Raw genomic sequence first — 136,637 nt, 5'->3', positions numbered from 1 at the left:
TTATCCAATCAAAAGATTACAACTAGGACGCTCCGTGAATCCTAGTAAATCATAGCCCGTGTGTGTACCATTGCTCGTGAAGAGGGACAGGAAATCCGTGTTTGGTGGGAGCAGAGTGAAAAAAACCCGCGGAAATGGGTGTCTCCCATTACTAGCATCGAGGGACGAGCCTTGCGGACTGCTACTAGCGACAGCGCCATTAGGCTGGTTATAATGGGGAGTATCATATACTAGTATCATGCATATGATACTAGTCTATGATACTACATCCCTAATGCATAATATCATATGTTGGTATCATAGATGACTACATTTATTGCCATGCATGATACAAAGTAGCACATCATTTAATATGATACGGTATCATGATATGATACTCAAGCCTCTCTTTTTTCATTTAATTCTATGCCACCTCATCAAAATTGCTTAGTTGGCATACATGATACTACCTATGATACTCCTCCCATTACGGGCAGCCTTACAAAGGCCCATCTTATCTAGTTTATGGTATGGCAAACAGTTAGGACATTAGACATGTGTGGAAAAGGTAATGCTATCACACACAGTCATAAGGAAAAGTATATGTGATGGAAAACATATCTCGCACGAGGGGTCAATATGAACCGTCCGTGAACCGCACACGGTTTTCCCATAAGTTATGGTTCAAGTCATCACAGACAATTGTCTTTGTGAAACTGTGTGCCCTCACGTGCACACAATTTTCTTTTTGAAACTATGGGATAACTGACCACTTTGCAAACGGTTCGTTCATCAAAAGTGTATGGACAATATTACACACAATTTTCATTTCTCGGTGGTGCGCGATAGTCTAGTGCACATATTTTCTAGACACACGGTTTTATTTTCGTTATCGCACACAGTCCATCCATCATGTGCGGAGGGGGGGGGGGGGGGGGGGGGCTTTGTGACGCCCCGAGACCGTTGCGCCAGGTGTCTCCCAGTTGTCCGCTGTCGTTGCCATGTCATTTGCTTGCGTGTTGCATTTCATCATGTCACCTCTTGCATCGCATCATGTCATCATGCCATCATTTCATTAATCTTATAACTTTTATAAATAAATTGTATGGATTTTCGATCCATTTAAATCGAGGGAAATGCACATGGTGATTTTCTCTTTATAACATATATCCTCCCAATATTATTAGGGAGCTATAATAAATATTCCATTCTTTTGGAATTAACCATAACACACGTGCAAAATATTTTCCCATGTCTATTCCTCTTCGAGTTTGATCTTCAAACCTTGCCAATAATTCTCATCTCTTTTATCGAGGCTCCTCCTAAATTCTTAACATTTTTGGACACACCTAAAGTTTAGACTCCATTCAAACTTCTTCGGTGCAAGTTTAATAATCTTGGATTTAACTGCCCCTATTTTGTTGGAACCATTTTTGTTGGGTTGGAATTATTTTATAAAGACGTACAAATATGTCCCACCATTGTTATTCTTGATCATGGCCTCTTCTTCTAATTATTTTAACTCTCTCTTTTTGTTTTCTCAGCTAAAGAGAGCGAGAACAGAGAGCCCAACTGGGCCTCCCTAGGCCCACTCTCGCGCCGGCCCACCTAGGCCACCCGCACCGAGGCCAGCTGACCCCCTCCTATCCTTTCCCCACGGCCCAGCCCGCACCGGCTCTAACCCTAGCGACCACCAGGCCCGACCGAACCCTCGCTCTCTCCCTCACCTTCGCTCTCTTGCGCCGCCAGAGCCTCTAGCTCGATCCCCTCCTCCCTCAGCGCCATCTCTCCCTCGATCCCATATCTCTCTCTCTCTCTCTCACATGACCAGCGCCGGCCTCGTTCCCCTCCCTCACGCACATCGTTGCCTCCCTCCTTCCTCTCCTGCAGCTCGTCCCCGACCACCCAGGCCGAAGCTCCCGCTGCGGCGCCTTGGACAGGAGGTCCCACATGGAGGTCCGCCTCACTTTCAGCGCCCTCTCCTCTGTTCCGCTGCTCCGCCTCCCTTGCCATGGCGCCCCATCGGCCGGCGAGCCCAAGCCTGCCGTCGCGCCTAACCGAGTCTCCTCCCTCTACTCTATCCCGCCTCCACGCCGCCGTCCTCCATGGTCGCAGACGACCGAGCTCGAAGCTCCCGCCACTGCACCTCGTCGCGTCTCTGCTGCCGACGACCTTGCCTGGACCAGTCAAGCTTCGCCGCCCTGCTTCCCCTGCATCCTCTGCTTCGAGCAGGAGGACGAGACGCGCCCCCAACCCCCTGCCTCACTGCGTTCTGCGCCGGAGTTCCCCTTCCCGACGCCTTCGATCCATCACCTCGTAGAGGAGAGGACCAGCAACACAAACCACATCGAGCCACGGCCAAAAACCTGCCGCGTTGACCAAGGCCCTGCTCAAGCCCGTGAAGTGTACGACAACACGACGCCCGCCAAGTTAGACTACCGCCGACACGTACCTCACCGTCGCCGTGTGTTATCTTCCGCCAAGAACAAGACAGCCCGAACATCTACGGACCCTGTACCACTACCGTCGCAAGAACGAGACCGACAAGTCCGAAGACCCCAAGTACCACGACAACTCTGAAGGGATTCGATTTCGCCAAGTTCCTCTTCGACACTGTGTACCACTACTGCCGCCGAACTTCTACAGAACGCGTACCACAACCATCGCCGAAGACCCGTGAACTACTACCGATGACCCTCCAAGTTCATCCACGATTCCTATGTACCACCACCATCGACGTGAACCAACTACTACCATTACGAACGTGGCGAGAACGCCTACTTCCGCTACGAACTTGATCCGTTCCGAAAAGTCACGCCTCGAAGGTATAACCGTCCGAGAACGAATGCATGTTTTGTATGAGATGAACCCCACGTTTGCATCGTGTCTGAAATTGTCGCTTGCATGTTCCTCCTCGTTGCCATGCCGTCCACCCGTGGGAACCCGGCAACCGGGAGCACCCCATCTTTTTGCATGACACACTCACACCCACTTCCTTTGGCACCAATATCCCCGTGAGCTACCGGATCATGGGAATGTTGCCGCGGCATCATTTCCGTTTCGTCGCCGTGGCACCTCTTTCTTTCTACCACGATGACAAATGCTCTCATCACGCTCATGTCAACTTTTAATAAAAATTGCATAAAACTTGCAAACTTCATCCGCATCATGATAATAACCTTTAAATGTTTAAATTTGTTGTTGCACCAAATTGCTAAATGCATATGGGGATTTACCGGAATTGTTGTTGTTGTTGTTGTTTCCGGCCTCATTTAAAATGCCTAACTATGTTTTCTACTCATGTTTCACCTCTTGGCATGTTTAACAACATTTAATATTGTTGAGTACCTAACCGAGAGTGAACCAAATAAGGATGTGGTGTTCCGTCAATATGCAACTCGTTGCATATTGAGCTCCACTTAACTTGTAGTATTGTTTGTGCACTTTGCCATGCCATGCCTCATTAAACCGGACATGCATCATACTTGATTGTGCATCATGCCATGATTATGTGATGGTTGTTTACTATGTTGTTTGCTTCTTTCCGGTGTTGCTTCTTCCGGTTAGTTCCGATAACGTCGCGTTTGTGAGGATCCGTGCGACTACGTCCGTTTGTCTTCTTTATGGACTCGTTCTTCTTCCTTGCGGGATTTCAGGCAAGATGACCATACCCTCGAAATCACTTCTATCTTTGCTTGCTAGTTGTTCGCTCTTTTGCTATGCTGTGATACCTACCACTTGCTATATCATGCCTCCCATATTGCCATGTCAAGCCTCTAACCCAACTTTCCTAGCAAACCGTTGATTGGCTATGTTACTGCTTTGCTCAGCCCCTCTTATAGCGTTGCTAGTTGCAGGTGAAGATGAAGTTTGTTCCTTGTTGGAACATGGTTATTGTTGGGATATCACAATATCTCTTATTTAATTAATGCATCTATATACTTGGTAAAGGGTGGAAGGCTCGGCCTTATGCCTGGTGTTTTGTTCCACTCTTGCCGCCCTAGTTTCCGTCATACCGGTGTTATGTTCCTTGATTTTGCGTTCCTTACGCGGTTGGGTTATAATGGGAACCCCATGACAGTTCGCCTTGAATAAAACTCCTCTAGCAAGGCCCAGCCTTGGTTTTACCATTTGCCACCTAAGCTTTTTCCCTCGGGTTTCCGGAGCTCGAGGGTCATCTTTATTTTAACCCCCCCCCCCGGGCCAGTGCTCCTCTGAGTGTTGGTCCAAACTAGAGCCCCTTGCAGCGCCACCTCGGGGAAACTTGAGGGTTGGTTTTAGTTGTACGGACTGCTCATCCGGTGTGCCCTGAGAACAAGATATGTGCAGGTCCTATCGGGATTTGTCGGCACATTCGGGTGGCTTTGCTGGTCTTGTTTTACCATTGTCGAAATGTCTTGTAACCGGCATTCCGAGTCTGATCGGGTCTTCCTGGGAGAAGGAATATCCTTCGTTGACCGTGAGAGCTTGTGATGGGCTAAGTTGGGACACCCCTGCAGGGTTTTGAACTTTCGAAAGCCGTGCCCGCGGTTATGGGCAGATGGGAATTTGTTAATATCCGGTTGTAGAAAATCTGATACTTAATTTAATTAAAATGCATCAACCGCGTGTGTAGCCGTGATGGTCTCTTTTCGGCGGAGTCCGGGAAGAGAACACGGTTCTTGTGTCATGCTTGAACGTAAGTAGTTTCAGGATCACTTCTTGATCACTTTAGTTCACGACCGTGCTTTGCTTCTCTTCTCGCTCTCATTTGCGTAAGTTAGCCACCATATATGCTAGTGCTTGCTGCAGCTCCACCTCACTACCCCTTTTCCTACCCTTTAAGATTAAATAGTCTTGATCGCGAGGGTGTGAGATTGCTGAGTCCTCGTGGTTCACAGTTACTTCCAAACAGTTTCAGGTGCCGGTGATACTAGTGCAGGTGACGCAACCCAGCTCGAGTGGGAGCTTGATGAAGATCGTGCTCGTTGTGTTGTTTCGTTTTCCAGTTGATCAGTAGTGGAGCCCAGTCGGGGCGATCGGGGATCTAAGCATTAGGGGTGGTCTTCTTTTATTTTGGTTTCATCGTCGGACCTTGATTGTATTCTGGATGATGTAATGCTATATTTATGTATTGTGTGAAGTGGCGATTGTAAGCCAACTCTTTATCCCTTTCTTATTCAGTACATGGGATGTGTAAAGATTACCCCTCTTGCGACATGCCTACTATGCGGTTATACCTCTAAGTCATGCTCCGACACGTGGGAGATATAGCCACATCGTGGGTGTTACAAATTGGTATCAGAGCCTTCCCCGAGTTAGGAGCCCCCTGCTTGATCGAATCGTTGGCGTTGTTGAGTCTAGAAAAATGTTTTGAGTCTTATAGGATTATATATATCGGAGAGTAGGATTCTTTTTACTCCCCAGTCCCTTCATCGCTCTGGTGAGGCCTCCTGATGTAGAGTTTTGACTCTTCTCTCCTAGAATTTCACAAAAAAAATTAGGATCACGCGGGTATCTTGGAATCGTTCTAATGGTTTTGTGACGAGAACATTGTTCTGGGTGCCTCCTGACATTTAGGGGTTGTGGCAGTGTCCCGGGGAGTTGAACTCCGAGGTGTTGTTGTCACAATTTTATCGTTGCAGTTCTTGAATACCTGAGTTTCGCCGACATCGAAAATCTCTTTTATGCAGTTGTTGGTGAGATAACCTCGACGCCACCCAGTACTGGGGCGGGAGTTCAAGAGTATTTCCATAACTCGTATAACGGATGCTTTTCGAAGGTTGAGGTAAATGATTTCCGAAGGTTTCTTGGTTATGTGTTGAAGGATGGATACAGGTGGATGTAGGATTTGTTAGTTTTGGGTGAGATATTATGCTTCCCCTATATCCCCAACACCTGATTGCATAACCAGAAAGTTTCGGAAGTTTATAAGTGGGAATTCAAGTAGCTCCTAGAATATCTTTTCAACATACACATGATACGATATGGGATCTATCATATGTTTGTTCCGGTTTATTTTGCAAGCCAATCCTTTGTTTTGTTTTGAGTTGTGGTATTCGAGTTGCTTCGAAGTCAAATGTTGAATCCATACCTTTCCTAAGCGGTGTTCTCATATTTCTATGGGAGTGCTAATCCTTTTCGATCATCGAGTTGGTCATGTCAATTTTTTTTTCAACCGGCGTGTTTCTCGTCAAGTGGATCCGATCATTTCAACATTTGCAAGATCCAATCTCAGTTTTCGTCAACGGTGTTTGTTTTCATCTGTCCCAAGTTGTCTTTGTTTTCCCGCCCTCTCACCCTTTTTCTTCAAGGACTCAGATCACTTAATCGAGTATCCATTTATTGATGGGAAGTCTCTCCATTCTTTTCGGTCGATGTTCTTATCCGGTGATTCTCATGAAGATTCTAATGGAGCTTCAAGTTCATCATTCTTTTTTTGTTCTTTTTCTTCTCCGGTGGTTTCAATTCAAGCTTTCGGTGTTGATCACATTCCTTTCCTTGTTTCAAATGCTTTCTCATTCCGGTGCACCAATTAATTATTCACCTTAAGCTATTCATTTGTCCGGAGTGCTGAGGATATCTCAGAAGATTCAAGTTTCCATTGTCAATTCGCTCAAATTCTTTCGAGGTTGTAATCTCATTCAACTCATTTAATTCAACCGGCGTAATCTATCTTCAAATAATTTCAACGGTGTATCTTTTGAATGGGCCCTAACCCACAGGTTTTTTCCCAGGATCTTACCTGACTCTTCTATTCTTTCTGGAGTTATTCTCAAATTCATTTCAAAGTTTGACGTAAGAATGAATTATCATCAGTCAAATGCCTTTTCTCCAAGATTTTTCAAATTCTTTTCGTCGTGGGTTCAACCTTCTCCATTCTTCATTCCGGAGTGCCTCAACAATTCATGATGGTGTTTCTTGTCGTCATTCTCAACATTTGAAGATCGAAGAAGAGATTTCCTCCATATTTAATCTGTTCTCTCAGAGATTCGTGGTTCTAGCTTGTGCCATCCTCTCATAATTGTTTTCCATTGTAAGAATTCTTTTAATCCATCCGGAGCAATTCAGGAGTCTTTGCAGTTTGATTCTCCAGATCCCATCATCTCAGAATTATTCATTCCAGCTTTCAGCTCTTATTCTCCAAATCTTACCGGTGCTTCATTCAAGTATTGTCTAATCAGCTCCTGATCTCTTCGTTTCACTTGTACCTAAATTCCTCCAAGCATCTTCATTCATTTGCTAATTCTTCCCGGTGTTTCCTTATCTTTTCTTCGTTCATTTTCAATTCTTACGGTGGTTCGTTCAAGAGTTCTCTTCCTTGGTTATTATATCAATTTATTCGTTCTTTCCTAATCCTACCGGTGGTTTGTTGAAGACCTTCCCAAGTTTGCGCAATATCTATCTTAATCCTTTCTACGAAAATAAGTAGTATGCCAAATCCATTGCTTGTCATCAATTTAATTGGTGAAGGATGGGCATAATGTAATTCTTATTCTTGTTTCATCGAGTAAATTCTATTCCTTATTCCGGAGGTTCATCAAAATTCTTGATTTCTTTTGTTCATCTTTCTTTTCCGGAGTTCCAAGTTTCCACTTTATCTCGTCGCAAAGCTTCATTCAATCATTGCGAGGCCTCAATCTTACTCTTTCATCCTTCACTTCCTTTTGATCATTCCTTATTTCCGGAGTTCTTCACGGAGTTTCTACATGGTGGTTCGTCAAGGATTCTTTTCACTCTTCAATTGTTCTTCAAGATATATCTCGAAGCTATGATCCATCAAGCTATATTGCAAGCATTCTTCATCTTGCATTCCGAAATGCAATTCGTTCTATCTTATCTGTTGAGATGGTGTTATGTCATTATTGACAGTTTTCCTTCATGCTTCATGGGTGATAAGTTGTCCGGAATGACATATTTTAAACCCATCATTTTTCAATTCGTTTATGAGATCCTTGCAACCCATCAGTCTCTTCTTTGGAGTTATCTTGGGTTATATTTCACCTAAAGCTTTCCCTAAGGATTGTTACTATTTATGATGCTTATAAATGACCCAAGTTCTTCATTTATCCTCCCGGTGAAATAGTTTCTCGTCTTCTTGTTCATATCAATCCAAATCCATTGTTTCCGTTAGTGGCAGAATTTCACCTCATAATTTTGAGATGTCTTCCATAAGCCCACAACAAGCTTACTCTTTTCATTGTTGATAATCCAACAACTCCGTTCTAGCATGTGATGTAAGCGTGCTCTCTCAAGATCTTGTTTTCTCCTCTGTTCATTCCATTCTATTCTTTCATTTCTTCCGGAGGCATTGTGATGTTGCACTCTTCGACCCATCACCTTTTTTGTAAATATCATGTTCTTGCCTTTGCTTATCCATTCAACCGGAGTGTCGTGCCCTCTTTTCAAGTTCTTCACATTCTATCAAGTTTTGCCTTCCTTCTCAATCGGAGTGTTGTCTGAAACCTTCTTACCCCCTTGTGCCATTCTTTCAATAGTTCCGGAGGCAGTGTGTTGTTGATTTCGTCAAGTATCCTCTCATCTTGTCAAGTTCATGTTCAATTCCGTCCATTTACAGTCGGAGTGCTTTCCAATTTATATCATTCTTATTCCTTCTCTATCTTGTTTAACCGAAGTGTTATGTCTATCATTCCTCTTCTAACCGGAGTCTCATCCAAGTGCTTCCATTTTGCCAAGCTCATATTCTTTACCTTCCATTTCTAAACGGAGTGTTGTCGTAATTGTTCTTTATCGTTCTTTGTACATCTCCTTTCAACCGGAGTGCTTGCATGTACTTCTTTTCCATTGCAGCCCTTTTCGTATGTCTTTCAACCTACAAGGTTTCCGTAGTATTCCTTGTTCCCCTTTTCTAACGGAGTGTTTTCAAATTTGTTCATCTTTGTTGTTTTCTTCTTTAAATTTTTCAACCTCTAAGGTTCTTTGGTTTCACTCTCTTGTCAAGAAGCAACTTTGTTTTACCTCTTCCTCTTCCGCTTTCTCTCCGGTGCCATCCTAGATCTCGGGACGAGATCCCCTTGTAGTGGTGGAGTGTTGTGACGCCCCGAGACCGTTGCACCAGGTGTCTCCCAGTTGTTCGTTGTCATTGCCATGTCATTTGCTTGCGTGTTGCATTTCATCATGTCACCTCTTGCATCGCATCATGTCATCATGCCATCATTTCATTAATCTTATAACTTTTATAAATAAATTGTATGGATCTTTGATCCATTTAAATCGAGGGAAATGCACATGGTGATTTTCTCTTTATAACATATATCCTCCCAATATTATTAGGGAGCTATAATAAATATTCCATTCTTTTGGAATTAACCATAACACACGTGCAAAATATTTTCCCATGTCTATTCCTCTTCGAGTTTGACCTTCAAACCTTGCCAATAATTCTCATCTCTTTTATCGAGGCTCCTCCTAAATTCTTAACATTTTTGGACACACCTAAAGTTTAGACTCCATTCAAACTTCTTTGGTGCAAGTTTAATAATCTTGGATTTAACTGCCCCTATTTTGTTGGAACCATTTTTGTTGGGTTGGAAGTATTCTATAAAGCCTTACAAATATGTCCCACCATTGTTATTCTTGATCATGACCTCTTCTTCTAATTCTTTTAACTCTCTCTTTTTTTCTCTGCTAAAGAGAGAGAGAGAGAGAGAGAGCAGAGAGCCCAACTGGGCCTCCCTAGGCCCACTCTCGCGCCGGCCCACCTATGCCACCCGCACCAAGGCCAGCTGACCCCCTCCTATCCTTTCCCCGCGGCCCAGCCCGCACAGGCTCTAACCCTAGCGACCACTAGGCCCGACCGAACCCTCGCTTTCTCCCTCACCTTCGCTCTCTTGCACCACAAGAGCCTCCAGCTCGATCCCCTCCTCTATTAGCGCCATCTCTCCCTCGATCCCATCTCTCTCTCTCTCTCGCATGACCAGCGCCGGCCTCGTTCCCCTCCCTCACGCACGACGTCGCCTCCCTCCTTCCTCTCCTGCAGCTCGTCCCCGACCACCCAAGCCAAAGCTCCCGCTGCGGCGCCTTGGACAGGAGGTCCCCCATGGAGGCCCGCCTCACTTGCAGCGCCCTCCCCTCCGTTCCGCTGCTCCGCTTCCCTTGCTATGGCGCCCCATCGGCCGGCGAGCCCAAGCCTGCCGTCGCGCCTGACCGAGTCTCCTCCCTCTACTCTACACGCCTCCGCGCCGCCGTCCTCCATGGTCGCAGACGGCCGAGCTCGAAGCTCCCGCCACTACACCTCGTCGCGTCTCTGCTGCCGGCGACCTCGCCTGGACCTGTCAAGCTTCCCCGCCCTCCTTCCCCTGCATCCTCTGCTTCGAGCAGGAGGACAAGACGCGCCCCCAACCCCCTGCCTCACTGCGTTCTGCGCCGGAGTTCCCCTTCCCGACGCCTTCGATCCATCACCTCGCAGAGGAGAGGACCACCAACACAAGCCACATCGAGCCATGGCCAAAAACCTGCCGCGTTGACCAAGGCCCTGCTCAAGCCCGCGAAGTGTACGACAACACGACGCCCGCCAAGTTAGACTACCGCCGACACGTACCTCACCGTCGCCGTGTGTTATCTTCCGCCAAGAACAAGACAGCCCGAACATCTACGGACCCTGTACCACTACCGTCGCAAGAACGAGACCGACAAGTCCGAAGACCCCAAGTACCACGACAACTCTGAAGGGATTCGATTTTGCCAAGTTCCTCTTCGACACTATGTACCACTACTGCCGCCGAACTTCTACAGAACGCGTACCACAACCATCGCCGAAGACCCGTGAATGACTACCGATGACCCTCCAAGTTCGTCCACGATTGCTATGTACCACCACCATCGACGTGAACCAACTACTACCATTACGAATGTGGCGAGAACGCCTACTTCCGCTACGAACTTGATCCATTCCGAAAAGTCACGCCTTGAAGGTATAACCGTCGAGAACGACCGTCCGAGAACGAATGCATGTTTTGTATGAGATGAACCCCACGTTTGCACCGTGTCTGAAATTGTCGCTTGCATGTTCCTTCTCGTTGCCATGACGTCCACCCGTGGGAACCCGGCAACCAGGAGCACCCCATCTTCTTGCATGACACACTCACACCCACTTCCTTTGGCACCGATATCCCCGTGAGCTACCGAGTCATGGGAATGTTGCCGCGGCATCATTTCCGTTTCGTCGCCGTGGCACCTCTTTCTTTCTACCACGGTGACAAATGCTCTCATCACGCTCATGTCAACTTTTAATAAAAATTGCATAAAACTTGCAAACGTCATCCCCATCATGATAATAACCTTTAAATGTTTAAATTTGTTGTTGCACCAAATTGCTAAATGCATATGGGGATTTACCGGAATTGTTTTTATTGTTGTTTCCGGCCTCATTTAAAATGCCTAACTACGTCTTCTACTCATGTTTCACCTCTTTCCATGTTTAACAACATTTAATATTGTTGAGTACCTAACCGAGAGTGAACCAAATAAGGATGTGGTGTTCCGTCAATATGCAACTCGTTGCATATTGAGCTCCACTTAACTTGTAGTATTGTTTGTGCACTTGCCATGCCTCATTAAATCAGACATGCATCATACTTGATTGTGCATCATGCCATGATTATGTGATGATTGTTTACTATGTTGTTTTCTTCTTTCCGGTGTTGCTTCTTCGGGTTAGTTCCGATAACGTTGCGTTTCTGAGGATCCGTGCGACTACGTCCATTTGTCTTCTTCATGGACTCCTTCTTCTTCCTTGCGGGATTTCAGGCAAGATGACCATACCCTCGAAATCACTTCTATCTTTGCTTGCTAGTTGTTCGCTCTTTTGCTATGTTATGATACCTACCACTTGCTATATCATGCCTCCCATATTGCCATGTCAAGCCTCTAACCCACCTTTCCTAGCAAACCATTGATTGGCTATGTTACCGCTTTGCACAGCCCCTCTTATAGCGTTGCTAGTTGCAGGTGAAGATGAAATTTGTTCCTTGTTGGAACATGGTTATTGTTGGGATATCACAATATCTCTTATTTAATTAATGCATCTATATACTTGGTAAAGGGTGGAAGGCTCGGCCTTATGCCTGGTGTTTTGTTCCACTCTTGCCGCCCTAGTTTCCGTCATACCGGTGTTATGTTCCTTGATTTTGCGTTCCTTACGCGGTTGGGTTATAATGGGAACCCCATGACAGTTCGCCTTGAATAAAACTCCTCTAGCAAGGCCCAGCCTTGGTTTTACCATTTGCCACCTAAGCCTTTTTCCCTCGGGTTTCCGGAGCTCGAGGGTCATCTTTATTTTAACCCCCCCCCCCCCGGGCCAGTGCTCCTCTAAGTGTTGGTCCAAACTAGAGCCCCTTGCAACGCCACCTCGGGGAAACTTGAGGGTTGGTTTTAGTTGTACGGACTACTCATCCGGTGTGCCCTGAGAACGAGATATGTGCAGCTCCTATCGGGATTTGTTGGCACATTCGGGTGGCTTTGCTGGTCTTGTTTTACCATTGTCGAAATGTCTTGTAACCGGGATTCCGAGTCTGATCGGGTCTTTCTGGGAGAAGGTGAAGGAAATATGCCCTAGAGGCAATAATAAAGTTATTATTTATTTCCTTATATCATGATAAAAGTTTATTATTCATGCTAGAATTGTATTAACCGAAAACATAATACATGTGTGAATACATAGACAAACAGAGTATCACTAGTATGCCTCTACTTGACTAGCTCGTTAATCAAAGATGGTTATGTTTCCTAACCATGGACAAAGAGTTGTCATTTGATTAAACGGGATCACATCATTGGTTGAATGATCTGATTGACATGACCCATTCCATTAGCTTAGCACCCGATCGTTTAGTATGTTGCTATTGCTTTCTTCATGACTTATACATGTTCCTATGACTATGAGATTATGTAACTCCCGTGTGCCGGAGGAACACTTTGTGTGCTACCAAACGTCACAACGTAACTGGGTGATTATAAAGGTGCTCTACAGGTGTCACCAAAGGTACATGTTGGGTTGACGTATTTCGGATTAGGATTTGTCACTCCTATCGTCGGAGAGGTATCTCTGGGCCCTCTCGGTAATGCACATCACTTAAGCCTTGCAAGCAATGCAACTAATGAGTTAGTTGCGAGATGATGTATTACGGAACGAGTAAAGAGACTTGCCGGTAACGAGATTGAACTAGGTATTGGATACCGACGATCGAATCTCGGGCAAGTAACATACCGATGACAAAGGGAACAACGTATGTTGTTATGCGGTCTGACCGATAAAGATCTTCGTAGAATATGTAGGAGCCAATATGGGCATCCAGGCCGCCCGCACCCCCCCTAGGCCGCCCGCACCCCCCCTTGATCCTTTATATACAGAGGCAGGGGCACCCCAGAGGAACACAAGTTCATCCACGTGATCATATTCTTAGCCGTGTGCGGCGCCCCCTGCCACCATAGTCCTCGATAATATTGTAGCGGTGCTTAGGCGAAACCCTGCGACAGTAGTACATCAAGATCGTCACCACGCCGTCGTGCTGACGGAACTCTTCCCCGACACTTTGCTGGATCGGAGTCCGGGGATCGTCATCGAACTGAACGTGTGCTAAAACTCGGAGGTGCCGTAGTTTCGGTGCTTGATCGGTCGGGCCGTGGAGACGTACGACTACATCAACCAAACGCTTCCGTTGTCGATCTACAAGGGTACGTAGATCACATTCTCCGCTCTCGTTGCTATGCATCACCATGATCTTGCGTGTGCGTAGGAAATTTTTTGAAATTACTACGTAACCCAACAGTGGCATCCGAGCCTAGGTTTTATGTGTTGATGTTATATGCACGAGTAGAACACAAGTGAGTTGTGGGCGATATAAGTCATACTGCTTACCAGCATGTCATACTTTGGTTCGGCGGTATTGTTGGATGAAGCGACCCGGACCGACATTACGCGTACGCTTACGCGAGACCGGTTCTCCCGACGTGCTTTGCACATAGGTGGCTTGCGGGTGACAGTTTCTCCAACTTTAGTTGAACCGAGTGTGGCTACGCCCGGTCCTTGCGAAGGTTAAAACAGCACCAACTTGACAAACTATCGTTGTGGTTTTGATGCGTAGGTAAGATTGGTTCTTGCTTAAGCCCGTAGCAGCCACGTAAAACTTGCAACAACAAAGTAGAGGACGTCTAACTTGTTTTTGCAGGGCATGTTGTGATGTGATATGGTCAAGACATGATGCTGAATTTTATTGTATGAGATGATCATGTTTTGTAACCGAGTTATCGGCAACTGGCAGGAGCCATATGGTTTTCGCTTTATTGTATGCAATGCAATCGCGCTGTAATGCTTTACTTTATCACTAAGCGGTAGCGATAGTCGTGGAAGCATAAGATTGGCGTGACGACAACGATGCTACGATGGAGATCAAGGTGTCGCGCCGGTGACGATGGTGATCATGACGGTGCTTCGGAGATGGAGATCACAGGCACAAGATGATGATGGCCATATCATATCACTTATATTGATTGCATGTGATGTTTATCTTTTATGCATCTTATCTTGCTTTGATTGACGGTAGCATTATAAGATGATCTCTCACTAAATTATCAAGAAGTGTTCTCCCTGAGTATGCACCGTTGCGAAAGTTCTTCGTGCTGAGACACCACGTGATGATCGGGTGTGATAGGCTCTACGTTCAGATACAACGGGTGCAAAACAGTTGCACACGCGGAATACTCAGGTTATACTTGACGAGCCAAGCATATGCAGATATGGCCTCGGAACACGGAGACCGAAAGGTCGAGCGTGAATCATATAGTATATATGATCAACATAGTGATGTTCACCAATGAAACTACTCCATCTCACGTGATGATCGGACATGGTTTAGTTGATTTGGATCACGTGATCACTTAGAGGATTAGAGGGATGTCTATCTAAGTGGGAGTTCTTTAAGTAATTTGATTAATTGAACTTAAATTTATCATGAACTTAGTACCTGATAGTATCTTGCTTATGTATGTTTGATTGTAGATAGATGGCCCGTGCTGCTGTTCCGTTGAATTTTAATGTGTTCCTTGAGAAAGCAAAGTTGAAAGATGATGGTAGCAATTACACGGACTGGGTCCGTAACTTGAGGATTATCCTCATTGCTGCAAAGAAGAATTACGTCCTGGAAGCACCGCTGGGTGCCAGGCCTGCTGCTGGAGCAACACCAGATGATATGAACGTCTGGCAGAGCAAAGCTGATGACTACTCGATAGTTCAGTGTGCCATGCTTTACGGCTTAGAATCGGGACTTCAACGACGTTTTGAACGTCATGGAGCATATGAGATGTTCCAGGAGTTGAAGTTAATATTTCAAGAAAATGCCCGGATTGAGAGATATGAAGTCTCCAATAAGTTCTATAGCTGCAAGATGGAGGAGAACAGTTCTGTTAGTGAGCATATACTCAAAATGTCTGGGTATAATAATCACTTGATTCAGATGGGAGTTAATCTTTCAGATGATTGCGTCATTGACAAAATTCTCCAATCACTGCCACCAAGCTACAAGAGCTTCGTGATGAACTATAATATGCAAGGGATGAATAAGACTATTCCCGAGCTCTTCGCAATGCTGAAAGCTACGGAGGTAGAAATCAAGAAGGAGCATCAAGTGTTGATGGTCAACAAAACCACTAGTTTCAAGAAAAAGGGCAAAGGGAAGAAGAAGGGGAACTTCAAGAAGAACGGCAAGCAAGTTGCTGCTCAAGAGAAGAAACCCAAGTCTGGACCTAAGGCTGAAACTGAGTGCTTCTACTGCAAGCAGACTGGTCACTGGAAGCGGAACTGCCCCAAGTATTTGGCGGATAAGAAGGATGGCAAGGTGAACAAAGGTATATGTGATATACATGTTATTGATGTGTACCTTACTAATGCTCGCAGTAGCACCTGGGTATTTGATACTGGTTCTGTTGCTAATATTTGCAACTCGAAACAGGGACTACGGATTAAGCGAAGATTGGCTAAGGACGAGGTGACGATGCACGTGGGAAACGGTTCCAAAGTCGATGTGATCGCGGTCGGCACACTACCTCTACATCTACCTTCGGGATTAGTATTAGACCTAAATAATTGTTATTTGGTGCTAGCGTTGAGCATGAACATTATATCTGGATCTTGTTTAATGCGAGACGGTTATTCATTTAAATCAGAGAATAATGGTTGTTCTATTTATATGAGTAATATCTTTTATGGTCATGCACCCTTGAAGAGTGGTCTATTCTTATTGAATCTTGATAGTAGTGACACACATATTCATAATGTTGAAGCCAAAAGATGCAGAGTTGATAATGATGGTGCAACTTATTTGTGGCACTGCCATTTAGGTCATATCGATGCAAAGCGCATGAAGAAACTCCATACTGATGGACTTTTGGAACCACTTGATTATGAATCACTTGGTACTTGCGAACCGTGCCTCATGGGCAAGATGACTAAAACACCATTCTCTGGTACTATGGAGAGAGCAACAGATTTTTTGGAAATCGTACATACAGATGTATGTGGTCCAATGAATATTGAGGCTCGTGGCGGATATCGTTATTTTCTCGCCTTCACAGATGACTTAAGCAGATATGGGTATATCTACTTAATGAGACATAAGTCTGAAACATTTGAAAAGTTCAAAGAATTTCAGAGTGAAGTTGAAAATCATCGTAACAAGAAAATAAAGTTTCTACGATCTGATCGTGGAGGAGAATATTTGAGTTACGAGTTTGGTGTACATTTGAAACAATGCGGAATAGTTTCGCAACTCACGCCACCCAGAACACCACAGCGTAATGGTGTATCCGAACGTCGTAATCGTACTTTACTAGATATGGTGCGACCTATGATGTCTCTTACTGATTTACCGCTATCGTTTTGGGGTTATGCTTTAGAGACGGCCGCATTCACGTTAAATAGGGCACCATCAAAATCCGTTGAGATGACGCCTTATGAACTATGGTTTGGCAAGAAACCAAAGTTGTCGTTTCTGAAAGTTTGGGGCTGCGATGCTTATGTGAAAAAGCTTCAACCTGATAAGCTCGAACCCAAATCGGAGAAATGTGTCTTTTCATAGGATATCCAAAGGAAACTATTGGATACACCTTCTATCACAGATCCGAAGGCAAGACTTTTGTTGCTAAATTCGGAAACTTTCTAGAGAAGGAGTTTCTCTCGAAAGATGTGAGTGGGAGGAAAGTAGAACTTGATGAGGTAACTGTACCTGCTCCCTTATTGGAAAGTAGTACATCACAAAAAACTGTTTCTGCGACACCTACACCAATTAGTGAGGAAGCTAATGATAATGATCATGAAACTTCAGGACAAGATACTACTGAACCTCGTAGATCAACCAGAGTGAGATCCGCGCCAGAGTGGTACGGTAATCCTGTTCTGGAGATCATGCTGCTAGATCATGATGAACCTACGAACTATGAAGCAATGGTGAGCCCAGATTCCGCAAAATGGCTTGAAGCCATGAAATCTGAGATGGGATCCATGTATGAGAACAAAGTATGGACTTTGGTTGACTTGCCCGATGATCGGCAAGCAATTGAGAATAAATGGATCTTCAAGAAGAAGACTGACGCTGACGGTAATATTACTGTCTACAAAGCTCGACTTATCGCAAAAGGTTTTCGACAAGTTCAAGGGGTTGACTACGATGAGACCTTCTCACCCGTAGCGATGCTTAAGTCTGTCCGAATCATGTTAGCAATTGCCGCATTTTATGATTATGAAATTTGGCAGATGGATGTCAAAACTGCATTCCTGAATGGATTTCTGGAAGAAGAGTTGTATATGATGCAACTGGAAGGTTTTGTCGATCCAAAGGGAGCTAACAAAGTGTGCAAGCTCCAGCGATCCATTTATGGACTGGTGCAAGCCTCTCGGAGTTGGAATAAACGCTTTGATAGTGTGATCAAAGCATTTGGTTTTATACAGACTTTCGGAGAAGCCTGTATTTACAAGAAAGTGAGTGGGAGCTCTGTAGCATTTCTGATATTATATATGTGGATGACATATTACTGATTGGAAATGATATATAATTTCTGGATAGCATAAAAGGATACTTGAATAAGAGTTTTTCAATGAAAGACCTCGGAGAAGCTGCTTACGTATTAGGCATAAAGATCTATAGAGATAGATCAAGACGCTTAATTGGACTTTCACAAAGCACATACCTTAACAAGATTTTGAAGAAGTTCAAAATGGATCAAGCAAAGAAAGGGTTCTTGCCTGTGTTACAATGTGTGAAGTTGAGTCAGACTCAATGCCCGACCACTGCAGAAGATAGAGAGAAAATGAAAGATGTTCCCTATGCTTCAGCCATAGGCTCTATCATGTATGCAATGCTGTGTACCAGACCTGATGTGTGCCTTGCTATAAGTCTAGCCGGGAGGTACCAAAGTAATCCAGGAGTGGATCACTGGACAGCGGTCAAGAACATCCTGAAATACCTGAAAAGGACTAAGGATATGTTTCTCGTATATGGAGGTGACAAAGAGCTCATCGTAAACGGTTACGTTGATGCAAGCTTTGACACTGATCCGGACGATTCTAAATCGCAAACCGGATACATGTTTACATTAAACGGTAGAGCTGTCAGTTGGTGCAGTTCTAAACATAGTGTCGTGGCGGGATCTACATGTGAAGCGGACATAGCTGCTTCGGAAGCAGCAAACGAAGGAGTCTGGATGAAGGAGTTCATATCCGATCTAGGTGTCATACCTAGTGCATCGGGTCCAATGAAAATCTTTTGTGACAATAATGGTGCAATTGCCTTGGCAAAGGAATCCAGATTTCACAAGAGAACCAAACACATCAAGAGACGCTTCAATTCCATCCGGGATCTAGTCCAGGTGGGAGACATAGAGATTTGCAAGATACATACGGAGCTGAATGTAGCAGACCCGTTGACTAAGCCTCTTCCACGGGCAAAACATGATCAGCACCAAAGCTCCATGGGTGTTAGAATCATTACTGTGTAATCTAGATTATTAACTCTAGTGCAAGTGGGATACTGAAGGAAATATGCCCTAGAGGCAATAATAAAGTTATTATTTATTTCCTTATATCATGATAAAAGTTTATTATTCATGCTAGAATTGTATTAACCGGAAACATAATACATGTGTGAATACATAGACAAACAGAGTATCACTAGTATGCCTCTACTTGACTAGCTCGTTAATCAAAGATGGTTATGTTTCCTAACCATGGACAAAGAGTTGTCATTTGATTAAACGGGATCACATCATTGGTTGAATGATCTGATTGACATGACCCATTCCATTAGCTTAGCACCCGATCGTTTAGTATGTTGCTATTGCTTTCTTCATGACTTATACATGTTCCTATGACTATGAGATTATGTAACTCCCGTGTGCCGGAGGAACACTTTGTGTGCTACCAAACGTCACAACGTAACTGGGTGATTATAAAGGTGCTCTACAGGTGTCCCCAAAGGTACACGTTGGGTTGACGTATTTCGAGATTAGGATTTGTCACTCCGATCGTCGGAGAGGTATCTCTGGGCCCTCTCGGTAATGCACATCACTTAAGCCTTGCAAGCAATGCAACTAATGAGTTAGTTGCGAGATGATGTATTACGGAACGAGTAAAGAGACTTGCCGGTAACGAGATTGAACTAGGTATTGGATACCGACGATCGAATCTCGGGCAAGTAACATACCGATGACAAAGGGAACAACGTATGTTGTTATGCGGTCTGACCGATAAAGATCTTCGTAGAATATGTAGGAGCCAATATGGGCATCCAGGTCCCGCAATTGGTTATTGACCGGAGACATGTCTCGGTCATGTCTACATTGTTCTCGAACCCGTAGGGTCCGCACGCTTAAGGTTTCGATGACAGTTATATTATGAGTTTATACGTTTTGATGTACCGAAGGTTGTTCGGAGTCCCGGATGTGATCACGGACATGACGAGGAGTCTCGAAATGGTCGAGACATAAAGATTGATATATTGGAAGCCTATGTCTGGATATCGGAAGTGTTCCGGGTGAAATCGGGATTTTACCGGAGTACTGGGAGTTTACCGGAACCCCCCCCCCCCCGGGAGCTATATGGGCCTTAGTGGGCCTTAGTGGAAAAGAGAAGAGGCAGCCTGAGATGGGCCGCGCACCCCTCCCCTCCCTTGGTCCGAATAGGACAAGGAGAGGGGGGCGGCTCCCCTTTCTCTTTTCCCCCCTCCGCGAATCCTATTCCAACTAGGAGTGGGGGGGGGGAATCCTACTCCCGGAGGGAGTAGGACTCCTCCTGGCGCGCCACCTCTTGGCCGGCCGCACCCCCCCCCTTGAGCCTTTATATACGGAGGCAGGGGCACCCCAGAGGAACACAAGTTGATCCACGGGATCATATTCTTAGCTGTGTGCGGCGCCCCCTGCCACCATAGTCCTCGATAATATTGTAGCGGTGCTTAGGCGAAGCCCTGCGACAGTAGCACATCAAGATCGTCACCAGGCCGTCGTGCTGATGGAACACTTCCCCGACACTTTGCTGGATCGGAGTCCAGGGATCGTCATCGAGCTGAACGTGTGCTAAAACTCGGAGGTGTCGTAGTTTCGGTGCTTGATCGGTCGGGCCGTGGAGACGTACGACTACATCAACCAAACGCTTCCGTTGTCGATCTACAAGGGTACGTAGATCACACTCTCCCCTCTCGTTGCTATGCATCACCATGATCTTGCATGTGCGTAGGAAATTTTTTGAAATTACTACGTAACCCAACAGAAGGAATATCCTTCATTGACCGTGAGAGCTTGTGATGGGCAAAGTTGGGACACCCCTGCAGGGTTTTGAACTTTCGAAAGTCATGCCCGCGGTTATGGGCAGATGGGAATTTGTTAATATCCGGTTGTAGAAAATCTGACACTTAACTTAATTAAAATGCATCAACCGCGTGTGTAGCCGTGATGGTGTCTTTTCGGCGGAGTCCGGGAAGTGAACACGGTTCTTGTGTTATGCTTGAACGTAAGTAGTTTTAGGATCACTTCTTGATCACTTCTAGTTCATGGCTGTGCTTTGCTTCTCTTCTCGCTCTCATTTGCGTAAGTTAGCCACCATATATGCTAGTGCTTGTTGCAGCTCCACCTCACTACCACTTTTCCTACCCTTTAAGCTTAAATAGTCTTGATCGCGAGGGTGTGAGATTGCTGAGTCCTCGTGGCTCACAGTTACTTCCAAACAGTTTCAGGTGCCGGTGATACTAGTGCAGGTGACGCAACCCAGCTCGAGTGGGAGCTCTATGAAGATCGTGTTCGTTGTGTTGTTTCGTTTTCCAATTGATCAGTAGTGGAGCCCAGTCAGGGCGATCGAGGATCTAAGCATTAGGGGTGGTCTTCTTTTATTTTGGTTCCGTCGTCGGACCTTGATTGTATTCTGGATGATGTAATGCTATATTTATGTATTGTGTGAAGTGGCGATTGTAAGCCAACTCTTTATCCCTTTCTTATTCAGTACATGGGATGTGTAAAGATTACCCCTCTTGCGACATGCCTACTATGCGGTTATGCCTCTAAGTCGTGCTCCGACACGTGGGAGATATAGCCGCATCGTGGGTGTTACAAGTTGGTATCAGAGTCTTCCCCGACTTAGGAGCCCCCTGCTTGATCGAATCGCTGGCGTTGTTGAGTCTAGAAAAATGTTTTGAGTCTTATAGGATTATATATATCGGAGAGTAGGATTCTTTTTACTCCTCAGTCCCTTCGTCGCTCTAGTGAGGCCTCCTGACGTAGAATTTTGACTCTTCTCTCCTCAAATTTCACGAAAAAAATTAGGATCACGCGGGTATCTTGGAATCGTTCCGATGGTTTTGTGACGAGGACATTGTTCTTGGTGCCTCCTGACATTTAGGGGTTGTGGCAGTGTCCCGAGGAGTTGAGCTCCGAGGTGTTGTCGTCACAATTTTATCGTTGCAGTTCTGGAATACCTGAGTTTCGCCGACATCGAAAATCTCTTTGATGCAGTTGTTGGTGAGATAACCTCGACGCCACCAAGTACTGGGGCGGGAGTTCGGGAGTATTGCCATAACTCGTATAACGGATGCTTTTCGAAGGTTGAGGTAAATGATTTCCGAAGGTTTCTTGGTTATGTGTTGAAGGATGGATACAGCTGGATGTAGGATTTGTTAGTTTTGGGTGAGATATTATGCTTCCCCTGTATCCCCAACACCCGATTGCATAACCAGAAAGTTTCGGGAGTTTATAAGTGGGAATTCAAGTAGCTCCTAGAATATCTTTTCAACATACACATGATACGATATGGGATCTATCATATGTTTGTTCCGGTTTATTTTGCAAGCCAATCCTTTGTTTTGTTTTGAGTTGTGGTATTCGAGTTGCTTCGAAGTCAAATGTTGAATCCATACCTTTCCTAAGCGGTGTTCTCATATTTCTATGGGAGTGCTAATCCTTTTCGATCATCGAGTTGGTCATGTCAATTTTTTTTTCAACCGGCGTGTTTCTCGTCAAGTGGATCCGATCATTTCAACATTTGCAAGATCCAATCTCAGTTTTCGTCAACGGTGTTTGTTTTCATCTGTCCCAAGTTGTCTTTGTTTTCCCGCCCTCTCACCCTTTTTCTTCAAGGACTCAGATCACTTAATCGAGTATCCATTTATTGATGGGAAGTCTCTCCATTCTTTTCGGTCGATGTTCTTATCCGGTGATTCTCATGAAGATTCTAATGGAGCTTCAAGTTCATCATTCTTTTTTTGTTCTTTTTCTTCTCCGGTGGTTTCAATTCAAGCTTTCGGTGTTGATCACATTCCTTTCCTTGTTTCAAATGCTTTCTCATTCCGGTGCACCAATTAATTATTCACCTTAAGCTATTCATTTGTCCGGAGTGCTGAGGATATCTCAGAAGATTCAAGTTTCCATTGTCAATTCGCTCAAATTCTTTCGAGGTTGTAATCTCATTCAACTCATTTAATTCAACCGGCATAATCTATCTTCAAATAATTTCAACGGTGTATCTTTTGAATGGGCCCTAACCCACATGTTTTTTCCCAGGATCTTACCTGACTCTTCTATTCTTTCTGGAGTTATTGTCAAATTCATTTCAAAGTTTGACGTAAGAATGAATTATCATCAGTCAAATGCCTTTTCTCCAAGATCTTTCAAATTCTTTTCGTCGTGGGTTCAACCTTTTCCATTATTCATTCTGGAGTGCCTCAACAATTCATGACGGTGTTTCTCGTCGTCATTCCCAACATTTGAAGACCAAAGAAGAGTTTTCCTCCATATCTTATCTGTTCTCTCAGAGATCCATGGTTCTAGCTTGTGCCATCCTCTCATAATTGTTTTCCATTGTAAGAATTCTTTTCACCCATCCGAAGCAATTCAGGAGTCTTTGCAGTTTGATTCTCCAGAGCCCATCATCTCAGAATTATTCATTCCAGCTTTCAGCTCTTATTCTCCAAATCTTACCGGTGCTTCATTCAAGTATTCTCTAATCAGCTCATGATCTCTTCGTTTCACTTGTACCTAAATTCCTCCAAGCATCTTCATTCATTTGCTAATTCTTCCCGGTGTTTCCTTATCTTTTCTTCGTTCATTTTCAATTCTTACGGTGGTTCGTTCAAGAGTTCTCTTCCTTGGTTATTATATCAATTTATTCGTTCTTTCCTAATCCTACCGGTGGTTTGTTGAAGACCTTCCCAAGTTTGCGCAATATCTATCTTAATCCTTTCTACGAAAATAAGTAGTATGCCAAATCCATTGCTTGTCATCAATTTAATTGGTGAAGGATGGGCATAATGTAATTCTTATTCTTGTTTCATCGAGTAAATTCTATTCCTTATTCCGGAGGTTCATCAAAATTCTTGATTTCTTTTGTTCATCTTTCTTTTCCGGAGTTCCAAGTTTCCACTTTATCTCGTCGCAAAGCTTCATTCAATCATTGCGAGGCCTCAATCTTACTCTTTCATCCTTCACTTCCTTTTGATCATTCCTTATTTCCGGAGTTCTTCACGGAGTTTCTACATGGTGGTTCGTCAAGGATTCTTTTCACTCTTCAATTGTTCTTCAAGATATATCTCGAAGCTATGATCCATCAAGCTATATTGCAAGCATTCTTCATCTTGCATTCCGAAATGCAATTCGTTCTATCTTATCTGTTGAGATGGTGTTATGTCATTATTGACAGTTTTCCTTCATGCTTCATGGGTGATAAGTTGTCCGGAATGACATATTTTAAACCCATCATTTTTCAATTCGTTTATGAGATCCTTGCAACCCATCAGTCTCTTCTTTGGAGTTATCTTGGGTTATATTTCACCTAAATATTTTCCTAAGGATTGTTACTATTTATGGTGCTTATAAATGACCCAAGTTCTTCATTTATCCTCCTGGTGAAATAGTTTCTCGTCTTCTTGTTCATATCAATCCAAATCCATTGTTTCCGTTAGTGGCAGAATTTCACCTCATAATTTTGAGATGTCTTCCAAAAGCCCACAACAAGCTTACTCTTTTTGTTGTTGATAATCCAACAACTCCGTTCTAGCATGTGATGTAAGCGTTCTCTCTCAAGATCTTGTTTTCTCCTCCGTTCATTCCATTCCATTCTTTCATTTCTTTCGGAGGCATTGTGATGTTGCACTCTTCGACCCATCACCTTTTTTTGTAAAGATCATGTTCTTGCCTTTGCTTATCCATTCAACCGGAGTGTCGTGCCCTCTTTTCAAGTTCTTCACATTCTATCAAGTTTTGCCTTCCTTCTCAACCGGAGTGCTGTCTGAAACCTTCTTACCCCCTTGTGCCATTCTTTCAATAGTTCCGGAGGCAGTGTGTTGTTGATTTCGTAAAGTATCCTCTCATCTTGTCAAGTTCATGTTCAATTCCGTCCATTTACAGTCAGAGTGCTGTCCAATTTATATCATTCTTATTCCTTCTCTATCTTGTTTAACCGAAGTGTTATGTCTATCATTCCTGTTCTAACCGGAGTCTCATCCAAGTGCTTTCATTTTGCCAAGCTCATATTCTTTACCTTCCATTTCTAACCGGAGTGTTGTCGTAATTGTTCTTTATCGTTCTTTGTACATCTCGTTTCAACCGGAGTGCTTGCATGTACTTCTTTTCCATTGCAACCCTTTTCTTATGTATTTCAACCTACAAGGTTTCCGTAGTATTCCTTGTTCCCCTTTTCTAACGGAGTGTTTTCAACTTTGTTCATCTTCATTGTTTTCTTCTTTAAAGTTGTTCAACCTCTAAGGTTCTTCGGTTTCACTCTCTTGTCAAGAAGCAACTTTGTTTTACCTCTTCCTCTTCCGCTTTCTCTCCGGTGCCATCCTAGATCTCGGGACGAGATCCTCTTGTAGTGGTGGAGTGTTGTGACGCCTCGAGACCGTTGCGCCAGGTGTCTCCCAGTTGTTCGCTGTCGTTGCCATGTCATTTGCTTGCGTGTTGCATTTCATCATATCACCTCTTGCATCGCATCATGTCATCATGCCATCATTTCATTAATCTTATAACTTTTATAAATAAATTGTATGGATCTTCGATCCATTTAAATCGAGGGAAATGCACATGGTGATTTTCTCTTTACAACACATATCCTCCCAATATCATTAGGGAGCTATAATAAATATTCCATTCTTTTGGAATTAACCATAACACACGTGCAAAATATTTTCCCATGTCTATTCCTCTTCGAGTTTGACCTTCAAACCTTGCCAATAATTCTCATCTCTTTTATCGAGGCTCCTCCTAAATTCTTAACATTTTTGGACACACCTAAAGTTTAGACTCCATTCAAACTTCTTCGGTGCAAGTTTAATAATCTTGAATTTAACTGCCCCTATTTTGTTGGAACCATTTTTGTTGGGTTGGAAGTATTCTATAAAGCCTTACAAATATGTCCCACCATTGTTATTCTTGATCATGGCCTCTTCTTCTAATTCTTTTAACTCTCTTTTTTTCTCTCCTAAAGAGAGAGCAGAGAGCCCAACTGGGCCTCCCTAGGCCCACTCTCGCGCCGGCCCACCTAGGCCACCCGCACCAAGGCCAGTTGACACCCTCCTATCCTTTCCCCGCGGCCCAGCCCGCACCGGCTCTAACCCTAGCGACCACTAGGCCCGACCGAACCCTCGCTCTCTCCCTCACCTTCGCTCTCTTGCGCCGCCAGAGCCTCTAGCTCGATCCCCTCCTCCCTCAGCGCCATCTCTCCCTCGATCCCATATCTCTCTCTCTCTCGCATGACCAGCGCCGGCGTCGTTCCCCTCCCTCACGCACGCCATCGCTTCCCTCCTTCCTCTCCTGTAGCTCGTTCCCGACCACCCAGGCCGAAGCTCCCGCTGCGGTGCCTTGGACAGGAGGTCCCACATGGAGGCTCGCCTCACTTGCAGCGCCCTCTCCTCCGTTCCGCTGCTCCGCCTCCCTTGCCATGGCGCCCCATCGGCGGCGAGCCCAAGCCTGCCGTCGCGCCTGACCGAGTCTCCTCCCTCTACTCTACCCCGCCTCCGTGCCGTCGTCCTCCATGGTCGCAGGCGGCTGAGCTCGAAGCTCCCGCCACTACACCTCGCCGCATCTCTGCTGCCGGCGACCTCGCCTGGACCTGTCAAGCTTTGCCGCCCTACTTCCCCTGTATCATCTGCTTTGAGCAGGAGGACGAGACGCGCCCCCAACCCCCTGCCTCACTGCGTTCTGCACCGGAGTTCCCCTTCCCGACGCCTTCGATCTATCACCTCGCAGAGGAGAGGACCAACAACACAAGCCACATCAAGCCACGGCCAAAAACCTGCCGCGTTGACCAAGGCCCTGCTCAAGCCCGCGAAGTCTACGACTACACGACCCCCGCCAAGTTCGACTACCGCCGACATGTACCTCACCGTCGCCATGTGTTATCTTCCGCCAAGAACAAGACAGCCCGAACATCTACGGACCCTGTACCACTACCGTCGCAAGAACGAGACCAACAAGTCCGAAGACCCCAAGTACCACGACAACCCTGAAGGGATTCGATTTCGCCAAGTTCCTCTTCGACACTGTGTACCACTACTGCCGCCGAACTTCTACAGAACGTGTACCACAACCATCGCCGAAGACCCGTGAACAACTACCGATGACCCTCCAAGTTCGTCCACGATTGCTATGTACCACCACCAGCGACGTGAACCAACTACTACCACTACGAACGTGGCGAGAACGCCTACTTTCGCTACGAACTTGATCCGTTCCGAAAAGTCACGCCTCGAAGGTATAACCGTCGAGAACGACCGTCCGAGAACGAATGCATGTTTTGTATGAGATGAACCCCACGTTTGCACCGTGTCCGAAATTGTCGCTTGCATGTTCCTCCTCGTTGCCATGCCGTCCACCCATGGGAACCCGGCAACCGGGAGCACCCCATCTTCTTGCATGACACACTCACACCCACTTCCTTTGGCACCGATATCCCCGTGAGCTACCGGATCATGAGAATATTGCTGCGGCATCATTTCCGTTTCGTCGCCGTGGCACCTCTTTCTTTCTACCACGGTGACAAATGCTCTCATCACGCTCATGTCAACTTTTAATAAAAATTGCATAAAACTTGCAAACGTCATCCGCATCATGATAATAACCTTTAAATGTTTAAATTTATTGTTGCACCAAATTGCTAAATGCATATGGGGATTTACCGGAATTGTTGTTGTTGTTTCCTGTCTCATTTAAAATGCCTAACTGTGTTTTCTAATCATGTTTCACCTCTTGCCATGTTTAACAATATTTAATATTGTTGAGTACCTAACCGAGAGTGAACCAAATAAGGATGTGGTGTTCCGTCAATATGCAACTCGTTGCATATTGAGCTCCACTTAACTTGTAGTATTGTTTGTGCACTTTGCCATGCCATGCCTCATTAAACCGGACATGCATCATACTTGATTGTGCATTATGCCTTGATTATGTGATGGTTGATTACTATGTTGTTTGCTTCTTTCCGGTGTTGTTTCTTCCGGTTAGTTCCGATAACGTCGCGTTTGTGAGGATCCGTACGACTAAGTCCGTTTGTCTTCTTTATGGACTCGTTCTTCTTCCTTGCGGGATTTCAGGCAAGATGACCATACCCTCGAAATCACTTCTATCTTTGCTTGCTAGTTGTTCGCTCTTTTTCTATGCTGCGATACCTACCACTTGCTATATCATGCCTCCCATATTGCCATGGCAAGCCTCTAACCCACCTTTCCTAGCAAACCGTTGATTGGCTATGTTATCGCTTTGCTCAACCCCTCTTATAGCGTTGCTAGTTACAGGTGAAGATGAAGTTTGTTCCTTGTTGGAACATGGTTATTGTTGGGATATCACAATATCTCTTATTTAACACTACAAGAAATCTGTTAATACATGACGGTACTAGTCCGTCACAAATGAGTGAAAAACTGCCATGGGTGCCCATGCATGACGGACCTGAAGTCCTTCATGTATATCGCGTCATAATTTGACATCGTGCCTTCCTTGACGGATCTTGACCGTCATGGATCTGCCCCAAGCCCGCCTAGGCCCAAACCATTGTGACGGAAGAAGCCGTCATAGCCTGACACCACATTGATACTACTTTTCGTCACAGAAATTGTCACATACGTAGGCACAATTTAAATATGGTCCAGCCAATTTAGTTTGGCCCAATTTTGACACAGAACAATTCACGCAATATGCGGCCATCTGTATGTATATATTTTTCTCAGAAAAATCCTGTGTGTATATACAACAAGCAGTTTACAAACCCTTCCATGTAATGATAATTATAACACTAAATATATCACACAACAAGGTTAAGAAGCAGTACAATCCAGTTTACATCAACAAAACATATAAACTTTTGAAGCTGCTGTTGAGGTTCTTCGTCGACTCTCCTGATGGCAACTATCATGTCCTGGCGCAGATTATGATGGGTAGCACTTTGTAGACCACTACCCAATCATACCTAGCATATTTAAAAGAAAATTAGATTTTTGCAGATTCATAGATAGTAGAGACAACAGTATTACAACAAGTGTAAAAAAATGTATTACATGTCCACTTGGCCAGTATTGAGAGTACTATTACTTATAACAGGAAAAATAATGAAATGAAACAAACCAATATATTTGTATAGGTGACAAGACCTACAAATATAATTTATTACATGGCTTACAAATTACTTCATGGTTATTAAGGTACAAGCTAAATCATAAAACATGAACCCCAACTGAACATAATACTAGTACTAAGTCACCTTAGTTTACGCAAGCTGGAATACTTCATGCACCGAATTAATTATGTAGGACATGGGATGTCAGGGGATTTACATGTATGTCATGTAGTAACAATCACTAAGCTGTTTTGATGGAATTGCACAAGGCAAGATTTTTTTGGTTTGATGTGATCAAACATCTCAGCAGCACATGTGAAAGACACGGCAAGGTTTGGAACTAACACAATCCAATTTACATAAACAGAACATGTAAACGATTGAGGTTGTTATTCTGGTTCTCGTCGTCGGCTCTCCTGATGGTAGCCTGCTACCTAATGATACCTAGCATATTTGTACCAACAAACTATTTGAGGTTGTTATTGAGGTTCTTGTCGTCAGCTGATAGTAGCCCTCTACCTAATACCTTAGCATATTTACAACAAAATTAGACATTAGATAGTAGAAATAAGAGATTAGAAGAAACATAAAAATAACTGACATGCTTTCCAAAATTCTTAAAACATACCATGGCTACAAATGAGAATAACATTATATACTATAAAACAATAATAATCATGTTGTTGCTTAACATTAATCCAAATAGAAGTGTGTCAAATGAAAGTCTATTCAAGTTGACCTTTAAGTGACAACGTAACAGAAGATAGATTTCAGAACTCCTAGTACTCAGCAGCAGTTGAGGCCATGTAAATCCACGGGAAAATGGCATCACTAATAAGCAATATCAATGGGGCGGAGCCGCTGCTCATCGACCCGGCCGGCGTAAACATCAAATGTTCATGTGTCAACAAGTTCACTCATGAAACAAAATATTTGTCAAGGATCTGAAAATAGCAACCAACACTTGCTTGACACGTAAACTCCAATTGGCATTTAAAATACCTAACTCTGAACTAGATCAACTAAATAGGTGTAGTTCAGTGGTAGTTGAGCTGGTGAATGGAAATAATGAAGAAATCATAGGAGTGGCAGTAGAGAACCAACCCCTGGTTGATCACGGAGCAGCTCCATCACGGCCATCGTGGCAGCAAGCCCTCTCAAGCTCTATTTTGTGTCATGCAGCAGTGCCACCAAGACCTGCATCCTAAAAAACATAGATCATAATCAGGGAAATTAGAATGTTAAGTTATCAAAATAAAAAAGAGGGAATAACATCAACAAGATTTAGATAAAGCAGTAGACAACAATCCCCACTTGTTGGGGGAACTATTGCTAAGGGCGACCTAGATATGGAGGTAGGGAGCAGAGGAGTTGAATAAGAAATGTGTGTGTCATTGTGTTGGCAAGTGCTAGCTCGGTGTGTCTCCAGGTTGAGAGTGAGCTAACACGTACGTTGTCTTGGTACATGTACTAGTAAGTGCAGAACTAATAGTAGTAGTACTACTATAAATTGACTCACTAATACATGTGTTTAGTACACAAATTGACAAGTTTAAACTCTGTATTATTACTGTAGGATTGCCACACTGTAAATGTAATTTTCTTCTTAGATTCAGATTAAACTAATTCTGATATATATATTCACCGAGCTGCAAGAGACAGTAAAAACAGAAAAAGAAATGCCTAGGAGAAAACACTAAACAGAACATGTCACGATGTTAATACATTAACAGAAATCATGTCTCCAAGACCTATTTGATGAAATTATTGACCACACTTGATTACATTTTTTCATACTGAATTATATTTTGATAGAAAATAAACTGAATGAATACTGAACACTTGGTTATATTGATTTAGAGAACAGAGAACACCAAACTATTGGAAAAATCTAAACTCAATTAGATTTGGTAGAGAACTAACTGAAATAGATATTGATAGAAGGTCGCATCTGCAGCCAGTTGATGAACATGTGCGGATATATCTACTTGGTACCCTGCAGTGTACAAGATGGAGAGAAAACTCAATGTGAAAAGATTCAGAGAGGAAGCACGACACACACAACATACTGGCTGTTGCACGCACGCACATATCACTAGTAGACACGCCGGAGCCACCGATTGCCGCTGCTGCCACCATGTCATCACGCACACACAACGCACCCTACAAGTTGGAGAAGGCAGTAGCCACACTTAGGAAATCGACTGTAGAGGGAGGCCACGCACCAGCCATAGCCTTCCCAGTGTAGGCAAATGAACCGGCGGTCGCAGCAGCAACACAAGGCCATGGTATCGAGGAAGCCAAAAAGAGGGAGGGGCAAGGGCAGCATCACTAACCAGTCGCGACTAGGTGTGGCCTCCACCGAGCAATTGTGGTAACCGGCCACCCGAAGGTAGCTCCGGTCTGACAAGACCTGTGTCAGGGTTCAGCCTCGTCCCAGATCTGCGCGCGCCGGATCTACAGCAGCAGCCCAAGGCCATGGTATTGAGGACGGGAGAGGATGGGGTAGAAAAAGGCCGCGGCCGTGGAGGTGGGGTTGGGTGGAGGAAGGAGAACCAGAGCAGTGGGGGTGCGGGGGCGGCGTAAAGGAGAGGATCAGAGAGAAGGGAGAAGATGCTGGGGCGGCGGCGGTGGGAGAAAGAGATGGGGGAAGAAGATGCCTAGGGTTAGCTTTTATACGGGGAATGGGTCAGGCGGGCTTCAGCGGGCTAGGGGGCTGAACTAGGCCGGTTCATGACGGTTTATCAAAACGTCAAGAGAAATCCGTCATGTATTAACCAATTTCTTGTAGTGTAATTAATGCATCTATATACTTGGTAAAGGGTGGAAGGCTCGGCCTTATGCCTGGTGTTTTGTTCCACTCTTGCCGCCCTAGTTTCCGTCATACCGGTGTTATGTTCCTTGATTTTGCATTCCTTACGCGGTTGGGTTATAATGGGAACCCCTTGACAGTTCGCCTTGAATAAAACTCCTCCAGCAGGGCCCAACCTTGGTTTTACCATTTGCCACCTAAGCCTTTTTCCTCGGGTTTCCGGAGCTCGAGGGTCATCTTTATTTTAACCCCCCCGGGCCAGTGCTCCTCTGAGTGTTGGTCCAAACTAGAGCCCCTTGCAGCGCCACCTCAGGGAAACTTTGAAGGAAATATGCCCTAGAGGCAATAATAAAGTTATTTATTTCCTTATATCATGATAAAAGTTTATTGTTCATGCTAGAATTGTATTAACCGGAAACATAATACATGTGTGAATACATAGACAAACAGAGTGTCACTAGTATGCCTCTACTTGACTAGCTCGTTAATCAAAGATGGTTATGTTTCCTAACCATGGACAAAGAGTTGTCATTTGATTAAACGGGATCACATCATTAGTTGAATGATCTGATTGACATGACCCATTCCATTAGCTTAGCACCCGATCGTTTAGTATGTTGCTATTGCTTTATTCATGACTTATACATGTTTCTATGACTATGAGATTATGTAACTCCCGTGTGCCGGAGGAACACTTTGTGTGCTACCAAACGTCACAACGTAACTGGGTGATTATAAAGGTGCTCTACAGGTGTCTCCAAAGGTACATGTTGGGTTGACGTATTTCGAGATTAGGATTTGTCACTCCGATCGTCGGAGAGGTATCTCTGGGCCCTCTCGGTAATGCACATCACTTAAGCCTTGCAAGCAATGCAACTAATGAGTTAGTTGCGAGATGATGTATTAACGAACGAATAAAGAGACTTACCGGTAACGAGATTGAACTAGGTATTGGATACCGACGATCGAATCTCGGGCAAGTAACATACCGATGACAAAGGGAACAACGTATGTTGTTATGCGGTCTGACCGATAAAGATATTCGTAGAATATGTAGGAGCCAATATGGGCATCCAGGTCCCGCTATTGGTTATTGACCGGAGACATGTCTCGGTCATGTCTACATTGTTCTCGAACCCGTAGGGTCCGCACGCTTAAGGTTTCGATGACAGTTATATTATGAGTTTATACGTTTTGATGTACTGAAGGTTGTTCGGAGTCCCGGATGTGATCACGGACATGACGAGGAGTCTCGAAATGGTCGAGACATAAAGATTGATATATTGGAAGCCTATGTTTGGATATCGGAAGTGTTCCGGGTGAAATCGGGATTTACCGGAGTACCGGGAGGTTACCGGAACCCCCTGGGAGCTATATGGGCCTTAGTGGGCCTTAGTGGAAAAGAGAAGAGGTGGCCTGAGATGGGCCGCGCGCCCCTCCCCTCCCTTGGTCCGAATAGGACAAGGAGAGGGGGCCGGCCCCCCTTTCTCTTTTCCCCCCTCCGCGAATCCTATTCCAACTAGGATTGGGGGGGAATCCTACTCCCGGAGGGAGTAGGACTCCTCCAGGCACGCCACCTCTAGGCCGGCCACACCCCCCCTTGAGCCTTTATATACGGGGGTAGGGGCACCCCAGAGGAACACAAGTTGATCCACGTGATCATATTCTTAGCCGTGTGCGGCGCCCCCTGCCACCATAGTCCTCGATAATATTGTAGTGGTGCTTAGGCGAAGCCCTGCGACAGTAGTACATCAAGATCGTCACCACGCCGTCATGCTAACGGAACTCTTCCCCGACACTTTGCTGGATCGGAGTCCGGGGATCGTCATCGAGCTGAACGTGTGCTAAAACTCGGAGGTGCCGCAGTTTCGGTGCTTGATCAGTCGGGCCATGAAGACGTACGACTACATCAACCAAACGCTTCCGTTGTCGATCTACAAGGGTACGTAGATCACACTCTCCCCTCTTGTTGCTATGCATCACCATGATCTTGCGTGTGCGTAGGAATTTTTTTGAAATTACTACGTTCCCCAACAGTGGCATCCGAGCCTAGGTTTTATGTGTTGATGTTATATGCACGAGTAGAACACAAGTGAGTTGTGGGCGATATAAGTCATACTGCTTACCAGCATGTCATACTTTGGTTCGGCGGTATTGTTGGATGAAGCGGCCCGGACCGACATTACGCGTACGCTTACGCGAGACCGGTTCTCGCGACGTGCTTTGCACATAGGTGGCTTGCGGGCGACAGTTTCTCCAATTTTAGTTGAACCGAGTGTGGCTACGCCCGGTCCTTGCGAAGGTTAAAACAGCACCAACTTGACAAACTATCGTTGTGGTTTTGATGCGTAGGTAAGATTGGTTCTTGCTTAAGCCCGTAGCAGCCACGTAAAACTTGCAACAACAAAGTAGAGGACGTCTAACTTATTTTTGCAGGGCATGTTGTGATGTGATATGGTCAAGACATGATGCTGAATTTTATTGTATGAGATGATCATGTTTTGTAACCGAGTTATCGGCAACTGGCAGGAGCCATATGGTTTTCGCTTTATTGTATGCAATGCAATCGCGCTGTAATGCTTTACTTTATCACTAAGCGGTAGCGATAGTCGTGGAAGCATAAGATTGGCGAGACGACAACGATGCTACGATGGAGATCAAGGTGTCGCGCCGGTGACGATGGTGATCATGACGGTGCTTCGGAGATGGAGATCACAGGCACAAGATGATGATGGCCATATCATATCACTTATATTGATTGCATGTGATGTTTATCTTTTATGCATCTTATCTTGCTTTGATTGACGGTAGCATTATAAGATGATCTCTCACTAAATTATCAAGAAGTGTTCTCCCTGAGTATGCACCGTTGCGAAAGTTCTTCGTGCTGAGACACCACGTGATGATCGGGTGTGATAGGCTCTACGTTCAGATACAACGGGTGCAAAACAGTTGTACACGCGGAATACTCAGGTTATACTTGACGAGCCAAGCATATGCAGATATGGCCTCGGAACACGGAGACCGAAAGGTCGAGCGTGAATCATATAGTATATATGATCAACATAGTGATGTTCACCAATGAAACTACTCCATCTCACGTGATGATCGGACATGGTTTAGTTGATTTGGATCACATGATCACTTAGAGGATTAGAGGGATGTCTATCTAAGTGGGAGTTCTTTAAGTAATTTGATTAATTGAACTTAAATTTATCATGAACTTAGTACCTGATAGTATCTTGCTTATGTATGTTTGATTGTAGATAGATGGCCCGTGCTGTTGTTCCGTTGAATTTTAATGCGTTCCTTGAGAAAGCAAAGTTGAAAGATGATGGTAGCAACAACACGGACTGGGTCCGTAACTTGAGGATTATCCTCATTGCTCCACAGAAGAATTATGTCCTGGAAGCACCGCTGGGTGCCAGGCCTGCTGCTGGAGCAACACCAGATGATATGAACGTCTGGCAGAGCAAAGCTGATGACTACTCGATAGTTCAGTGTGCCATGCTTTACGGCTTAGAATCGGGACTTCAACGACGTTTTGAACGTCATGGAGCATATGAGATGTTCCAGGAGTTGAAGTTAATATTTCAAGCAAATGCCTGGATTGAGAGATATGAAGTCTCCAATAAGTTCTATAGCTGCAAGATGGAGGAGAACAGTTCTGTCAGTGAGCATATACTCAAAATGTCTGGGTATAATAATCACTTGATTCAGATGGGAGTTAATCTTTCAGATGATTGCGTCATTGACAGAATTCTCCAATCACTGCCACCAAGCTACAAGAGCTTCGTGATGAACTATAATATGCAAGGGATGAATAAGACTATTCCCGAGCTCTTCGCAATGCTGAAAGCTGCGGAGGTAGAAATCAAAAAGGAGCATCAAGTGTTGATGGTCAACAAGACCACTAGTTTCAAGAAAAAGGGCAAAGGGAAGAAGAAGGGGAACTTCAAGAAGAACAGCAAGCAAGTTGCTGCTCAAGAGAAGAAACCCAAGTATGGACCTAAGCCTGAAACTGAGTGCTTCTACTGCAAGCAGACTGGTCACTGGAAGCAGAACTGCCCCAAGTATTTGGCGGATAAGAAGGATGGCAAGGTGAACAAAGGTATATGTGATATACATGTTATTGATGTGTACCTTACTAATGCTCGCAGTAGCACCTGGGTATTTGATACTGGTTCTGTTGCTAATATTTGCAACTCGAAACAGGGACTACAGATTAACCAAAGATTGGCTAAGGACGAGGTGATGATGCGCGTGGGAAACGGTTCCAAAGTCGATGTGATCACGGTCGGCACGCTACCTCTACATCTACCTTCGGGATTAGTATTAGACCTAAATAATTGTTATTTGGTGTCAGCATTGAGCATGAACATTATTTCTGGATCTTGTTTAATGCGAGACGGTTATTCATTTAAATCAGAGAATAATGGTTGTTCTATTTATATGAGTAATATCTTTTATGGTCATGCACCCTTGAAGAGTGGTCTATTCTTATTGAATCTCAATAGTAGTGACACACATATTCATAATGTTGAAGCCAAAAGATGCAGAGTTGATAACGATGGTGCAACTTATTTGTGGCACTGCCGTTTAGGTCATATCGGTGTAAAGCGCATGAAGAAACTCCATACTGATGGACTTTTGGAACCACTTGATTATGAATCACTTGGTACTTGCGAACCGTGCCTCATGGGCAAGATGACTAAAACACCGTTCTTCGGTACTATGGAGAGAGCAACAGATTTGTTGGAAATCATAAATACAGATGTATGTGGTCCGATGAATATTGAGGCTCGTGGCGGATATCGTTATTTTCTCACTTTCACAGATGACTTAAGCAGATATGGGTATATCTACTTAATGAGACATAAGTCTGAAACATTTGAAAAGTTCAAAGAATTTCAGAGTGAAGTTGAAAATCATCGTAACAAGAAAATAAAGTATCTACGATCTGATCGTGGAGGAGAATATTTGAGTTATGAGTTTGGTGTACATTTGAAACAATGCGGAATAGTTTCGCAACTCACGCCGCCCAGAACACCACAGCGTAATGGTGTATCCGAGCGTCGTAATCGTACTTTACTAGATATGGTGCGATCTATGATGTCTCTTACTGATTTACCGCTATCGTTTTGGGGTTATGCTTTAGAGACGGCCGCATTCACGTTAAATAGGGCACCATCAAAATCCATTGAGACGATGCCTTATGAACTATGGTTTGGCAAGAAACCAAAGTTGTCGTTTCTGAAAGTTTGGGGCTGCGATGCTTATGTGAAAAAGCTTCAACCTGATAAGCTCGAACCCAAATCGGAGAAATGTGTCTTCATAGGATATCCAAAGGAAACTATTGGATACACCTTCTATCACAGATCCGAAGGCAAGACGTTTGTTGCTAAATTCGGAAACTTTCTGGAGAAGGAGTTTCTCTCGAAAGATGTGAGTGGGAGGAAAGTAGAACTTGATGAGGTAACTGTACCTGCTACCTTATTGGAAAGTAGTACATCACAGAAAACTGTTTCTGCGACACCTACTCCAATAAGTGAGGAAGCTAATGATAATGATCATGAAACTTCAGGACAAGATACTACTGAACCTCGTAGATCAACCAGAGTGAGATCCGCACCAGAGTGGTACGGAAATCCTGTTCTGGAAATCATGCTGCTAGATCATGATGAACCTACGAACTATGAAGAAGCGATGGTGAGCCCAGATTCCGCAAAATGGCTTGAAGCCATGAAATCTGAGATGGGATCCATGTATGAGAACAAAGTGTGGACTTTGGTTGACTTGCCCGATGATCGGCAAGCAATTGAGAATAAATGGATTTTCAAGAAGAAGACTGACGCTGATGGTAATATTACTGTTTACAAAGCTCGACTTGTCGCAAAAGGTTTTCGACAAGTTCAAGGGGTTGACTACGATGAGACCTTCTCACCCGTAGCGATGCTTAAGTCTGTCCGAATCATGTTAGCAATTGCCGCATTTTATGATTATGAAATTTGGCAAATGGATGTCAAAATTGCATTCCTGAATGGATTTCTGGAAGAAGAGTTGTCTATGATGCAACCGGAAGGTTTTGTCGATCCAAAGGGAGCTAACAAAGTGTGCAAGCTCCAGCGATCCATTTATGGACTGGTGCAAGCCTCTTGGAGTTGGAATAAACGCTTTGATAGTGTGATCAAAGCATTTGGTTTTATACAGACTTTCGGAGAAGCCTGTATTTACAAGAAAGTGAGTGGGAGCTCTGTAGCATTTCTGATATTATATGTGGATGACATATTACTGATTGGAAATGATATATAATTTCTGGATAGCATAAAGGGGTACTTGAATAAGAGTTTTTCAATGAAAGACCTCGGTGAAGCTGCTTACATATTAGGCATAAAGATCTATAGAGATAGATCAAGACGCTTAATTGGCCTTTCACAAAGCACATACCTTGACAAGATTTTGAAGAAGTTCAAAATGGATCAAGTAAAGAAAGGGTTCTTGCCTGTGTTACAAGGTGTGAAGTTGAGTCAGACTCAATGCCCGACCACTGCAGAAGATAGAGAGAAAATGAAAGATGTTCCCTATGCTTCAGCCATAGGCTCTATCATGTATGCAATGCTGTGTACCAGACCTGATGTGTGCCTTGCTATAAGTTTAGCAGGGAGGTACCAAAGTAGTCCTGGAGTGGATCACTGGACAGCGGTCAAGAACATCCTGAAATACCTGAAAAGGACTAAGGATATGTTTCTCGTATATGGAGGTGACAAAGAGCTCATTGTAAACGATTACGTTGATGCAAGCTTTGACACTGATCCGGACGATTCTAAATCGCAAACCGGATACGTGTTTACATTAAACGGTGGAGCTGTCAGTTGGTGCAGTTCTAAACAAAGCGTCGTGGCGGGATCTACATGTGAAGCGGAGTACATAGCTGCTTCGGAAGCAGCAAACGAAGGAGTCTGGATGAAGGAGTTCATATCCGATCTAGGTGTCATACCTAGTGCATCGGGTCCAATGAAAATATTTTGTGACAATACTGGTGCAATTGCCTTGGCAAAGGGATCCAGATTTCACAAGAGAACCAAGCACATCAAGAGACGCTTCAATTCCATCCGGGATCTAGTCCAGGTGGGAGACATAGAGATTTGCAAGATACATACGGAGCCTCTTCCACGAGCAAAACATGATCAGCACCAAAGCTCCATGGGTGTTAGAATCATTACTGTGTAATCTAGATTATTGACTCTAGTGCAAGTGGGAGACTGAAGGAAATATACCCTAGAGGCAATAATAAAGTTATTTATTTCCTTATATCATGATAAAAGTTTATTATTCATGCTAGAATTGTATTAACCGGAAACATAATACATGTGTGAATACATAGACAAACAGAGTGTCACTAGTATGCCTCTACTTGACTAGCTCATTAATCAAAGATGGTTATGTTTCCTAACCATGGACAAAGAGTTGTCATTTGATTAAACGGGATCACATCATTAGTTGAATGATCTGATTGACATGACCCATTCCATTAGCTTAGCACCCGATCGTTTAGTATGTTGCTATTGCTTTATTCATGACTTATACATGTTCCTATGACTATGAGATTATGTAACTCCCGTGTGCCGGAGGAACACTTTGTGTGCTACCAAACGTCACAACGTAACTGGGTGATTATAAAGGTGCTCTACAGGTGTCTCCAAAGGTACATGGTGGGTTGACGTATTTCGAGATTAGGATTTGTCACTCCAATCGTCGGAGAGGTATCTCTAGGCCCTCTCGGTAATGCACATCACTTAAGCCTTGCAAGCGATGCAACTAATGAGTTAGTTGCGAGATGATGTATTACGGAACGAATAAAGAGACTTACCGGGAGCAAGATTGAATTAGGTATTGGATACCGACGATCGAATCTCGGGCAAGTAACATACCGATGACAAAGGGAACAACGTATGTTGTTATGCGGTCTGACCGATAAAGATCTTCGTAGAATATGTAGGAGCCAATATGGGCATCCAGATCCCGCTATTGGTTATTGACCGGAGACATGTCTCGGTCATGTCTACATTGTTCTCGAACCCGTAGGGTCCGCACGCTTAAGGTTTCGATGACAGTTATATTATGAGTTTATACGTTTTGATGTACCGAAGGTTGTTCGGAGTCCCGGATGTGATCACGGACATGACGAGGAGTCTCGAAATGGTCGAGACATAAAGATTGATATATTGGAAGCCTATGTTTGGATATCGGAAGTGTTCCGGGTGAAATCGGGATTTTACCGGAGTACCGGGTGGTTCCTTAACCCCCCGGGAGCTATATGGGCCTTAGTGGGCCTTAGTGGAAAAGAGAAGAGGTGGCCTGAGATGGGCCGCGCGCCCCTCCCCTCCCTTGGTCCGAATAGGACAAGGAGAGGGGGCCGGCCCCCCTTTCTCTTTTCCCCCCTCCGCGAATCCTATTCCAAATAGGATTGGGGGGGGGATCCTACTCCCGGAGGGAGTAGGACTCCTCTAGGCGCGCCACCTCTAGGCCGGCCGCACTCCCCCTTGAGCCTTTATATACGGGGGCAGGGGCACCCCAGAGGAACACAAGTTGATCCACGTGATCATATTCTTAGCCGCGTGCGGCGCCCCCTGCCACCATAGTCCTCGATAATATTGTAGCGGTGCTTAGGCGAAGCCCTGCGACAGTAGTACATCAAGATCGTCACCACGCCGTCGTGCTGACGGAACTCTTCCCCGACACTTTGCTGGATCGGAGTCCGGGGATCGTCATCGAGCTGAACGTGTGCTAAAACTCGGAGGTGCCGTAGTTTCGGTGCTTGATCGGTCGGGCCGTGAAGACGTACGACTACATCAACCAAACGCTTCCGTTGTCGATCTACAAGGGTACGTAGATCACACTCTCCCCTCTCGTTGCTATGCATCACCATGATCTTGCGTGTGCGTAGGAATTTTTTTGAAATTACTACGTTCCCCAACAAACTTGAGGGTTGGTTTTAGTTGTACGGACTGCTCATCCGGTGTGCCCTGAGAACAAGATATGTGCAGATCCTATCGGGATTTGTCGGCACATTCGGGTGGCTTTGCTGGTCTTGTTTTACCATTGTTGAAATGTCTTGTAACCGGCATTCCGAGTCTGATCGGGTCTTCCTGGAATGGGCTAAGTTGGGACACCCCTGCATGGTTTTGAACTTTCGAAAGCCGTGCCCGCGGTTATGGGTAGATGGGAATTTGTTAATATCCGGTTGTAAAAAATCTGACACTTAACTTAATTAAAATGCATCAACCGTGTGTGTAGCCGTGATGGTCTCTTTTCGGCGGAGTCCGGGAAGAGAACACGGTTCTTGTGTCATGCTTGAACGTAAGTAGTTTCAGGATCACTTCTTGATCACTTCTAGTTCACGACCGTGCTTTGCTTCTCTTCTCGCTCTCATTTGCGTAAGTTAGCCACCATATATGCTAGTGCTTGCTGCAGCTCCACCTCACTACCCCTTTTCCTATCCTTTAAGCTTAAATAGTTTTGATCGCGAGGGTGTGAGATTGCTGAGTCCTCGTGGCTCACAGTTACTTCCAAACAGTTTCAGGTGCCGGTGATACCAGTGCAGGTGACGCAACCCAGCTTGAGTGGGAGCTCGATGAAGATTGTGTTCATTGTGTTGTTTCGTTTTCCAGTTGATCAGTAGTGGAGCCCAGTCGGGGCGATCGGGATCTAAGCATTAGGGGTGGTCTTCTTTTATTTTGGTTTCGTCGTCGGACCTTGATTGCATTCTGGATGATGTAATGCTATATTTATGTATTGTGTGAAGTGGCGATTGTAAGTCAACTCTTTATCTCTTTCTTATTCAATACATGGGATGTGTAAAGATTATCCCTCTTGCGACATGCCTACTATACGATTAGCCTCTAAGTCGTGCTCCGACACGTGGGAGATATAGCCGCATCATGGGTGTTACAGGCTTATTAATAGCCCCCTTGTGTACTAGAGTGTTCTCAAAATTATAAGTAGAGTATATTGTTTTGTACTCTATTACAACCAAGGAACACAAAATAAATTATGTTATGCAAAGTGAGGTATCGAGCAATTTAAGATAAGAAGTATCCAATAGGTTTGTTTCATATTATCACTTTTTTTAGAAAAGGAGGATTACTTTCATCCTCTACATCATTATGATGCACAAAACCATATATTATTAAAGTTAAATACCGACCATCAGTACCGAAGTACACAAATAACAAATAAAAAGCCACAACCGAGGAAAATATCACCTTTTTTAATGGGCAACACACTACTACAAACTACAAGAGTGCAAAAGGGAAATCAAATAGTCCTAATAAAATTGGAGGTGGCATGATTAAAATATTGGTTTCTAACTATAACTATAGACACTGAGTGCTAAATAAGAATACAATTATATATGTAGTTTTCTTTAAAAAAACTGAAGCTTATTTCTTGGTTAAAGATAAATCTCGCAAAATGCCTGCGTCTTTATACATTTGGACAACCTAAACCAAAGGATATATATGACAAAATTAATTTAAATGTTCATACATTTTTATTGTAGTTTGTTTTTCTTAGCCAACTTAGCATATATGTGTTGATTTTATTATAATTTTCAGAGATGATTTGATTTATAGTAAATAATTTTAAGTCTTATAGTTTATAATCAAACTCACATGAAAGAATGTTGCTAAGGTAGTGCTCATGACTGCAAATGTGCAGATAAACAATTATTGGTAATGCTATCTGGCTGAATGTTCGCTGGAAGGCGGATAGCTAGCAAACCAACGCATATTGCTGGCAGTTTTACTTGCGACCCGAGATCAAATGAGGGCAGTTTCTACACGCCAGAAACTATCAGTCTGTGAAGAATCTGCCAGTAAAAACGTTCGCAAATGTCACCTCTCACGACGAACGTTCACCAGCTATTGGGATCTAGAATTATACATACAAATTTATCATAATTTATGAACATATTCTTATTATTTTACTATGTTCGTATTATTAGTATGCCATTTTATATTATATAATCATATTTTTTTTGACGAAAGGTGGATTTTATTGACTCAAGATGAAGCATCAAGTGAATACAAACATAATGAATACACATCCGGTCTCTGCATAATTAGGATGCACACATCCAATACGAACACACACAGACCTGAACACGACGGCAAATAGCAAAATCATACAAGACGAAAGTTATGTCTTTGCAAGGAAAAAAAGAAAATGACCCGAAGCGATCAAATCAATGATCGATAAATTACAACAATGACCATCTATGCACCAACCATTTCTTGACACCACGGGATAACAACATTCTTCAATAGCAACGCCTTTCGTAAGGGAACAACGCTCAAGCGTCGTCGTCGCCGGATCCAACCACCAAAGGTCGGATTCTAGGTTTTCATCCCGAAAAACAAGTCTGAGCATATCCGAACAATGCCTTCAACAAGATCATGACAAAAAAATATCGCCATTGTCAGGTATAACCCACTCGAGTCAGACCATTGATTTTCACCCCGGAGCTCGAGACTGGGTAGACGAGGAGCACCACCAAATTGAAGTTAATCATGTGTCGTCACCACCACTTTTCCTTGATCCCAACAAATGGGTTGGTTTAGAAATCCCACCATCGTCACTGCAGCACCATATCCTCTGCATCAAGCCATTGTCCATGGATTGCATCGCAGCAATGAAAGCTAACTGGCTAAGGTGAGAGCCGCCAAAACCAATCGTGTAGCCTTCTGGCTGCATCCCACAACTTCGCTAGCATGAACCGTCGGTCGGTGTCACCACTGTCAGATCTGAAGGAGGAATCCTCTCAAATCAAACACGTGACCAAGACGTTCGTCGATCTAATCGGATTCGACCACCACAAAAGGGCATCGCCATTAGGAATCTGCAACATCGTCGAGAAACTACCCCGTGGCAGGTCAGCTGGGCCTACCACTGTCGATCCCAAGGCCCATAGATGGAACTGGCCATGCAGCTTCCATGGTCGTCATCGCTGTAGAAAAGACCCAGGGCCACTGACGTGGCTCCCGCGCTCTGCCATGAGCAAGCCCCACGGCGAGAGCCTCACTTAGCCACAACCAACGCATGCCTATATCTACGTTACTCTTTATCGTCGGTGATTGCTGTTCTGGTGCGCTAGTCCTATAAGGCCTTAGCACGACGACTTTCCGACTGTCTACTGCAATAAGTTTTGCCCGGCTCCAGCAAGGGAGGGACGATGATGGCAGCGAGCCTTCGGCTCGCTTCAATGCTTGTACTCGTTGCTATGTGGTCTATAGGTCTGAATGTAATTTTTATTATTTCTACTATTTGTTGCATGATTGAAGATGAATATATCAGAAGTTTTCTAAAAAAGAAAAATACGGAGTAATTTAGAACTGATTTATAGTGTACTGTACAATATACTTGTATTTTTAAAATTAAATAAAAAAGAACTTGATCACACTGCAGTGCAGAGAACGCTTTTATCTAATCTAATGTAATAAAGCTCTCAAAGTTTTCCCTGGAAAAAAACATTGCAGCTTCATTTTTTTGTTTTTTCTAAAAATAAAAAATATAGTTTTGGGGCTTCAATCCCACATCTGCACTTTCACTTTCCCCATTGCGGCTGCGCCCCACCCTAGACTCCGCCGCCGCCGCCGCCGCCGCCGCCTCCCCCCATGAGCACGCAGGACGGCGAGATGTCGGCCACCCTCCACCACCGCCCCCGCTCGCCGCTGGAAGACGAGGATCTGCTCCTCGAGATCCTCCTCCGCCTCCCGCCGCAGCCGTCCTCCCTCCCCCGCGCCTCCGCCGTCTGCAAGCGCTGGCGCCGCCTCGTCTCCGACCGCGGCTTCCTCCGCCGCTACCGCCGACACCACCGCCGCAGCCCTCCCCTCGGTTTCTTCCGCAACGACCTGCGAGGCATCTCCTACACGCCTGCCATGGAGGCCCCCGACCTTGTTCCCGCCGACCGCTTCTCCGTGCATCTCCACGACGCCGGCTACCACTTCCATCTCCTCAGCTGCCGCCACGGCCTCGTGCTCATCTCCCACTCGTCGCGGAACCAGGTCCTGGTGTGGGACCCCGTCAATGGCGACCAGCACCACATTGCCGCTCCCCTTGGGTTCGACATGAAAAGTACCCCGATGGACGGGGCGGTGCTTCGCGTTGCCGGCGACGCCCACCACTTCCGGGTGGTATTGGTGAGCTACAAACAGGAAGATGAACAGGCGATCGTCTCCATTTACTTGTCGGAGACCGGTGGGTGGAGTGATCTTATCTCAACGCCGGTTCCACTTATATTTTTGCGGAGTATCTTCATGGTCCAGCTTGAGTTATTGCGGTTCAGTAAACTTCCTGAAAACAACAACGCTGTTGTCTGTAATCCATTCGAAAGTGTCTATGCTCCAGGTAATAACATGTCATCAAATTCTGGTTATAACGAAATCATGTCTATTTTCAATAATTGGTTGATGGCCTTTCACGTCCTTTTGTGTTAAGCTAACAATTTTAAGTAGTGCTATATTAAGTGTTTCTTTTGCTGCTTGATGTCCTCTTCAACATATGGCGAATTTGTTATGTAGTGTTTCTATTCTGATGCTTGTGTGGTAGATTTATTTGCTGGTCGTGGTCTGGATTCACATATGTTACTGGTTGCTAATCTGCCAGTGTCCTTTATGCTTTTGATGTCACCAGTTCATCATTATGTTGTTTGTCAACAAATATGTAGCTTGCAATTTCACATTATCACATATTGGTATTTGTTGAACTATCTGGTTCGAGTCAGAGATAACAAACTGTCTTTATCAGTTTATTATGTGAATATCTATTCAGTAATATGATGAACACGAAGACTGGATCTTTTCCTTCCTGTAATTACTGAACTAGATTTCACTATTGCTGCCTGTTGACATATTCAGGAATTGTATACTGGTAGCATTAGTTCTGTGTTATAGTTTTTTCTTATGTTGAAAACAACTGCATGAAAAATTAGGTTGAACCAACTGAAATATCAAATAGTGCTCAATAAGTATATCTGGACTTTTAAATCTAGTTATATTTGTTCATTTGATATTGTTATTGGGCTAATATTCTTGAATTGGTAATGATGAATTTGTTGTAAATGAATGCATAATTGTTCATCTCATCTCTTGTTGGAGATTCCTGCTGCGAGTGGCAAGTCCATTTGTACCAATGAAGCACACAAAATGTTTTCATTTCATTTCTCAGGCTAAATATATTTTAAAGATAATCTCTTATAGTCAGGATCATGTTGGTTGCTATGATTTATTGGTATGAGCATATTTTACTGTTTCTGATATGGTGTATAACAATTTTATTAATTCTGGATAACATGTCTATTCTGACCGGCTAATAATAGCCTGAGTGCGTGTGTCCTTCATTTTCACAATATTAATCATAATGTACTGTTTCGTAATATTTAAATTTGATAGGCTGTGTTATTTTCTTTTCTGTTCCTAATGTTGTCAGAACTGAGTTATTTTCCCCAAATTACAGTTGTGAGTAATCTAAATATCTTGTTGATTCTACCTTGTATCTATTTAGCTTTCCAATTGAAGGTTATTGGTTGTTTGACTTTTTATGATTGCAGAAGCAGGCATTGGTGGTGCCATGGAGCTGATCAAGATAAGCTAGTATGATGTACTGGTTGAGCAAGCAAGCTTATCTTCTGAATTTATGTTGAGGTATATGAACTGTTCTTTCAAAAAACTGTACTTCTTTCCTTTGTACTGCCATTCCTCAAGTACTAAATTGCAAGTGAGGGCTCTGATATTTTCTCTACAATCCATTCCACAAATACGGAACCGCAAGAGAGGGCTCTTAAGATTTTCTCGACAACCCTTTGCTTAACTGTTGCCCACCTCGCCACCTCCTGTCATGCTTCCTTCATGGCAGGCTACATCTTGTTTCTTATCTCTAGACACTGCTTCCTCATCCCTTACTTCATCGTCTCTCCATTCTTTTCCTCATGCCCTAACTCACCTACGCCATCTTTTATCAGCTGATGCTTTAAACTCCTCCACTGGAGGTGCTCTTTCGCTTGCCTTTTTCCCTTCTATCCAGCTGCCTTTCTTTCAGTTTGCCACCTCCTTGGCACTCTCCAAGTTCCCTCTGCTAGTGCAGGTTCTTCTCCTCTAGCTCCCTAGATGACCGATGACTTGAACCCTGTCGTTGCCACCGGGCAACTCGCTCGCTCTCACGATCGATCTACCAGACGTGGATCAGCTCAAGAACTCAGAGACATGAAGTGGTTTTGCGCCGCCAACTAACTTGCGGCCTTTTCTGTTTTCTCTCTTATTCCCTGCGCAACAGCGCCGCCCGATCCATGCGCCACGCCCGCTCTCGACGTGCCATCCCACGACGAGCGGATCATGACCACGAGCGCGCTGCTACCGGCCCGCCGTGAACGGAGCACGACTCGGCCTCCTATCTTCTACGCAAATGAAACAAATGTGACGCTATGCAAAGCTGTCACGTATAATGAAAAACGGAAACTATACTATGTCTAAACCTGGGCTAGCACGACACATGTAATACCTAAGAAATCACCCCCTTGCGTCGTCCAGTTTGCACCTCGATGCCGATCCTCTTCTTTAGCTCCGTGGACTGAACTCTGCCCAGGGACTTGGTGAGCACATCAGCAAGTTGGTCTTCAGTGCCCACATACTCGATATCAATCTTTTCAGTCTCAACACAGTCTCGGATGAAATGATACCTCAAATCAATATGCTTGCTGCGATCGTGATGCACCGGATTCTTGCTCAGCGCGATCGCCGACTTGTTGTCCACCGGCAGCTTGACACTTCTCGTTTTAGTGCCTTGTATGTCAGCGATCAGTCTGCTCAGCCACACTGCTTGCATAGCTGCTGCGGCCGCCGCCACGTACTCTGCTTCACAGGAGGACATGGTGATGATCTTCTGCTTCTGTGATGCCCAGGTGATCAGGTTTCGCCCAAGGAAGAACACTGACCCACTGGTGCTCTTGCGATCGTCCAGGTCGCCACCATGATCGCTGTCACTGTACCCCACAAGCTGCGGTTCATCCCCTCCGCCTCGCTGGTACTTGCATCCATGATGAATTGTGTCGCTGATGTAATGCAGAAGATGCCTCACCGCGGCCATATGCTGCACTGTCGGCGCCTCCATGTAGCGACTGACGATCCCAACCGCGTAGGCGATGTCCGCTCGTGTGTTTGCCAGATAGCGCAAGCTGCCCACCACACTCCTGTAGTAGGCCACATCCATCGCCGGACTCCCGTCGCTGTTTGACAGCCGCAAGCGATTTTCCATCGGCGTCAAGCACGGCTTGCAGCCTGTCATCCCCGTTTGCTTGAGGATCTTGCGGGCATAGCTACTCTGGCAAAGTGTGATGGCATCGCCCTTCTGCTCGACCTCGATCCCGAGATAGTAACTCAGGGGGCCGAGATCACTCATGCTGAAAGTGCGTTGCATCTTCGCCTTGAACTTTGCGATCTCGCCGGCGTTGGTGCCCGTGGTGATAAAATCATCCACGTACACCCCCACAAGTAGGAGGGTGTCGCCGCTCCCGCGCTTGTACACAGCATGCTCAAGCGGGCTCCGCTCAAAGCCGAGAGCCGCGAGCGCACTGTCCAGCTTGATGTTCCAGACCCGCGGCGCCTGTCGTAGCCCATACAACGCCTTGCGCAACTTCAGAATAGCTTGTACGTTGTTGGTGTCGACGAAACCCTCCGGCTGCCGCACATAGACCTCCTCGGCCAGCTCTCCGTTGAGGAAGGCAGACTTCACGTCCATGTGATGAACGTGCCAGCCGCGGTGCGCGGCGAGCGCGACGAGTACGCGCACAGTCTCCATCCGCGCTACTGGCGCGAACACCTCCTCAAAATCAATGCCTTCTCGCTGCGCATACTCTTTATTAACCAAATGAGCTTTGTGCTTGATCACATCACCTTGGGGATCTTTCTTGATTTTGAACACCGATTTCAGTCCAATGGCCTGGTGTCCAGCTGGGAGCTCTGTCAGCTCCCAAGTCTCGTTGTCGCGGATGGCGCGCATCTCCTCTTCCATTGCCTTTCTCCGGCACCCCTCAGCGAGTGCGTCGTCGATGTTGCCGGGCTCCTCAGCAGCCAGCAGGCACAACCCACTGTACTCGATCTCGACCAGCTTGGCGTGATCCACCACCTCCATCATGCGAAAGCGGAGCGCCACCCCTTCCGTGTCGTGTGTCTCTCCAGTAGGAGGCGTCACGAACGGCACCGGCGATGGCTTCAGCGTGTATGGCTTGCTGGGCGTTGAGGGTGCGCACGACGTCGCTGGGGGCGTGTCCAGAGCGCGGTCGCTGTCGCCGCTGTGCTCGGTGTTGTCGATGGAGTACTCGACAGTAAAGGTAGCGGGCGTGCCCGCGGGCACTGCTGGGTCGGGCGCCACTTCCCAGTTCCAGGGACAATCTTCGTCAAAGACCACGTCGCGGGTGATGTGCAGCTTGTGGGCCGCCGGGTCGTAGATGCGGTAGGCCTTGCTGCCGTCCTCGTACCCCATGAACACCATGGGCGCCGCGCAGTCTGTTAGCTTGGTGATGCCCGGTCCCACCTTCACGTAGGCCGTGCACCCAAAGGTGCACAGGTAGGCGACGTTCGGGCGCCGGCCGTGCCAAGCCTCGTAAGAGTGACACCGTCCAGAGCACGTGCGGGCGCCCTGTTCAGGATGTGTACAACAGTTTTTACAACCTCACCCCAGAACTCATCGGGCACTTTCATGGCCTTGAGCAAGTTGCGGGCGGTCTCAACCACCATCTGGTTCCGGCGTTCCATGACACCGTTCTGTTGCGGGGAGTACGGCGCCGTCGTGTACCTCTTGACCCCATTCTCGTCGCAGTACGTCTTGAACGCGATGGAGTTGAACTCGCTGCCCCGGTCCGTCCTGAAAGCCAGGAGGTTCATGCCGCGCTCGCTCGACCTTGCGGAAGAACTTGAATGCCTCGTCCTTCATTCGAAGCATCTTCACCCACATATAGCGGCTGTAGTCGTCGACGATGAGGATGAAGTAGCGGTTGCCGCTTGGTGTAGCCGGCGTCACGGGTCCGCACAAGTCGCCGTGTACCAGCTCCAGACCGCGCTCTGCGCGATACGAGGACGCTCGTGGGAACGGCGTCTGGTGCATCTTGGCAAGGGTGTACCCATCGTAGAGCTGGTCCACCCGCGCGATCGGTGGCACACCAACGACCATGCCCTTGCTGTAGAGGTCGTGGAGCGCCCTGAAGTGCAGATGTCCGAAGCGTGCGTGCCAGCGCCACGCCGCGTCGTCGGCCTTAGCGAGGAGACACACCGGGCCCGTGATGTCAAGCTGCAGCGTGTATAGGCGGCTCCTGGAGCGCCTGACGCGCGCGAGCAGCAGCCTTTCCTGGTCGAAGATGCTCATCACGCCGTCCTCGACCACCGCCCTGCAGCCTACCTCGTCGAGTTGCCCGATGCTCACAATGCTGCTCCTCGGCTGGGGTATGAAGTACACCCCTGTCAGTGCACGGTGTGACTTGTTCCTGCAGTTAAACACCACGGTTCCACGTCCACGAATATCAACAGACAAGCCGTCTCCAAACCTAACCGTGCCAGTTGAAAGGATCGATATGGTTGACTAGAGGAGGTGGGGGGGGGGGGTGAATAGGCAACTACCAATTTTTAGCTTTTCTTTACCAAATTAAACTTTGCATCAAATTAGGTTGTCTAGATGTGCAACTAGGTGAGCAACCTATATGATGCAATAACAACAAGCAAGTAAGGGTAGAAATACTAAAAAGCTTGCACAAGTAAAGGTAAGAGATAACCAAGAGTGGATCCGGTGAAGACGAGGATGTGTTACCGAAGTTCCTTCCTTTTGAGGGGAAGTACGTCTCCGTTGGAGCGGTGTGGAGGCACAATGCTCCCCAAGAAGCCACTAGGGCCACCGTATTCTCCTCACGCCCTCACACAATGCGAGATGCCGTGATTCCACTATTGGTGCCCTTGAAGGCGGCGACCGAACCTTTACAAACAAGGTTGGGGCAATCTCCACAACTTAATCGGAGGCTCCCAACAAGACCACGAAGCTTCACCACAATGGAATATGGCTCCGAGGTGACCTCAACCGTCTAGGGTGCTCAAACACCCAAGAGTAACAAGATCCGCTAGGGATGAGTGGGGGAATCGAAAATCCCTTGGTGGAAGTGTAGATCGGAGCCTTCTCAACCACTCCCGAGCAAATCAACAAATTTGATTGGCTAGAGAGATAGATCGGGTGAAAATGAAGCTTGTAGTATTTAATGGAGCTTGAGCAATAAATGAAGCTTGGGGGAGGAAGAGGTAGGTGAGAAGGAAGAAGGGGACTCCCTTTTATAGTGGGGGCAACAATCCCGTTGCCCCCACCAACCAGCCCCGCACAGGGCGGTACTACCGCTGAGATGGGGTGGTACTACCGCCAGGACAACGGTACTGCCGCGCCAGCCAGCGGTACTGCCGCGCTGGGGAGACAAGTAGGGAACAGACCCAAATGCGGTACTACCGCGGTGGTAGGGCGGTACTACCGCGGTGGTAGGGCGGTACTATCGCTCCTGGAACGGTACTACCGCCACTACAACCGTGACTAGTGCCGCAAAACCCGACACAAGAAAAAGACCTCTCGAATCGAGGCGATAGGAACCAGACTGCCCAGCGGTACTACGGTAGTGGGGTCAAGGGCGGTAGTACCGCTGTGGAGCGGTACTGCCGCTTGTGACCCTTCGGCCGTAGTACCGCAGGCAGTGCGGTACTACCGCTGGGGCGCGCGCGAGAGAGAGAAGAAATCTCTAAAAGAAGCTGAGGACAAGGCGGAGGTGCCAGGCCCCCAGCGGTACTACTGCTGTGGAGCCACGAGCGGTACTACCGCTGTGGAGCGGTACTGCCGCTTGTGGCTTCTCAGCGATACTACCGCTGGGTGCGCGGTACTACCGCTTTGACCCAGCCAGGACAAGGAAGAGAGAGGAGAGATCTCTTCAATGGAAAGGAAATGCTCGGAGGGTGAGAAGCTGATGTGTACGTGATGATTCTACCCATGCAAAACCCCAGCGGACCCCCTCTTGATAGTACGGTGCCCTCTATGTAACTAGTCCACCGAGAAAGAAACGAAAGAGCTACACCGTCTTGAAATACACTCCGAGGGGAAGAAGGCGTCTCGTGCCAGGGGAGAATCTGTGAATAATTCAAAGCACAAGATTAGTCCGCAAACATGTTGTCATCAATCACCAAAACTACCTTGAGAGAAATATGCCGTAATAATCTCCCCCTTTTTGGTGGATTGATGACAACTAGGGATTTGCGCAAGGAAAAGAAATAAAGCGAAGAAAGCTAAGAACTACAAAATATAGACAGACTCCTCCAGAATGTGTGCACCAAGAGATGGCACGACACACACATTCGGATCAACACTCCCTTTATATTTTATAGTCCAACAATACTAAGCACAAGATATATGAGAGAAGAGAATAAACAGGACAAGCATGCATCTCATAATAAACTACAGTACTTTGAAATGACATAAGTAATAAGGTAGCGATAGGGAGTATATGTCTCACACCATATGTCTAGAACTAAGGTCTCACACCAAACCAAACCAAAGAAGGAACACACAAGAAAACACAAGACGACTCAAAGCACGACACAAGAAGCAAATCCCTACATCTCTCCCCCTTTGGCAGTGAGACACCAAAAAAGGGCATAGAGTGACACTACGACTCCAGGTGATGGGCGGAGGAAGATCTCGAACATCACATCTCTGCATCTTCGTCGTGGGTCGAAAACTGCTCGGCATCGGAGTCGGTCCAGTGGCAATTCTGATGAATCCAGTCCTCCTCTTCAGTGATCTGACCCTCAGACCCATTGGCAACTGTTGCTCCCATCTGACGCATGAGCTCCTTATGGCGCGTCCTGGCATGCTTCTCCGCCACATGAGTCATGTACTGACCATGGGACTCCATGCAGAAAAGCTTCTTCATCTTGCGCTTAAGCTTCTGTGCCCACGACGGTTCTGCACTAGAGGGGCCAAAGTCCTCCTCATGAGTATCAGTAGCAGCCTCATCCTCGGTCCCCATGGCAGCAGCAGCAGCAGCAGACGGGCCCCTTGTGGCAGCAGTAGCAGATGTACCCCCTGTGTGAGGCGCTGTCCAGTTGTCCTTCCTCAGACGCTTGATCTCATGAGAAACCAAGTCTCCAGTCTCTAGCAGCACTCTGGGATAAGTCTGTGCCCAGGCCCTCTCAATGAGCCTTATGATGAATGGACCATAGATAGGACACTTGCGTTCAGACACGGCAGATAGAAGTTCAGACCACATGACATGAGAGATATCCAGGCTCTCTCCAGTGCTTGCTTCCTTCTCATGCTGACAGAAAACGAGCATGTCCACGAGGTAAGAGTGGACCATATCCAGATTTCCGATCCGAGGGAAGAGAATCTCACGGAATATGCGATGAAGAATGTCCAGATACGGAGATAGCTCATAGGTCTTCTTCTCAGTTACTGGGTGAACCTTCACAGTGCAGTAGGGCCAAAGGGCTTGCTTATGGGTGGATGTAGCATTGCGGTGAGGACGGAAACCGACAGGAGTCTCAAGCCCGGTATCCACCACATCAAGTAACTCCATGAAAGCCTTCCACTTGACAGAAAGCAGCTTGCCATTGGTCATCCATGTCAGAGTCCTGTCGACATCCGTCCCAAGATGGACGGTGGCATAGAATTGAGCCATCAAATCCGCATTGAAATCCTTGTTGAATTGCATGATCCTGAGAATGTTCAGCTGAGTGCACATTTGAAGAGCTTCGCCAAAGTACTCCAGGTCCTTCTCCATAGCATCAGTGTCAATGGAGCGAACATCAACAAAAAGATTCTTCTTGGCCTTGATCACATCAAAGTAGATGGCAAAATGAAAACGGTTCCAGAATGGGCGGTTGATCAAAGTGGGTTCTTGGTCCACCGCATAGGGGTTGGGGCGACGCTTCTCCCAAATCTCCTTGTTGGTCATCTCAGTCACAGTCTTCCCTTTTGGCTTGTTGGCGGCTCGCTTCGATTGCTGAGGAGGTGGAGGAACACTTATAGATGCACTTGTTGGAGGCGGTTGGGTGCTCGAGGAACCACCGGCTAGCTTTGAGGTGCGGTAGCGTTTTGATGTGGCACGCCTGGGGTTGATACGGCAACCTTGCTGCTCGGAACGGTCATCACCTGGAGCCAAACACAAGAACACGCAAAACAACCAGAAAGAACGAGCATAAGCCAACAAACTCAACAAAAAGATCAAGATAAGGTAGGAAAATGATGGAAATTGGCATTCAGCGGTAGTACCGTGACCTGCCCGCGGTAGTACCGCCCCAAGCGATAGTACCGCCCCAAAGGGAGCGGTAGTACCGCTCTAGGTTAAGCGGTAGTACCGCTCCAAGAGGAGCGGTAGTACTGCTTGAGGCGGAGAAACAGCAGTTTCATATAGCACGAGGCGGTGAAACAGCGGATTCTTACTACCGCAGTCAGATCCGACACTACCGGCCTACCAAATTCAAAAATAATCCTACCAAACTCTAATCGAGATAGTCTAGTTGCCTTCTCCAACCAACTCAAGCCTAGATTTCGCCAAAAATCTAGAGATGCAACCACCATTGCTCCTAAAAAACAAGAACTAAAAAGAGACAAAACAAAAGAAAGAACAGGGGCAATACCGGCATCCATGGCAAGAGGACGAGGTGGGGATCGACTCCACCAGAGGAAATGGAGAGGGACGTCCCGGAGACGGAGATCCGCCGGAGCCCTCCCGCGGCGAGAGGAGGCTGGAGAGAGGAAGAGAAAAGAGGGGCGAAGTGAATGGGTATGGGGGAGAAGAAACCTCCCCTGCCCCGACTTAACCCCCTGGTCCCGTCCCTCAGCGGTAGTACCGCGCTGGGGGACGGTAGTACCGCTTATAAGCGGTAGTACCGCGCACCACCAGCAGTAGTACCGCCCAGCACGCCACGACAACTAAACAGACACGACTTTAGCTCGACGAAATGACAAAAACGGCAAGAGAAAAAACACACCAGCAAACGACCAAGACACACCTCTTCAAAAGAGGCGGTGGCCGAGGCCACCTATGTTTGAGTTAAAAGATATGACACCGCGAAGATTTTAACCTTGGGCCCATGACCAAAACTCGTCTTTTAAGCACAAGTGCCATCAACAATGGCTAAAGTGAAAGACCTGATCAATTTATGCATAATGGGGGGAGGGAGAGTTCATTGAAAGAACAACACTCCCCCTATGTTCATGCTTACACCTAAACTAGACACCAAATTGAGCGTGGTAGGATGTGCACGGGTTCAAGCCACATTGCTCGAATCAATGATATTTAGTTCATGCCTTAACTCGCGAAATCTTGCTTCATCCAAGGGCTTCGTGAAAATATCTACAAGGTTGTCATGAGTGTTGATATAGTTGAGCTCGATCTCTCCTCGCCTAATGTGATCCCGGATGAAGTGATACTGAATCTCAATATGCTTCGTCTTGAAGTGTTGCACTGGGTTGAGAGAAATCTTGATGGCACTTTCATTGTCACAACAAAGAGGCACTTTGTCACAAGTGACACCGTAATCCTTTAAAGTTTACCTCATCCATAGAAGTTGTACACAACAACTACCGGCGGCAACATACTCCGCCTCAGTGGACGAGAGAGACACACAACTTTGCTTTTTGGAAGACCAACTTACCAAAGAGCAATCAAGAAATTGGCACCCTCCGGAAGTGGACTTCCTATCCACTTTGTCTCCCGCCCAATCGGAATCCGAGTACCCTACAAGCTTGAAGTTTGATCCTCTTGGGTACCATAAGCCAAAGTTTGGGGTATAAGCCAAATATCGAAAGATTCGTTTGACCGCCATAAAGTGACTTTCCTTAGGTGCAGCTTGAAACCGTGCACAAATTCCCACACTCAACATGATGTCCGGTCTAGATGCACAAAGGTATAGCAAGGATCCAATCATGGAACAATATATTTTTTGATCCACCATTTTACCATTGGGATCTAAGTCAAGTTGGCACTTGGTGGGCATTGGAGTGGAGGCCGGCTTGACGTCACTAAGCTTGAATCTCTTGAGCATGTCTTGAGTGTATTTGGATTGATTGATGAAGGTTCCTTCTCTTCTTTGCTTCATTTCGAACCCTAGAAAGAATTTCAACTCTCCCATGGAGGACATCTCGAACTTTGAGGTCATGAGAGCGGCAAATTCCTCATTGAAAGCTTTGTTAGGAGAACCAAAGATAATATCATCAACATATAATTGGCACACAAACAACTCCCCTTTGACCTTCTTAGTAAAAAGAGTGGGGTCGATTAGCCCAACTTCAAAACCACGGTCTTGTAACAACTCGGTAAGGTGGTCATACCACGCACGTGGGGCTTGTTTAAGGCCATAGAGTGCCTTATCGAGTTGATACACATGATCGGGAAAGTAGGGATCCTCGAACCCGGGGGGTTGCTTGACGTAAACCAATTCATTAATGGGACCATTAAGAAAAGCACTCTTCACATCCATTTGTTGTAACTTAAAGTTATGATGAGAAGCATATGCAATCAACATGCGAATGGATTCAAGACGAGCAACGGGAGCAAAGGTTTCACCGTAGTTGATACCCTCGACTTGGGAGTAGCCTTGTGCTATCAAACGAGCCTTGTTGCGAATGATAATCCCATGGGCATCTTGCTTGTTCTTGAATATCCACTTGGTTCCAATGACATTGTGGTTCTCCGTTGGCCTTGGCACCAATCTCCACACTTTGTTGCGCTCGAAATTGTTGAGTTCTTCATGCATGGCATTGAGCCAATCTGGATCTTCTAGCGCCTTATAGACCTTGTGGGGTTCCACACAAGAGACAAATGCGTGATGCTCACAATAATTTGCTAATTGTCTACGAGTGCTTACCCCCTTTCTTAAGCTTCCAAGCACATTTGTCATGAGATGATCCTTGGTGGAGAGCTTGGAAGCAACCTTGGCGGCACGACGCTCTAATTCCTCCTCGGTGGTGAGTTGAGGAGCGGTTACTTGATCATCTTGAGCGCCGTCATGAACTTGTTCTTGATCTTGAACTTGCTCGGGGGAGAGAACTTGACCTTGGGCATCACTTGGTGTGTCAACACCGTCTTGAGTATGATCTTGCCCTTGGTCTTGTTCATGAGGTTGTGGGCCTTCACTTTGTTCTTCGGAAGCGTGTGGGCCTTGGGTTGGTGATGGCATGGGAGTTTATTGAGGACACGGTAAGCATGAGAGTTTGTAGCATAACCAACAAATATGCCCTCATAAGCTCTAGCCTCAAATTTAGACAACTGAACACCTTTCTTGAGAATGAAACACTTACACCCGAATACCCGGAAGTACTTGAGGTTGGGCTTGTTACCGGTGAGTATCTCATATGGAGTCTTGTTCAAGCCCTTGCGGAGGTAGAGCCGATTGGATGCATGACACGCGGTGTTGATGGCTTCGGCCCAAAAGTTGTATGGAGACTTGAACTTCGCCATCATGGTCCTTGCCGCATCCATCAACGTCCGGTTCTTCCTCTCCGCAACACCGTTTTGTTGAGGGGTGTATGGTGCGGAATATTGATGCTTGATTCCCTCATCACTAAGAAATTCATCCAAGGTGTAGTTCTTGAACTCGGTGCCGTTGTCACTTCTTATTGTCAAGATCTTTGCATTGTGTTGACGTTGTGCTTCATTTGCAAAGTCAATGACGGTTTATTGGGTCTCGCTCTTCCTCTTGAAGAAATACACCCACGTGTACCTTCAGTAGTCATCTACAATCACCAAGCAATACTTCCTACCTCCAAGACTATCGAATGATGGGGGCCCAAAAAGATCCATGTGAAGGAGCTTCAAGCGTCTCTTTGAATAAATGATAGTCGTGGGAGGGTGAGCCTTCTCATGTAGCTTTCCTTCGATACAGGCACTGCAAGCACGATCTTTAACAAAACTAACATTCGTTAGTCCACGGACATGGTCCCCCTTGAGGAGACTTTGCAAAGATCTCATATTGACATGGGCTAAACGGCGATGCCAAAGCCATCCCACATCAACTTTAGCCATTAGGCATGTCGCGGTCTTAGTGGGTCGCTCCGAAAAGTTAATCACATATAGACCGTTCTCGACATGCCCAACAAAAACTACTTTAAGAGTCTTGCTCCACAAGAGGGCCACGGTATCGATATCAAAAAAAGTGGCAAAGTCCATGATTGCAAGTTGACGAACGGAAAGTAAATTGTATGCAAGGGACTCAACAAGCATGACCTTCTCGATCGTGAGATCATGAGAGATGACCACCTTGCCAAGTCCCAATACCTTAGAGGATGAGGCATCACTCCACTCGACATTGGTGGGCATAGATGGAACTTTGTGCACGTCCACCACCAAGTTCTTGCTTCCGGTCATATGATTTGTAGCTCCGCTATTGAGCAACCATGATCCACCACCGGAAGCAAACACCTACAAGAAATCAATGCTTGGTTTTAGGTATCCATTTTGTAATGGGTCATTTGATGTTAGTAACAAGGGTTTTAGGAATCCAAATAGACCATTGAATGTACTCATGAAGAGAACCAACAAATTTGGCATAAACATGCCCATCACTAGCACGGCATAACACATAAAAAGGATTAAGATTGCCGGCTTTGTTGGGAGGGGTGACATTGCCCTTCTTGATATTGTTCTTCTTCTTCTCCTCGGGGGCACTCTCTCCCTCCCTCACAAAGGTTTGCATGAGGGGAGGAGGTCGTTTGGTCTTGTCATTCTTCTTCTTGTTCTTGGAGTCGGGCACGTACCCAACCCCTTCCTTGGCCACACCTCCCTTTTGGTTGATCAAGAGATTGTTGAGGTTCTTCTTGCCTTGTATGCAAGTCGCAAGATCTCTCTCAAGTTGCTCCTTTAACTTAGCATTTTCCTCAACAAGATGTATATGCTCACAACACGGGTTAGTAGCATTTGCATTATCAATTAAAACCATATGAGAAAAAGTTGCTTTCTCCTTAGTTAGCTTCACTTGGAGTTGATCATGAGACTCCTTGAGACTAGCGTGAATACCCTTTAAGGCCTTGTGGGCCTTGTCAAGTATATCAAACTCCTCTTTGAGTCTAGCAAGATCAACCCCGAGTTTGGCCTTCTCGGAATTTAGCACACGAGAAACAATGAGGGCATGATCATAATCTTTCTTTAACTTAGCATGATCAACGTTGTGTGACTCCTCAAGAGCCAAACGAAGACCACGCTCTTCCTCAAGAGCATTGGAAAGATCCGAAATCTCATCGGCATAGTCACGACTATGCCCTTCCATCTTAGAGATGGTGTCTTTGTGAGCCTCGATCATGTCATTGGCCTCACCCAGTTGTTCCAAGAGAGCAACAAAGTGCTTCTTGGATTTTCCCTTGAGTTTGCCCATAAAGGCCTCAAACTCGTTAGCCTCCACATTAGCTCCCTCAAGTTCATTAATGCTATCCGTTGGGGAAGGATGATTAATGATGGTAGTTTTGATGTTGGAGGTTACCTTGTTGGTGGCTTTAGCCATGAGGCACTTGGCGGTGATGCTCTTGTTGGGTGAGTCGAAGAGAGACACCCGTGACGTTGTTGCAATGGCAACGGAGGCCATGGCAACCGACTCATCATCTTCATCATCCTCATTGTACTATTCTTGCGCAACCAAAGCCTTGGGAGGAGTCTTCTTGGTGAAGTTGTTCTTGTTGGGGAACGACTTGGCCTTGTCCTTTCGGATGAGTTTGCCACCATTGTCTTCCCTCTTCTCATACGGGCATTCCGCAACGAAATGACTCACGTTGCCGCAATTGTAGCAAGTCCTTACACGTTGCATGCCCCTTGTGCCACTCGAGTTGTTTTTGCTAAAATTGGCCTCGAGTTTTTCTTACTCCAAAATTGTCTTGAAGCAAGTGCCATGTGTTCATGATATGCATACTTCGTATCTTCGGGGTTGCTCTCCTCTTCTTCCTCTTCTTCTTCCACGGTGAGCTTGGCCTTCAATGCAAGGTTAGGCTTCTTTGCCCGTTGAGAACGGAGCACCGCATTGTCGGCGGTCTTGTCCAAAATGTTCATGGCCACAAACTCATCCAACACTTCGCTTGAGGTCAAAGTGTGGAAGTCCGGTCTTTGACGAATGACGGAGGACATGGCCTTATGGTAGGGCATCATTGCCTTGAGGAATTTGCGCTTGATCCAATTGTCATCCGTGTCCTTACTCCCGTGATCTCGTAGTGAGACCGCGAGTTTGGTTACTCTTCGATAAAGCTCACGAGGTTCTTCATCTTCCTTCATCGCAAACTCATCGGCCTCATCTTGTACCACTTCATAGTTGGAGCGTTGAATGCTTGCGCTTCCCCGGTAGAGAGACACGACACAATGCCATGCATCTTTGGCCAAGGCGAAGGGACGAAGATGAGGTAGGTCTTTGGGTGGAATTGCATCTTGAATGATGAAGAGAGCATTCTCATTGAATTGATTGTCCGCGGCTTCTCAAGGAGTGAAGTTGCTTGGATCATGTGGATAGAAACCTTCTTCAATAATTCTCCAAAGGTTAGTGTTCATATGATTTAAATGACGTTTAAAGCGGTAAACCCAAGAATCAAAATCCTCATTTTTCACAATCTTAGGGGGAGGACCGGCATGATTCAAATGAGTGGAAGGAACCGGTCCACCATAAACAAGTGGTGGTTTCATATGGGCAAAGATGCCGGTGTCATTCTTGCCACTAGATGAAAGAGCCTTTTCACTACTAGCTTCCCCCTTGTCGGGGATAGCATCCGACACCTTGTTGGCGGGATCACCCACTTTCAACGGTGTGGTGGATAGTTTAAGCCCCTCAAGAAATTTAGTAAACATGCTTTCAACTTCGGTCGTCATGGAGGTTTTCAATGTCTCCAAGGCCACATTGAACTCCTCACGAGAGACCGAAGTTCCCCCATCTCCCGTAGACGAGATCGGATTCACACCGGAGTGTTCCTCCACACCGTCTACGGTATCAACCATACCCTTTGGACGGTAGTCCTTAAAAAAGAGACGAGGCTCTGATACCAATTGAAAGGATCGATATGGTTGACTAGAGGGGGGGGTGAATAGGCAACTACAAATTTTTAGCTTTTCTTTACCAAATTAAACTTTGCATCAAATTAGGTTGTCTAGATGTGCAACTAGGTGAGCAACCTATATGATGCAATAACAACAAGCAAGCAAGGGTAGAAACACTAAAGAGCTTGCACAAGTAAAGGTAAGAGATAACCAAGAGTGGATCCGGTGAAGACGAGGATGTGTTACCGAAGTTCCTTCCTTTTGAGGGGAAGTACGTCTCCGTTGGAGCGGTGTGGAGGCACAATGCTCCCCAAGAAGCCACTAGGGCCACCGTATTCTCCTCACGCCCTCACACAATGCGAGATGCCGTGATTCCACTATTGGTGCCCTTGAAGGCGGCGACCGAACCTTTACAAACAAGGTTGGGGCAATCTCCACAACTTAATCGGAGGCTCCCAACAAGACCACGAAACTTCACCACAATGGAATATAGCTCCGAGGTGACCTCAACCATCTAGGGTGCTCAAACACCCAAGAGTAACAAGATCCGCTAGGGATGAGTGGGGGAATCAAAAATCCCTTGGTGGAAGTGTAGATCGGAGCCTTCTCAACCACTCCCGAGCAAATCAACAAATTTGATTGGCTAGAGAGATAGATCGGGCGAAAATGAAGCTTGGAGTATTTAATGGAGCTTGAGCAATAAATGGAGCTTGGGGGAGGAAGAGGTAGGTGAGAAGGAAGAAGGGGACTCCCTTTTAAAGTGGGGGCAACAATCCCGTTGCCCCCCACCAACCAGCCCCGCACAGGGCGGTACTACCGCTGAGATGGGGCGGTACTACCGCCAGGACAACGGTACTGCCGCGCCAGCCAGCGGTACTGCCGCGCTGGGGAGACAAGTAGGGAACGGACCCAAATGCGGTACTACCGCGGTGGTAGGGCGGTACTACCGCTCCTGAAACGGTACTACCGCCACTACAACCGTGACTAGTGCCGCAAAACCCGACACGAGAAAAAGACCTCTCGAATCGAGGCGGTAGGAACCAGACTGCCCAGCGGTACTACGGCAGTGGGGTCAAGGGCGGTAGTACCGCTGTGGAGCGGTACTGCCGCTTGTGACCCTTCGGCCGTAGTACCGCAGGCAGTGCGGTACTACCGCTGGGGCGCGCGCGAGAGAGAAGAAATCTCTAAAAGAAGCTGAGGACAAGGCGGAGGTGCCAGGCCCCCAGCGGTACTACTGCTGTGGAGCCACGGGCGGTACTACCGCTGCGGAGCGGTACTGCCGCTTGTGGCTTCTCAGCGGTACTACCGCTGGGTGCGCGGTACTACCGCTTGTGGCTTCTCAGCGGTACTACCGCTGGGTGCGCGGTACTACCGCTTTGACCCAGCCAGGACAAGGAAGAGAGAGGAGAGATCTCTTCAATGGAAAGGAAATGCTCGGAGGGTGAGAAGCTGATGTGTACGTGATGATTCCACCCATGCAAAACCCCAGCGGACCCCCTCTTGATAGTACGGTGCCCTCTACGCAACTAGTCCACCGAGAAAGAAACGAAAGAGCTACACTGTCTTGAAATACACTCCGAGGGAAAGAAGGCGTCTCGTGCCAGGGGAGAATCTGTGAATAATTCAAAGCATAAGATTAGTCCGCAAACATGTTGTCATCAATCACCAAAACTACCTTGAGAGAGATATGCCGTAACACCAGTCATCGTCTCATTGAGCGTGGAGAACACGGCCCGGTCGCCTGTCATATGGTTGCTCGCGCCCGTGACTAGGTACTAGGCGTCGCACGCTGTCTGCACCGGGATCACGCTCTTCTCATTGAGGAAGACGTGCTCGCGCGCTGGCTCGACGTGGATCTGGGCGAGCCCGCAGCTCACCACCATGAGTAGCGTGGGTTGATCTTCCTGCACTTGGTTGAGGTTGGCCTCTTCCTTGCGCTGCTGCTTGGGCCTGGTGCAGTTCCGAGCCATATGGCCTTGGATCCCGCAGTTGTGGCAGTTGCCCTTGAAACGGGAGCTGTCGCCCGACGACCCTCGGCCGCCGCCAGGCACGCCGTCTCCGGGCGGCCACGGCCGTCGCCACGGCCATCGCCACGACCATCGCTGCGCGATGATCCCTCGCGTTGCTTGTAGCGCGCTAGCCACTGCTCCTTAGTGAACAGCAGGTTTCCACCGGTCTGCCCTGAGCTGCCGTGGTCATATTTCCTCGTCCGCTTTGAGGCAGCCTGTCAGATCCTCAATGCTCAACGTATCGAGATCAACGAGAGTTCCAATGGACAGGGCGATCTGCGAGTACCGTGGAGGCACCACGCGCAGGAACTTTCTTACCGCCTTCTCCTCGGTGACCTTGTCGCCGAGAATGTTCAGGTTGGTGACCATGGAACCGAGCCGCATCGCGAAATCGTCCACGGTCTCCCCGTCGCGGAACTCGTTGGTCTCGAAGTCTTGTGCCAGTGACTGGGCCTTGGCCGCGCGCACGCGGTCGCGGCCGATGCGCATGGTGGCGATCGCGTCCCACGCCGCCTTCGCAGTCGGCTTGACGGCCAGCGTGCCCACCATCTCCGGTGGCACCGCACCAAGGATGGCCTCCAGCGCCATACGGTCCTCGTGGAAGTCGACGTCGCCGTGCTTGACGGCGTCCCAGTAGCCTCGCGCCTGCAGCTTCACCTTCATCAGGAGCGACCAGTCGTTGTAGTTTGTCTTGGTCAACATCGGCCAGTTCGCCGATCCAGATTCCTGGATCACCTTGTGCACCACAGGCGTTGCCAGCTCGCGGCTGCGGATCATGCGGCTCCGCCCGCGTCGCGGGTGTGTGTGGGTGTGTGTGTGTGTGGGGGGGGGGGAGCGGGATGGTGATCGTGAACGGTGCGGCGGCAACTTCGAGGGTGACTTCGACCCTGACCTGTCGCCCTTCTCCGTCTGCACCAGCTTCTTGCCGCTGGCCATGTCTACAGGATCTCCGACGAAGCTCTGATGCCACTTGTCGTTGCCACCGGACAACTCGCTCGCTCTCACGATCGATCTACCAGACGTGGAATCAGCTCAAGAACTCAGAGATACGAAGTGGTTTTGTGCCGCCAACTAACTTGCGGCCTTTTCTGTTTTCTCTCTTATTCCCTGCGCAACAGCGCAGCCCGATCCATGCGCCACGCCCGCTCTCGACGTGCCATCCCACGACGAGTGGATCATGACCACGAGCGCGCTGCTACCGGCCCGCCGTGAACGGAGCACGGTTCGGCCTCCTATCTTCTACGCAAAGGCAACAAATGTGACGCTATGCAAAGCTGTCACGTACAATGAAAAACAGAAACTATACTAAGTCTAAACCTGGGCTAGCACGACACGAGTAATACCTAACAAACCCTTCCCCCTTTTGCGCAGAAGTTTGTTCCAACTTTATCAAGATGATAATGTTGTCATGTTAGGTGGTAGCAGAATAAAATACATCCTCTTTCTTGCTTCATGGATTTTTTTTTGTTTTGTTTTTTGCTGTTATGGATCCATCAGGTCACAGTGTAATTTATACGTTTTCCCCTCTTAAGTGAGTGCCAACTAATGATACCTGAGCATTTGTTCCATGCTTCCTTTATTTATATGGGCTTATAGCTATGCCGTTTCACATTGCTGATTATTTTGAACTGATAATCGTGAATTGTTGTACTACTATTCATCGTTTTGCTTGCAGTTAAGTTATTACAGTTTTATGGACAATTAGTCTAGTTTTAGGCAGTTTGCTTAAAAATTGTCTCAGCATATCTCTCATTGTCAGTCTAACTTGCACATGTAATTGGCCATTGTTCGGTCCAAAATCCAAACTATATATGCAGCTATGCTTTCTCTAGGTTTAGTTCTTCAATTTGATCACAGTAGATGTTTAACACTTTATATTAAACACATGATCGAAATGGCATGACTGGATTCATCATGAATACTGCTTTCATCATGAATTGCACCTTTTACTACTCCCTCCGGTCCATATTACTAGTCTTAGATTTGTCTAGATATGGATATATCTAACACTAAAACGTGTTTACATCCCGTATCTAGACAAATCTAAGACAAGTACATATTGTCACTAATAGTAGCCAAAGTATTGTTTTTAATGCTGTGCAAAGTTAAAAAAAATGACCACCTATTTTGGACCGAAGGACGTCTATTCGTCAATAAGAGATGCATGATCCCTTACTCGACACTTCTACTTCATGAATTTGATTAGATTCATCCACTAGTGACTAGCTAGCTTTTTTGGCATTTATAAGAAGAATGCCTGTGAGGTTTTTCTTATTTCCTACTCCATGAACCCCTTGTATGCCCACTGATATTTTAGCCTCTATTAGGACCAGATATAGCCAATAACTGATATTTTAGCCTCTGTTTGTGATATTGGTTTTGTCTAATAATGCTGTGATGATTCAACTTTGGCGATCTGCACAATGGTGAAGCTAATGTTTATTGCTTGAGTCATAGAGTCGCAGATATAAATTTGATGGCTTTTCCGTGTATGAAAATTGGTTTGACTGATGTCATAATTGCCCTGCAGGTATGAGAGTACGTTTCGGTGGCTGAGATGTAGGAGTGGCTTGTTTATGGGATGCGCACGGAAATTTACCCTTTATGTAGGGATGCAGTGATCAGCTGTGAAGTGAAGTCGTAGGAATGAATCACTTATTTTGCTCAAACCCGTCTTGTTATCGAACGCAGTCCATTGCCCAACTGACATGGAAGACATCAGATTTGCTTGTACTAAACAGTACCTTTGAGTTGATCTTGCTTGCTTGCATTCCGTGTGTTCGTATTTTCACAGTTTCTTGTGATTGATTTTCCATGTTGTATCTGGCGGGGAGAATCCCGTGTCAAATTTCTGCATATGTCCCATTTTGTGTGTTTGTTTTTATCTGGTTCTGACTAATCAAAGTTGAGTTGCTTGCTTTCACCAGGATTCAGGGAGGCTTGTATGAGATTGCTAATGTTTGAGTTCTTTTATGTGTTAACCTCTTATGAAGTGAACATGCCACTTTGAGATTTGCAAAATTTCACACAAGTGATGCGCCGACGCGCAGAACACATTTTATTGATTGGTTCGGCAATCACAGCCGTTCAACATCTCCTTATTTTGCAGGTTGCTTGGCGTTAAACATGGCCCCACCTCTTGAAGCACTCAACTTTACAATCCGCAACGCCTTCTGCATCTACACAATGGCCAACGCGAGCACAAGATCATCGGCTAGAACAGAGGATTCTTCTTTGTGTCAACAGAAAAAAGAGAGACCATGTATTGCATCGATGTTCAGGAGAGTTCATCCATAAACGGAGCAAAAATGCAATGCAAGTAAGGTGATCCGTCGTCGTCTTACCGGTCGGCGCCACCGACGGGCCGCAGGCGGAGTCGGTGCCGCAGACCCAGCAGCAGGCGGCGAGGCTCTCCTCCCTGTAGCCCACGTCCTTGCATTTCTCGACGCAGTCGACTTTGCAGATCCATCCGCTGCGGCTGCACCCGTGGTGGCAGGGCTGGAAGCACTCGCAGAAGGACTTGGCGGCCGCCCGGCGGCACTGACATGACGAGGAGCACGCACAGGGCGGCAATGGCGGCCGCCCTCTTCCTCGCCTCCATCCCCTTTCCTTTGGACGCACAAGCTATGGGAAGAGAGGAGAAAGGGAGCTGCTGTGGAGTGCGAAGTTGTGAACGGATGAGTGTTGGGATTCAGCCCTTGTCCCTTGTATGGGTGCGTGATGTATGGGTGGTGAGAAGATACACGTGTTTCACGCCGGTGCCACGTTGTGTCAAATGTTCGGCCCGGCTGACAACTGGTTTGGTGGGGACGGTAAATGTAACTGGCACAAGGACATCAATTGAAAATGGCATATGTAAAGTCTTTTTTTTCAAGAAAACTTCCGATCTATTCATTTTCAATCTATGACATATGCCGGTACAACGAACACCAGAAATAATAAAAATTATATCCAGATCCATAGACCACCTAGCGACGACTATAAGCACAAAGATGATTATTTTTTGGTAGTTGGCAACTGGTTCAGTGGGATGGTAAATGTAGCTCACGTTACACCATGATTTTGAAACAACTCATGTCAAGACGAGGTTTAGTTGGCAACCGCCTCGGTGGGGATGGTAAATATAGTTGGCACCATATATTAATTTGAATGGTGGTAAATGTAGTTGACACCAGGATATTAATTTAAACGAAATATGTAAGTGGCAACCATGTGGCAGATTGCAAAACTGCCACACCCTTCCGATCTCCTTCCTTTCCTGCACGTCCTCGCTATCTCTCTCCTTTCCTCGCGATCTCTTTCCATTCCCGCACGTCCTCCCGATCTCCTTCCTTTCCCGCTCTCCTGATTTCCTTTCTTTCAATCACCAGTTACGGCCCCACGCGCCTTTCAGATTTTTGGGATTTGATCTCTGGTTTGTAGGTAATCAACGAAGAGAGCCAACCATCTCACCTATGACCCTCATTGTTGAACAATCTAAGAAAAATACTGTTTTTGACATGTTTTGCCTTTAATATTTTATCACTGAAAAACTTTTGTTTCACCTATCAAACCTGACACATAAACTTTTTTCGTGGTAAATTCTCCATCACCATCACGATAAATGACGCACCACCAACATGATAACTTTTGTATACCACACGGTACATTATGTGTAAGTAGCATGGTCATAAGCATTGAAGGCGTGATAACTTTGGTGAAAGCATCATGGTAACTTTGATCATTGGGGAGAAATTTGTTGAACCCCGGCCCCGGGTAATTTCTATAAATAGCACGATAACATTCACGCCATAGACCTGATAATTTAGATACAGACGTCATGGTAACTTTAACCATTGTGGAAGACAAATGTGAAAATATACCAGATAATTTATGTGTAAATAGATGGTAATATACGCAGCGCACATCTGATAACTGAGGTAGAAACACCATGGTAACTTTGACCATAGGGATTTTTTTTGAAAAGATACTCCGGTATCTTCTGTGTAAATAGCACGGTACTATACCTCCCTCCCCTGGTATTTTTATGTGTAAATAGCATGAAAACATATGCACCGTGATAACTAAACACCATGATAAGTTTTTGACCCGTGAGGGGAAATTTTGCTGAAACATATCCTTGATAAATTTTGTGTAAATAGCATGATATTTTAAGCACCGCGGGCTTGATAGGTTACCTAGAATCACCATGATAACCTTTTGTCCCGGGGAAAAGTTGTTCAAAACATCTCCGATAATTTTTGTGTGAATAACATGATAATATAAGCACCGCATAACCAATAAGTTACAATATAAACATGATGGTAATGTTTTACCAAAGGAAAACAAGTTGTTAAAAACATACACTCGCCTCGCGAGGCCTCTTAGATGAACACAACACATGATGTGCCACAGAAAAGCCACATAATGTTTAGTGTCATGAGGAGGCACATGTGCTCGTGGGTTGGCCCAGAAAAATGGCCCACTTTGACCCGCTATAGGCGTCATAAGTTACGCAAAAACATCGAAAAAGTTATGAAAAAAGTTACCGAAACACACCCAGGTTTTTAGGTGGAGGCACAATGCTCCCCAAGAAGCCACTAGGGCCACCGTATTCTCCTCACGCCCTCACACAATGCGAGATGCCGTGATTCCACTATTGGTGCCCTTGAAGGCGGCGACCGAACCTTTACAAACAAGGTTGGGGCAATCTCCACAACTTAATCGGAGGCTCCCAACAAGACCACGAAACTTCACCACAATGGAATATAGCTCCGAGGTGACCTCAACCATCTAGGGTGCTCAAACACCCAAGAGTAACAAGATCCGCTAGGGATGAGTGGGGGAATCAAAAATCCCTTGGTGGAAGTGTAGATCGGAGCCTTCTCAACCACTCCCGAGCAAATCAACAAATTTGATTGGCTAGAGAGATAGATCGGGCGAAAATGAAGCTTGGAGTATTTAATGGAGCTTGAGCAATAAATGGAGCTTGGGGGAGGAAGAGGTAGGTGAGAAGGAAGAAGGGGACTCCCTTTTATAGTGGGGGCAACAATCCCGTTGCCCCCCACCAACCAGCCCCGCACAAGGCGGTACTACCGCTGAGATGGGGTGGTACTACCGCCAGGACAACGGTACTGCCGCGCCAGCCAGCGGTACTGCCGCGCTGGGGAGACAAGTAGGGAACGGACCCAAATGCGGTACTACCGCGGTGGTAGGGCGGTACTACCACTCCTGGAACGGTACTACCGCCACTACAACCGTGACTAGTGCCGCAAAACCCGACACGAGAAAAAGACCTCTCGAATCGAGGCGGTAGGAACCAGACTGCCCAGCGGTACTACGGCAGTGGGGTCAAGGGCGGTAGTACCGCTGTGGAGCGGTACTGCCGCTTGTGACCCTTCGGCCGTAGTACCGCAGGCAGTGCGGTACTACCGCTGGGGCGCGCGCGAGAGAGAAGAAATCTCTAAAAGAAGCTGAGGACAAGGCGGAGGTGCCAGGCCCCCAGCGGTACTACTGCTGTGGAGCCACGGGTGGTACTACCGCTGCGGAGCGGTACTGCCGCTTGTGGCTTCTCAGCGGTACTACCGCTGGGTGCGCGGTACTACCGCTTGTGGCTTCTCAGCGGTACTACCGCTGGGTGCGCGGTACTACCGCTTTGACCCAGCCAGGACAAGGAAGAGAGAGGAGAGATCTCTTCAATGGAAAGGAAATGCTCGGAGGGTGAGAAGCTGATGTGTACGTGATGATTCCACCCATGCAAAACCCCAGCGGACCCCCTCTTGATAGTACGATGCCCTCTACGCAACTAGTCCACCGAGAAAGAAACGAAAGAGCTACACCGTCTTGAAATACACTCCAAGGGGAAGAAGGCGTCTCGTGCCAGGGGAGAATCTGTGAATAATTCAAAGCATAAGATTAGTCCGCAAACATGTTGTCATCAATCACCAAAACTACCTTGAGAGAGATATGCCGTAACACCAGTCATCGTCTCATTGAGCGTGGAGAACACGGCCCGGTCGCCTGTCATATGGTTGCTCGCGCCCGTGTCTAAGTACTAGGCGTCGCACGCTGTCTACACCGGGATCACGCTCTTCTCATTGAGGAAGACGTGCTTGCGCGCTGGCTCGACGTGGATCTGGGCGAGCCCGCAGCTCACCACCATGAGTAGCGTGGGTTGATCTTCCTGCACTTGGTTGAGGTTGGCCTCTTCCTTGCGCTGCTGCTTGGGCCTGGTGCAGTTCCGAGCCATATGGCCTTGGATCCCGCAGTTGTGGCAGTTGCCCTTGAAACGGGAGCTGTCGCCCGACGACCCTCGGCCGCCGCCAGGCACGCCGTCTCCGGGCGGCCACGGCCGTCGCCACGGCCATCGCCACGACCACCGCTGCGCGATGATCCCTCGCGTTGCTTGTAGCGCGCTAGCCACTGCTCCTTAGTGAACAGCAGGTTTCCACCGGTCTGCCCTGAGCTGCCGTGGTCATATTTCCTCGGCCGCTTTGAGGCGGCCTGTCAGATCCTCAATGCTCAACGTATCGAGATCAACGAGAGTTCCAATGGACAGGGCGATCTGCGAGTACCGTGGAGGCACCACGCGCAGGAACTTTCTTACCGCCTTCTCCTCGGTGACCTTGTCGCCGAGAATGTTCAGGTTGGTGACCATGGAACCGAGCCGCATCGCGAAATCGTCCACGGTCTCCCTGTCGCGGAACTCGTTGGTCTCGAAGTCTTGTGCCAATGACTGGGCCTTGGCCGCGCGCACGCGGTCGCGGCCGATGCGCATGGTGGCGATCGCGTCCCACGCCGCCTTCGCCGTCGGCTTGACGGCCAGCGTGCCCACCATCTCCGGTGGCACCGCACCAAGGATGGCCTCCAGCGCCATACGGTCCTCGTGGAAGTCGACGTCGCCGTGCTTGACGGCGTCCCAATAGCCTCGCGCCTGCAGCTTCACCTTCATCAGGAGCGACCAGTCGTTGTAGTTTGTCTTGGTCTACATCGGCCAGTTCGCCGATCCAGATTCAACTAGTCTAGTTTTGTATGATCCAAGGAGTAAATAATCTTTTCGTAGTTATGTTGCGCTTAACGTATGTGTGGACTTGGGCCTTGGGTAAACTGAGCGTGACGTGCATGCTGTGAATTACAACAATGTTGGATCAATGTTATTGTATATGTGATTGTTGTTCAATGGCAACACACGAGCAAACTAGCCCTAAATAAACACATGAGCAAAGTAGCCTTACAAATATGGGACCGGCTACCTGTCAGTTGACTGAAAACAGATTTGGGTCAGTCGACTGAACCAAAATTTGTTTCAATCGAATCCAGTTCAGGCAACTGCTATCGCAATGCATATATCCAGTTGGTCCATAGTTAATTAGTTTATCCACCTGGAATTGAGGTGAGCTGGCATGCATTTCAAATGGCCATGCACGTACACATTTCAGCACATCATTAACGCTGCTTTTTGGGGTATCAATAACGCTTTTGCAATTGAATCACCACCATCAGTGTGATTGATGCATGCAACACGGCCCCCAAACATCGGATGTAGGTATTCATGTTTGGTTCATACTTCCTCCTTTTCGGTTTATAAGGCTTATCTCAAAATTTTAGTTTTCCCGTTTTATTAGGCTCAATTTGGTTGTTCCCCATCATATGTTTAGATTTTAAGATGCATTAAATCATTGCATGCAAGTATTAAAAGAAAAAATTGACCAATGCATGTGCTTTATGCATGCATGCACTACAATTAATGCATTGGTAAACATAATTGTTTGAGGAAAACAAGCGCATTAATTGAGTGGTTTTGCAAACTACAAAAATTATTTCACCACTCACCATCTACCTTGATTGGTGAGATTTTTGAATTGAGCCCTATAAACTGGAAAGGAGGGAGTAGTTAGTATTTTCCCACACTATTTTACTCAGTAAGATTCTTGTTGTGGAAAATAAGGCCCACATGTCATACACAAAAAATAACTAGAAAATTTCCCAAAGGCAAGCCAAAGTGTGGCTAACAATTTAAGCACCTAACCTAAGGCAAGTTTGGCTAAAATAGTATGGCAAACTATGAGACCGGCTACCGGTTTTAACTAGCATGATTTAAATCACTATGACTTGTAAACCCGATAACTAAAACTAGAAAAAGAGGCGGTCACCTCAAACTGTAAATAGTTGTGCTGCTGTCACCTTATAAAATATACGAATAAAAACAACGGCATTGGTCTTACCTTAAAAGCATATAAATCAAATAATGACAAGATTTGCATACAAATTGCATTTTTTTTATAATATGTAATAATAAGTATATAATGGTGAAAGTTTCACAAAAAGAAGTTTCATAAGAAGGAATCAGTATTTCATTAAAAAGAAAAAAATAATCAAATATTGACAAAACATGCACAAATCTACACGGAAGGGTTTTGCAAAAAACAATTGCACATATTTTACATAGAAATTGCCCTTTTTAAAATATGAAAGAATAACCATATAATAGTGGAATGATATTGGTATTATAGTTAAATAGATAAAATTAAATAAAATGAAAATTAAAATGAAAACAAAATAATGAATTTTCTAGGGAAGAATAAAACCCTTTAAGAAAAAAAGAAAATTAAAATAAGAAACAAAATAATGAAATTTTCTATGGAAGATTGATACTTTTTAAGAAAAAGCAAAAGAAAAACAAAATAATGAAGTTTTCTATGGAAGAATGAAACCCTTTAAGAAGAAAGAAAATAAAAACTAAAACGAAAACAAAATAATGAATTTTTCTATGGTATAGTGAAACCCTTTAAGAAAAAAACTAAAACTAAATAATGAAGTTTTCTATGTAAGAATGAAACTCTTAGAAGAAAGAAAATGAAAAAAATAACTTGCACACAAATATGCCTTGAAATTGCACTATCATAATATGCAAAAAATAAGCATACACAGTGCAATTTTTGCTCTCTATTATAATTTACACACGTGGTATATCATATTTGCGTGTATACTTACAAACACAAGAAACATATTTTTTCCAAGAAGAAATCAAGTATAGTGGCATTGGTAGCACCCTTTAAGAAGAAAGAAAATAAAATTAATAATGATACAATTACACATAAATTGTACCTTTTATTTTTGTAAGAATAAATATATAATAGTGATTTTTTCATAAAACAAAGTTTTTAAACAAGAAACAAATTAATGGCATTGGTATCATCCTTAAAAACAAGAAATGATTTAAAAACTAAACATTATAAATTTTTTTAAGAGAGATTAACTTAGTGACATTGGTATTACTCTTAAGAAGAAAGATAAAAGAACTTGCACGCAATTTTGCAGTGAAAGTGCACTTTTTGTAATATGCAGTGAATACACATATAATAATGTAACTTTAGCAGTCTAATATAATTTACACAAATATTGTATAGTACTCTGATACGTCTCCAACGTATCTATAATTTTTGATTGCTCCATGCTATATTATCTACTGTTTTGGGCAATATTGGGCTTTATTATCCACTTTTATATTACTTTTGGGACTAACCTATTAACCGGAGGCCCAGCCCAGATCTTCTGTTTTATGCCTATTTTAGTGTTTCGAAGAAAAGGAATATCAAACGGAGTCGAAACGGAACGAAATCAACTGGAGAAGTTATTTTTGGAACAAAAGCCACCGGATAGACTTGGACTCCACGTCAGGAGATACGGGAGGTGCTCACGAGGGTGGGGGGCGCCCCCCCCCACTAGGGCGTGCCCCCTGCCTCGTGGGGCCCCCGTAGCTCCTCCGACGTACTTCCTGCGCCCATATATATCGTCGTACCCTAAAACTTCCAGAACGCAGAATAGATCGGGAGTTCCGCCGCCAGAAGCCTCCGTAGCCACCGAAAACCAATCTAGACCCGTTCTGGCACCCTGCCGGAGGGGGGAATCCTTCTCCGGTGGCCATCTTCATCATCCCGGTGCTCTCCATGACGAGGAGGGAGTAGTTCTTCCTCGGGGCTGAGGGTATGTACCAGTAGCTATGTGTTTGATCTCTCTCTCTCTCTCTCTCTCTCGTGTTCTTGATTTGGCACGATCTTGATGTATCGCGAGCTTTGCTATTATAGTTGGATCTTATGTTTCTCCTCCCCCTCTTCTCTCTTGTAATGAATTGAGTTTCCCCTTTGAAGTAATCTTATTGGATTGAGTCTTTAAAGATTTGAGAACACTTGATGTATGTCTTGTCGTGCGTATCTTTGGTGACAATGGGATACCACGTGATTCACTTGATGTATGTTTTGGTGATCAACTTGCGGGTTCCGCCCATGAACCTATGCATAGGGGTTGGCACACATTTTCGTCGTGATTCTCCGGTAGAACTTTGGGGCACTCTTTGAGGTCCTTTGTGTTGGTTGAATAGATGAATCTGAGATTGTGTGATGCATATCGTATAATCATACCCACGGATACTTGAGGTGACATTGGAGTATCTAGGTGACATTAGGGTTTTGGTTGATTTGTGTCTTAAGGTGTTATTCTAGTACGAACTCTAGGGCTATTTGTGACACTTATAGGAATAGCCCAACGGATTGATTGGAAAGAATAACTTTGAGGTGGTTTCGTACCCTACCATAATCTCTTCTTTCGTTCTCCGCTATTAGTGATTTTGGAGTGACTCTTGGTTGCATGTTGAGGGATAGTTTTATGATCCAATTATGTTAGTATTGTTGAGAGGACTTACACTAGTGAAAGTATGAACCCTAGGCCTTATTTCCACACATTGCAATACCATTTATGCTCACTTTTATCATTAGTTACCTTGCTGTTTTTATAATTTCAGATTACAAATACCTTTATCTACTATCCACATAGCACTTGTATCACCATCTCTTCACCGAACTAGTGCACCTATACAATTTACCATTGTATTGGGTGTGTTAGGGACACAAGAGACTCTTTGTTATTTGGTTGCAGGGTTGCTTGAGAGAGACCATATTCATCCTACGCCTCCTACGGATTGATAAACCTTAGGTCACCCACTTGAGAGAAATTTTCTACTGTCCTACAAACCTCTGCACTTGGAGGCCCAACAACGTCTACAAGAAGAAGGTTGTGTAGTAGACATCAAGCTCTTTTCTGGCGCCGTTGCCGGGGAGGTGAGTGCTTGAAGGTATATCTTTAGATCTTGCAATCGAGTCTTTTAGTTTCTTGTTTTATCACTAGTTTAGTCTATAAAAGAAAACTACAAAAAAATGGAATTGAGTTTGTCTCATACGCTTCACCTTTTTAATATCTTTCGTGAGTATGATGGAAAGGAAAATTGTGCTCAAATGCTAGAAGAAGAAATCTATAAAATGTTTGGCACTAAATATTTGAATGATGAGCATGATTGCAATGTTATTAGTATGAATTCCTTGAATATCCATGATGCTCATGATATGCAAAGCCACAAGCTTGGGGAAGCTATGTTTGATGAAGATGATATTTTTTGTCCCCCAAGCTTTGATGAGCAAATTTATTATGTTGAAAGCATGCCTCCTATCTATGATGATTATTGTGATGACATGTATGCTTTAAAGAATAATGATAACCACGAAACTTGTCATATTGATCTTAATTTTCAATCACATGATAGTTATTTTGTTGAGTTTCCTCCCACTATTATTCATGAGAAGAATCTTGTTTATGTGGAGAGTAGTAAATTTTCTATGCTTGTGGATCATGAAAAGAATGCTTTAGGTGCTGGTTATATTGTTGAATTCATTCATGATGCTACTGAAAATTATTATGAGGGAGGAATATATGCTTGTAGGAATTGCAATAATATCAAGTTTCCTCTCTATGTGCTTAAAGTTTTGAAGTTATGCTTGTTTTGCCCTCCTATACTAGTTGATTATTGTTCCCAAAAGTTGTTTGCTCACAAAATCCCTATGCATAGGAAGCATGTTATACTTAAATGTGCTAGTCATATTCTTCATGATGCTCTCTTTATATTTCAATTCTTATCCTTTATGTGAGCATCATTGAAATCATCATGCCTAGCTAGGGGCGTTAAACGATAGCGCTTGTTGGGAGGCAACCCAATTTTATTTTTGTTCCTTGCTTTTTGTTCCTGTTTAGTAATAAATAATTCATCTAGCCTCTGTTTAGATGTGGTTTTATGTGTTTAATTAGTGTTTGTGCCAAGTAGAACCTTTGGGAAGACTTGGGGAAAGTCTTGTTGATCATGCTGTAAAAAAACAGAAACTTTAGCGCTCACGAGAATTGATGCCATTCTTATTTGGAAAGTGCTATTGAGTTAATTATTTTTGAAGATGATTAATAGATAAATTCCTCAGGTCCACCAATTTATTTGAGAATTTTATGAGTTCCAGAAGTATATGTTTGATCCAGATTACTACAGACTGTTCTGTTTTTGACAGATTCTGTTTTTCATGTGTTGTTTACTTATTTTGATGAATCTATGGCTAGTAAAATAGTTTATAAACCATAGAGAAGTTGGAATACAGTAGGTTTAACACCAATATAAATAAGTAATGAGTTCATTACAGTACCTTGAAGTGGTCTTTTGTTTTCTTTCGCTAACAGAGCTCACGAGTTTTCTACTTTAAGTTTTGTGTTGTGAAGTTTTCAAGTTTTGGGTAAGGATTCAATGGACTATGGAATAAGGAGTGGCAAGAGCCTAAGCTTGGGGATGCCCAAGGCACCCCAAGTCAATATTCAAGGACAATCAAGAGCCTAAGCTTGGGGATGCCCCGGAAGGCATCCCCTCCTTCGTCTTCGTTCATCGGTAACTTTACTTGGAGCTATATTTTTATTCGCCACATGATATGTGTTTTGCTTGGAGCGTCAATTTTTTTGTTAGGATTTGCTTGCTGTTATTTAGAACAATGTTTTGCATCTTTTATTCCAATAAAAGTGGCATTGATAGCCTTTACTATGCCTATTTTAGAAGTCCACATGTTGCTGTTTGAAAACAGAAAGTTCACCGCTGTTGCAATAATTCCCTAGAAAAGTCAGAATGTGATAAAAATGTTGAAACCTTTTGAATATAAAGCTCTGATAAATTTACTACAGTGGGAATTTTCTTTCATAATTTTTGGAGGTAGGGAAGTATGGATGTTGCTGCATTCTTTACAGACTATCCTGTTTAGGCAGATTGCTGTTATGTTTGCATTGTTTGCATATGTTTGCTTCTTTAATGATTCTATTTGAGGATAGGACTATTAAATATGCAGAGGCATTTAGTATGCAATGTTGAATAATAATTTTTAGTGATTTGCTACAGTAGAGTATGATAAGGTTTTGGCAATGGTTTATACTAACTTATCTCACGAGTCCTTGTTGAGTTTTGTGTGGATGAAGCTTTTGAGGTTTAGGGAGACCGTGACATGAGAGGAATTAAGGAGACACAAAGGCTCAAGCTTGGGGATGCCCAAGGCACCCCAAGATAATATTTCAAGAAGTCTCAAGCGTCTAAGCTTGGGGATGCCCCGGTTGGCATCCCACCTTTCTTCTTCAACAATTATCGGTTAGTATCGGTTGATCCTAAGTTTTGCTTCTTCACATGATGTTTGCTATTCTTAGATGTCATTTTATTTTGCTTTGCTTGCTGTTTGAATAGAATACCAAGATCTGAAATTATTAAATGTTAGAGAGTCTTCACATGGTTGCATAATTATTCAACTACTCATTGATCTTCACTTATATCTTTCGAAGTAGTTTGTTAATGCTCTAGTGCTTCACTTATATCTTTTAGAGCATGGTGGTAGTTTTATTTTGAAGAAATAGATGAACTCTCATGCTTCACTTAGATTATTTAGAGAGTCTTAAATAGCATGGTAATTTGCTTAAAATCCTAATATGCTAGGTATTCAAGAATAACAAAATTCTCTTATGAGTGTGTTGAATACTAAGAGAAGTTTGATACTTGATGATTGTTTTGAGATATGAGGATGGTAATATTAGAGTCATGCTAGTTGAGTAGTTGTGAATTTGAGAAATGCTTGTGTTGAAGTTTGTGATTCCCGTAGCATGCACGTATGGTGAACCGTTATGTGATGAAGTCGGAGCATGATTTATTTATTGATTGCCTTCCTTATGAGTGGCGGTTGGGGACGAGCGATGGTCTTTTCCTACCAATCTACCCCCCTAGGAGCATGCGCGTAGTACTTTGTTTCGATAACTAATAGATTTTTGCAATAAGTATGTGAGTTCTTTATGACTAATGTTGAGTCCATGGATTATACGCACTCTCACCCTTCCACCATTGCTAGCCTCTCTAGTACCGCGCAACTTTCGCCGGTACCATACGCCCACCATATACCTTCCTCAAAACAGCCATCATACCTACCTATTATGGCATTTCCATAGCCATTCCGAGATATATTGCCATGCAACTTTCCACCATTACGTTCATCATGACACATTCATCATTGTCATATTGCTTAGCATGATCATGTAGTTGACATAGTATTTGTGGCAAAGCCACTGTTCATGATTCTTTCATACTTGTCACTCTTGATTCATTGCATATCCCGGTACACCGCCGGAGGCATTCATATAGAGTCATACTTTGTTCTAGTATCGAGTTATATCATTGAGTTGTAAATAAATAGAAGTGTGATGATCATCATTCAATAGAGCATTGTCCAAAAAAAGGCCAAAAAAAGGGGGGGGGACAATGCTACTATCCTTTTACCACACTTGTGCTTCAAAGTAGCACCATGATCTTCATGATAGAGAGTCTCCTATGTTGTCACTTTCATATACCAGTGGGAATCTTTCATTATAGAACTTGGCTTGTATATTCCAATGATGGGCTTCCTCAAAATTACCTAGGTCTTCGTGAGCAAGCGAGTTGGATGCACACCCACTAGTTTCTTTTGTTGAGCTTTCATATACTTATAGCTCTAGTGCATCCGTTGCATGGCAATCCCTACTCACTCACATTGATATCTATTGATGGGCATCTCCATAGCCCGTTGATACGCCTAGTTGATGTGAGACTATCTTCTCCTTTTTGTCTTCTCCACAACCACCATTCTATTCCATCTATAGTGCTATGTCCATGGCTCACGCTCATGTATTGCGTGAAGATTGAAAAAGTTTGAGAACATCAAAAGTATGAAACAATTGCTTTGCTTGTCATCGGGGTTGTGCATGATTTAAATATTTTGTGTGGTGAAGATAGAGCATAGCCATACTATATGATTTTGTAGGGATAGCTTTCTTTGGCCATGTTATTTTGAGAAAACATAATTGCTTAGTTAGTATGCTTGAAGTATTATTATTTTTATGTCAATATGAACTTTTGTCTTGAATCTTTCGGATCTGAATATTCATATCACAAGTAGGAAGAATTACATTGAAATTATGCCAACTAGCATTCCACGTCAAAAATTATCTTTTTTATCATTTACCTACTCGAGGACGAGCAGGAATTAAGCTTGGGGATGCTTGATACGTCTCCAACGTATTTATAATTTTTGCTTACTCCATGCTATATTATCTACTGTTTTGGGCAATATTGGGCTTTATTATCCATTTTTATATTATTTTTGGGACTAACCTATTAACCGGAGGCCCAGCCCAGATTTGCTGTTTTATGCCTATTTCAGTGTTTCAAAGAAAAGGAATATCAAACGGAGTCGAAACGGAACGAAATCAACTGGAGAAGTTATTTTTGGAACAAAAGCCACCGGATAGACTTGGACTCCATGTCAGGAGATATGGGAGGTGCTCACGAGGGTGGGGGGCGCCCCCCCACTAGGGCGCGCCCCCCTGCCTTGTGGGGCCCCCGTAGCTCCTCCGACGTACTTCCTGCACCCATATATATCGTCGTACCCTAAAACTTCCAGAACGCAGAATAGATCGGGAGTTCCGCCGCCAGAAGCCTCCGTAGCCACCGAAAACCAATCTAGACCCGTTCTGGCACCCTGCCGGAGGGGGGAATCCTTCTCCGGTGGCCATCTTCATCATCCCGGTGCTCTCCATGACGAGGAGGGAGTAGTTCTCCCTCGGGGCTGAGGGTATGTACCAGTAGCTATGTGTTTGATCTCTCTCTCTCTCTCTCGTGTTCTTGATTTGGCACGATCTTGATGTATCGCGAGCTTTGCTATTATAGTTGGATCTTATGTTTCTCCTCCCCCTCTTCTCTCTTGTAATGAATTGAGTTTCCCCTTTGAAGTAATCTTATCAGATTGAGTCTTTAAAGATTTGAGAACACTTGATGTATGTCTTGCCATGTGTATCTATGGTGACAATGGGATACCACGTGATTCACTTGATGTATGTTTTGGTGATCAACTTGCGGGTTCCTCCCATGAACCTATGCATAGGTGTTGGCACACGTTTTCTCGTGATTCTCCGGTAGAACTTTGGGGCACTCTTTGAGGTCTTTTGTGTTGGTTGAATAGATGAATCTGAGATTGTGTGATGCATATCGTATAATCATACCCACGGATACTTGAGGTGACATTAGGGTTTTGGTTAATTTGTGTCTTAAGGTGTTATTCTAGTACGAACTCTAGGGCTGTTTGTGACACTTATAGGAATAGCCCAATGGATTGATTGAAAAGAATAACTTTGAGGTGGTTTCGTACCCTACCATAATCTCTTCATTCGTTCTCCGCTATTAGTGACTTTGGAGTGACTCTTGGTTGCATGTTGAGGGATAGTTTTATGATCCAATTATGTTAGTATTGTTGAGAGGACTTACACTAGTGAAAGTATGAACCCTAGGCCTTATTTCCACACATTGCAATACCATTTATGCTCACTTTTATCATTAATTACCTTGCTGTTTTTATAATTTCAGATTACAAATACCTTTATCTACTATCCATATACCACTTGTATCACCATCTCTTCGCCGAACTAGTGCACCTATACAATTTACCATTGTATTGAGTGTGTTGGGGACACAAGAGACTCTTTGTTATTTGGTTGCAGGGTTGCTTGAGAGAGACCATCTTCATCTTACGCCTCCTACGGATTGATAAACCTTAGGTCATCCACTTGAGGGAAATTTGCTATTGTCCTACAAACATCTGCACTTGGAGGCCCAACAACGTCTACAAGAAGAAGTTTGTGTAGTAGACATCATACTCCCTCTGTCCGAAAATACTTCTCATCAAAATGGATAAAAGAGGATGTATCTAGACGTATTTTAGTTCTAAATACATCTCTTTTTATTCATTTTGATGACAAATATTTTTGGACAGAGGAAGTACTTTAATGCATACATACACATAATAATAAAAATATATGCATACATACACATAATAATAAAAATATATTTAATCAGCCCAAAAATAGCATAACACAACCTGCATTGTTATTACTCTTAAAGAATAAAGAAAATTAAAAAATTAAAAAATTCCATACAATTAGCACAAAAGATGCACTTTTTATAATCTGTAGAATAAATATATAAGAGTGAAGTTTTCGTAATCTAATGTAATTTGTACATGTGTTACTTGCATGCATACATTTACACACACTTATTGCACGCACAAGAGTTAACGAAACCGAGCGCCATTCCTCTCGTCCCTGGCGGCTCCAACCCTAGCCGCTGCCAGGGGGCGCCAATTTTCTAGCGCTGTCCTCCGATGGCTTCCCTCCGCTGGTGAGGTCGGTCGTCGGTGATGAGGAGGGTCGCCGGATCCACGCGTGTGGGTCGATTTTTACTCCCTCGTAGTTTAGGTTTTAGACTGTTCATCGTCTTGGCTTCGCGGCCACGATGACGGTGTTAAATAAAGATTCTTCGGATCCTTCCCTGACGAGGTCATCGGCCCTATGGTTGGAGATGGATTTGGAAACCAGTATGTTCAAGCAAGGATGGCGTGGCGGCGGCGGCATCCTCGTGGTGGACCTGTGTCCTCGGGCTCCGCCGTTGTGATGGCGTTTACTCCAGCGTCGGCGCGGAGCTTGGGAGGTAGTCCAGGAGCGGATGTAGATTATGATCTGCATCGACGACATCTGAAAGACGGAACGTGTGCTGAGTTCGTGGTTCATGGATGGCAGGTATGGTTTCCTCCTTCGGCGTCTTAGTCGTGGTGGAGTGCTAGATCTGGAGTTTGATGGCGTGTCCGCGGTGTTGTCCCGGTCTGATTCGTTCAACGGCAATGGCTTCACTTTTGATGAGCCACCTTGAAGGTCCGCAAAGCTGCATATCAGCAATGGAGCCGCGTCGAGCTCGGGTGAGGAGGTGATCTTTCATTCTTTTCTTTGGCGGCTGCTGTGATGGTGCCGGAGGCAAATGACGAGTGTTGGTGTCAAGCTCAGAGATGTTCTGCTATCTTTTCAGTTTTGTCATGTCGGTTATTACGTGACTTGTACTTTGATCTTTAAGATACAAATAAGACACGTATTACCATACAAAAAAACATTTACACACACTCAATATCCAAAAACATATGTAAAGAAAAAAAAACTCAACTCAAAAATAAAAGCATACATACACAGAAAATAAAAGCAACCCAGTTTAAAAAGCATGCACACCAAAATCCAGTCCAAGAAGAAAATCGACTGACTCAAAGTCAGTCGAATCCACATAGCCTAATACACCAACAAAACGTGACAATTGTCTGAAAAAAGAAGCAAAATGTGACAGAAAAAAGGAAAAAAAACTACATAAATCCTAAAGCACAATCCAACGGCCAGAAAATCGACTAACCACAAAACTAAAAGCCAGCTGACCGAGATCTACCTAAATAAAGTATAACAAAGGGAAAAGAATTATATAAGATCAGGTCTCACGTGAGACCCATTCTGATGGATGACACGTGACATTCACAAATCACAAAGCACCCTCCACCCTCCACTTTAAATCAGGGGGAGAGAGATTAGATGCTTTGTGATTTGTGAATGCCACGTGTCATCCATCAAGACGGGTCTCATCTGCTAACCGTGAGACTTGGTCTCATATAATTTTTTTTCCATACAAAGAGTGTGATGTTTTGGCTCTGGGATCGTAATAATCATAGTGGAAATAGTTTAGAATGAAAGAACTGATTTTTGTTTTTCTAAAAAGGTCCTTTTTTGAAAGGAAAAACTTCAATCGCACTGTAGATTCATTTTCCCGCATCTGCACTTTCACTTTCCCCATTGCGGCTGCACCCCACCCTAGACTCCGCCGCCGCCGCCACCGCCTCCATGAGCGCCACCGCCATGGCGGCCGCCCTCCACCGCCGCCCCCGCTCCCGCCCGCCTCTGGAAGACGAGGATCTGCTCTCCGAGATCCTCCTCCGCCTCCCGCCGCAGCCGTCCTCCCTCCCCCGCGCCGCCTCGTCTCCGACCGTGTTAGCAACCCAGGCCTAGCTCCTGGTCCATCGGCATATGCTCGGACGTTTCCGGTGCGCATCGGACACTCCACTATAAGCAGAAAGTCCACAACATTCCAAAAGACCAGTCTGAAGGGAGTGTGGCACTCTCCCTTATAAGGAGCTCCTAGCCTCCTCCCATATCTGAGGTGGGACTAAAGTCACTGGCGTTGCCCAAGGTCAGGTTCCTAACAAACCGCGGCTTCCTCCGCCGCTACCGCCGGCACCACCGCCGCAGCCCTCACCTCCTTGGTTTCTTCCGCGACGAGCTTCCAGACCTCACCTACACGCCTACCATGGTGGCCCCCGATCGTATCCCCGCCGGACGCTTCTCCTTGCATCTGTACGACAGCCGCGCCAGAATCCTCATCTGCCGCCATGGACTCTTGCTCGTCGCCCGCTCATCGGGAAACCGGTTCCTGGTGTGGGACCCCGTCACCCGCGACCAGCACAGGCTTGTCGCGCCACCGGCGTTCGACACCTACGCAGCTCAGGTGGACGGGGCGGTGCTCCGGGCTACTGGAGACGCCCACCACTTCCAGGTGGTATTGGTAAGCTACCAACAGAAACAAGTGATCGCCTGCATTTACTCCTCGGAGACTGGTGTATGGAGTGATCTCATGCCAACATCAGTTCAACGCGCGGCCGTGGGTTGTCAAGGCATGCCTGCTGTGTTGATCGGGGATTCCCTTTACTTGCTGCTCTCTGACGGTGGTATAACTGTAATTCTTGAGGTTGATTTGAATAGGCAGAGCCTAGCTTTGATACAGGTGCCACTGTGTATGCTTGCCTATGGTCATTACAGGGACTTTCTGACACTTATGCGAGCAGAGGGTGGCGGGCTGGGTTTACTCTGCAAGAAAGGCTTCACCGCCAAATTATGGAAGAGGAATGCTGGTTGTCATGGTGTTGCTTCGTGGGTGCTGGGAAGAACTATTAGACTGGACAAGCTACTTTCCCTGAATTTAGAGATAAAGCACATACAGAGGATAGCGTATGCCGAGGAAAATAATGTGGCTTTCTTGCGGACAGTTTCCGGTATCTTCATGGTCCAGCTTGAGTCATTGCAGTTCAGTAAACTTCCTGAAAACAACAACTGTGCTATCTGTTATCCATTAGAAAGTGTCTATGCTGCAGGTAAAACCATGTATTCAAACTCTGGTTATAACAAATCTATGTTGATTTTCGATAATTATTGATGGAATATGCCGTTCACATCCTTTTGTGTTAAGCTAAACATCTTAAGTAGCGTCATATTACTTGTTTCTTTTGCTGCTTGATGACCTCTTCAACATATAGCGCAGGAATTTTTCTTCTAGCTCGACTTCTTCCTCTTTTCATATCTTTACCTTTGATAATGAGTTTTATTTCTTTAGTAGGTACAATAACACTATTCTTAGGAGCTACTTTAGCTCTTGCTCAGAGAGATATTAAAAGAAGCTTAGCCTATTCTACAATGTCTCAATTGGGTTATATGATGTTAGCTCTAGATATTCACCAGAACCTCAATTAGTTCTGCAGTTCTTCTGCAGTTAAGTGGTGGCAGAATGAAATACATCCTGTTTCATGTTTTTCTTTTTGTTATAATTTTGCCACTTCCTACATTGCCTTTGATTATTTTTTTGTGGTTATGGATCCATCAGGTCGTAGTGTGATTTATATGTTCTTCTCCGCGTCAGTGACTGACAACTAACTATACCTGAGCATACTAAATTTATATGAGCTTATCGCAATGCCATTTCACATTATATTGCTGCTTATTTTGGATCATTGTGATACCTAGTGAACTAATTATTGTAACAAAATTTTGAAGAGCATGCCTTCGTGAAATGTTGTACCACTGTTTATCATTCTACTTGCAGTTAAGTATTGCTGATTTGTGGACAGTTATTCTAGTTTTAGGCCGTTTGCTTAAATATTGTCTCAGCACCTCTCATTGTTAGTTGCATGTGCAATCGGAGTCATACAAAATCAGCTCAATGGTATAAAACTTTAACGGCTTTTCCATGAATGCATGATACAAATTTAGTTTGATTGATGTAGTCATTGCCCTGCAGGTATCTAGAGTTACGCTCTGGTGGCTGAGATGCAGAAGGGGGCAAGGGGCTTGTTTGCTGCGACCCACAAGGAAAATTTGCCCTCTATTTAGGATGCACTAGTCAGCTGTGAAATGGACCTGTAGGATTTAGTTGCTCATTTTGATCAACCCGGTTTATATCTAATTTCTGTAGTCAATTGGCCAACTGGGCATGATGACATAATGAGCTTGTTACTATTAATTAGTACCTTTCATCTGATCTTGCTTGCATTTTGTGTGTTCTCATATTTTCATTGTTATGTTTTGATTGTGTTCCGTGTTATATTAGGTAGATGCCCCATTTTGTGTGTTTGTTTTTACCTGGTTCTACTAATGAGTGTTGAGTTCTTTTGCTTTCCCTGAGATTCAGGAAAGGCTTGGATAAGATTGCTAAGGCTTGGAGTACGAAATAAACATGCCACTTTGAGATATGCAAAATTTCACACAAGTGGTGCGCCGACACGCGAAACTCATTTTATTGATTGCTTCGGCAATCACTGCCATTCAACATCATATGATCCCATGATCTATATGTTCAGATCTTTATTTTGAAGGTCACTTGGCGTTAGTTATTGCCCCACCTCTTATTGCACTCAGCTATACAATCCGCAACACTTTATGCATCTGCAAAATAGCCAAGACGAGCACAAGATCCTCAGACCAGATGGTGATCCTTCTGTGTAACAATAAAAAAAAGAGAGCATATTGCCTCGATGTTCAGGAGAATTCATCTACAAATAGAGCAAATGCAATGCAGCTATACAAGTGAGGTGGTCTGTTGGTCTTATAGGTCGGCCCCACCAACTGGTCGCAGATGGAGTCCGTGCTGCAGACCATGATGCATGCGGCGAGGGTGTCCTAGTCGACGCCGTCGCAGTTGCAGAGCCACCAAGAGGCTGTGCCTGCACCCATCGTGGCACTGCTGGTAACAGTCGAAGAAGGACATGGCGGCCACCTGCTGCTTGGATGGCACTGACATGATCAGGAGCATGATGCACAGGGTGGCAATGGCGGCCGCCCTCTTCTTCACTTCCATCTCCTCTCCTTTCCTCAGACAAGCTATGACAAGAGAAGAGGAAGGGAACTGCTGTGGGAGTTTTCAGGTGACTGATGGCTCTCTTATTCAGTCAGAGTGTGTGGCCTCTTACATATTGGAGTTCCAAGGGCAATACCGACATTTGACCTGGATAATTTTTAGTGTAACACGACGAAGTATTTCAGTGTTTTCTAGCACATCAAATTATCCACAATTTCAGGTTTGGTTGTTTTGTAGCCAGTTTTGCCATGGTATCAATTTCCTGAACAAGATGGTGCCCACTGCCAATTAGTAGCCCCTAGTGGAGCACCTGAAAATAACCTTGGATCTTAAACCGATTAGACAAGCGCATGCTACTCATCTTTCTATTTTCCTTGTGAAGAGGCCTGTGCTGATGTAGTAAGAAAACCGAATGCAGGTTTTCATACAATGCTGTTTAGTACTAGTAGCAAGGGACAGATTGATATATTAAGTTCCTGGAGATGTAAAGTGTCTGCCAGGAAAGACACCTCCTGTGAATTGAATTTGCACAATTCTCTTTTTCTTTAACAAAATTTACATCTATTCAGTAGCAATGCTACTGGGATAGTTTTCAATTTTTGAGATATGGTGAAGGCTTCGGTGTGTTGGCTAATGTTTGAATTTAAATTATTTGATGAGTTAAATATACAGATGATGTATAAACGGGAGTGTGTTCTTCGGTGTGTTGGGTCTTGGGTCTTGGGTGTGTGATTGTCTTTGTCGTTAAAAAACTATGTATGATACATGGATATGTTGTGTTGCTCCTCTTGACATGGGGATGGGGTGAACGAATCTCACACAGTAGAATCTTCTCTTTTGGTTAGTCTGGTAGATATGGAAATTGCCTGTAAGTTGTATCTTTTTTACTGAAATGTAACTATACATATGAATATATCTAGTGTTGGGGAGTTTGCTTACATATTTTCTTAGCATATCTCTCATTGTTATTTTTTTACATTGTCATTGTGTAATCAGATTTTTCTTCTTTCCTACTCCAAAGAACGCATTATATGCCCACTGATCATTTAGCCTCTATTGGAACAGATATTGCCAAAAACTCCCAAGTTGAAGGTGTGCCTCAAATTACCTTTGTTCTCTGTTTCTAATGTTAGTTTTGTCTAATAACTCTGGTGATTTCACGTCGGAACTTTTGGCACTATTTTGAAGATGGTGTAGCTAATGTTTACTGTTTGAGCCATTCAAAATCTACATATATGACTTCAATGGCTTTCCATGAATGTGTTGTACAGATTGGTTTGACTGATGCCATGATTGCCCTGCAGGTATCCAGAGTTACGGCCAAGATGCAGAAGTGGCTTGTTCGCTAGCTTCGATTAGTTAGTATCTTTCAATTGATCTTGCTTGCCTTCATTAGTATGTGTTAATCTTTTCACTGTTTTCTTTGATTCTGCATCAGATTTCTAGTTAGGCCCCATTTTCTGCGTTTGTTCTTGGTGAATGTTTATCTGGTTCTCACTGATGAATTTCAAAATATTTTGCTTTCTTAACATTTAGGCAAGGTTTGGATGAGTTTGCTGTAGTCAATTTGCCAATTCAGATGAAGACATAACGACTTGCTTGTATTAATCAGTACTTTTCGGTTGATCTTGCTTGCTTGCATGGTATGTCTGTTCATATTTTCACTGTTTCTGTGTTGCATCTGGTGGGGAGAATTCCTCGTCAGATTTATGCTTATGTCCCATCTTGTGTTTTTGTTTTTGTGAGTTGCTTGCTTTCACTGGTATTCAGGGACGGCTCGGATGCGTGTTTGAATTCTTGTAGCATGTGTTAACTTCTTACGAAATAAATATGCCACTTTGAGATTTGCAAAAATATTCAGAAAAGTGGCACCGACGCACACGGAACACATTTTATTGATTGGTTCAGCAGTGACAGGCGTTCAACATCATATGATCCCATGATCCACAGTTTCTTCAGCTCTTTATTTTGAAGGTTACTTGGCGTTAATTATTGCCCCCACCTCTTGTTGCACTCAGCTATACAATCCGCAACACCTTGTGCATCTGCAAAATCATCAAGACGAGCACAAGATCATCAGAACAGATGGTGATTTTTTTCATGTCAACAGAAAAAAGAGAGCAGACATCAATGGTCATGAGAAATTCATCTATAAACGAAGCAAATGCAATGCAAGTAAGGGGGTCCGTCGTCTTACATGTTGGTGCAGAGTCCGTGCTGCAGACCATGATGCACGCGGCAAGGGTGTCCTCCCGGTCGCCGACGTCGCAGTTGCCAGCACAGTTGACGTTGCAGAGCCACCAAGGGACGCTCTGCCTGCACCCGGGGTAGCACTGCCGGTAACAGTCGCAGAAGGACATGGCGGACACCCGCTGCTGGGATGGCACTGACATGATGAGGAGCATGCAAAGGGCGGCAATGGTGGCCGCCCTCTTCTTTGCCTCCATCTCCTCTCCTTCGTCGGACGAGAAGAGAAAAGAAAGGGAACTGATGTGGAAGTTTTCAGGTGGTTCTCTTAGCCTGTTAAGAGTGTCAAGTCTCTTATATATTGGTGTTCCGAGGGCAATATCGACATTTGACCTGGATAGATTGTAGTGTAACGCAACAAAGTACTTCAGTATTTTCCAGCAAATTAAATGACCCACAATTTCAGGTCTGGTTGTTTTGTAGCCAGTTTTGCCATGGTATTAATTTCCACAGCAAGATGGTGCCTACTGCCAATTACTAGCCCCTAGTGGAGCACCTGAAATAACCTTGGATCTTAAACAGATTAGACAAGCTCATGCTGCCCATCTTTCTATTTTATCTGTTAAGAGACCTGTGCTGATGTAGACAGAAAACCGAATGCAGTGAGTAGCAGTTTTCATACAATTGCCGACTCAATTAGTAGTAGTGATGTAGTGAGGGAGAGATTGCTATTTTAAGTGCCTGGAAATGTGAACTCTCTGTCAGGTGGAGATTGTTTTCATGTGGACAGAAAACCGAATACAGCCTCTAGATTAATTGTGCTGATGTAGACCTACTCCCTCCCTCCCATAATATAAGAGCATTTTCATACAATGCTCTTTAGTAGTAGTGAGGGAGAGATTGCTATTTTACGTGCCTGGACATGTGAACTGTCTGCCTGGAAAGGCATCCCCTATGAACTGAATTTGCACAATTCTCTTTTTCTTCAACAAAATTTGCATATGTTAAGTAGCAATGCCACTGTGATAGTTCATTTCTTTTTTGAGATATGGTGAATGCTTTGGTGAGCTGGCTAATGTTTGAATTTGAATTCTTTGATGAGTTAAACATACAGATAATGTATACATGGGCGTGTGTGCTTCAGTGTGTTGGGTGTGTGATTATTGTCATCGTTGAGAAACTATGTGTGCTACGGGACATGTTGTGTTGCTCCTCTCGACATGCTCAGGAATGGGGTGGATGAATCTCGCACAGTGGAATCTTCTGTTTTGATCGGTCTGGTAGATACGAGAAATTGCTTGTAAGTTCTATTTTTTTCTACTGAAATGTGACTACAAATGAATGTATCTAGTGTTAGGCAGTTTGCTTACATATTTTCTTAGCTTATCTCTCATTTATAGCATATGGCATTGGTTATTTTTTAATCCAAACTGTATGTAGCTTTCTTTGTGACAATCTAATTCTCAAATTTTGTATGTACTCCCTCCGTCCCATAGTATAAGTATAAGAGCGTTTTTTACACTACACCAGTGTCAGAAATGCTCTTATATCTGGGACAGAGGGAGTAGATGTTTAGCACTATAAATATTTAACACATGATCAAATTGGACTTCGATTCACCGTTATATTGATTTCATCACGAACTGCACTTTTTACGGAATAAGTATTACATATCATTAGAAGTAGTGGTCAAAGTATTGTTTTTGATACTGTGTAGGGCAAAACTGACATCTATTTTGGACCGAAGGAAGTAGTGGTCAAAGTATTGTTTTTGATCCTGTAGTTGATGCTTCTACTTGTATGAATTGTATTAAATTCGATTTGGTAGCAACTTGCTATCATGTGTATTTCTAAAAGGTATTTCCGGTGAGCTAGAAACCATATTTTTCTGCTTTCCTACTCCATAAACGCATTATATGCCTATTGATCGTTTACTCTCTATTGGCACCAGATGTTGCCAAAAACTTCCAAGTTAAAGGTGTGCCTCAAATTACCTATTACCGATTACCTATAATTCTGTGGTGATTTCACGTCGGAGCTTTTGGCACAATTTTCAAGATTGTTTAGCTAATGTTTACTGTTTGAGAGATACAAATCTACAGATATGACTTTAACAGCTTTCCATGAATGTTTTGTACAGATTGGTTTGACTGATGCCATGATCTCTCTGCAGGTATCTAGAGTTACCTTCCGGTGTTCAAGATGCAGAAGTCGCTTGTTCACTTGCTTCTGTTAATTAGTTAGTACTCCGTGCCTTTCAATTGATCTTGCTTGCCTTCATTAGGTATGAGTTCATCATTTCACTGTTTTCTTTGATTCTGCTTCAGGTTTCTATTTAGGCCCTGTTTTCTGCGTTTGTTCTTGGTGATTGTTTATCTGGTTCTCACTGATGAATTTTGAATCATTTTTCTTTCGTTATTTAGGCAGGCTGGAATGAGTGTTAATGTTTGTATTTTTTAATGTGTTAACCTTATATGTCGCTTATTCCTCTTAAAAAGAAGATAAATAGTTTGCTCTTCCCATCTGGACAGAGGAAAGTAATATTGTAGATGAATCAAAATAAGCAGGGTTTGCACATGCATCGATAATCTTAAGATTGGCAAATTTTCACACAAGTGATGCACCAAAGCGAAGCACATTTTATTGACTGATGCAGCAACCACAGCTGTTCGACATCATATTTTTATGATCCCATGACCGACCTGCTCGCAGCCCTTCAAGGTTAGTTGGCGCCACCCGCCACCCACATATCGTGGCAGACATTCCTGCAAACCTCAACATTTGCAAAATAGTCCAAGATCATCAGAACAGGCGGTTCCTTTTCCCTCAGTGAAAAGAACACATTCTATCAATATATCCCCCACAAAAGAAAATATTCTACCACTGTACATGATAATTCATACATAAACAGTGCAAACGCATCCATACAGTTTGTGTGAAAAAACACATATTCTATCGATGCAAGACAGGTGGTTAGTGTCTTACCGACTGACGGCCCTGGCTGGTCACAGATGGAGTCCATGTCGCAGGCGATCAAGCAGGAGGCAAGGCGATCAATGGCGTCGGGGCAGCGACCAGCACACTTGACCTTGCAGGGCAACGGCTGGATCCTTTCCTTGCACGCAGGGTAGCACCGCCAGTAGCACTTGCAGTTGACTCCGGAGGGCTGCTGACGGGATGGCTTTGGCAGCGTGAGGAGGAGCATGCACAGGGCGGCAATGGTGGCTGCTCTATTCTTCCCCTCCATCTCCTTGGCCTCACACTCACTGTCGTAGTGTAGAAGAGAAGAGAAGAGAACTACTGTGGTGAGTGGTGGCTCTGTCATTCAGCCAGAGTGTGGGATCTTATATATTGGAGTTCTGAGGGCAATACTGACATTTCACCAGATAATTCGTAATGGAGCCGAGATTAGTATTTCACTATTTTCCAGCAAATCAAATAACCACAATTTCAAGTTGGAGTGTCCTGTAGCCAATTTTGCCGTAGTATTCATTTCTCTGAATGAGATGGGACTTTGCGTACTGTCACTTAATTACTAGCCCCTAGTGATAGTGGTGCACCTGATAATAACCATGGATCTTAAACTGGTTAGACAACCACATGGTGCTCACCTTATGAGTTGTGAAGCTGCCTGTGTTGATACAGAAAGAAAACTGAATGCAATTCTATACAATGCGTTTTATATAAGGGATAGCGTACCGGTGCAAAGTTCCTGTTTATACGATTCTATACAGCTGCATGCAGGGAGATCAATCAGAGTTCATTGGCAGCTTACAAGCTTCTGAATGTAATTACAATGGAGTAGTCCACGCAAGAAGAAAAAAGCCCAGACAAGCCATTTTGAAGCTGCCTGTGCTGTTTTTTTTTTTTTGAGGAACTGGCAGGTCACTGCCTATATATTAAGCAGGAGAAAAGTAAAATAAATAGTTCTTACAACACAGCATTACAATTAAGAGTAGAAAGTCTAGTCTGGCTCAGGTTCTGGCGGGTTCTCAACATCACTAAGCCAGTGAGATGAAAGCATAGGTTGAAGAATTTCCTGGTTGATGAGGAGAAGCACACCCTGCTCAGCAAGAGTCTTATGCTCGAATACGCGTGTGTTTCGTTCCTTCCAGATATTCCAACATGTGTAAATGGCCGTGTTAGTGGTCTTCTTGCCAAGGGGGCAGATTACATCATTCCACCAGGAGATGATAGAGGTGGCATGCATGGCAGCCGTGGCCAGTCCAGGAGCAGAATGGAAGTTCTCCACCAGGTGCCACACAGAGCGTGCAAAGGGGCATTGCAGGATAAGATGGAAGGCAGATTCTTCTTCCTGATCGCAGAGATTGCACCTCGGATTGTGCGGGAGTGCATGCCTTGCCAAGTTGTCGTTGGTCAGAATTTTGCCCTTGAGGAAAAGCCAGAAGAAGAACCTGCATTTGCCCTCGACCTTGGCCTTCCACAACTTGTCGTAATTAGCAACCGGTGCAGAACCAAGAAATTGAGAGTGATATGCCGATCTGGCAGTGTACGTCATCGAGACAGTGCGGTTCCAAGAGATACTATCTTCCCTGTTCGGGTCCAGAACAAAGTGCCGCAGCTTTGTCCAAAGAAAGGTGAATTGACGAAGCTCAGGCTCAGTGGATATGCGATGCAAACCCGACAACCAGCGCTGGTCTGCGAGTCCCTGTGCCACTGAGAAATTCTTCCTGTAGCAGAGACGGAAGACGTCAGGTGCTAGTTGACAAGGCGCCTCACCATGAAGCCATCGGTCTTGCCAGAAGCGAGCCCGCGAACCATTGCCCACAGTGATATTTGTAGCAGCAGCAAACAGAGCCTCGTCATCTCGGTCACAGGGAGTGGGAGAGCCAACCCAAGGCCTGTTCTGGTCCCGCCACTCGAGCCACTTCCACCTAAGCCGCAGCGCCCTTCCAAACTGCTTCAGATCAATCACACCAAGACCCCCAAGGTATTTCGGGCGACATACCGTGGACCAGTTGACCAGAGCAATGCCCTTGTCTGCCTCAGGCCGGGAGCGCCACAGGAAGTTCCGCCGTAGCTTGTCGATTTCCTTGATGGCCCAAGCACCAAGCTTAAAGATGGTGATTAAGTACACCAGAATGGCGGAGAGCACGGAGTTAATAAGCCGCAGACGAGCGTCCCCAGACATGAGCTTGCCGCGCCATCATTGAAGTTTGGAAGCCAACTTGTCCAGAATAGGTTGGATGTCAGCCCTGGTGATGTTCTTGTAGTGGAGAGGGAGACCAAGGTATCGACAGGGGAATTGAAGCACAGGCACGGGGAAGTGCTGTAGAAGTGATTCTAGGTTTATGTGTTCGCAAGAGATGGGGTAGATGCCACTCTTACTAATGTTACAGACAAGGCCTGAAGCAATGCCAAAGCTGGAGAGGATGTGTTTTGTGAGGAGGATGTCCGCCTCGTTGGGGGCGATGAACAGAGCCGCGTCATCGGCATAAAGACTAACCCGAAGTTGGGAGGGGGGTAACTTGATCGGGGACAAGGCTCCAGAAGAGGCAGCACGCGCAAAAAGCCAATGTAGTGAAGCGATGGCGAGAGTAAAGAGCATGGGTGAGAGAGGGTCACCTTGGCGTAGACCACACCGGTGGGAGAAGGGCTGGCCAAGCTCGCCATTCGCCATAACACGGGAAGACGAGGAGCTCCAAAGTAGCGAGACCATGTCGCACCACCTACTCCCAAAGCCTAGTCGTGGCATAAGCTCGAGCATGTAGGACCAGGAAACGTTGTCGAAGGCACCAGCGATGTCAAGCTTCAGAAGTAGTGCAGGATCGTTGACAGAGTGTAATTTCCGGACGGCATTCTTGACAAACAAGAAGTTGTCATGGATGCTGCGAGTCTTGATGAAAGCGCTCTGGGAGGGAGGGATCAACACTGATAGGAACGGAGCCAGACGGATGGACAACATCTTGCAAACAATCTTTTCGACGGAGTGCATGAGACTGATGGGGCGGAACTCCTTGCACTACTAGGAAAACAGTTTTTAACGACGGTATATGTGATCGTTAATGGTTGGATTGTGGTCGTTAAAGGTCAATAACGACCACAATTTGCTGGTCGTAGTAGGCTTCGTCGTTAAAAGTATAACGACCACGTATCTTTCGTGGTCGTTATTCTTATAACGACGGGATGGTGTGTCGTCGTCGATCCCAAGGCAATAACGACCACTTTTGTCGCCGCTAATAATAGTGGGATGGTGTGTCGATCCCAAGGCAATAACAACCACTTTTGTCGTCGCTAATAATGTTACCATGCTGGCCAAAGTATCATTACCGACCACTCTCTTCACACTTTCATATCCTTCATAACCACTTATATTATAACATTCCTTCAACAATCACTTTATGCAGCATCCAACATTTCAATATTAACATCCACATTAATATAGAAACAAAAGAATCTTAATTGAAAGGATCATAACCTCTTTTATTAATAGAAGTACCAATATTCTGACATATAATTCTGAAACTAAAATATCTTGTAAGAAAATTGAGTCAAAAGCACTCCTTATATATATCACCAATGTATTTGAACATATCTATATAGAAAACGAGACAAGTAGAAAAGATCATATTTATTAGTCTTCAATAGAGGGACGCCATGGTTGTTTGAATGGATATCATTCTTCACCAGCGATTACAATGCCTCCTTATGCTTATATATATATATATATATATATATATATATATATATATATATATATATTCTGGTGGACCATCAGTCCTACAAAATGTTGATTAGTTTATGAAAGTCAGTCCATGTAAATAAATGGCATCAAAGTATAATGACAAATAAAACCAATGTGTGAGAACAACTTACTTGATCATGTTGGCGTTCATGAGAACTATCAGTTAGAGATCTACCAGATAGAAGACGTTTAATTTCTGATACTTCTTGCGCCATGCCATTGACTTTTTCTTCGAGTACTTGTTTCGCTTGCTCAGAAGCTTGAAGTTGAGAAACTAATTCAACCTTACTTAATGCTGGTCCTCGCAAATCTCTTGCTCTAATTCCACCACCAAATCCAACTACGCGATCACGCCGCTTAGATGTGTCACATTTCTGCATGACTTCATCATTTGAAAGACCAGGATTCAACTGAACTATGGTCTTAATTTGTGCCTGAAGTGCCAACAGTAAGTTATTTGCATAAACTTCTATCTCTAAGTAGGAATTGTACACGTGCTGTTCATTATGGAAGTTATGAACGTTAAATTAAGTCTTACATGTTTGGCAGAGGTTGTAGAATCAGGGAAGTCTGTACCCTTCTTGTGTGTCTCTGAAAATAGTTTATCCATACTCGGTGGCTTGTTTTCCTTTCCTCCCTGTTCCAACATAGGCAAGTGACTATTATTAGTTGAAACAAAATGGCAAGACAACTCAAACTGATCTTATATTATTGGAAATGAAAAACAAGAGAAGTGAAAGCATGTACCATGTCCCAAATTATCTGTCTAAAGGGTTTACTGCCAGATCGGTGAAGCATTTTGAGGTTAGCTCTGTTTTGGGTGTTTCTCTTGCTCTTTTTCTGTAGTTAAAGAGGAATATATTGTCAGCTGCACAAATGGTTGAAAATTAAGAGGCAACATGAGAACATACCAGAAACTCCTTGCTGAAAAAATGCTCCTTGACAAGCCATTCCCAGTCATCCTTTGGAATATCTTTAGGTACCTTTTTCATAGCCTCCTGCATAGTCTTCTTGGGTTTCACAAAATGCCGGTGCAAGTCTCCACGCCAGTTGATCCAAAGTTTCTTGACATGGTCTAATATCTCATCTTTGTACACATCTATTGCAATGTTGTCGTCAATATTTTCGAACTTGTCCTAAGTAGTTGTTCATAAAACAGAGTCTCATAAATACATCAGTACAGAAATTCAGATTATAATGCTAGAACTTTTAACCAAACATACCTTAATTGCATCAAATATATGTTTCCGAGCTGCATCAGTAATATTGGACCATTCATTTACCCTCATCGGGGTAATTCTAGGATTACGGACGATTCTACCCAAGTGTCGTGCAAAACTTTTGGAAAGCGCACGGTTATTGTAAAACTGGACTTTAATTTTTTGGGACTCCATGAGATCAGCTACTTCCTTGCATTTATTTTTCCCACGGACCCTGCGCTTTTCACCTGTTTGAGGTCCTGCACCATTGGAAAGAAATATGTTAATCAAGTACAAAAAAAGAAAAACATTCAAGCTACAATTTATATTGAAGCAATCCGACTGAAGTATGAACTAATCAAGTTGCATTGCTGAGCTTACTAGTCTTGGACTTAGCTGTAAGGCCATGGTTACCCTGCACTTCTTCATTTTCCAGATTTTCATCAACTAATTCAGTTGCATTGTTGTGCTTACTGGTCTTTGAGCTACCTGCAAAGCCATGGCTATCCTGGGATTCTTCGCTTTCCAGATTTTCATTACCCATTAATTCATCTGCACCATTTGCACCATCTAAAAAATATACAACCAATCGGTCTGCATGGTGGACGAAGGAAAAATGAAAAAATTGAAGTTTTTCATACCATGAAAATCATCCATATCATTTCCCATGTCACCATCATTGTTGGTATCAGCTTCATCACTCATAGCTGCAATATATTGTGAGTTACTTGAAGACAATAAAGCGTAGAAACAATTCTTGGTACAATATATGGTACTTAGAAACTCACTTCCGGAATCATCAGCATCCCAATTTGTAGTAAACAAGATTGGTGTATTTGTTGCCGCATCATTTCCATCTATGAAAACAAGCAACCACATTATATCATCCTTTAGTAGATAGCTTGAATAATATTTTTATGTTTCTGTAGTACCTTCTGCAGCTAACTCATACTTTTTCCACAGTTCCTCATCTTGCAAATGAGGCTTGTGAGTAACCCTTTTTCTGCTGAAATCTGCTATTTGACTTGATTTCTCTGGCAAGGTGCGCCTAGCAATACTCTGGTGTACCAGTCCAGACTTATTCAACTGTGAGGAGCATCTTTCCCGAGCTAATGCTGTCAAGTTTCCATACCTGTGCTGACTCATTGTGATACCCTATGCATATAGCGTTAGTTTGAAGTGTGCACAAAGGCTATACAAAGTAAAAATGAATTAAATAAGTGAATATTGATATACTAAAAATGAATTATTGAATGCTAAATCAAATTAAGTAAGTACAGAACTACTTGTGTCACTGTTTATTAATAAGGTGAAAGCAAAAATATGAAGCAAATCGATTACTACAGATTAAGAGTTGCATAAACTAGTGTCATCATGTTGTTCTCTTTCTACGTGATGTTCATGTCGAATTTTGAAGCAAGTCGTCTTCATCGCCATTGTGAGGTTCAGCTTCAGAGGCTTCATCATCAGACTGTCCATGTGGTACACTATAAGCATGACGTGATGGATTTTTCACGACTGCGTGCCATCCTTTTATAAGATTGTCCTTGACAAAAAATACTTGAGAGACTTGGCTAGCCAGAACGAAAGGCTCATCTGTGAGAAGCAAACGGTGCAGGTTAAGACTAACAATTCCATGCTTGTTGTCTTTCTTCATCCCATGCTCTTTGTCAAATACGTCAATCCAGTTGCAACGGAATAATGTCACACGCCTTCCACCTAAGTATTGCAGTTCGACTATCTCTGTCAATATGCCATAATATTCTACTGTATTACCATTATCCCCTTGTTCTGAAAGTACAGCCACCCCACTGTTCTGTGTGCAGAGGTGTCTATCTCGACTTTGAACACGATATCTGAATCCATTCATGTCATAGCCAGTAAAACATGTTACATTTTCCAATGGACCACGTGATAGTGCCAAAAGGTCTTCGGTGAGCTCACTCTTATCATGTTCGTGCAAGCTGGCTACCTATGCAGTGAAAAATAGCTATGTTAAAATCTTCACACAGAAATACTGAAATGTACGTGCATATGTATGTACATACAGACTTTATTCTGGAATCTTTACCTTCTCTTTGAACCACTGATTGAACTTCTGGTTCCACATGGTGGTAAATGGTTGTAGTGAACATCCATCTTGACTACTGGAGTACTCACTACAATAATAGAAAGCTTAATTGATATGGGCATGCAAAAATTAGTTGACTAAGTACTTAATAAGTGAACCGAATAATCAATAACTGATATATGGTTGAACTTCATCACAATTTCTCAAAACATAAATATGAGCTTGCTCTGCTTCAAGAAGATTAAGATCTCTAGGTTTACGACCACCGGATGGCCTTCCATCCGGATTGAATATTGACAAATAATAGTTGTCATCCCCTGGTGCATCATTGATTCTGCCTGGTCGATTATGCTTTGTCTCGACATCATCCAAATACCTAGAGCACAATGTAATGAACTCTTCTGCAATGTATCCCTCTGCAATGGAAGCCTTAGGTCGTGCCAAATTTCGCACTAGCGATTTCAGACACTTTATTTGTCTCTCAAAGAGATACATCCACCGATATATTGTAGGTCCACCAACAAGAGCCTCATTAGCCAAATGAACAGGAAGATGCATCATGACATCAAAAAAGGACGGTGGGAATTCCTTTTCAAGCTTACATAGTGTCACAGGTATTTGGGCCTGCATTTCATTAAGTTCTTCTACTGAAAGTGATTTGGAGTTTAATTTGCAAAAGAACTGTGAAAGCTCAACCAGAGGGTCATAAATATTCTGGGGAACAAGTCCACGCAGTGCAAGAGGAAGTAAATGATTTAGTATAACATGGCAGTCGTGGCTCTTCAGTCCTGAATTTTTTTTCTCTTTCATATTAGTGCAGCGGCCAAGGTTTGAACAAAATCCATCTGGAACTTCAAGGTCCTTAAAAAACCGAAGGAACAAAATCTTATTGGGTGGAAGCAAAGTGAAAGGCGCAGATGGAAAAGTAGGCTTGTCCCCTTCCTTGTCCGGATGCATACCTGGCCTTATTTTCATTAGTTGCAAATCACGCCGAGAATTTATGTTATCCTTCGTTTTTCCTTTGACATCCATAATTTTTGCCATGATGCTATCACATATATTCTTTTCTATATGCATGACATCAAGGTTATGGCGCAACAAAAGAGTTTTGAAATATGGCAAATTACAAAATATACTTCTTTTGTTCCAGCTATCTCCTCTCTCATCATGGGACACCTTTGTCTTCTTACTTGCATCTTTAGACAAGATAATCCCCTCTAGATCAGCCACTTGGTCCATCACATTTTGTCCTGTTAAGGGTGTTGGTGGTTCTCTGGTTTCTATGGTACCATCAAAAGATTTTTTTATCTTTCCTCCACCTATGGTTTTTATGAAGAAAGCGTCGATGACCCATGTAACAGAACTTCCCACCTTTTTTAAGCCTTAATGAACAAGTCCCACTGTGGCATACCGGACAAGCCAATTTTCCTTTTGTGCTATATCCAGAGAGGTTGGCATAACCAGGGAAGTCATGGACCATCCACAGAAGTGCTGCACACAGTGTGAAACTTGTTTTCGTTGATGCATCATAAGTGTCAACACCCTCGTTCCATAGTTCAATAAGTTCCTCTACAAGTGGTTGCAGATAAATATCAATTGCATCACCAGGACCATCAGGCCCTGGAATCAACATGGACAACATCACATTTTCTTGTTTCATGCACATCCATGGCGGCAAATTTAGGGGAACAAGGAATACGGGCCAGATGCTATGAGATGTTCGCATTGTTTTATATGGTTGGAAACCATCAGAAGAGAGACAAAACCTAATATTGCGAATTTCTTTTGCAAATGGGATGTTTTTTGCATCAAAATATTTCCAAGCTTTCGAGTCAGCAGGGCATCTAATGACACCATCATCTACCCTGCCCTCCGCATGCCACCTAAAGGATTCTGCAGTTTTGTGGCACATGAACATCCTTTGCAGCCTTGGCTTTAAGGGAAAATACCGCATTGTTTTTTGTGGAATCTTCTTCCCTTTTGCCGAGTGCATAGTGGTGCCTGTGCGCTTGTCTTCTTTCCATCTAGATGCTCCACACACCTTGCACGACTCCGCATTTATATCTTCTTTCCAGTAGAGCATGCAATGATTCGTGCAAGCATCAATTTTCCTATAACTCAGTCCTAGTTCCTGAATAGTTTTTTTTGCTTCATAATAAGAATTTGGCAAAGTAGAGTTCTGTGGTAGGAAAGCCTTCCGCAGATATTCCAACAACATGGTGAAGGACTTGTTGCTCCACTTTCCCAAATTCTTAATGTGAAGCAAGTTAACTAGTGCAGATAATTTAGTGGTACTACAACCTTCATAAAGTGGCTGGTTGTAGTTGTCAAGCAATTTATAAAACTTTGCTGCTTCATTATTTGGTTCCTCTTCGTTAGATGGTGGTGTCGTTGTTTGCTCAGTTGGATTATTATTTTGAGGAAACAGATCATGCAACAAATCTTGCATTGGATCATATCCATCTGCATTCTCTTCTTGCATTTCTTCATCACCTTGACCTTCAGAAACTGTTTGAGGTTCCCTCGCAACTTCACCATGATGGTACCAAAAGGTATAATTTCTCAGAATTCCATACACTTTCAGGTGAGAAGAAACCAATGCACGAGGATGAGAGTATGTGTTGCAGCATTTGATGCATGGACATCGAATTTCATTCTCCCTGCCTGCGTGGCTGAATGCATAGTCAAGGAAATTCTCTACCCCTTCTAAGTATTCATCATCTAATCGCTCATCCACTAGTCTCATCCATATCTTACTTGGAGTCATCTCCTAATATATATTACTGTTTTAGTACGTAGTTATCCTGCATTTATGTTATTCGATGTAAGACATATCAAACTATACAATAAATCATATTATGTATGATCTATAGATGAATGGATTGTACTGAACATGGCATAACAAAATTCTAAATCGTAATAAGCAAACGAATTCTACCTACATATTTTGTAATCAGGATCAGCAACAGTGCATCAAGGTTCCACAAGAGAAAAAACAGAGCAAGGAGGAATATGAAAAAACAGAGCAAGGAGGAATACGAACCAAGATGCAGCGGAGTTGCGTTGGCGAACGGTGATGTGCAGGCGGCAGCGCGGGCGCACCGGGGTCGAGGCTAACCAGCGACATGGAGGCGGCAGCCCGGGCGCGCCGGGGGTCCAGGCGACCGGCGATGTGCTGGCGGCAGCGCGGGCGTACCGGGTCCAGGCGACCGGCGATGTGCAGGCGGCAGCGCGGGCGTACCGGGTCGAGGCTACCGGCGACGTGCAGGTAGCATCGCGTATGCGCCGGAGTCGAGGTGACTGGCGAGGTGCGACCTGCAGCGTGGAGAGGCATAGAACACAAGGGAGGAGATGCGATCTATGGACTATGGAGGTGTCGAATTGAGCAGGGCAGGGGAGGCGAGGAGAAAGAGGCACGGGGAGATGAGATCCTAACAGATTAAATATTTATTCCCTGTTGCGGAGGGTTATCTAGTCGAAATTGCCAGCAGTTTGCGCCAAAAAAGATTCAGCCGTCCCACTCTCTTTACTCGAGAACCAAAAATCTTTATTTCCTATGTTTGTGCTGCAAAACCTGAGGATTAGGTCTTAAAAAACCCCCTGAGGATTTCAACTTTCGAAAGGCACGGTGGACTCTACCTCCCTGTATTTGCAGTTGCAGCTATACTTTTTGAAACCAATTGAATCAAGCACAAATTATGTTCATAGGTTGAAAATAAAGAACGCAGGCGTGGTGGTTTCAGTGTACTTTGAGTCTTTGACACACACGAAACAGGGGGAAAACTGACTGGTTGAGTTTTAGATAGAGAAGCACACAATTTTGACACAATGGATTCCTTTTCTCTTACATCGACTATGCCAAGCAATGAATGGTACAACTCCTATTTTTATAAGTTTCTCAGCACTGCAAGCAACCGACTTGCTTTTGCTGCAACAAATGCAAGCAAAATACTGAAATTAGCTTCGCCAACATGTACACGCAGGGCACACCTGCACTTAACTTGCAGTAAGTTGCAGCCGATCTGCCACAATCACTTCACATTGCGATAGGAATTGTTTGACTACAATCAGGTTTAAGCTACACATGATGATGCTTTGGCGTCCAAAGTGCCTGATGATCTGAAGGTACTGCTGCAGATCACATTCATTGGAAGGTACCTTCAAAATACAGTGCCTATTTCTAAGCCCATTCATATGTCCGTACTGTATAATACAATGTCAGGGAATATGAAGATCCATTTACGGATAGGAAAATATTTAAAAGTCAGTCGCTTGTTCATAGCCTGACATATGAATGACAAGAACAAATGTTACAAATAAAAGGCACTAATCTTGAATTCTGCTGCCGATGAGCCAAACTGAAAAACTAACAATAATATTGTTCTCTAGCAAACAATATTTATTTTTCCACCATCTTGTAGTAGTCAGGAATATAAATTCGCAAAAAGTCTCTACGTATTTTGTTCAGATTACTCTTATGCCTAGATGCATTCCTGGCTCTTGCTTCCCTCCTCAATGCAGCATCACTAGCACGTCTTTCATTAAATTCCTTCCGGACCTTCTGGTATACTTCATCTTGCTTGTCTTCTTCCTCGGAGTCTTCGACAACTTGCCTACGCAGGTACTCAATAGAGTCTTCATCGACATCGGTTATTGAGACATCGCTGCTCCGTTCTTCATCAGGAGACTCTTCTACCTCCTGATTAATTGTATCTGGAACAAACTCATCCATGTTGTCTCCTTGCACGTTCTTGTTCTTCGAATCAGGAGCAAAATCAACAATCAATTCTTCTTTTACCTCAGGATATATTGAACTATATTGAATCTAGAGAAGAATTAATGATTAAGTCATGTACCTCTTCATCCGTAGTATGGTGAGCAAACTCAACCATGGAATCTGCTTGCTCCATCAAGTGCATCTCTACCGAGCATTTTGGGGAGGAATCGCGGTGGCCGGGGGAATTTTGTGGTTCAGCAGAGGCGCCGGACGGAGATGCAGGGGCATGAACGACCATGCAGACTTCCATCGGGATGTTGTGCAAAAATGTGGATCGGGAGGACTAACTAATAGGATTAGCAGCAGATTAGATTAGTTTTTTTTTTGCGGGGAGCAGATTAGATTAGTTGGGGCTGGAGAGATTTAGCGCCAATATTTTGAGAACCCGCCAACATTAGTTGGGATGTAGCGGGGGAGAGATAACGGAGAGTAGAGTTTTTTTTTCTTTTTCTTTTTGAGCGCAAGGAGAGTAAGTTTGTTAAGAGTTGTACGTACATGCAAACCATATCACAACAGTAACGACCGGTCATGTAGCGACGGGCAGACCTGTGGTTGTTGAACGTATTACGTAGATAGGTTTCCACCACGCGGGGAGTCCACTCGGGGGTTCAACGACCAAGAGTTTTTGGGCACCATCGTTAATGCTAGTTTTTGTAGTAGTGTTGATGCGAGTAGCCTCATTGCATTTGGGCAAAAGAGTAATGTGAGCAGAATTCAACATGTGACCTGTGCTGTTTTAGAAAGAAAACCGAATGCGGTTTTCACAAAATGATGTTTATATGGGATGACACGTACCACTGGAAATTGTTGTACATATATTTAATCACTTGCTGTTTAGTAGTAGTAGTAAGGGACAGATTGCTATTTTAAGTGCCTGGAGATGTGAAATGTCTGCCAGGAATGACATCTCCTATAAACTGGATTTGCGTAATTCTCTTTTCCTTTAACAAAATTTGCATCTATTCAGCAGCTTGCTATGATACAGTACTGGGACAGTTGGTCATATTCTTCTTTGAGATATGGTGCTTCGGTGAGTTAAACATACAGACGATGTATACACAGGCCGGCGTGTGTGCTTCAGTGTGGGGTGTGATTAACATACAGGGACATGTTGTGTCGCTCCCGTTGATATGGTTGGGAATGTGGTGAATGAATCTCACACAGTGGAATCTTCTCTTTTGATTTGTCTGGTAGATATTTCAAATTGCCTGTAAGATGTAATTTTTTTACCTGAAATGTGACATAAGAGTATATCTAGTAATTGTGGTGAATGAATCTCACACGGCGAAATTAACTGTAAGTTGCAATTTTTTATACTGATATGTAACTACACTACACATGAATATATCTAGTATTACACAGCTTGCTTACGTATTTTCCTAGCACATCTCTCATTGTGGGTATAACTTGCATATGTCGTTGGCCATTGTCTGATCCAAACTGTATGTAGGTTTGCTTTGTGACAGTTTAATTTCTTAAATTTTGGTAATGGTAGATTAGTAGCACTTCATATTAAATACATGATCGAAATGGTATGACTAAATTCACCATTAATACCGCTTTCATCACAAATTGCACTTTTTACGAACATATTACTTGTAATTAGTAGTGGCCAACATATTGTTTTTATGCTGTGTAGAGTAAGAAATGACATCTGGTTTGGACTAAAGGAAGTCAATCTGTTACTAAGATGATGCACAAACCCGTACTCGAGGCTTCTAGTTGAATGAATTGAATGAAATATGATTCGTCGCTAACTTGGTAACGTGCATTTTTACCGTATCTTGTGAGCTAGGAACCTGATGCTTCTGTTCGTCCAGATGCAGAGGCCGGGGGTATTCCTCCTTTTCGAAAAAAAACCTGATGCTTCTGCTTTCCTACTCCATAAATGCAGGCCCATTGATCATTTATCCTCTATTGGAACCAGATGTCGCAAAAAATTGCCTATTGATAGAAGTTGAAGGTGTGCCTCAAATTACCTGTTGTTATCTCTTTCTAATGTTGGTTTCTGTAATAATCCCGAGGTGATTTCACTTTGGATTTTTTTTTTTGCCAAGAAATTGCATTGGAGTTTTTTTTTGAGGAATCACATCGGAGCTTTTCGCACAATTTTTAAGATGAGTTAGCTAGTGTTTACTGTTTGAGCCGTACAAAATCTTCAGATTTAAATTCAATAATTTTCCTTGAATGCCTTGTACAAACTGGTTTGCCTGATGCTATGATTTCCCTGCAGGAATCTAGATTACGTCTAGTGGTGAGATGCAGAAGTGGCTTGTTCGGTTGCTTCGGTTAGTTAGTACCTTCCAATTGATCTTGCTTGCTTGCATTATGTATGTCTCCATCTTTTTTTATCTTGCTTGCTTGCATTATGTTGTGTTCATCTTTTCACTGTTTTCTTTTGATTGTGTTCCATGTTGTATTAAGTGGGGATTATTCTGCGCAAGATTTCTAATTATGCCCCATTTCGTGTGTTTGTTCTTGGTGAATGATTATCTGGTTCTCACTGATGAATTTTGATTATTTTACTTACGTTTACATTACGTCAAGGCTTGGGTGAGTGTGTTAACGTTTGCATCTTTTACGTGTTAACCTCTCGCAAAAGGAAGATAAAATATTTTGCTGTTGCCATCTGGACAAATGAAGGTAAAACGGTACACGAGTCAAAGGATTTGCCACTTTATTTTAAGATTGCAAATTTTCTCACAAGTCATGCACCAAAGCGAAACACATTTTATTGGCTGGTGCAGAAATCAGAGCCATTTTATTGACTGATTGTGATCCCATGACCGACCGGCTCTTGGCTCTTCAAGCTTAGTTGGCGCCCAAGCACCAATGCTTACAAGCCTCAGCATCTGCAAAAAGGCCAAGATCATCAGAACAGATGATTCCTTTTCCCTTTGTGAAAAGAAAACATATTCTATCAATGTAAGGCAGACAAGGTGGTTCGTGTCTTACTGGCCAACGGCGCCGGCAGGTCACAGATGGAGTCCGAGTCGCAGGCGTCGAAGCAGACGAGTATCCCATCGAAGGTGTGGCCTGGGCCGCTCAAGGGGCAGCCAGTGGCGCACTTGGCCTTGCAGAATCACGACGGGGTGATGTCCTTGCACCCAGGGTAGCACTGGCGATAGCACTCGCAGTCGACGTCGGACAGCGGCCCCTGCTTGGATGGCTTCTGGTGGGATGGCTTTGGCAGCGTGAGGAGGAGGAGCATGCACAGGGCGGCCACGGCGGCCGCTCTCTTCTTCGCCTCCATCTCCTTGGCCTCACAATCGTACTGGAGAAGAGATGGCTCTGCCATTCAGCTTGAGTGAGGGTCCTCAGAGGCCGGGGGTCATCCTCCTTTTCTAAAAAAAAAGCTAGAGTGAGGGTCCTTATATATTGGAGTTCCAAGGGCAATATTGACATTTGACCCAGATAATTTGTAAAGGAGCCGATAGTATTTCACTATTTTCCAGCAAATCAAATGACCATGATTTCAAGTTGGAGTGTCTTGTAGCCAATTTTGCCATGGTACTCCTTTTCTGAAAGAAATGGGACTTTGCATGGATCTTATATATACAGTCACTTATTAGACCCCGGCCTTAGTGGTAGTGCTGCACCTGAAAATAAGCATGGATCTTAAACTGGTTGGACAAGGCACATGCTGCTCACCTTAAAACCGCGTGTGTTGATATAGAAAGAAAACAGAATGCAGTTCTGAACTTCTAATACAACGTTGTTTATATATGGGACGGCATACCAGCATGCAAGCTGTTTAATCACCTCTGCTTAACTATACAGCTGCATGCAGGGAGGTCAATCAAAATTCTTTAGCATGGCAAGTTACAAGCTTCCCAATGTAATTCCAATGGAATATATAGTTCGTCCCAGGAACTATAATTTTTATTATAGTTGCAACGGAATATATGATGCTGCTCATCCTTTTTTCCCCCACACAAGCCTTTGTGAAGCTGCCTGTGCTGATGTCAACAGAACACAGAATCAGTTTCCATATAACTCCGTTTATACGGGTTGACACACACCAGTAAAAAAAATACTCTATACATGGATTTATGCTTTCTAAGGTATCTTATGAGCTAGAAACCAAAAATGTTTATGCTTTCCTACTCCATGAATCATATGCCCATTGATCTTTTAGCCTGTATTGGAACCAGATATTTCCAAAAACTGCGAAATGATAGAAGTTGAAAGTGTGCCTCAAATTACATGTTGTTCTCTGTTTCTAATGTTGGTTTTCTCTAATAATTCTGAGGTGATTTCACATCGGAGTTTTTTCTATTGAAACCATGTTGGAGTTTTTTTAATTTATAATTCATGTTGGAGCTTTTGGCATGAATTTCAAGATGTATTAGCTAATATTTATTGTTTGAGCCATACAAAATCTCCAGATATAACTTTTAACAGCTTTTCATGAATGTCTTGAACAAATTGCTTTGGCTGATTCCATAACTGCACTTGCTTCGGTTATGATCTTGCTTGCTTGCATTATGTATATGTTTATATATTCACTGTTTTGATTGTGTTCACTGTTTGATGTTGTATGAGGTTGGGAGTATTCTGTGGCAGATTTCTACATACTACCTCTATACCTAAATATAAGATCTTTTTGAAGGCTAAACTAGCCTACAAAAACGTCTTATATTTTGATACGGAGGGAGTATGTCCCATTTTGTTTGTTTGTTCTTGGTGAATGTTTATCTGGTTCCCACTGAAAATTTTCTATTAGTTTGTTTTTTCCTTTTGAGATTTACGCTAGGCTTTTGAGCATTTGATTAGTTTGCTAATGTTTGATTTAAGCCTTTATGTCACTTATTCCTTGCAAAAAGAAGGTAAACAATATAAATCTTGCTATCTGGAGAGACGAAGGTAAAATCAAAGCCAAATCAAACTGAGCAGGGATATGCGACATGCATCGATAACCGTCTTTATTACAAGCGGTGCACCGAAGAGAAACACGTTTTATTGATTAGTGTAGCAATCACAGCCGCTTGACATCATATGATTATGATGCCATGATCGACCCGCTCTTAGCTCTCTAAGGTTACTTGGCATCACCATGGGCGCTCCACATCAAGATGCAAATCAAATGACCACAATTTCAGGTTGACTCCTGTAACAAAATTTTCAATGGTACTCTTTTTCTGAAAGAAATGGGACTTTGCCTACTGTCACTTACTAGCCCCCAGTGGTGCTCCTGAAAATAACCTTGGATCTTAAACTGGTAAGACAAGACACATGCTGCTGAAATTCGAGTTATGGAGCTGCATGTGTTGATATGGAAAGAAAACTGATTGCAGTTCTGGTACACTAGCTGTAGTTTATGTATGGGATGGCATACCAGAGCAAGTGGCAGCTGCATGCATTAAAATGGTATAGTTCATGCCATAAAAATTCTTCTATTCACTGTTCAGATGTTACACAAAGAAACGACGTCTGAAATCCCGGCATATGTTACACAAACCCTTGTCACAAATCATCTAAATTGCGTGCCCTCTGAAAAAATGAGCCTCCTGCCGACACAAACAATTGAACTGAAGTATATTTAATCCTAGCAAAAAAAACCTGTAGCACTTTTCAGACGAAATGGAAATTTGCCTAGAAAAGGAGAGAATCTGCTTCCACCCGTGGACACTAGAAAAATTAGCCTCCTTGTGGCACAAGATTGCTCGACCTCTTGTGATGGTAAACGGTGAAAGCACTACTACCACTGCTAGGAACGACCCAGTGTTCCAATCAAATCAAATACTAGCTTCCATGACAACTGGAAATTGGTTTGATTATTTGATTATTTCTATCTGGTGGGGAGAACTCTGCGTCTAATTTCTGCTTATGTCACATTTTCTGTCTTTGTTCTTGATGAAATTCTGTGGGGGAGAATTCTACTAATGAATGAATGTTGATTTGTTTTGTGTTCATTGAGATTAACAGAAAGCATGGACGAGTTTGCTGATTAACGTTTGAATTCCTCTTAAGAAATGAAATGTGTCACTTATTCCGCGGAAAAGAAAGCTGCGGCTGCTGCGGGAGGCCGCTCCTCTCGCCCGCTCCTCCCTAGGGTTTCCCGCGCCGCCGCCGGCCCCCGCCGCCGCTTGCCCTCCCCCGCCCCCACCCGCTCCTCCTCCCCTCCCTCCCACCCTCCCTCCCCTGTAACCCCCGCGTCCCCCCCCCTCCCGAGCAGGGCGACCGGGGGCCTCGTCCCATCTCTCCTCCATGCTCCCCTTGCTCCTCCCTCCCCCCGCCGCCGCCGGGCCTTGCCCGCGTGGTGCTGCCGGCGGCGGCGGGCCTGTCCTTCCCCGCGCGCTGTCCCTCCTGCTCGGGCGTGGTGGCCGGTGGCGGTGCCCTCGGCCGGCGGCGGTGTGGCAAGACGGCGGTGCTGCTGCTTGCCACGGTGGCCCTCGACGCGGCGGCATAGCCGTTGGTTGTGGGGCGGCACGGTGGCGCTGTTGGCCGGCGGCGCCCACCAAGCCCAGATCTGGGCCTGTTTGGGCCCCGTCTGGGTTGGGTCGGGCCGGTGGCACGACGCTCGGCGGCGGCGCTTCCTGGTGGCAGTGGCGAGACGGCGGCGGTCTACAGGCAGCGAGTTCTTCGTTGGTCGGCGTCTTGCAGCGTGGTGACAGGGATTGTCCGGGTCCATGTGGGCCCGGCAAGTCCTCGTCGCCGCGTCCGGTCGGCTTCGATCTTGCGATGGAGATTGTTCCCTCCCACCAGTCGAGTAGTGCCCGCTCTCGTAGCCGTTGTCTCCTATCCCTCTCTAGGCCTCGTGTTGGCAGCTCCAGAGAGACGGCGAGGGTGGTCCGGTAACCGTGGTGGCACATGCTGGTGGGCGGCTGCGTGGGTGGTGCACTACGAAGTGTCTCGAGTGGTGGTGGTGGTTGTGGATTGGGAGAAATCCATGTCGGCTTGTCGACACCGATGTGATGATGCTTGCGGGCGCCGTCAGACCTTCCTGAGGGGCATCGGGTATATCCCTTCCCCACTATCCCTCGCGTACCAGGGAAACCCTAGAACTTGTTCGGGCAACAGCGACGGCATCGTCGCATTCCTTCTTGAAGGTGTTGCTTGGTGCCCGACGCTTCGGGATGCTGGAAGCGTGGTGGTACTTCTTCGGAGGGTGCAGCGGTTGCCGGTCTTCTTTTATTCGTTGATCTGCTGGTGTCGGCATTTATTTCTCTTTTTTCTTCTTGTTTTTCTTTTGAGCTTTTCTGTGCTGCGGCCCCAGCAAGCTGGATGTATCGGGTGTTTGCTTTATAATATAAAGCGGGGGAAAACCCTCTTTCTCAAAGAAAGCTGCTAGTTTTGTTCTTGCGATCAAGTAGGGGAAGGTAAAATCAAAGCCAAATCAAAACTAGCAGGGATTTTCCATATGCATCAATAAAGCTAATTTACTTTTGACTTTTAGATACACAAACATTCTTACAAGTGGTGCACCGAAGTGAAACACATTTTATTGATTGGTGCAGCAATCCCAACTGCTTGACATCATACCATCCCATGACCGACCGGCTCTTCGAATCTTCATTACTTATTTAAAGATGCACAAGCTCTACAAATCTTTGTTAGTTGGCGTGTCCATGGCCACCCCACCTCTTTTTGCACTCATTGTTACAAGCCACAACGTCAGCTCGATCTACAAAACAACAATGCAAGCACAAGAGGTCATCGGAACAACAGAACAGATGATCCTTCTTTCCTTTGCGTCATCAGAACAATGGAACGAGCACATGTTCCGTCAGTGTCCATGCATGAGAACTCATCCACAAAAGGAGCAAACGCAGTGTCGTCTTACCGATGGGGGCCGTTGACAGGCCGCAGACGGGGTCCATGCTGCAGGCGGTCATGCAGGAGCCAACCTTGTCGTCGCCGTTAGCGCCGCCGCAGCCGCCGGCGCACTCGACCTTGCAGACCCGCGGCCAGGTGATGTCCTTGCACCCAGCGTAGCACTGCCGGTAGCACTCGCAGACGGTGTCGGAAAGCTGCTGATGGGATGGCTTTGCCAGCATGAGGAGGAGCATGCACATGGCGGCAACAGCGGCCGCTCTTCTCCCCTCCTCCATCGATCTCCTTCTTCCTCGTACAAGAGAAGAGAAGAGAAGTGCAGTGGTGAGTGGTGGCCTTGTATGTGCAGTCTTACAGAGTGTGGGCTCCTCTTATATACCAATATTTCAGTATTTTATCCAGCAAATCAAATGGCCATACTTTTAAGTTGGAGTGTCCTGCGTGGTATTCATTTTCTCAGCGAAGTGGGGAAATAACATTGGATCATAAACGGGTTAGACAAATGCACGCCGCTCATCTTTCTTTTCCCCAGACAAAACCTTTTTGAAGCTGCCTGTGCTGATGTAGAAACAAAACCGAATGCAGCTTCCATACAATGTTGTTTATATGGATGGCACATACCAGTGATTTTTTTGTATATATGCTTTTTTCTAGAAAACTTCCGATCTAGTCATTGTCAAGGTAGTACAAAAAACACCATAAGTAAAACCGTAGACCATCTAGAAGCGACTACAAACACTGGAGCGATCCAAAGGCGTGCTGCCGCCATCGCCCCTCCCTCATCGGAGCCGGGCAAACATTGTTGTGGTAGACAGTCAAAAAGTCGTCGTGCTAAGGCCTCATACGACCAGCACACCAGAAAAGCAACCGCTGTCGATGGAGAGAAGCGTAGATCAGAATGAATCAACCTGCAGACACACAGACATAACGTACGAAGACTCGATTCAAGCGGATCCACCGAAGAAAACACCGACCGGATCCAACGAGATCCAACGGAGACACACCTCCACACACCATCCGATGACGCTAGAAGCATCATCGGGGCGGGGGCTAGACCGGGAGAATGTTATTCCATCTTCAAGAAGCCGCCGCCGCTTCGTCTTTCCGAACATGGCACAAACCCTAAAAAAACTAAAAAGCACTTAAAAACAGAGCCCTCTCGTTGGCGAGGGCTAGGATCCACCGTGCTTCTATAATCAAAGGACCATATGAGACGAGACGGATTGGCGACAGCGCTGGCGAGGGGCAGGAAAACCGCTTTGGTCAGAGGAGGCAGGTATTCAATTTCCCTTGTTGCACTTTCGCGTCGAGAATGACGGTAGTTGAATCGCCAATTGAACGAACAATGAAAAGACTCGTTCAAAAAATAAAGAGCATTGTGTATATATGCTTAATCACTTGTTGTCTACTAGTAGTAAGGGCAACGGGAGAGGATTTGAAGCACTCAGGTGCTCCACCCCCCATATGTGTATTAATTATAAAACAAACCAATTTTTTAATTTAAAATTTTGGAATATCAACCCAGGGTGCCCAATTTACTCCCTTGTGAAGTTTCGTCAAAAGAATATCAGGAAATATATTCTCAGTAAAAAGACAAAAAAAAATCTTATGTATAGAGAAAATTGTTTCGTTGGATCGTATGTCAGACCGTATTTTCTTCGTCATGGATACGTTTTCTCATATTTTTTCACGAAACATCACGCACGAGTAGATTGGGCACCATGTTTGATATCCCCAAAATTCAGTTTTAAAAAAATCATGGAATTTTTAAATTTCAATATTCAATTTGGGGGGGGGGGGGGGGGGGGGGGTTGGAGCACCCAGGAGCTCCTGTGTATTTTCCTAAGGGAAAATTGCTACTTTAAGTGCCTGCATATGCGAAGTATCTGCCTGGAAAGACATCTCCTATAAATTGAATTTGCAACTATACCTTTTTATTTAAAACAAATTTTGCATATACTCAGTGGAAATGCTACTTTTCTTATTCATTTTTCAGATATGATTAATGCTTTGGCGAGTTGGCTAATGTTTGAATTTGAATTCTTTGATGACTACATTTAAAAAAAAAATCTTCGATGAGTTGGACGTATAGATGATGATATATGGGCATGTGTCCTTCACTGTGTCGGGTATTTCATTATCGTGGTCCCTAAAAATCTACAAAAGGGGACATGATGTGTTGCTCCTCTCAACATGCTCATGGATGGGGTGAATGAATGTCGCACGGTAGAATTTTCTCTTTTAATTGGTTATTAGGTACATATGTGAAACTGCTTGTAGGATGTAAATGTATTTTTCTTATTGAAATGTAACTGCACCTACGAATCTATTATTTAGGATTTTTTTTTCTATTTCCTGCTTATTGCGAGGAATATGGAATTGCCACGTTTCTGCTTCAATTTATAAAAGTATACTCAATGGATGTAAATTATTTGTGTGTTTGTTCGGCTCGCTGAGATGTATGTTGTGATGTTTGCTTTATAATATAAAGCGGGGAACCCTTTTTCGGTAATAAAAACGAAAATGAACATATCCATGACTTCAAAAAAAATTATATATCATAGAAAAAATGTTAATGTATATACCACAAATAAGAAATGTTCATGCACATTTAATAAAATGTTGACCCTACACGTGCAAATGTTCCTATAGAGTCATGAACTATCCCGTGCCATAGATAAACATACCTTTTAGAGTAATACTTGGTGACTTTTGCATACATTTTTAAAAAATATCCATGACTATCAAAAAAATGTTCTCACAAAATAAAAGTTCACAAATTTGAAAAGAAGTGTTGACTGTCAAGAATATATTCATGTATTTACCATAAATAAATGGAAGAGTAAAAATGATAAATAGAGTCTTTAAAGATAAGTAAATAATTTAAAATCAAAGAACAAACTAAAAAGGTGAAAGTGAGAAAGCTTAAGGAAAATAAAATACAAAATAAATATACAAATAAGGTTTAAATAACATAAAAGTGGGAAAAGGAAATTGAAATATAAAACAAATAATGAAAACATAGAAAAATTATAATAACAAAAGGGTGGAGAACTGGAAATAAAATGCGCTCAACCTGTTGAGTTGGCTCTCTTGGCAGTGGAGGCTAGGGTTCCTGCTTCCTGGTCGCTAGCCTCAATCTTACATAGGTCTAGCATTATTTAGATAGTCAATGTTTAACATTATTGAATAGAGATAGGGTGTGTCTGCATTCATATGGCCGAGTATTAATTTTTTGTATGTTAATATGTGTCTTATTCATATCATAAAAATTAAAAGTACAAGTCAAGTTAAAGACCGACATGATAAAAATGAAAAGACAGCAGAATGTCTCTAAACTTGACACCAACGCCCATCACCTATCTCCGGCACCATCGTAGCAGCCACCGAAAGAAAAAATGACGGATCACCTTCTCACCCGAGCTCGACGCGACTCCAAGGTGGCTCGCCAAAGACGAAACCATTACTGTTGAACGAACCAGACCGGGGAAACACCCCGGACACGTCATCGAACTTCATATCTGGCACCCCACACATGACTAAGAGGTCGGAGGAAGAAACCATACATGCCATCCATGAACCACGAGTCCATCACATGTTCCGTCTAAAAGATGTCGTTGATGCAGACCACAATCTGCATCCGCTTCTCAACTACCTACCAAGCTCTACGCTGACGTTGGAGTAGACGCCGAGTATACTTGAGGGATGTGTGTAGCCTGCCTGCCTTGTAGACACTGACTGTTCACCCTCTCCTAATTAGTTTTCTATGGGCTAGCGGCGTCTAGGGTTCCTCCTCCCGCCCCCCTGCCGCCGCCGCCGGCCGCCCTCCCCTCCCGCCGCCTCCGGCCGCGCGCGTCGCGCCTCTCCTTCCCCCTCCTCCCCCTCCTTCCCCCTCCCCCCTCCTCCTCCGCCTCCCTGTCCGCTCGCGCACCCCCCCGCGGGCGTCGGGCGGACCCCGGGATCCGCCTCTCCTCCGATCCCACCTCCCCGTCCTTCTTCCACCGTCGCCGCCGGTGAGGTCCGCCGGGCCTTGCCCGCGCTGCGCCGGCGGCGGCGGGCCGTTCTTTCCTCACGCGCACTTGGGGAGGCGCGGGGCTCCTAAGGGTGGCAGTGCATCTCGGCCAGCAGCGGTGCGGCTCGGGGGCGGGCCTCGGGGTTCTTGGTGCGGCGGCGCGGCCGTTGGTCGCGGGACGACGTGGCTGTGCTGGTGGCCGGCGGCGCCTGGGCGACCCAGATCTGGGCCCTTTTGGGCTCCATCTGGGCTTGGGCGGGCCGGCGGCTCGGTGCGCGGCGACGCTGCTCCCTGGTTGGTGGCGAGGAGGCGGTGGTCTGCGGGCGGTGGCGGCTTCGTCGGCCGGCGAGCTGCAGCGTGACGGCAGGGGCTGTCTGGATCCTTTTGGGTCCGGCCGGGCCTCGGCGCCTGGCAGTCCCCTTGTCCGTGCGTCCGATCGGCTCCACGACACCGGTGGTGGTTGTCCCCTCGCGTCGGCGATGTTGCGGATGCCCTCGAGGCCTCTAGCTCTTCTCCCGCCCTCCAGGTCTCGTGTCGGTGACCTCAAGGAGACGACGAAGTTGATTCGGTGACCTGGTGGCACATGTTGGTGGGCGGCGTGATGGGCGGTGCACTATGATTCGTCTGGGATGGTGGTGGGGGTTGGGGTTGGAAGAAATCTCTGGCGGCTCGTTCGGCCCCGACGCGGCGACGCCGGACCTTCCTGAAGGGCGTCGGGTACACCCTCCCCCCCTCACTGCCCCCGCGTACCGTGGGAAACCCTAGGACTAGCTAGTACGGGCAACAGCGACGTCGTCGTCGTCTTGTTCTTGAAGGTGTTGCTTGGTACGCGGCGCTTCGGAGTGCTGGGAGCGTGGTGGTATTTCTCTGGAGGGTGCAACGCTCGCCGGTCGTCTTCGTTCGTTGATCTGCCAGTTGTTGGCATTAGTTTTTCTTTCTTTTTTCTCTGTTTTTTCTTTGGGCTTGTTTGTGCTGCGGCCCCAGCACTTATCGTTGAATGTATCGGTGGTTGCTTTGTAATACAAAACGGGGAAACCCTTTTTCGCAGAGTATATTTGAGGCTATGTGTTTGTATTGTATACATTAAAAAATACTAATAGATAGAACTATTTTTTTTGTTTTTCTAAAAAATACAGTAGTAGTTTTTTGTTCTTAAAAAAGGCACTGCAGCCTCATTTTGATGTTTTTTCTAAAAAAAAAGGTGGTTTTGGGCTTCAATTTCATTCGTCAATCGTCACTCGCAGCGTCATTTCCCCCATCTGTGGACGCCCTAGACTGCGCCGCCGCCGCCGCCGCCTTCCCCATGAGCGCCATGACGGCCACCCTCTACCACCGTCCCCGCTCGCGCTCGCCCCTGGAAGACGAGGATCTGCTCTCCGAGATCCTCCTCCGCCTCCCGCCGCAGCCGTCCTCCCTCCCCCGCGCATCCGCCGTCTGCAAGCGCTGGCGCCGCCTCGTCTCCGACAGCGGCTTCCTCCGGCGCTACCGCCAACACCACCGCCGCAGCCCTCCGCTCCTCGGTTTCTTCCGCAGCGACTATCCGGGCATCTCTTACACGCCTGCCATGGAGGCCCCCGACCGTGTCCCCGCCAGTCGCTTCTCCTTGCATCTCAATGACAGGTACATTATCCTCAGCTGCCGCCATGGCCTCGTGCTCATCTCCCACTCGTCGCGGAACCAGGTCCTGGTATGGGACCCCGTCACCGGCGACCAGCACCGCGTTGCTGCTCCCCTAGGGATCGACATGACCACTACCCCGATGGACGGGCAGGTGCTTCGCGCTGCCGCCGACGCCCAACACTTCCAGGTGGTATTGGTAAACTACAAGAAGAAATATGCACGAGCAATCGCCGCCATTTACTCGTCGGAGACCGGTGTATGGAGTAATCTCATCCAAACACCGGTTCCACGTGAGGCCATGGAATATGAATCCATGCCCCCTGTGCTGGTCGGGGATTCTCTTTACATCTTGCTCCCTGGGGATAGTACAAGTGTAATTCTCGAGGTTGATTTGGATAGCCAGAGCCTAGCTGTGTCAGGTCTGCCAATGGATACCTTTGCCAAAGATCAATTCTTGATGGTTATGCGAGCAGAGGGTGGCGGGCTGGGCGTACTCTCCCTGACAGGATTCGCCGCCGAGTTATGGAAGAGGAATACTAACTGTGATGGTGTTGCTTCATGGGTGCTGGGACGAACTTTTGAACTGGATAAGCTACTTCCCTTGAATTCAGAGAATATAAGGCACACAGCGATGGTAGCTTATGCTGAGGAAAACAATGTGGCTTTCTTGCGGACATTTGACAGTATCTTCATGGTCCAGCTTGAGTCATTGCAGTTCAGTAAACTTCCTGAAAACAGTAATTGTGATATCTGTTATCCATTAGAAAGTGTCTATGCTGCAGGTAATACCACGTCTTCAAACTCTGGTTATAACAAATCCATGTTGATTTTCGATAATTATTTGATGGAATATGCTGTTCACATTCTTTTGTGTTAAGCTAACCATTTTAAGTAGTGTCATATAATCATATAACCTGTTTCTTTTGCTGCTTGATTGACCTCTTCAACATATATATAGCGAATTTGTTCAGTAATGTTTCTGTTCGGATGCTTGTGTGAGAGCTTTATTTGATGGTTATGAACTTATGATCTGGACTCACATCTGTTACTTGTAGCTAGTCTGATAGTGTCCTTTATGCCTTTTATGTCACCAGTTCATCGTTGTATTGTATCTGGTTTGTCAACAAATATGTAGCGATGAGTTTCTTACGTTATCACATACTGTTATTCGTTGAACTATGTGCTTCAAGTCAGACATAGCAAATTGTCTTTATCATTTTATTATATGAATATCTATTGAATAAAATAATGAACACCGAGGTTGGTAAATTCTTTCTGTAACAGTTGAACTAAATTTCATAGTTTGCCTTTGATATATAAGAATTGTATGTCGGTAGTGTTAGTGCTGTGGTGCAGGTCTTTCTCATGTTGAAAACAACTGCATCAGAATATTCTTTCAATTTGACAGGCTGTATGGTTTTGTTTTTCTTTGTAATGTTGTATCAGAACTCAGTTAATATTTTTCCAGATTACATTTGTGAGTTGTGTAAATATTGTGTTGATGCCTCATGCCTCCTTGTATCTCTTTAGCTTTCCGTCAGGTTATTTGACTTCTTATGATTGCAGAAACAAGCATTGGTGGTGGACATGATGGAGCTGATCAAAATATGCTGAATCAATGATATACTGGATGAGCAGGAAAGCTTATCATCTGAATGTATGTTGATGTATCTGAAGTTTTGAACTGTTCTTTCAAAAACATGTATATTTTTTCCTTTTTACTGCCATTCTCAAGTACTAAACTGCAAGAGAGGGTTATAAGTTTTTCTCTACGATCTTTTGTTTAACTGTTTCTCACCTGGCCACTTCTCATTATCCCTTCCTCAGCAGCTCTCCATTCTATTCCTCATGCCTTCACCCCTTACATTCTCTTTTATTTGCTGATGTTTTTAAGCTCCTCTACTAGATATGCTCTTCGCTTGCCTCTCCCTTCCATCTAGCTGCCTTGCTTTCAGTTTACCTCCTCCTTAGTACTACCCAATTTCCCTCTAGTAGTGCTGGTTTTTCTCCCTCTAGCTCCTCAGATGACTGATGACTTGATACCTTTCCCCCTTTTGTGCAAAATTTGTTCCTACTCGGTCATAGATTATAATGGTGTTATGTTAAGTGATAGCAGAATGAAATACATCCTTTTCATTATTCATAGGTTTTGTTTTAATTTTACACATGCTACATTGCCTTTGATTAGTTTTTTGTGGTTATGCTATATTAGGTTCTAGTGATTTATATGTACTTCTCTGCGTAAGTGACTGACAACTAAAAATAACCTGATCATTTGTTCTATACTTCCTTCACCTATATGGGCTTTATAGCTATGCCATTTCACAGCGAACTAATTATTGTAACAAAATTTTGAAGAGCATGCCTTCGTGCCATGCCGTACTACTGTTTATCATTCCTTTTGCAGTTAAAGTATTGCAGATTTGTGGAAGGTTATTCTAGTTTTTGGCAGTTTTCTTAAATATTGTCTCAGCACCTCTCATTGTTAGTTGCATATTCAATTGGCCGTTGTCTGCTGCATACTATATGTATTTATATATGCTTTGTGGCAGTTTAATTTCTTAAAATTGATCAGGGTTGATGTTTAACACTTTATATTAAACATATCATCAAAATGGCATGACAAAATTCACCATAAATACTACTTTCGCAGCGAATTTCACTGTGTACTAACAACATATTATCATTGGAAGTAGTGGTCAAATGCTGTGCAGAGTGAAAAAAAGACATCTATTCTTGACCGAAGTAAGTCTGTCTGTTAATAAGGCGATGCATGATCCCTTAGTTCAGGCTTCTACATCATGAATTTGATTAAATTCATCCATTAGTGACTAACTAGCTGCTTCTGCATTTAAAAAGAAGAACGGTAATGAGCTAGAAACAAAACTTTGACATTTCTGATTTCCTACTCCATGAACCCCTTGTATGCCCACTGATCTTTTAGCCTCTATTAGGACCAGATATAGCCAAAAATTGCCAATAAAGTAATAATAGTAGCCGAAGGTCACTACACTACAAATTACTTATTCTGTGTTTCTAATGTTGGTTTTGTAATGCTGAGATGATTCTCCTTTGGAGATCTCCACAATGGTGAAGCTAATGTTTACTATTTGAGTCATACAAAATCATCTGATAAAACTTTAGTGGCGTTTTCATGAATGAATGGCACACATTTGGTTTGACTGATGCTGTGATTGCCCTGCAGGTATCTAGAGTTACAATCTGGTGGCTGAGATGCAGAAGGGGCTTGCTGCGACCCGCGAGGAAAATCCACCCTCTATGTAGGAAGCACTAGTCAGACCTGAAGTGGGCTTATAGGAATTAATCGCTTATTTTGATCAACCTGGCTTGTTATCTACTTTCTGTAGTCAATTGACCAACTGGCATGAATACATAACAGGCTTGCTACAAGTAATTAGTATGTACCTTTCTGGCAGGAACCGGATCCCTACCAGGGCGTGGTCTCAGGTTGTAGGGGTGGAAGGAGGGATGGCGTGGTCGCCGGCGCTGGGGCGCCGTCGTTGCGTGCGTGCGAGAGAGATAGGGCGCAGGGGCGGCGGCTAGGGTTAGGTCTCCCAGCTCCCTAAGGAAGCCGAGCAAATATGATTGCTTCTTGCTTAATCCCAAAAACATGTCCTTACACGAGTTTATATAATCCTCCTAATAAGTTAATTGGGCTAAGCCCCTAATAACGATAAGATAAACTGGGCCACAACTAACTAGGCTAAGCCCCTAATATGTCGGTGATAACATCTCTCCCTGCCTGCACAAACATCCCGTCCTCGAGCTGGAAGGCGGGGAAGATCAACGGTCGCCAAACACCTCCGCGTTAACTGGAGCGAGCTGGTCGCCGAGCCCGCCGACGGCGGGGTCCTCCTCAATGTAGTCTGCAGGCTCTAGGTAGAAGAGTCATGGGCAGACGTGGCCCAGTACATAGGGCTTGTCGCAGTTGAAGCACAACCCTTGGCAGCGATGCTCAAGTTGCTCGGCCGGGGTGAGCTGGCGGAACGGGCGTGCCGCAGCCGCGGCGAGGGGCGTCGCGGAAGCCTGGACAGGCCAACCCTGTGCGGGAACTTCCGGCCAGGGTGGCGCCTGCTGGATGGCCACTGTGTGACGCTTGAACACGCGGGCGTAGTACATGGCCGTCTGGAGGTCCTGTGGCCCATGCTTCTCCACGTCCACGCGGATGTGGTCAAGTAGGCTGCCGACAAAGAGCTCAACCCGCTGACGAGGCGAAACGCCAGGGGCGTGGCACGCCAGTGCCTGGAAGCGGTCGGTGAAGTCATGCACCGAGGTGAGGAACGGAAGACACCCAAGCTCCACCAGACGGCTCCCGCATATAGGCGGACCGAAGTGCAAGAGGCACAATTCGTGGAAGCGCTCCATGGTGGCATGCCGCCCTTGTCCTGTTCGAGGGCGTAGTACCACGTCTGTGTGGCTCCTCAAAGATGATACGAGGCGATCCAGGTGCGGTCGGACGCGAGCGTGCGCTGTCCCCTGAAAAATTGGTCGCATTGGTTGAGCCAATTCAAGGGGTCGACGGTGCCATCGTAGGTCGTGAACTCCAGCTTGAAGAATCTCGGCGGCGTCTGGACGTGGATGACGGGCGGGTGCGCCTCATCAGCCTGGAGCAGCGAGGACGACGAGGCCGAGTAGGCTGGCATCAGGGTGCCGCCCTGGAACAGGGGCCCGTCGACGCTGGCGAAGGGCTCGGCGGAGCCCGAGGACCCGCCAAACTGCATGGCCGGGTGCGTCGCCAGCGGGGGCAGCATGTGCGGCCCGACCGAGGCCGTCGTGTAGTGTAACACCCACGATGCGACTATATCTCCCACGTGTCGGAGCACGACTTAGAGGCATAACCGCGTAGTAGGCATGTCGCAAGAGGGGTAATCTTTACACATCCCATGTACTGAATAAGAAAGGGATAAAGAGTTGGCTTACAATCGCCACTTCAAACAATACATAAATATAGCATTACATCATCCAGAATACAATCAAGGTCCGACTATGGAACCAAATAAAGAAAGACAACCCCTAATGCTAGATCCCCGATCGCCCCAACTGGGCTCCACTACTGATCGAAAGGAAACGAAACAACACAACGAACACGATCTTCATCGAGCTCCTCCTTGAGCTCAGTTGCGTCAGCTGCATGGTTTCAACGGCACCTGCAACTGTTTGAAGTAATCTGTGAGTCACGGGGACTCAACAATCTCACACCCTCGCGATCAAGACTATTTAAGCTTATGGGTAGGAAAGGTAGTGAGGTGGAGCTGCAGCAAGCACTAGCATATATGGTGGCTAACTTACGCAAATAAGAGCAAGAAGAGAAGCAAAGCAACGGTCGTGAACTAGAAATGATCAAGAAGTGATCCTGAAACTACTTACGTCAAACATAACACAAGAACGTGTTCACTTCCCGGACTCCGCCGAAAAGAGACCATCACGGCTACACACGCGGTTGATTCATTTTAATTAAGTTAAGTGTCAAGTTTTCTACAACTGGATATTAACAAATTTCCATCTGCCCATAACCGCGGGCACGACTTACGAAAGTTCAAAACCCTGCAGGGGTGTCCCAACTTAGCTCATCACAAGCTCTCACGGTTAACGAAGGATATTCCTTCTCCCAGGAAGACCCGATCAGACTCGGAATCCCGGTTACAAGACATTTCGACAATGGTAAAACAAGACCAGCAAAGCCACTCGATGTGCCGACAATCCCGCTAGGAGTTGCACGTATCTCGTTCTCAGGGCAACACCGGGTGAGACTAGCTACGAGTAAAACCAAACCTCAAGTTTCCCCGAGGTGGCCCCGCAGGCAGCTCGGTTCGGACCAACACTTAGACAAGCACTGGCCCAGTGGGGCTAAAATAAAGATGACCCTTGGGTTGGTCGACCCAAGGGAAGGGTAATAGGTTGTTAGGAAAATGTAAAACCAAGGTTGGGCCTTGCTGGAGGAGTTTTATTCAAAGCGAACTGTCAAGGGGTTCCCATAACACCCAACCGTGTAAGGAACGCAAAATCAAGGAACATAACACCGATATGACGGAAACTAGGGCGGCAAGAGTGGAACAAAACACCAGGCATAAGGCCGAGCCTTCCACCCTTTACCAAGTATATAGATGCATTAATTAAATAAAAGATGTTGTGATATCCCAACATATCCATGTTCCAAACAAGGAACAAACTCCAATCTTCACCTGCAACTAGCAACGCTATAAGAGGGGTTGAGCAACGCGGTAACATAGCCAAACAACGGTTTGCTAGGACAAGGTGGGTTAGAGGTTTGACATGGCAATATGGAAGGCACGATATAGCAAGTGATAGGTATCGCAGCATAGCAAAAGAGCGAGCAACTAGCAAGCAAAGATAGAAGTGATTTCGAGGGTATGGTCATCTTGCCTGCAAAGTTCTCCGAGTTGACGTAAGCTTGATCCTCGTAAGCGTACAAAACGGGTTCCTCGATCACAAACTCGTCTCCCAGCTCTACCCAAGGCAAGAACACAAGCAAAGGAAACCACAATCAACCACGGTGCAATGCGCAAGAAACATGATGCAAATCATGGCATGATATGCGGGATGTAATATGCAATGCATAAGCATGCTTCGAAAATAAAAGATTGAACCAGGCCTCAACTTGGCAACCCAAGCGTGCCGCTAGGAAGATGAATTGATTTCGGTCGAAATCGATATAAAGATCACCGGAATCGGATGCACGGTTTACAAATGGCAAGCAAAACAAGGATGGCACAATTCTGCGATTAACAGCACGATGCCATCTAGAGTGCAGCAAGAAACTAAGCTACTGCACTCCAACATAGCAACAAAGCACATGGCAGTGATCTACTCAAGATGCTTGACAAAAGATGAACACTGAGCTACGGCTAAATCACACAAGAGCAGCTTCAAACAAGCATGACAAACGGGAAAAAGATATTAGCATCACAGACTTAGTGAAAATACTAACATGCCAGGAATTAACATCAAGAAGCAATGTTTAGAGCAAGCTAACAACATGCTACAGGATCGGATCATAGCAATACAAGGCATTACATAAATCTACTCAAAGCATATAACAAAAGTCCCTTACTGACCATAAGCCAAAAAGGATCAGAAGATCTGATGGCACCCATGTAAACATAGCAAGTTTTGTTAACAGATTCAGACTTGGCACAAAACTGGATGTGGCATAAACAGAATTATGAAGGCATGTTTGCGAGCTCGATACACTCAACACAAGGCATTGCATGACAAACTAAGCATACTCCCAGCAAGAAGACATGTTCAAGAAGCTAACCATGGCAAGAACCATCTCATAGCATGCAAGGATCAACTACAACAACCTTGGCAAAATTGATTAACATGTAAACAATCTGCCAGGAACATTTTATAGCAAAAGTAGAGCAAGATTGAGTCATGCTAGAGCACTCCATAAATGCAAACAAGGACATGGATGGATAATGCATAACAATATGTCAAAATCATCCTTACTGAACATACTCAAAAGAAGCATGGATCACACTGTAGCAACATGAATACATGGCATAAAAATAACAGCAGAGCAATGACTTAGTGAAATTCTAAGTCCCTGAAATCAGCAACATCACGAGAGCTACTTTGCATGCTTGTGCTAGTCACCGCATTGATCACAAAAAATACATGGCATACACCCCTGTAAAGATGGCATGGCATAGCCCAAAACACATATAGAGCTCATGCCCATATGCAGCACACGATAATCATGGCAAAAATGACAAATGCTCAAGATCTGCTAAGAATCAGGAACTAACATTTTATAGCACTCTTGCAACAGTCATTAGGGCATCAAGATGGACTCAAACAAGCATGGTGCAATGTAATAAAATGAAGAGCACATCATGATGAACATTTCAATATATCATATGCATGAAACAGAGCTAAGATGATGAAGTTATGATGCGATGAACATGGACTGAAAATAACACAGATCTGGGGACTTAGTGGAAAATCAACCTCCGAAAAAGTCAACTCGGGACGGAGACGTGTGGGACGAGGAGATCCAGGACGGAGGGGCACCGTTTGGATGGGGAACCCGGTGGATCTGATCCACCCCGCGGTGGATCCGACCGGGGAGCTCGCCGGAGATGACGGCTCCGGCCGGAGGAGGCCGAGGCGGGGTGCGTGGTGGCCGGAGCAAGGCCGCCGACGGGCGGACACGGCGGAGCTCGAGGCGGAGCCGGGCAAGGCTGGCGGGAGGCGGCGGAGGCGGGGCGAGGTCGTGGCGGTGGCAGCGGCCCATGGGCGCGGCGGAGGCCGCCGGGCGGCGAAGGGCGGCGAAGCTCGCCTGTGGCGGCGGGGCTGGAGGCGCGGAGCTCAGGCGCCCGCGGGCGGCGGCGGCGTCCCGGGCCGGGAGGGCCCGATCCGGGCCCCGGTGGGCCACGGGACGAGAAGGCGTCGGCTGGTGGCGGAGCGCCACATGTCGCGCGGTGAGTGGCTGCAGGCGGCGGCGGACGTGTCCGGCGAGGGGCGGACATGTCCGGCACGGAAAGAGAGTTGGATCTAGGGTTAGACTGCGTGAATTTTCGGGGAGGCACACATATATATATATAGGTAGAGGGAGCTAGGAGAGTCCAAATGAGGTGCGGTTTTTGGCCACGCGATCGTGATCGAACGACCGAGAGTATGGAGGGGTTTGGATGGGTTGTTGAGCCACTTTGGAGGGGTTTTGGGCTGCAACACACATGAGGCTTTTATGGTTCCCCGGTTAACCATTGGAGTATCAAACGAACTCCAAATGGTACGAAACTTGACAGGCGGTCTACCGGTGGTGTACCAAGGCCGCTTGGAAAATCTCAGTCCATTCCGAGAATGTTTAACACCCGCACATGAAAAGAGGCAAAAAGGGGGCGCCAGAGGACGTAGGAGTGCCAGATTGCAGAACGGACAACGGGGAAAATGCTCGGATGCATGAGACGAACACGTATGCAAATGCGATGCACATGATGACATGATATGAAATGCATGACACGCAAACAAATGACAAGGCAACAACAACGAATAACTGGAAGACACCCGGCGCAACGGTCTCGGGGCGTTACATGTAGACTGGCTCAAGGGACCCAGCGAGCCAGGCTGGTAACGAAAATGACGACGGGGGAAACAGGACTTGGTGGATGGGCACCCCCGGTCCTGTCGTCAGGATGCCCAGGGCTGCGGTCGCCGGTGGCGGCGGCTGCAGCTCTTGCCCCTGCTACATGGTGGAGGCACCGGGGTTCGTCGGTGGTGGTGGCTGCCATGGCGGCGGCGACAGGGGTCGCCGAGGATGGCGGCTGCTACAGCGGTGGGGCGGTGGCGAAGGGCACATGCGGCAGCAGCCCATAGGATCTCACGAGGAACGTGTAGATGTTAGTGACCGCCTGGGTGAGATCCTAGATGGCAACTGTCATCTCCTCCGCGGTGAAGAAGACGGGGACGGGCATGGCAGAGGTGACCGGCACCGGCAAGAGCGGGGCGCTGGCCGTGGTGGCCATGTTGGGGAACACAGTAATTAATTTCAAAAAATTTCCTACGCACACGCAAGATCCATCTAGGAGATGCATAGCAACGAGAGGGGAGAGTGTTGTCTACATACCCTCGTAGACCGTAAGCGGAAGTGTTATGACAACACGGTTGATGTAGTCGTACGTCTTCACGATCCAACCGATCCTAGCACCGAAGGTATGACACCTCCGCGATCTGCACATGTTCTGCTCGGTGACGTCCCACGAACTCTAGATCCAGCTGAGTGTCGGGGGAGAGCTTCGTCAGCACGATGGTGTGATGATGGTGATGATGAAGTTACCGACGTAGGGCTTCGCCTAAGCACTACAACGATATGACCGAGGTGGAAATCTGTGGAGGGGGGCACCGCACACGGCTAAGAGATCAACTTGTGTGTCTATGGGGTGCCCCCTCCCCACGTATATAAAGGTGGGAGGGAGGAAGAGGCCGGCCTAGGAGGAGGCGCGTGCCAAGGGGGGGCAATTCTACTCCAAGTAGGTTTGCCCCCCCTTTCCTATTCCTACTAGGAGGAGGAAAGAGGAGGAGGGGAGAAGGAAAGAGGGGGCCGCCCCCCAAACCCTAAACCAATTCGGTTTGGGCCTATGGGGGGCACGCCCCACACCTTGCTTGCTGCCCTCTTTCTCCACTAGGGCCCGACAAGGCCCATAGACTCCCCAGGGGGTTCCGGTAACCTCCGGTACTCTGAAAAATACCCGATACACTTCGTAACCCTTCCGGAGTCCGAATATAACCTTCCAATATATCAATATTTATGTCTCGACCATTTTAAGACTCCTCGTCATGTCCGTGATCACATCCGGGACTCCGAACTACCTTCTGTACATCAAAACACATAAACTCATAATACCGATTGTCACAGAATGTTAAGCGTGCGGACCCTACGGGTTCGAGAACTATGTAGACAGGACCGAGACTCATCTCTGGTCAATAACCAATAGCGGAACCTGGATGCTCATATTGGTTCTTACATATTCTATGAAGATCTTTATGTTCAAACCGCATAACAACATACGTTGTTCCCTTTGTCATCGGTATGTTACTTGCCCGAGATCCGATCGTCGGTATCTCAATACCTAGTTCAATCTCGTTACCGTCAAGTCTCTTTACTCATTCCATAATGCATCATCCCGTAACTAACTCATTAGTCACATTGTTTGCAAGGCTTATAGTGATGTGCATTACCGAGAGGGCCCATAGATACCTCTCCGACATTCGGAGTGACAAATCCTAATCTTGATCTATGCCAACTCAACAAACACCATCGGAGACACCTGTAGAGCATCTTTATAATCACCCAGTTACGTTGTGACGTTTGATAGCACACTAAGTGTTCCTCCGGTATTCAGGAGTTGCATAATCTCATAGTCATAGGAACATGTATAAGTTATGAAGAAAGCAATAGCAACAAACTAAACGATCATAGTGCTAAGCTAATGGATGGGTCTTGTCCATCACATCATTTTCTAATGATGTGACCCCATTCATCAAATGACAACACATGTCTATGGTCAGGAAACATAACCATCTTTGATTAACGAGCTAGTCAAGTAGAGGCATACTAGGGGCACTTTGTTTGTCTATGTATTCACACATGTACTAAGTTTCCGGTTAGTACAATTCTGGCATGAATAATAAACATTTATCATGATATAAGGAAATATAAATAACAACTTTATTATTGCCTCTAGGGCATATTTCCTTCAGTCTCCCACTTGCACTAGAGTCAATAATCTAGTTCACATCGTCATGTGATTAGTTCACATCTTCATGTGACTAATGCCCAAAGGGTTTACTAGAGTCAATAATCTAGTTCACATCACTATGTGATTAACACCCAAAGAGTGATCATGTTTTGCTTGTGAGAGAAGTTTAGTCTACGGGTCTGCAACATTCAGATCCATATGTATTTAGCAAATTTCTATGTCTACAATACTCTGCATGGAGCTACTCTAGCTAATTGCTCCCACTTTCAATATGTATCTAGATCGAGACTTAGAGTCATCTAGATCGGTGTCAAAAGCTTGCATTGATGTAACTCTTTACGATGAAATCTTTTATCACCTCCATAAACGAGAAATATTTCCTTAGTCCTCTAAGGATAATGTTGACCGCTGTCCAGTGATCTACTACTAGATCACTATTGTACTCCCTTGCCAAAATCATGCTAAGGTATACAATAGGACTGGTACACAGTATGACATACTTTATAGAACCTATGACTGAGGCATAGGGAATGACTTTTCATTCTCTTTGTATTTTCTGCTGTGGTTGGGTTTTGAGTCTTTACTCAACTTCACACCTTGCAACACAGGCAAAAACTCCTTCTTTGACTGTTCCATTTTGAACTACCTCAAAATCTTGTCAAGGTATGTACTCATTGAAAAATCTTATCAAGCGTCTTGATCTATCTCTATAGATCTTGATGCTCAATGTGTAAGCAGCTTCACCGAGGTCTTTCTTTTGAAAAACTCCTTTCAAACACTCCTTTATGCTTTCCAGAAAAAATTCTACATCATTTCCGATCAACAATATGTCACTCGCATATACTTATCAGAAAGGCTGTAGTGCTCCCACTCACTTTCTTGTAAATACAGACTTCACCCCAAGTCTGTATAAAACCATATGCTTTGATCACTTTATCAAAGCATATATTCCAACTCCAAGATGCTTGCACCAGTCCATAGATGGATCGCTGGAGCTTGCACACTTTGTTAGCACCTTTAGGATTGACAAAACCTTCTCGTTGCATCATATACAACTCTTCTTTAAGAAATCCATTAAGGAATGTGATACGTCTCCAACGTATCTACTTTTCCACACACTTTTGCCCTTGTTTTGGACTCTAACTTGCATGATTTGAATGGAACTAACCCGGACTGACGCTGTTTTCAGCAGAATTGCCATGGTGTTATTTTTGTGCAGAAATAAAAGTTCTTGGAATGACCTGAAAATCAACGGAGATTATTTTTGGAATATATAAAAATACTGGCGAAAGAATCAAGGCCATGGGGCCCACACCCTGTCCACGAGGGTGGGGGGCGCGCCTACCCCCCTGGGCGCGCCCCCTGCCTCATGGGCCCCCTGGTGCTCCTCTGACCTCAACTCCAACTCTATATATTCGTATTCGGGGAGAAAAAAATCAGAGAGAAGGATTCATCGCGTTTTACGATACAGAGCCGCCGCCAAGCCCTAAACTCTCTTGGGAGGGCTGATCTGGAGTTCGTTCGGGGCTCCGGAGAGGGGAATCAGTCGCCATCATCATCATCAACCTTCCTCCATCACCAATTTCATGATGCTCACCGCCTTGCGTGAGTAATTCCATCGTAGGCTTGCCGGACGGTGATGGGTTGGATGAGATTTATCATGTAATCAAGTTAGTTTTGTTAGGGTTTGATCCCTAGTATCCACTGTGTTCTGAGATTGATGTTGCTATGACTTTGCTATGCTTAATGCTTGTCATTGGGGCCCGAGTGCCATGATTTCAGATCTGAACCTATTATGTTTTCTTGAATATATGTTAGTTCTTGATCCTATCTTGCAAGTCTATAGTCACCTATTATGTGTTATGATCCGTTAACCTCGAAGTGACAATAATCGGGATACTTACCGGTGATGGCCGTAGTTTGAGGAGTTCATGTATTCACTGTGTGTTAATGTTTTGGTCCGGTACTCTATTAAAAGGAGGCCTTAATATCCCTTAGTTTCCAATAGGACCCCACTGCCACGGGAGGGTAGGACAAAAGATGTCATGCAAATTCTTTTTCATAAGCACGTATGACTATATTCGGAATACGTGCCTACATTACATTGATGAACTGGAGCTAGTTCTGTGTCACCCTATGTTATAACTATTACATGAGGAATCGCATCCCACATAATTATCCATCACTGATCCATTGCCTACGAGCTTTTCACATATTGTTCTTCGCTTATTTACTTTTCCGTTGCTACTGTTACAATCACTATAAAACCAAAAATATTACTTTTGCTACCGTTACCACTACTATCATATTACTTTGCTACTAAATACTTTGCTGCAGATTTTAAGTTTCCAGGTGTGGTTGAATTGACAACTCAGCTACTAATACTTGAGAATATTCTTTGACTCCCCTTGTGTCGAATCAATAAATTTGGGTTGAATAATGTTCCTCGAAAACTGTTGTGATCCCCTATACTTGTGTGTTATCAAGACTATTTTCTGGCGCCGTTGCCGGGGAGAATAGCTCTATTCCTTGAGTCACTTGGGTTTTATATCTGTTGGTCACTATGAAGAACTTGAAATATCAAAGAACCAAGATTTTTCCCTCAACTACAAGGGGAGGTAAGGAACTACCATCTAGCTCTGCACTCGATTCACCTTCTGTTTTGAGTAAACTTGTAACACCTACACCTGCTATTCATTCTGATATGTCAAATGTTATTGATAATTCCACTTATGCTTTGCATGATACTTATTATGAAACTACTTCTATGCTTGATAATACTGTGACACTAGGTGAATTTCTTGATGAACAACTGGCTAGGGTTAGAGAGAATGAAATTATGGAAACTGATAATATTGATGAAAGTGATGATGAAGATTGACGGTGTCCTGGACTAAGGGGTACTCACCACTTTGTCTCCCGATCTATTAGATTGGGCCGAGACCCCCCATGGCCGTATACTCATGGGCCAGTTCGGACAGCTGGCTGTATACAAGGAAGATTCCACAAAGACTTGGCGATCAAGACAAGGAATTCTCCCCACCGGCATATTCGGCTAGGACTCTTGTTAACCTAGGCCTCTCGTGCATTATATAAACCAGGGCCAGGCTAGTCGATAGGATATACAACACATTCATACACAACATACAATCATACCATAGGCTAGCTTCTAGGGTTTAGCCTCGCCGATCTCGTGGTAGATCTACTCTTGTACTACCCATATCATCAATATTAATCAAGCAGGACATAGGATTTTACCTCCATCAAGAGGGCCCGAACCTGGGTAAAACTTCGTGTCCCTTGCCTCCTGTTACCATCTGGCCTAGACACACAGTTCGGGACCCCCTACCCGAGATCCGCCGGTTTTGACACCGACATTGGTGCTTCCATTGAGAGTTTCGCTGTGTGATCGACAAAAGGATCGATGGCTCGCCTGCAGATCAACTGCTTCTTCGGCGTCCTCGTCACCAGTACGACTGGTCACCTTGGTTCGACCAAGAATTGCGCCCCGTGTTCGGATCATCATGTTCGGACGAGGGCCTTCATCAAACATCAACTCCGATCTCTATCAAGATCACGGAGGAATCATCTATGGAGCTCGGGGGCTCAACGTCAACATTGCCCTCAAGCGACCGTGCTGTTTTTTGGACAGCGAACTCGTATCTGCCGCCACCACCTCCTCGAGTATCGCTTTAACGATCACTTTGGTGGAATTATGCGGAATTGAGTCTGTAACAACCCTGGAAATTTCATCGAGTTCCGATGGAGGAATCTCTGGCAATCCACAATATACCGGAGCCCTGTCAAACCTGGATGGGAATTTGGATGAGTTTAGGGCGTGGTGTCCAGCTTCTAGCTCGGACGTCCTTTGGAAGATCCAACCGTTGATCAGCTGCGGAATTCCTATATCTACCACCTCTCAAAATTTCAGCTTGATCCGACCGTCCAAACTTCGGGAACCTTCCGATTAGTGCATCACTTTTCGGATCTGTTTTCTGCGCGAAAACGAATCCGACCCGAGTTCATCTTTTTTATGAACGGGATTTCGGACATCCCTTTTGAAGGAAGTTTTGTATGGGGTTTTGTGTTTTGTTCCCGAACACATCCCACTAACTTTAAGATCTTTTGAACATGATCTTCAACATCATGCTGGTGTCAAACCAGTCCGGCAATATTACTCCACGGCTGCCGACTTGTGCTAGACACGTCGTCACTTTAGCCGAGCTCAACTTCTTCAGATCATCATCTCGGCAAGCCGAACAAGAGTCCGGCATCGCGAAGGATAAATCATAATCAACATTGCCGCCCTACGGATTACATGGAGCGCGCATACCGGCATCGCCGCACGGTCGCTTCATCAAGCCGGCATCGACCACGTCACGACCTGCATCGACAGGGCCGCACTATTGCTTCTTCAAGCTGGTGTCCATCACGCCGACCTACTTCGACTCATCGGCTGATGTCGAGGCTTCGACATCTCGGCTGGACCGGGGGCTTCGCCATCTCTTCATCAACCTACTCCGCACACTTCGGCGTCACTAGCCGACCAGCTCCGTCACGTTAGCTGGGCCGAGGGCTTTGCCTCGGCGAGTCAACCTTTACCAGCATTGCCATGCTGTCGTTTTATCCCCCATCAGGCAATGGGTGTGCGGAGCGAGTCCCAATTTTGGGAATCACCTTCCTTCGGATTGCTACAACAAATAAACCAGGTCTATCAAATGGTGACCGCATTAACGACGGTCGCGTGGTGGTTCGATCAGTTCCCGTACATAGTTCGGCGAACGCCGCATCCGGAGCTCGGACCGACCTGTGAATTCAGGCTTTGCCACACCTTTACTACATCACGCCGACGCCCTGCATCGACATTGACTTCGGTGCCAGGCCATATTTCTTCTATTCCTCACTTTGCATAAATTATTTATTATGCAACATTTTTTTAATTATCATTATTACTATTATCTCTGGTTTGCACTATTTTTTGTGCACAGGAAAATGATCCGGGGACTTCGACGTCACTCTGCCGGTCTGCATTGACCGTGCTATGTCATCACTTCGGCGTGTCGAGCTCTCCGCTCCGCCACCTCGGGACCAGCTTGGGGGATGGAACCTGGCCCCGCATCAAGCTCGGACCGCGTCATCAATACCGAACACATTAACTAGCTAAGTCGCTTTCATGCTCAAAGCTTTAATTTCTAACTTGTGTTCGGTTCGACCAAGCATTATACTTTTTTGGAAAAAAGTTGCTTGTAAAAAATTTCCTTGTCCAAACTTTGTTTGTGACGCATAAATTCAAATACCCAATTTATTTGGGGGCTTCCTTCGTGAAGCTTTTCCACTTGCATATGATTATACTTGTACGGCTTCGTTCCTTGTTCGTGTATTACGCCACAATATGCACCATATTGACTTAAGCGATTTGCAAGCTGGGTTGCCTCGCTCCTGTGTTTACCCCTACGTTCCCGATTGTTCGGCTAGGGAGTAAAGGGAGCACCTCTGCGATTGTCACGATTGGGTCGCCCGAGCCCGACCTCAGACTGGGTGAAGCCAAAAGCTAGCGCTCTTCTAGTTTTCAATGATGGTCGGCACACAACGAAACTCATGAGTACAAAAAATCTATTGTACAAGTCTCATAATAACAATGAGCACCGAAGAAAGGTATCGGTGGGGTACTATTTTCTTCGAAGATGCTTCTTACACTTCACGGTAATATAGCATAAGTTCCCTGAGCGCGCTTTGTCTGTTACAGCCTTATGGCCTGATTGCCTGGTTATTAGAAACACCGTCGATATTCTCGACCGATGGAGTACATAACACTTTTCGGTCCTCGACCGAAGAGGGAGAAGCTGACGGTCGGTTAAGACGCGTTTAAAGTTCGGTTGAACATAGATATGATATAAGTACTTCGTTACATGCAATCATTCTTCTACCCAAGTCACTTGGGGGCTCTTAAGTTTATTTGAGCCGTTTTATAATAAGTGTTCTTCTTCTTAGTCGTTGCAAAGTTTTATTATTATTATTATTTATCACTCCTTTTTTCGACACGAGTGTGCGGTCACTAGCCGGGGAGCCTAATTTCTCTCTCAAAGCCGCTAGAGTTTAGTTTGCTAAACTGGCCTGATGAGAAGTACTCCGCCCTTGGGATAGGAGGTTGAAGCCGTAGGCTGACCCGCTCGAAGTCTTGAGATAGGATGTATCATGTTAAAGCACGATAGAAGCACTTCTTGTTTCTAAGACCAACTTTGGGAGTGGCACCGAACACTTGATATTGTTCGGACGTCATGTTTTTACTGACGTTTCTTGGTTTTCCAAGCTTTTTGGCACTTTTAAACTATTTGTGTGTTTTCAGCACAAGTCTCGTAGTGCAACGTCGGACACCTTTAGAGATTCGGCAAAAACATTCTCGGATATTGCTATATATGCATTGGTTTTGAATTGTGTCTTCGGTCAATAGTTGGGTTGCCCGGCTCCTGCACTTGCTTCCTACATTCCGCTTTGTTCGGCTAGGTGTGCAAAGGGGGAACCACTGCGATTGTGCTTCCAGCTCACATGGTTAAGCACCTCAGTGGAGAAAGCCGAAAACTGACTGTCACAATAAGCGTAAACTGGTCAGCAATCCGATGACGGTGTTAAATGACTGACCATTCATAACATTGGCCGAAGTGTTTACGGCTTGACCTCGACTGTCGCCGAACATTACCGGGGGCTAGTATCTGGCCTCCCAAACTAAATGCTCAATATTTTGCTCTTACATTAGAGCTGAGGTTTAATGATCATGCTTAGCATGACAACCCAAAGAAAGGAACCGACAGCGGGACTATTTTCTTTGGAAGACATTTCTTCTGTTAAACAGTAATATAACTCTCTGTGTACCTTTGTTTAGAAAACCGTATGGCCAAATTGCCTTGTTTGTTGTAAATCTTTGCCCTCATAAAGGATTTATAAAGTAGGACAAACACTCCCCGGCTACTGGCCGAGGAGGTGGAAGCCGATGGTCGGTCAACAAAGTTTTGTACAATGCGGATCCGAGCATTAATGACGTAAAGTACTTGGATACATAGTCATTACACAAAATTTGTGATTTTACTATGGATATTGATCCTTAATTCGGCCACCCGTGCCCGCATTAAGGCTCGGGGGCTACTGGGCTTCGGGCTTATTATTTACAAATATTAAAGGGGCACATTGATCCCCTGATCTGGTGTTACCACCCGACCAGTGTCTCGGGGGCTACTGCATTGCTTGTCCAATGCAGAAAATTTTATGTGCAATATAGTTTCCGAGGAGATTTTGATCCTCAGGTTGGTCGGCCGCACCCAACCTGAGTCTTGAGGACTGAGCACGCCGCTTTTAGTGTCCCGAAGTATTCTGCCGAGCTTGGACTTGATCCTCAGGCCGATTTTGCAAATCAACCTGAGTCTCAACGGCTACTGGGATCAGCGGTCTTACGTCATCCTTCAGGTGCATCTCGGGTTTTAGACCGATACACACCTTGAGGGCTACTGGCTATATATCTCGGCAGAGAATAAATTGCACCAATAAAAAATATTCACAAAAATCGGCCCACATTTGGGGTGGTGCACCACCTCAGAAGCAGCCCGGCATAAAGCTCGGGCGCTAGTGGCTAGCTCCATAGAGGGCATTTCCGGCATTAAGCTCGGCTAAAATCCTTCAAACTTCTTTGAACCAAGGTGATTTACGACACCTCGGATATAGTTCGGCGTTGGAGCTCGGATACAGTCCGGCGTTGGAGCTCGGGTATACAGTCCGGCGTTGGAGCTCGGATACATAGTCCGGCGTTGGAGCTCGGATACATAGTCCGGCGTTGGAGCTCGGATACATTCCGGCGTTAGAGCTGGGAAGCGGTCCGGCGTTGGTGCTCGGTTGCAAAAGATACCTCAAATACAGTCCGACGTTGGAGCTCGGACGCAAGAGGACGCTGCCGCCCGGGAACAACTTCAAACCCGAGGTGTGGCATAAAAATAACAAGGCATTGGTAAAGGCCGGAAACTTAAAGGGGCTCCTCGGATACCCGACCTGTAAACTCATCGAATGCATTTCGGCGATCCTCAAGATCGAAGATAAAGAAGATTTGTTGAACCAGTTTTCAAGACCGATGACCGAAGATGAAGAACAGTTCGGAAGAATCGAGGAGCGTCCCTAACTTGAAGACCGGTTCAGGGGGCTACTGACGGTGTCCTAGACTAAGGGGTACTCACCACTTCGTCTCCCGATCTATTAGATTGGGCCGAGGTCCCCCATGGCCGTATACTCATGGGCCAGTTCGGACAGCTGGCCGCATACAAGGAAGATTCCACAAAGACTTGGCGATCAAGACAAGGACTTCTCCCCACCGACGTATTCGGCTAGGACTCTTGTTAACCTAGCCTCTAGTGCATTATATAAACCAGGGCCAGGCTAGTCGATAGGATATACAACACATTCATACACAACATACAATCATACCATAGGCTAGCTTCTAGGGTTTAGCCTCTCCGATCTCGTGGTAGATCTACTCTTGTACTACCCATATCATCAATATTAATCAAGCAGGACGTAGGGTTTTACCTCCATGAAGAGGGCCCGAACCTGGCTAAAACTTCGTGTCCCTTGCCTCCTGTTACCATCCGGCCTAGACGCACAGTTCGGGACCCCCTACCCGAGATCCGCCGGTTTTGACACCGACAAAGATTCTCCCCCTAGATATGAATTGCCTGTTGTGCC

At 45.2% G+C, this 136,637-nt stretch overlaps 9 protein-coding genes, 1 long non-coding RNA gene and 2 pseudogenes across 11 annotated transcripts; 4 read left to right on the top strand and 8 right to left on the bottom strand.

Moving 5' to 3' along the window:
* Positions 1-44,457: 44,457 nt before the first annotated feature.
* Positions 44,458-65,730, top strand: LOC125517130 (uncharacterized). Of its 2 annotated transcripts, none has more exons than XM_087531134.1 (3): positions 44,458-45,119; positions 46,471-46,564; positions 65,476-65,730. In XM_087531134.1, the coding sequence occupies exons 1-2, from the start codon at positions 44,537-44,539 to the stop codon at positions 46,512-46,514; spliced, it is 627 nt and encodes a 208-aa protein (XP_087387260.1). In that variant the 5' UTR covers positions 44,458-44,536; the 3' UTR covers positions 46,515-46,564; positions 65,476-65,730. The 2 variants fall into 2 exon arrangements, with proteins under 2 accessions (XP_087387260.1, XP_048538275.2); XM_048682318.2 differs by having other exon boundaries at positions 44,458-45,269.
* LOC147963674 (uncharacterized) lies at positions 63,127-63,881 on the bottom strand. Its single transcript, XM_087529660.1, has one exon. It carries the CDS (start codon positions 63,879-63,881, stop codon positions 63,132-63,134), a length of 750 nt encoding a protein of 249 aa, XP_087385786.1. The 3' UTR covers positions 63,127-63,131.
* Positions 65,731-65,966: 236 nt separating the features above from the next.
* On the bottom strand, positions 65,967-66,790 carry LOC125517131 (uncharacterized). Its single transcript, XR_015609368.1, has 2 exons — positions 66,290-66,790; positions 65,967-66,124 (listed from the first exon to the last, which is right to left on the bottom strand). It is a non-coding gene; the product is annotated as an uncharacterized LOC125517131 (long non-coding RNA).
* A 3,308-nt stretch (positions 66,791-70,098) lies between these two features.
* On the bottom strand, positions 70,099-82,995 carry LOC147963673 (uncharacterized; annotated as a pseudogene).
* A 47-nt stretch (positions 82,996-83,042) lies between these two features.
* On the top strand, positions 83,043-86,148 carry LOC147963672 (uncharacterized). Its single transcript, XM_087529659.1, has 4 exons — positions 83,043-83,171; positions 83,371-84,346; positions 85,253-85,266; positions 86,077-86,148. Exons 1-4 carry the CDS (start codon positions 83,043-83,045, stop codon positions 86,146-86,148), a joined length of 1,191 nt encoding a protein of 396 aa, XP_087385785.1.
* Positions 86,149-88,178: 2,030 nt separating this feature from the next.
* Positions 88,179-88,846, bottom strand: LOC125517355 (uncharacterized). The gene is made up of 2 exons (XM_048682547.2): positions 88,520-88,846; positions 88,179-88,367 (listed from the first exon to the last, which is right to left on the bottom strand). Exons 1-2 carry the CDS (start codon positions 88,767-88,769, stop codon positions 88,312-88,314), a joined length of 306 nt encoding a protein of 101 aa, XP_048538504.2. The 5' UTR covers positions 88,770-88,846; the 3' UTR covers positions 88,179-88,311.
* Positions 88,847-91,033: 2,187 nt separating this feature from the next.
* On the bottom strand, positions 91,034-91,834 carry LOC125516473 (uncharacterized). Its single transcript, XM_048681906.2, has 2 exons — positions 91,495-91,834; positions 91,034-91,290 (listed from the first exon to the last, which is right to left on the bottom strand). The coding sequence occupies exons 1-2, from the start codon at positions 91,832-91,834 to the stop codon at positions 91,232-91,234; spliced, it is 399 nt and encodes a 132-aa protein (XP_048537863.2). The 3' UTR covers positions 91,034-91,231.
* Positions 91,835-95,244: 3,410 nt separating this feature from the next.
* Positions 95,245-97,119, bottom strand: LOC147963671 (uncharacterized). Its single transcript, XM_087529658.1, has 8 exons — positions 97,056-97,119; positions 96,796-96,984; positions 96,439-96,674; positions 96,127-96,351; positions 95,963-96,055; positions 95,754-95,852; positions 95,347-95,649; positions 95,245-95,250 (listed from the first exon to the last, which is right to left on the bottom strand). Exons 1-8 carry the CDS (start codon positions 97,117-97,119, stop codon positions 95,245-95,247), a joined length of 1,215 nt encoding a protein of 404 aa, XP_087385784.1.
* A 5,765-nt stretch (positions 97,120-102,884) lies between these two features.
* LOC125517354 (uncharacterized) lies at positions 102,885-103,524 on the bottom strand. The gene is made up of 2 exons (XM_087531135.1): positions 103,342-103,524; positions 102,885-103,241 (listed from the first exon to the last, which is right to left on the bottom strand). Exons 1-2 carry the CDS (start codon positions 103,510-103,512, stop codon positions 102,885-102,887), a joined length of 528 nt encoding a protein of 175 aa, XP_087387261.1. The 5' UTR covers positions 103,513-103,524.
* A 7,156-nt stretch (positions 103,525-110,680) lies between these two features.
* On the bottom strand, positions 110,681-111,368 carry LOC147963670 (uncharacterized). The gene has a single exon (XM_087531136.1). It carries the CDS (start codon positions 111,314-111,316, stop codon positions 110,963-110,965), a length of 354 nt encoding a protein of 117 aa, XP_087387262.1. The 5' UTR covers positions 111,317-111,368; the 3' UTR covers positions 110,681-110,962.
* Positions 111,369-116,305: 4,937 nt separating this feature from the next.
* LOC125516474 (F-box/kelch-repeat protein At3g61590-like) lies at positions 116,306-120,106 on the top strand. Its single transcript, XM_048681907.2, has 3 exons — positions 116,306-117,452; positions 118,237-118,327; positions 119,876-120,106. The coding sequence occupies exons 1-2, from the start codon at positions 116,354-116,356 to the stop codon at positions 118,290-118,292; spliced, it is 1,155 nt and encodes a 384-aa protein (XP_048537864.2). The 5' UTR covers positions 116,306-116,353; the 3' UTR covers positions 118,293-118,327; positions 119,876-120,106.
* Positions 119,825-121,475, top strand: LOC147963669 (uncharacterized; annotated as a pseudogene).
* The last annotated feature ends 15,162 nt before the right edge of the window (positions 121,476-136,637 follow it).

The sequence above is a fragment of the Triticum urartu genome, chromosome 6A (genome assembly GCF_056163025.1).
Source record: "Triticum urartu cultivar PI428250 chromosome 6A, HENAU_Tu73, whole genome shotgun sequence".
Taxonomy (NCBI): Eukaryota; Viridiplantae; Streptophyta; class Magnoliopsida; order Poales; family Poaceae; genus Triticum; species Triticum urartu.
This window is presented reverse-complemented; position numbering and strand designations above follow the sequence as displayed.

Excerpts from the sequence above, each read along its gene's own strand:
- LOC125517130 (XM_048682318.2), top strand. The coding sequence starts at position 44,537 with ATGAGCACGCAGGACGGCGAGATGTCGGCCACCCTCCACCACCGCCCC. Across the intron at positions 45,270-46,470 it reads CGAAAGTGTCTATGCTCCAG|AAGCAGGCATTGGTGGTGCC; the intron begins GTAATAACATGT and ends TTATGATTGCAG.
- LOC147963674 (XM_087529660.1), bottom strand. The coding sequence starts at position 63,881 with ATGGCCAGCGGCAAGAAGCTGGTGCAGACGGAGAAGGGCGACAGGTCA.
- LOC147963672 (XM_087529659.1), top strand. The coding sequence starts at position 83,043 with ATGAGCGCCACCGCCATGGCGGCCGCCCTCCACCGCCGCCCCCGCTCC. Across the intron at positions 83,172-83,370 it reads CGTCCTCCCTCCCCCGCGCC|TCACTGGCGTTGCCCAAGGT; the intron begins GCCTCGTCTCCG and ends GTGGGACTAAAG.
- LOC125517355 (XM_048682547.2), bottom strand. The coding sequence starts at position 88,769 with ATGGAGGCAAAGAAGAGGGCGGCCACCATTGCCGCCCTTTGCATGCTC. Across the intron at positions 88,368-88,519 it reads CACGGACTCTGCACCAACAT|ATGCACAAGGTGTTGCGGAT; the intron begins GTAAGACGACGG and ends ATGATTTTGCAG.
- LOC125516473 (XM_048681906.2), bottom strand. The coding sequence starts at position 91,834 with ATGACAGAGCCACCACTCACCACAGTAGTTCTCTTCTCTTCTCTTCTA. Across the intron at positions 91,291-91,494 it reads CCAGCCAGGGCCGTCAGTCG|ATGTTGAGGTTTGCAGGAAT; the intron begins GTAAGACACTAA and ends ACTATTTTGCAA.
- LOC147963671 (XM_087529658.1), bottom strand. The coding sequence starts at position 97,119 with ATGAGTGATGAAGCTGATACCAACAATGATGGTGACATGGGAAATGAT. Across the intron at positions 96,675-96,795 it reads TACAGCTAAGTCCAAGACTA|GACCTCAAACAGGTGAAAAG; the intron begins GTAAGCTCAGCA and ends CCAATGGTGCAG. Across the intron at positions 95,853-95,962 it reads GACAGATAATTTGGGACATG|GGAGGAAAGGAAAACAAGCC; the intron begins GTACATGCTTTC and ends ATGTTGGAACAG.
- LOC125517354 (XM_087531135.1), bottom strand. The coding sequence starts at position 103,512 with ATGGAAGTCTGCATGGTCGTTCATGCCCCTGCATCTCCGTCCGGCGCC. Across the intron at positions 103,242-103,341 it reads ACCATACTACGGATGAAGAG|AACAAGAACGTGCAAGGAGA; the intron begins GTACATGACTTA and ends CCTGATTCGAAG.
- LOC147963670 (XM_087531136.1), bottom strand. The coding sequence starts at position 111,316 with ATGGAGGAGGGGAGAAGAGCGGCCGCTGTTGCCGCCATGTGCATGCTC.
- LOC125516474 (XM_048681907.2), top strand. The coding sequence starts at position 116,354 with ATGAGCGCCATGACGGCCACCCTCTACCACCGTCCCCGCTCGCGCTCG. Across the intron at positions 117,453-118,236 it reads AGAAAGTGTCTATGCTGCAG|AAACAAGCATTGGTGGTGGA; the intron begins GTAATACCACGT and ends TTATGATTGCAG.